Genomic DNA, 144,179 nt, shown 5'->3' on the forward strand with positions numbered 1-144,179 from the left:
AAACTAGATAAGATGGATGAAGCGAAGAAGTGCAGCCTGATAGGAACTGGATGTAGATCTCTCCTGAGAGACAGCCTGAATACAGCAAATACATAGGCGAATACCAGTAGCAAACCACTGAAATGTGAATGGGACCCCCGTGTAATAAATCAGAGAAAGAACTAAAAGAGCTGAAGGGGCTTGAGACACCATGTGAACAACAAGGCCAACCAACCAGAGCTTCCAGGGACTAAGCCACTACCCAAAGACTATACATGAACTGACCCTGGACTCCAACCTCATAGGTAGCAATAATAGCCTAGTAATGGCACAGGTGGTATGGGAAGCCCTTGGTCCTGCCAAGGCTGGAACCCCAGTGAACAGGATTCTTGGGGGGAGGGCAGAAATGGGGGAAGGATTAGGATTGGAATAGCCATGTAGAAGAGGAGGGAGAGGGGTTAGAGGGATGTTGGCCTGGAAACAGGGAAAGGGAATAACATTTTAAATATAAATAAGAAATACCAAATTTAATAAAGATCGGGAAAAAAGTTAAAAATCACAACTAAGTTATTAGTGAGGTTTTCTATAGACAATCTCAGTCAATATTTATCTTCTAGCACCTGTATTATACCATTAGTTCCCTTTTCATGACCTTTGTTTAACAGTTTTACAACATCTTTGAATGTACTCTGAGCAGTAGACAGTCTGGTTATTATCTAGAAGCAATTAATTGTTGACACATGGGGAGAGTGTCAGATTTCTCAATGCAGTTCTGACTATCAGAAAAGAACTTAATAGCAGTCCCACTATAAAGGAACTTAATAAATACTCATATAATTTTAGAAATTCTTATAGGATCATCTTTTTAGACTGGACTGAACTCAAAAAACAACTCAGAAAAATAAAACAGCATTGGGTGAAAAGGCATCGAGGCTAAGAACATTATTGAGACATCAGATCGGGAGGAGAGAGGAAGAATTGAGAAGTCATCTATTCTTCTCTCTATATAGCTTTACTACAAGACAGTACATCCTAGTAGATCCATAGAGACCTGCTCAAAATGGTGGGGTAATGCCTAGTGATTATTATATATGTTTAATAATAACAGGAAAATGTATTAATAATAGGAATCTTTCCTAAAATGATATTCTCTTAGGCCTTTCCTACCAGACTTCTGTCTTAGATTTTAGTCTAAAGATATCATCTCAAGAAGATCACCTACAAGGTATCAGCTTGTACTAAGACGGCTCCTGATAAAATATGTATGCTAATATAGACAAGGTAGGTATTAGGAAGCCTTTAAAAACAACACAGAAAACAACAGGTAACTAAGGAATGCTGAAAATAGAAGAAAAAAATCTTCCATGGAAAGAAGATACCAATTGGTTACCAATTGGTTATTCAACACCAACTGGTCAGGTCAGCAATAAAAGCATACATACATGTAGTAGTGTACAAACTGAAAATATAGTTATATTTACATATATATATATATATATATATATTTCAAATGTTGCTTTCCCCCAAGCTCTGCCCCATACTGAAGAATGCTGATCCCAAAAGATGCAGGGTTTAGATTATCAGCAATGAGCAGAGATGTGATGAAAGCCTGTTTCCTACTGATGGGACACTGTGTGACAGGTCTCACGTGGGAGGGTTTTTGTTAAAGAGAAAGGGGGCACAAAATGCGTTCTGGAAGAAAGAAGAAGAGAGTGGGGGAAGGGAGAATGTGGGTTTTACTGGGGCTGTGGTGCATGTGCAAGGGGCCCTGCAACGACGGGCGAAAGATAGTGATGACGTCTTGTCGTGAGGTCCCTCACTTGTCGTGAGTGTGTGTGTATGTGTATATGTGTATGTGTATATGTGTATGTGTGTGTATGTGTGTATATGTGTATGTGTGTGTGTGTATGTGTATGTGTGTATGTGTGTGTGTGTGTGTGTATGTGTGTGTATGTGTGTGTGTGTGTGTGTGTGTATGTGTGTGTGTGTGTGTATGTGTGTATGTGTGTATGTGTGTATGTGTGTATGTGTGTGTGTGTGTGTGTGTGTGTGTGTGTGTGTTGCTAAAGAGGATGACCTTGAACTCCTAGGATGATAGTTATACCCCACTACTCCTGCTTGGATAACTTCTGACAGTTTATAAAGAAAGCACTGGTTCGGAAGCCAAGATACCCTGCCTGAAGGAAAAGGTGACCCCATGTCCAGCATGTGGGGTGTCCCCAGTTGACAAATTACCCAAGATAGGAGCTAGGCAGGTAATGTTGAGGTACAGGGATCTGTTTCGTGCAACTGGGGAAAAATAAAACGATTCTTTTTTCTTTTAGTAGGAAGGAGTCCCACTATGTTAGCTCATGCTAGCCCAGAACTCTGTATGTAGTCCAGGCTTGCCTGAAACTTCACCACAGGACTCAGGCTGCCCTTGAACTTGCTCCACAGTCCAGGCAGATGTTGGACTTCAACGCCCTGCCTCAGTTTGCTGGGTGCCAGGAATTAAAAAGCATGCTCTCCACATCTAACGGAACCAACCATTTTTGTGGTATTTTAGATTAGAACCAGTATTAAATATAAATGATTTATGTTAACATGACGGTATGCTTCTGCGAGCATAGGATCCTAAGAGAAGGTTTAGTTAGTACACCTGGTACACATGACCCCCTTCCTCCAAACCTACTGTGGCAAGGTCACATAGTTGAGAACAGTCCCCTGAGTGAGTTAGTCCAAGTGCTGATGGCATGAAGTTAAGCAAATGTGACATTTACATGATCATGGGGGATGGGGACAAGACGAGGTGGCCTAACTTCTCATTCTATTCATGTCTATTCTGACTATAAATAATTCAAATTAAAAATTTTAATGGCTGCATAGCTCTTCTATTCCAGAAATGGGATTTTTTTTTCTTCTTGTGGAGGAGGGGAGTCAAGGAGTCAGTGTGGAGGGAGGGGAAGTGGCTGTGAGTTCTGGACTCTCAGCCATGCAGGATGGATGCTTCCCAGGAGCGGGTTCTGTGGACCTCCGGGTCATAGAAACAGTATGTGCCAAAGTCTAGAAGATTCATCGGAGCTCACCTGCATCCTCTTCATAGCATTATATAAAAATAAGGACCCTTTTCACAACAAGGTTCCAGACTCTCTGTGGATCTTAGGTAATAGGGTAGATTAGGGTAGCTGTGGACCTTTAGGAATATAGTATAGAGACATGACCTAGTATGCTTTGAGGTACAAAACCTAGCACATCCTACAAAGAGAGAAATCGGGGGAATGCGAGGAAACAGTTCCACATACAACATGCAGCCAGGCATAGCCAAGTCAATCCCCATCCAGAAAGCATCCCCAACAGTCACCTTGTTCATCTTCTGATGATGCCTCATAGGATCCCAGGTGCACTACTAGTCTCAGATTAAAGAAGCAATGTACACAATGTTCTTTGATTTATGACCCGAGTCTGGACTTGAGCCCATAGGAGGAGTTTGCAATAAAAGCCAGCTGTCTCTCTCCCTGCTCTTAGATTCTCCAATTACATTGAGAGTCAGTGACTGCAGGCTAGGAGAGAGGCTCTCAACACAGGCACCCTTTTCCCCATTTTCTTTCTTTCGTTTTCTTTTTCTATCCCATTCTTTCAGATACTAGACCACTTTTCATATAAACTTTGAGATAGGAGCAGGCATGGAAGACGCCTAGGGAGAGGCTCCAGTCTCTGCATATTCACCACCTAGAACTTCCCACAATCACTGAGGTTGCCCAAGAATTCAATGAGAATCCTAGCTCACCTCCGTTCATATTTTTGGCTTTCTGGATGGAGGAGCTCGGCAAGGAAGCAAATACTTTTAAAGACAGCAGGCTTTCTTTTTGTGGTTTTTGCCTGCCAGGTGATTTGGGGTGGTTTTATTGCCCCTGATATGTAGAGAGTCTTGTTCTGGGAGGTGAGATAAGAGTAGAGCTGAGGAGGCTGACTCGTATTCTCCTGAGTTGTGGGAAGGGGACAGACACATTCAAATAAAATAGGAAAAAGGCAGGGAAGCCATACAATTATTGGAGGTTAATTTCCCATCTCAGCAGGAGATGGAGTCTGGGAGTAGTGCAGGCAGGTAGGGCCTAGGTTCTTTATGTGTTCCCTCTGTACCTTGCCAAACTCAGGGTAGATGCAATGGTTGCTACGGCAATCTCTTATAGCTCTCACATGGAACTTGCACACATTCTGGGAGCCTCCGTTAACAGTTCCAGTCGACATCCGAGACAGCGTGGGGAACGGTTTGTTTGGAAGCAAAGGGGTTCAGAATCAGCTTGTCTTTCTGTCCCAGGTAAATTGCTGTCCTGGTGTCTGTCACTCACGAAGGTCTGGGGATGTGGACCTGAGCTGGCAGCAAGAATGAGCCAGTTACTGAGTCATCTCATGGCTGGCCAGCCTCTGTCACCATTTCCTAAGTCCAGTCACAGGCAAGGCAGAAAAGGCCTCCTGCCTCTCCTTCAGAGGGTGTCTCAGCTGCTCGTGTATGGCTTTACTTGAACATGAGGAAGCAGAACTTTCTGGAACCATCAGCCAACCAACTCCTCCCCAATTACTGTCAAGAGGATGTTGGTGACAGGGAACCTCGGGGTAGCACTTATGTGAACAGGCCTGACAATAGGGCTGCCTGAAAAAGAAGCCCAATACCATAAATATATCAAAGACTTAACACAAGCAAAGCAGCCAGAGGGTAGGCCACCTTAGCAGACTTTTAGCCCTCCAAGTCTAAAGGTAACCACTAGCCCAGACTTCCTGCACTGATGCATTCAGTTCCTGTGTGCCTCAGACGAGGAGTGTGATGGGAGATTAATTTATGGGCTGTCAGAGGGAATCTGATGGCTTCTTTCCTGTCTTTCCTTCCATAATATTGGGAGAAGGTGCTCACGCCCTTGTAGATATCAGCAATCAGGCACATCCACGACAGCCAAAAGTGACTCTGCGACCATAGGCATCTTTACAGCCAACTTTTGAGGGACCCTACCTAGGGTATTCTTGTTCCCCTTTTATAGAGGAGTGAAACATCTACATTTTGGTCATCCTTCTTGAGTTTCATGTTTTCTGTACATTTAAGGTAATTCGATCATTTGGGCTAATATTCCCATATCAATGATTGCATACCATGTGTGTGTATATGTGTGTGTGTGTTTTTTGTGTGTGTGTGTGTTTGGGTTACTGCACTCAAGATGATATTCCCCAGTTCCATCCATTTTCCTATGAATTTCATAAATTCATTGTTTTTGATAGCTGAGTAGTATTCCATTCTGTAGATGTACCATACTTTCTGTATCCATTCCTCTGTTGAAGGGCATCTGGGTTCTTTCCACTTTTTGGCTATTATAAATAAGGCTGCTATGAACATAGTGGAGCATGTGTCTTTGTTTTATGTTGGGGCAGCTTTAAGGTATGTGCCCAAGAGAGGTACATCTGGGTCCTCAGGTAGTTCAATGTCCAATTTTCTGAGGAACCTCCAGACTGATTTCTAGAACGGTTGTACCAGTCTGCAATCCCAGTAACAATGGAGGAGTGTTTCTCTTTCTTCACATCCTGGCCAGCATCTGTTGTTGCTGGAATTTTGATCTTAGCCATTCTAACTGGTGTGAGGTGGAATCTCAGGGTTGTTTTGATTTGCATTTCACTTATAACTATAGATGTTGAACATTTCTTTAGGTGCTTCTCAGTCGTGTGACATTCCTCAGCTGTGAATTCTTTTTTAAATCTGAACACCATTTTTAGTAGAGTTATTCATCTCCCTGTAGTCTAACTTCTTGAGCTCTTTGTATATTTTGGATATGAGCCCTCTATCAGTTGTAGAATTGGTAAAGATCCTTTCCCAATTTGTTGGGTGACATTTTTTCCTAAAAAAGATGTCCTTTGCCTTACAGAAACTTTGTAATTTTATGAGATCCCATTTGTGAACTCTTGATCTTAGAGCATAAGCCATTGGTGTTTTGTTCAGGAAGTTTTCTCCAGTGCCCATGTGTTCGAGATGCTTCCCCACTTTTTCTTCTATTAGTTTGAGTATATCTGGTTTGATGTGTAGGTCCTTGATCCACTTGGACTTAAACTTTTTACAGGGTGATAAGAATGGATATATCTGCATTCTTCTACATGTTGACCTCCAGTTGAACCAGCACCATTTGCTGAAAATGCTATCTTTTTCCATTGGACAGTTTTGGCTCATTTGTCATATATCAAGTGACCATAGGTTTGTGGGTTCATTTCTGGGTCTTCATTTCTTTTCTACTGAGCTATCTGCTTGTCTCTGTACCAATACCATACAGTTTTTATCACTATTGATCTGTAATACTGCTTGAGTTCAAGGATAGTCATTCCCCTGGAAGTCCATTTATTGTTGAGGATAGTTATCGATATCTTGTGTTTTTTGTTATTCCAGATGAATTTAAAAATTGTTCTGTCTAACACTCTGTATAATTTGAATGGAATTTTGATGGGGATTGCACTGAATGTGTAAATCATTTTTATTAAAATGGCCATTTTTTTCTATATTATTCCTGCCAATTCATGAGCATGTGAGATCTTTCCACCTTCTGAGATCTTCGATTTGTTTCTTCAGAGACTTGAAGTTCTTCACTTTCATGGTTAAAGTCACACCAAGGTATTTTATATTCTTTGGGACTCTTATGAATGGTGTCGTTTCCGTAATTTCTTTCTCAGATTGTTTATTTTTGTGTAGAGTAATGCTATTGATTTATTTCACTTAATTTTATACCCAAGCCACATTGCTGAAGGTGTTTATTAGGTTTAGTAGTTCTCAGGTTGAACTCTATGGATCAATTAAATATACTATCATATCATCTGTAAATTGTGATATTTTGATTTCTTCCTTTCCAAACTGTATCCCTTTGATCTCCTTTTGTTGTCGGATTGCTCTTGCTAGGCTTCGAGAACTATATTGAATAAGTAGGTAGAGAGTGGGCAGGCTTGTCTAGTCCCTGATTTTAGTGGGATTGCTTCAAGTTTCTCTCCATTTAGTTTAATGTTAGCTACTGTTTAGCTGTATATGGTTTTACTATGTTTAGGTATGGGTCTTAAATTCCTGTTTATTCCAGGATTTTTATCAAGACAGGGTGTTGAATTCTGTCAAATGCTTTCTCAGCATCTAATGAAATGATCATGTGGTTTTGTTCTTTCAGTTTGTTTATATAATGGATCACGTTGATGGTTTTCTGTATATTAAACCATCCCTGCATGCCTGAGATGAAGCCTACTTGATCATGGTGGATGATTGTTTTGATGTGCTCTTGGATTCTGTTTGCCAGAATTTTATTGAGTATTTTTGCATCGATATTCATAAGGGAAATTGGTCTGAAGTTCTCTTTCTTTGTTGGGTCTTTGTGTGGCTTAGGTATAAGAGTAATTGTGGCTTCATAGAAAGAATTCGGTATCGCTCCATCTGTTTCAGTTTTGTGGAATAGTTTGGATAGCATTGGTATGAGGTCTTCTATGAAGTCTGACAGAATTCTGAACTGATCCCATCTGAACCTGGGCTCTTTTTGATTGAGAGACTTCTAATGACTGTTTCTATTTCATTAGGAGTTATGGGGATGTTTAAATGGTTTATCTGGTACTGAATTAACTTTGGTACCTGGTGTATGTCTAGGAAATTGTCCATTTGCTCGGGATTTTCAATTTTTATTGAATATAGACTTTTGTAGAAGGATATGATGATTTTTTGCATTTCCTCTGATTCTGTTCTTATGTCTCCCTTTTCATTCTCATTTGGTTATTTGGACACAATCTCTGTGTGCATTGTATAGACTGGCTAAGGGTTTCTCTATCTTGCTGATTTTCTCATTAAACCAGCTTTTGGTTTTGTTGATTCTTTGTATAGTCCATTTTGTTTCTATTTGTTTGATTTCAGCTATGAGTTTAATTATTTCCTGCATTCTACTCCTCCTGGGTGTATTTGCTTCTTTTTGTTCTAGAGCTTCTAGGTGTGCTGTCAAGCTGCTGAATATGCTCTCTCCTGTTTCTTTCTGCAGGCACTCAGAGCTATGAGTTTTCCTCTTAGCACAGCTTTCATTGTGTCCCATAAGTTTGGGTAAGTTGTACCTTCATTTTCATTAAATCTAAGAAGTCTTTAATTTCTTTCTTTATTTCTTCTTTGACCAGGTTATCCTTGAGTCAAGAATTGTTCAACTGCCATGTATATGTGGGCATTCTTTCCTCATTGTTATTGAACACCAGCTTTAGCCTGTGGTGGTATGATAGGACACATCAGATTATTTCTCTCTTTGTATCTGTTGAGGCCTGTTTTATGACCAATTATATGGTCAATTTTGGAGAAAATACCATGAGAAGGTCAGAAGAAGGTATATCTTTCTGTTTTAGGATAGAATGTTCTATAAATATCTGTTAAGTCCATTTGGTTCATGATTTCTCTTAATCTGTCTGTGTCTCTGTTTAATTTCTATTTCCATGTTCTGTCCATTGATGAGAGTGGGGTGTTGAAATCTCCTACTATTATTGTGTGAGGTGCAATGTGTGCTTTGACCTTTCTTTTATGGATGTAGGTGCCCTCATATTTGGAGCATAGATATTTAGGTTTGAGAGTTCATCTTGGTGGAATTTTCCTTGGATGAATATGAAGTGTCCTTCCTTAACTTTTTTGAAGACTTTTGGTTGAAAATTGATTTTATTCTATATTAGAATGGCTCTTCCATCATGCTTCTGCAGACCATTTGCTTGGAAAATTATTTTCCAGCCCTTACTCTCAGGTAGTGTCTGTCTTTGTCTCTGAGGTGTGTTTCCTGTAGGCAGCAGATGTTGTGTTCTCAATGCATATCCAATTTGTTAATCTGTGTCTTTTTATTGGGATATTGAATCCATTGATGTTGGGAGATATTAAGGAATAGTGATTGCTGCTTCCTGTTAAATTTGTATTTGGAGGTGAGTTTATGATTGTGTGCTTGGCTTTGTTTTGTTGCAAAATGCTTAGTTTCTTGCTTTTTCTAGGGTGCAGCTTGCCTCTTTTTTTATTAATTTTTTTATTAACTTAAGTATTTCTTATTTACATTTCGAGTGTTATTCCCTTTCCCGGTTTCCAGGCCAACATCCACCAAACCCTCTCCTTCCCCTTCTTTATGGGTGTTCCCCTCCCCATCCTCCCCCCATTGCCACCCTCCCCACCAAGAATCACGTTCACTGGGGGTTCAGTCTTGGCAGGACCAAGGGCTTCTCCTTCCACTGGTGCTCTTACTAGGATATTCATTGCTACCTATGAGATCAGAGTCCAGGGTCAGTCCATGTATAGTCGTTAGGTAGTGGCTTAGTCCCTGGAAGCTCTGGTTGCTTGACATTGTTGTTCATAAGGGGTCTCGAGTCCCTTTGAGCTCTTCCAGTTCTTTCTCTGATTCCTTCCTACTCTCAGTTCAGTGGTTTGCTGCTGGTATTCACCTCTGTATTTGCTGTATTCTGGCTGTGTCTCTCAGGAGAGATCTACATCCGGCACCTGTCGGTCTGCACTTCTTTGCTTCATCCATCTTGTCTAATTGGGTGGCTGTATATGTATGGGCCACATGTGGGGCTGGCTCTGAATGGGTGTTGATATTAGAATGGCTACTCCAGCTTGCTTCTTCAGACCATTTGCTTGGACAGTTGTTTTCCTGCCTTTCACTCTGAGGTGGTGTCTGTCTTTGTCTCTGAGGTGTGTTTCCTGTAGTCGGCAGAATGCAGGGTCCTCATTACGTATCCAGTTTGTTAATCTATGTCTTTTTATTGGGGAGTTGAGGCCATTGATGTTGAGAGATATTAAGGAATAGTGATTATTGCTTCCTGTTATATTCATATTTGGATGTGAGGTTATGTTTGTGTGCTTTTCTTCTCTTTGTTTTGTTGCCAAGATGATTAGTGTCTTGCTTTTTCTAGGATGTAGCTTGCCTCCTTATTTTGGGCTTTACCATTTATTATCCTTTGTAGCTCTGGATTTGTAGAAAGATATTGTGTAAATTTGGTTTTCTTATGGAATATCTTGGTTTCTCCATCTATGTTAATTGAGAGTTTTGCAGGATACAGTAACGTGGGCTGGAATATGTGTTCTCTTAGGGTCTGTATGACATCTGTCCAGGATCTTTTGCATTTCATAGTCTCTGGCAAAGAGTCTGGTGTGATTCTGATAGGTCTGCATTTATATGTTACTTGGCCTTTTTCCCTTACTGCTTTTATTATTCTTTCTTTATTTTTGTGCATTTGGTGTTTTGACAATTATGTGACGGGGGGTGTTTCATTTCTGGTCCAATCTATTTGGAGTTCTGTAGGCTTCTTGGATGCTTATGGGTATCTCTTTCTTTAGGTTAGGGAAGTTATCTTCTATGATTTTGTTGAAGATATTTACTGGTCCTTTGAGCTGGGAGTCTTCACTCTCTTCTATACCTATTATCCTTAGTTTTGATCTTCTCATTGAGTCCTGGATTTCCTGTATGTTTTGGACCAGTAGCTTTTTCTGTTTTACATTATCTTTGACAGTTGTGTCGATGATTTCTATGGAATCTTCCGCTCCTGAGATTCTCTCTTCTTTCTCTTGTATTCTGTTGGTGATGCTTGTATCTACGGCTCCTTGTCTCTTCCTTTGGTTTTCTATATCCAGGATTGTTTCCATGTGTTCTTTCTTGATTGCTTCTATTTCCATTTTTAATTCCTTCAACTGTTTGATTGTGTTTTCCTGGAATTCTTTCAGGGATTTTTGTGATTCTTCTCTCTAGGCTTCTACTTATTTATTTATGTTTTCCTGCATTTCTCTAAGGGAGTTCTTCATGTCTTTCTTGAAGTCCTCCAGCATCATGATCAAATATGATTTTGAAACTTGATCTTGCTTTTCTGGTGTGTTTGGATATTCTGTGTTTGCTTTGTTGGGAGAATTGGGCTCCGATGATGTCATGTAGTCTTGGTTTCTGTTGCTTGGGTTCCTGCGCTTGCCTCTTGCCATCAGATTATCTCTAGTGTTACTTTGTTCTGCTATTTCTGACAGTGGCTAGACTATCCTATAAGCCTGTGTGTCAGGAGTACTGTAGACCTGTTTTCCTGTTTTCTTTCAGCCAGTTATGGGAACAGATTGTTGTGCTTTCGGGCGTGTAGTTTTTCCTATCTACAGGTCTTCAGCTGTTCCTTTGGGCCTGTGCCCTGAGTTCACCAGGCAGGTCTCTTGGAGCAGAAAATTTGGACCTGCGGTCCCGAGGCTCAAGTTTGCTTGTGGGGTGTTGCTTATGAGCTCTCTGTGGGAGCAGAAACCAGGAAGAGCTGCGCCGCCCTTTCCGGGAGCCCCCGTGCACCAGAGTCCCAGATGGCGTTTGGCGTTTTCCTCTGGGGTCAGAGATGTGGGTAAAGTGTAGTCTCTTCTGGTTTCCCAGGCATGTCTGCCTTTCTGAAGGTTTAGCTCTCCCTCCCATGGGATTTGGGTGCAGAGAACTGTTTATCTGGTCGGTCCCTTCAGGTTCTGGTGGTGTCTCAGATGCAGCGGACCTGCTGCTCCTGTGCCCTTATCTACAGGAACCCAGAGGCCGTATACAGTTTCCTCTTGGGCCAGGGGTGTGGGCAGGGGTGGGCAGTGTTGGTGGTCTCTTCTGCTCTGCAGTCTCAGGAGTGCCCACCTGTCCGGGCGGTGAGCTCTCTCTCCCACAGGGTTTGGGAGCAGTGAGCTAGCTTGCCCCTTTTTGTTGGGCTTAACATTTATTATCCTTTGTAGGGCTGAATTTGTAGAAAAATATTGTGTAAATTTGGTTTTGTCATGGAATGTATTGGTTTCTCCCTCTATGTTAATTGAGAGTTTTGCTGGATACAGTAACCTGGGCAGGCATTTGTGTTCTGTTAGGGTCTGTATGACATCTGTTCAGGATCTTCTGGTTTTCATATTCTCTGATGAGAAGTCTAGAGTAATTGTGATACATCTGCCTTTTTTATGTTACTTGACCCTTTTCCCTTACTGCTTTTAAATTTCTTTCTATGTTTTGTGCATTTGGTGTTTTGACTATTATGTGACGGGAGGTGTTTCTTTTCTGGTCCAATCTATTTCGAGGTCTGTAGGCTTCCTGTATGTTTATGGACATCTCTTTCTTTAGGTTAGGGAAGTTTTCTTCTATGATTTTGTTTTACTGGTCCTTTGAGCTGGGAGTCTTCACTTTCTTCTATACCTATTATCCTTCGTTTTGATCTTCTCATTGTGTCCTGGATTTCCTGTACGTTTTGGGCCAGTAGGTTTTTACGTTTTACATTATCTTTGACAGTTGTGTTGATGATTTCTATTGAATCTTCTGCTCCCGAGATTCTTTTTTCTATCTCTTGTATTCTGTTGGTGATGCTTGTATCTACAGCTCCTTGTGTCTTCTTTTGGTTTTCTATATCTTGGGTTGTCTCCCTCTGTGCTTTCTTTATTGCTTCTAATTCTTGTTTTAATTCCTTAACCTGTTTGTGTTTTCCTGTAATTCTTTCAGCCATCAAGAATTTTGGTGTTTCCTCTCTATAGTTCTCTCTCTCTCTCTCTCTCTCTCTCTCTCTCTCTCTCTCTCTCTCTCTCTCTCTCAGGTGTGTGTGTGTGTGTGTGTGTGTGTGTGTGTGTGTGTGTGTGTGTGTTTGTGTTTTCCTGCATTTCTCTAAGGGAGTTCTTTATGTTTTCTTGAAGTCCTCCGTCATCATGATCAATTGTGGTTTAAAATCTAGATCTTGCTTTTCTGGTTTGTTTGGATATTCAGTGTTTGCTTTGGTGGGAGAATTGGGCTCTGGTGATGCCAGGCAGTCTTGTTTTCCGTTGCTTGGGTTCCTGCGGTTGCCTCTTGCCGTCAGGTTGTCTATGGTATTACCTTGTTCTGCTATTTCTGACAGTGGCTAGACCGCCCAATAGGCCTGTGTCAGGAGTGCTGTAGACCTGTTTTCCTTTTTTCTTTCAGCCAGCTATAGGGACAGAGTGTTCTGCTTTCAGTCGTGTAGTTGTTCCTGTCTACTCTTCTTCAGCTGTTCCTGTGGGTGTGTGTCCAGAATCTACCAGGCAGGTCACTTGCAACAGAAAAGTTGGTCTTACCTCTGGTCTCAGGCCTGAAGTCACTACTTGGGGGCTGCATTTCAGCTCTCCTTATGGGCAACAATCAGGAGGGCCTGTGACTCCTTCTCTGGGGTCCCTGTGCACAGGGGTCCCAGATGGTGCTAGGTGTTTTCCTCTAGAGTCAGAAATGTTGGCCGAGAGTAGTCTCCTCTGGTTTCCCAGGCATGTCTGCCCCTTTGAAGGTCTAGCTCTCCCTCCCATGGGATTTGAGTTCAGGGAGCTGTTTGACCGGGTCCCTTCAGATCCGGGCGAGGTCTGGACTGCAGCGGTCCTGCACCTTGAGTGCCCCTATCTTCCTTTACCCAGAGGCCCTATACAGTTTCTTTTTGGGTCAGGGATGTTGGCAAGAGTGGGCAGTATTGGCAGTCTCTGCTGCACTGCATTCTCAAGAGTGTCCACCTGTCTGGGCAATGAATTCTCTCTCACATGGAGTTTGGGAGCAGGGTGCTATGGTCCTGGATCAGCAAGGTTCGGGCTCCAGGTAGAAACCTGAAGTGAACGGTCTGAGAGGAATTTTGCCTTTGTGTGTCCTGAGTCCACCTGGTAGGTCACTTGGACTAGAAATGTTGGCCTTTCCTCTGATCTCGGGCCTGAAGTTGCTCCTTGGGGGCTCCATTTCAGCTCACCATGAGGGCAGCAACCAAGAGCAATATTCCATATTCTAATCACAAAAGTTATATTTAACTTTATGCTTCATTGTTTATCATTGGAAAAAGAATCAAGTGCTTGATTTTTGATTAAATGTAATTGAACGCCCTGAAACCTTTGTGGCCATTTTAAATTTTATCAGTAAGCTTTCAATGCTTTAGTTGACAAAGTAAAATAAATTCCTCTGGATTAGTCTCCCTTTGAAAAGAATAGGCATTGTTCATTTCTATATTGCATATTCACTACTCTGTATATGAATTTCTGCTAATTTATTATGATGTTTTTGGCCTTATAAAAATCTCTAAATAGCATAACCTGTTAATACATGGCTCAACCATATAATACAGTTCACCTAAGGGAAAGTATATGGGCAATTTACACTCTTTACAACTTGAGCTCTCTACCTTACATCTGGGTAAAATTTCATTCTTCAACATGTAAGAAAGATTACTGATTCAATTGCTGTCATTCGAAAATACAGAAGAAAGCCTTTCAAAATAACACATCTAACCTAAAAAAAAAAAAAAAAAAAAAAAAAAAAAAAAAAGACGGTCCCTACTTTTTGTCAATAAAAGTAATCTTTCTAAATTGTAATAGATAGGTCACTAGAATGGGATTTGATAGGCAATTCTATCTGAAAGTCCAGCTGTCTTTACATGTAGTACCTGTTGTAAGTGGCCCATGTTGCCAGTCATAAAAGCAAAAAGCTGGAATTTAGTGTGTTAACTGGTCTACTCATATAGCCAGCAACCCGAGGAGATGGTGGTTTACCATATTATCTCCCTTCCATCTCATATTTAGCCAGAAGGGTATACACAAAGAGAAAATAAAGGCAGTACATATTTCAAGTTTAATCTAGCCCTTCTTGCTCTGATATTTATAGAGCTTTTGTAGTACTTTTGTAGTATTTCCATATTTTATTACATATAATACATAGTTACATATAATATTATATTTCTAGTATTTTATACTATTTCTAGTATTTTAATAATATTTTTGTACTTATGTGCTTTTTGTCTACAGCAGACAGAAAACCCACAAACACAAATATTTGATTCTTCCTGATTTAGTTGTTTGTGACATCTATATTGAAGATTAACTCAAAGTAAAACAAACCTTTAACAATGGGTGACTATGGTGTCTTTAAGCCCTCCAGCTTCTACAATTTTAACCTACACTCTTCCACAAGATTATTAGAACTCTGTCAGATATTTGGCTGTGGGTTTCTTCATCTTCTTCCATCAGCTGATGGATGAAGATTCTCAGGACAGTTATGGTAGTTTCCTGTCTGCAAGCATAGCAGAGTATAATTAATAATGTCTGGGCTTGGTTCTCTTACATGGGATGAATCTGAAGTTATGGCAGTCATTGTTTGGCTGTTCTTCTGCCTCTGTGCCACCTTTATTCCTATATATCTTGTGAATATATAGGCTAATTTGGGGTTAGTGGTTTTCTGGGTAGATTGATATCCCCCTACCTCCTCTGGAAGTCCTGACTAAATAGTAAGTGGCCACTTCAATCTCTATATCCCTTTGTGGTAGGAATTTCAGCTAGGATCACCCCAATAGACTCCCTGTATCCTCCCCTATCTGCTTCTAGCTAGTCCCAGAGATGCCCCTCAAGGACTTCCATTCTCACTACAGTCCTCTCCTGTTTTCCCTCCCACAATCTTGTTTGCAATTCCCCTACCCTTCCTCACTCCCTCTCCAACCCAGTTCCCTCTCTTCATCTACCTCCAATGACTATTTAGTTTTCCCTTCTGAGTGAGATTCACACATCCTCCCTTAGCACTTCCTTATTATCAAGTTTCTTTGGGTCTGTGGATTGTAACATGATTATCCTGTACTTTATGGTTAATATCTACTTATAAGTTCAAATGACCAGGGAGTATGCAGGGGCTTGACATACACTACCTACATATTTTTAGCAAATGTGCAGCTTGATCTTCATGTGGGAACCCTAAAAATGAAGTGGGTGTTGTCTAGGTCTATGATCTCTGCAATTGTATCCCCTTCCACATACATGGACTGCTTGGTTCTGCCTCAGTGGAAGAGGATATACCCAGTCCTGATGAACTAGAAGTCCCAGGATGAGGTGCTATCCAAGAGTGCGCTCCCCATTATCTGAGGAGAAGGGGAGGGTACAAGGTGCAGAGTGCTTTGTAAGGGTTGAATTGTGAGGAGAGAAAGGAGTGGGTCTGTGATCGAGAAGTCAAGTGAATAAAAAATAAATGACAGGAGAAAAACAAAGTGGGTGCTTGTAGATTCCTTCCTACAAAGGGAAGTAAAAATGTGTCTTTATAATACAGACTAAGAGGTGCCTCTATCACTGTGTACACATCTTGAATGAATAGATAAAATGGCCCAAATTCTCTAGGAAATATTTAAACTGAATTGAACTACAGGAGAAATTTTTTAAATGTCTAACTTTATACCCAATTAGAAAAACTGATGTTTTAGAATGAGACAAAGTGACATGTTTTCAATGTTTTGTACAAGCTTATAGATGTAGGTCTGAAAAGATTACCTTCTTTAAAACAATAAATCAAAAGGGAAGACAATATTCCTGAACTGAAATCATGTCAAACTCTGTCTTCAATCATTACCTTCAAGCTACTGCAGTTCTCTGGTTGTAATATTGCTAGAATTCATCACTCAAATGCCTGAATATGGCCTGGATCTAATTTCTTGTGATATATCCAGTACTGGTGTCTCAACTATTTCTTAGTGCCACAACCGAACAATTTTGGCATTGTGGGGCTTATAAATTGTAGGATTTTCTTCAGAAATACTTATTCAACAGCAGCTGAGAATTTTATTTAAACATCAAGGAGAATCTTTTAAGAATAAGTCAGACCTCACTGATTCTGGCCCACAGCTCACTGCTCCCAAACCCGTTGGGAGAGAGAGAGTTCACCGCCCAGAGAGGTGGGCACTCCTGAGACTGCAGAGCAGGAGAGACCACCAATACTGCCCACCCCTGCCACATCCCTGGCCCAAGAGGAAACTGTATAGGGTCTCTGAGAACGAGAAGATAGGGGCACTGGAGCAGCAGGTCCCCTGCAATCCAGACACCACCTGGACCTGAAGGGACCTGGTCAACTGTTCTCTGCACCCAAATCCCTTGGGAGGGAGAGCTAATCCTTCAGAGGGGAGACATGCCTGGGAAGCCAGAAGAGACTACACTCTACCCACATTTCTGACTCCAGAGGAATACACCTAAAGCCATCTGGGACCCCAGTGCACGGGGGCACAGGAAAAAGGCAGCACAGGCCCTCCTGGTTGGCGCCTTCACAGAGAGCAAAAAAGCAGCCCCCCACGAGCAACTTGAGACACTGGACCACAGGTAAGACCAAATTTTCTGCTCCAAGCGACCTACCTGGTGGGCTCAGGACACAGGCCCACAGGAACAGCTGAAGACGAGTAGACAGGAAAGACTACAGGCCCGAAAGCAGAACACTCTGTTCCCATACTTGGCTGAAAGAAAACAGGAAAACAGATCTACAGGACTCCTGACACACAGGCCTATAGGAAAGTGTAGCCAGTGTCAGAAATAGCAGAACAAGGTAACTTCAGAGAAAACCTGATGGCGAGAGGCAAGCACAGGAACCATGCAACAGAAACCAAGACTACATGGCATCATCGGAGGCCAATTCTCCCACCAAAGCAAACACTGAATATCCAAACACACCAGAAAAGCAAGATCTAGATTTAAAATCACATTTGATCATGATGCTGGAGGACTTCAAGAAAGACATGAAGAACTCCCTTAGAGAAACGCAGGAAAACATAAACAAGTAGAAGCCTAGAGAGAAGAATCACAAAAATCCCTGAAAGAATTCTAGGAAAACACAATCAAATAGTTGAAGGAATTTAAAATGGAAATAGAAGCCAAAAAGAAAGCACAAAGGGAAACAACCCTGGATATAGAAAACCAAAAGAAGAGACAAGGAGCCACAGATATAAGCATCGCCAACAGAATACAAGAGATAGAAGAGAGAATCTCTGGAGCAGAGGACTCCATAGAAATCATTGACACAACTGTCAAAGATAATGTAAAACACAAAAAGCTAATGGTACAAAACATACAGGAAACCCAGGACTCGATGAGAAGATCAAACCTAAGGATAATAGGTATAGAAGAGAGTGAAGACTCCCAGCTCAAAGGACCAGTAAATATCTTCAACAAAATCATAGAAGATAACTTCCCTAACCTAAAGAAAGAGATGCCCATAAACATACAAGAAGTCTACAGAACTCTAAATAGATTGGACCAGAAAAGAAACTCCTACTGTCACATAATTGTCAAAACACCAAGTGCACAAAACAAAGAAAGAATATTAAAAGCAGTAAGGGAAAAAGGTCAAGTAACATATAAAGACAGACCTATCAGAATCACACCAGGCTTCTCACCAGAGACGATGAAAGTCAGAAGATCCTGGACAGATGTCATACAGATCCTAAGAGAAGACAAATGCCAGCCCACGTTACTGTATCTGGCAAAACTCTCAACATAGATGGAGAAACAAAGATAATCCATGACAAAACCAAATTTACAGAATATCTTTCTACAAATCCAGCACTGCAAAGGATAATAAATGGTAAAGCCCTACATAAGGAGGCAAGCTACACCCTAGAAGAAGCAAGAAACTAATCATCTTGGCAACAAAACAAAGAGAAGAAAAGCACACAAACATAACCTCACATCCAAATATGAATATAATAGGAAGCAATAATCACTATTCCTTAATATCTCTCAACATCAATGGTCTCAACTCCCCAATAAAAAGACATAGATTAACAAACTGGATACACAATGAGGACCCTGCATTCTGCTGCTTACAGGAAACACACCTCAGAGACAAAGACAAATACTACCTCAGAGTGAAAGGCTGGAAAACAACTTTCCAAGAAAATGTTCTGTAGAAACAAGCTGGAGTACCCATTCTAATATCTAATAAAATCAATTTTCAACTAAATGTCATCAAAAAAGAAAAGGAAGGACACTTCATATTCATGAATAAAAAATCCACCAAGATGAACTCTCAATCCTACATATCTATGCTCCAAATACAAGGGCACCTACATACATAAAAGAAACCTTACTAAAGATCAAAGAACATATTGCACCTAACACAATAATAGTAGGAGATTTCAGCACTCCACTCTCATTAATGGACAGATCATGGAAACAGAAATTAAACACAGACCTAGACAGACTAAGAGAAATCATGAACCAAATGGACTTAACGGATATTTATAGAACATTCTATCCTAAAGCAAAAGGATATACCTTCTTCTCAGCACCTCATGGTACTTTCTCCAAAATTGACCATATAATTGGTCAAAAAACGGGCCTCAACAGGTACAGAAAGATAGAAATAATCACATGCATGCTATCAGACCACCACAGCTAAAGCTGGTCTTCAATAACAATTAGGAAAGAATGCCCACATATACATGGAAGTTTAACAATGCTCTACTCAGTGAAACCTGGTCAACAAGAAATAAAGAAAGAAATTAAAGACTTCTCAGAATTTAATGAAAATGAAAGTACAACATAGCCCAACTTATGGGACACAATGAAAGCTGTGCTAAGAGGAAAACTCATAGCGCTGAGTGCCTGCAGAAAGAAACAGGAGAGAGCATATATCAGCAGCCTGACAGCATACCTAAAAGCTCTAGAACAAAAAGAAGCAAATATACCCAGGAGGAGTAGAAGACAGGAAATAATCAAACTCAGAGGTGAAATCAACCAAGTAGAAACAAAAAGGACCATAGAAAGAATCAACAGAACCAAAAGTTGGATCTTCGAGAAAGTCAACAAGATAGATAAACCCTTAGCCAGACGAATGTGAGGACACAGAGAGCATTTCCAAAATAACAAAATCAGAAATCAAAAGGGAGACATAACTACAGAATCAGAGGAAATTCAAAAAATCATCAGATCCTACTACAAAGGCCTATATTCAACAAAACTTGAAAATCTGCAGGAAATGGACAATTTCCTAGACAGATACCAGGTACTGAAGTTAAATCAGGAACAGATAAACCATATAAACAACCCCATAACTCCTAAGGAAATAGAAGCAGTCATTAAAGGTCTCCCAACTAAAAAGAGCCCAGGTCCAGATGGGTTCAGTGTAGAATTCTGTCAGACCTTCATAGAAGACCTCATACCAATACTATCCAAACTATTCCACAACATTGAAACAGATGGAGCACTACCGAATTCCTTCTATGAAGCCACAATTACTCTTATACCTAAACCACACAAAGACCCAACAAAGAAAGAGAACTTCAGACCAATTTCCCTTATGAATATTGACGCAAAAAATATTCAATAAATTCTGGCAAACCGAATCCAAGAACACATCAAAACAATCATCCACCATGATCAAGTAGGCTTCATCCCAGGCATGCAGGGATGGTTTAATATAGGGAAAACCATCAATGTAATCCATTGTATAAACAAACGGAAGAACAAAACCACATGATCATTTCATTAGATGCTGAGAAAGCATTTGACAACATTCAACACGCCTTACTGATAAAAGTCCTTGAAAGAATAGGAAGGGGAAACCTATATCGAAAGTAGAGGTTGAGTGTTTAGGGGGATGTTGTCCTGGAAAACGGGAAGGGGAATAACAATTGAAATATCAATAAGAAACACTCAAGTTAATAAAAATGGGAAAAAAGAATAAGTGAGTATGAAGCAAACTTTGCATTTATTAAAAAAAGGCAGTATGTTTTCAGATGGCCACAATCTAGTGTATCCACTAAGAGATGAAAAACAAATTTTCTATGCAGTAGCTATTTATATGTGACTTGGTGGCTTTTGAAGCTACAAAGTTGAAAAGATATAATCAACATATAAGTTTAAACATTAAAATTTTTAAGTATATAAATCTAAAGATATTTTCCTGTGTATGTGAGACACAATATTATGCCCTTGCATGAAATAAGAAGTTTGCTTAAGAGGCATACAACACAAGCTTTCAAATGTGGCCAGAACAATGAAAATTAGGTTACTTACTGAAAAAACAATGTTTGTAGGTTTGATATAACTCTGTCTCAGCTCACACCTTTAATACCTTTGGCTGGGATACAGGAATACCCTTAGTACACACCTTCAATCCCAAGTAATGTAGGCAAAGTGGTTTTGTAAAATTAAGCACCTATATTTGAAAGTAATATATAATTGCTGGGATACAGGAATACCCTTAGTACACACCTTCAATCCCAAGTAATGTAGGCAATGTTTAGTTTGTAAAATTAAGCACCTATATTTGAAAGTAATATATAATTGAATGGACGACAAAGTGACAAATCAGAGAATGATTTGATAGACTAGCATGTGGGAAATTCTCACTAGAAGAGAGAGCGAAGGGAAGGGAAGGAAGGGAAGGGAAGGGAAGGAAGCGAAGGGAAGGGAAGGGAAGGGGAAGGGAAGGAAGGGAAGGAAGGGAAGGGAAGGGAAGGAAGGGAAGGGAAGGAAGGAAGGGAAGGGAAGGAAGGGAGCACAGAGAGTAAAACCATGAAGGAGTCAGTTTTACTGGAAGAGTTGTACAGAAAAATCGAAAGAGAGAGAGAGAGAGAGAGAGAGAGAGAGAGAGAGAGAGAGAGAGAGAGAGAGAGAGAGAGAGAGAATAAATAAAAATTAGACACAAATGAAAACAGAACAAGCCAGAGGATGAGAAGGAATCAGAACAGAAGATTAGGACATATTCCCATATTTCTAAAGTTAGTGCCTTATTAAGGATTTTATTGCTGTGAATAATACCATGACCAAGGCAACTCTTATAAGGACAACATTGGAATCTGACTTTCAAGTTCAGAGAGTTCAGTCCATAATAAAGCAGAACATGGGAACCTGCAGGCAGGTATGGTGCAGGAGGAGGTGAGGGTTCTACATCTTTAACTGAAGGCTACTAAAAAGAATACTGGCTCTCTCAGTCAGCTAGGACCAAGGTATTAAAGCCCACACCAACATGGTCACACCTCCCAATAGTGCCAAGCATAAACAAACCATCACATTATACTCCCTGGTCTCCATTGGCTTGTTCAAACATATGAGATTATGGGGGCCATACGTAACAAAGCAAAATGCAAAAATGCATTTAGTCCAACTGCCAAAGTCCCCAAACTCTATAGCTGTATCAATGATAAATTTCAAGGTCTCTTCTGATATTCATCTAATCATCACAGCTATAATCCCCAAAGCAAGACAGGAAACCAGCTGGGCAAATTCCAAACTCTGCATCTTCATGTCTGATGTCAAAACAGTCTTCAGATCTCCACTCCTCTTTCATCTCTATTGACTATAACATTCTTCTGAGCTGTTTCTACTCACAGTTAACATCTTTCCTCAGCTGGATTCTGGAGCTCTGACATCTTTAACACGTTTGGATCTTCAAGGTATCTTCAATTTCACAGCATCTTGCTCCAGTGTCTGGGATGTACACATGATCTTCTGGGCTCCTCCAAACAGCTGGCATCACTTCTCTTGCTCTGCACTTTGTAGCACTCTATGCTCAGTTTCATCAACTGCTGCTGCTGTTCTTCGTGATCATCTCCATAGTACAGCCATATACAATACACTGGAGTCTGCTGCTTCAACTATGGTCCTATCAATAGCTTCTCATAGTCTCTCTTTATGGTGCCAAGACTCAACTCTTTACATGACCCCTTCAGTCCTAGGCCATCAACTGCAATTGAGGCTACATTGACACCAATGGCTTCATAACAACTACCACTCGGCTAACTTCCACATTACCAAGGAAAGCTGCAGCATGAGATACAACCTTAGCTAACTGTGGAACATGTCTCCTTTGTGCTCTCAGAAAACACTTCCTGGAAGATTTCACCTCAGTGATGCTGGTATCATTTTAATCACTGCTAATTTCTTAGCTCTAGGTAACCAGCATCTATTGTTCCAGTAGTAGTCCTTCTATTTTTCACTCTAAAGCCAGAGCCACATGGCCAAAGCTACCATTTTCTACTGCTTGCTGATGCTAGAAAATAGTCCCTGTTGTTTTCTTACCAGCTTTCTCTTTTCCAACTCACTTACTACCTAAAGTTGGCTCTCCTATAAGTTGCTCTGCAGACTGACTTTGAACTCGGAGATTCCTTAATTCTGTTTTGTGGGATTAACGCTGTGTCCTGCCATACCTAGATCTAAATTTAGCTAGGTAGAATCTTGCCTCAAAGTCTCACTCCATTAATATGCTATCTCCTAGAACACAGGATTGGGCTCCATTTCACTTCCTGGTGCCCCTCTAATACTCAAACCATATTTTTTTTATATTTTTCCTTTCTCAGGTTGCCAAGCTTCTTCAAATGCTCTTCATGAGACTTAACCAGAGAACAAAGTCTATGTTGGGTGTTTCTGAGACTTGTTTTCTCAACATAATTAATCTGAGTCTCTCCATCTTAGCATTAGGCAGACTCTTCAGACAAGGGCAAAAATTAGTGGCATTCTTCAATACAATACCACAAAACGGTCTGTAGGCCATATATTGAAATTCTCCACTGCATCCTCTTGGGCCAGGTCTGCACAATTCAAATCCCTCTCAGTAACAAAGTCTTCCATATTGCTACTAGGATTTAAAGCATTCACAACACTTCTCAAATTTAAAGTCCCCATATCCACATTCTTCTGAACAAAAGCATCGTCAGGCCTATCACAGCAATACCTGAGACCCTAGTACCAACTTCCATCTTAGTTAAGGTTTAACTGATGAGAACAGACTCCATGAACAAGGCAACTATTATAAAAACAACACTTAACTGGAGCTGAGGCTTACAGGTTCAGAGGTTCAGTCCATAATCATCAAAGCTGGAACATGGCAGCATCCAGGAAGGTATGGTCCAGGAGGAACTGAGAGTTCTAAATCTTAATCTGAAGGCTGCTAACAGAATACTGGCTTTCAGGCAGCTAGGATAAGGATTTTAAAGCCCACTGCTACAGTGACAAAGCTACAATGCCACAACTAAAATAGTGCCACTGCCAGAGTCAAGCATATACAAACCATTAGAATCAATATGAGCAATTCTGCAGAAGCTAAGGAAAGCTAGTTTGAGTAGGTCAGCTTGGAGAGGAATTTGAGTCAGAACAGCTGAGCTGAATCAGGAAGGGGTGAGCTTATTCAGCAGTCTTAGAGGCTGAAAACCTTCTAGCCCAAACCCTCTAAGGAAGTGATTTGAACTTATTTGAAACTCAGCTATTTGTTTAAAGAGGGTTTCAGTTAGATTTTCTGCAACATAAGCTCTGTGGCTGCTGGAGAGAAGATTATCTTCTAGGACACACTTAAAAACCAACAGACACTCTAGGAAAATCTGAAAACAGTCAGCTTTATTAGTGAACTTATTGTCCTTCACTGTATTCAGAGATTTTAGATGTTTGTTACTATTATAAGATAGCTAATTCTTTCCTTTGCCAGTTTATCCAGAAGTACTAGGGACAACCAAACAGGATCATCATGTTTCTTATTTATTCACAAATTGTCAACAGATTTATATACGATCACCATTTGTCACCTCTCATTATTTGTTAATGAGGAAAGTCAAATGCTTTTGTCTCCTTAAGTTTGTAAAATAGTTTACACCATGAGTTTTCAGTACTCTCTTAACTTCTAGGAGAGTTGTTCATAATTGCCAAGGGTTCAGTAACTGTAGATCTTGACAAACTGCAAAGTCTATTCCAGATAACATGGCTGTCTACCAATGGATAGTCAAAGAATGTTGTGTTATAATAAAAAAAAAAGGTTTCTTTTATCCTGTACTAGTGTTGGCACCGTAGGACCACCTGACATCTGTGGGATATTTTCACCTCAGGCAATAAAGAGTTTCACCCACTAAGCTCCATCCCATATCACACTGCCAATGGCTACTCTCTGAGACCAGCAGCAATCTCTCTACCCATCTAGTTCCCAAGGCAAGTTGCCACCATGCCAGGCATACACATCCCAATTCCATGGTGAGCCCAGTGTGTTCTGCCACCATACTCTCTTGAAGTTAGTTAAATCGCCACATGAAAAAGCACACCACACAATAACTGCTGGTCGAATTGATAAGATATAATTGCCCACCTAAAAAGTACAAAATTCTGTACACATCCATCCTTTACGAATAGTGATAGCAACCTGTAAATGTGTAGAGAAAAATCTTAACATCCGCTGACATATTCTCTCAGATGCTCCCCCTCCTGCTCCAGTCTCCTCCTTCTCTAACTTTTCTCCCACCCATCCTTCCTTCTTGTCTAATAACAGGCCTCATTCTATCCTATACTTGCCTTCACCTGCATAATGACATCGACCTACATTTCACCCTTTCTAGTTTAAAAAAAAAAAAAACTTTTCTCTCAAATATAAGCTGAGCACAACTATTATCATTTTGTAAATTAAAAGTGTAAAAAAACCTAACATGTAATCCAACATTTTATCAGTTAAACAGAATATTTAGTTATCCATTCCAGCTTAAGAAAGGCTTAAAGACTATGTTATATCCTTGCTAGCTCTTATACTATCTGATAACTATCTAATTAAATATGTACTTTCAAAGTTAAACAGCCTAAGTATGTTATGAGATTATAATCAGTCTTCAACACCGTCAAAAATCTGAGAATGACAAAAATATCTATAAACATAGGAAGCCTAACATGGCTTCCAGAACTGAAGGTTGTAGAGACAAATCTTTATTTCTTCTCATCCAGTAACAGGCCTCATTCTATCTGTACCTGCCTTCACCTGCATAATGACATCAACCTACACAAGAACTCAGTAGTTCTTCAATCCATAATGCTTGATGTCTGAGCCGGTCTTTAGTATATACAGTATAAACCCAATGAACCTGTGGCCCAGAAAAATGGATTTTCCCTCTTTTAAATATTTGGATTAAAAATGTATCTCTTTGTCTCAAAAGATCTGGATTAGAAATAGAGTGTTCCACTTCAAATAATTTAATTAAAAGAATTCTTAGAATTGTACCAATCCACTTGGATTTTGGATAATTCCATGTATAGTCAAGTTGACAGTCAAAATTATCCATCACCACACAAAAAGAGGCTTGAGAATATTTTATTATAGTTTTAGAGAAAATTGACAGGGTAAACAGCTATCAGATAAATAGAGACAGATAAGGGAAAAGATAGAAGCGTACCTTTTAAACAATTATCCAGGAATTCAGGTTCAGTAATCAAAATCACCAAAACACTTCATGATGGGAACAGAATAAGTGTGATTGTCTAGAAAGTGAAGACAATATTTCTTAGAAAGCTAATAATTTTAACATAGAACTCAGAAAATTAATGGTTTTTGGCCACAAATATCTGGAGATATGGCTCAGTGGTTAACAGCACTGACTGATCTTCCAGGGTACCTGAGTATGAATCCTAGCAACCACATGGTGGCTCACAACAATCTATAAATGAGGTAAGAAACCCTCTTCTTGTGTGTCTGAAGACAGCTACAACATACTTATACATAATAAATAGATAAATCTTTTTTAAAAAGGAGCTCATGAGTGGTACACATAATTACCTCTATTGGGTTCTGGCATTTATCATACACTGACCACCCAGACATTAATCTAAAATAGGATGAAATTTTTTTAAATGCTTGATTCAGGCTTATCAATTAGGACCACAGAAAGAACTCAGGAGCCAAACTGTGATACCATCTGTACTTAAAGGAGACTTTTTTTTAATAGGGAAAACCAAGTTCAGAAGTGCAAAAAGGCAAGGAAGAGAGCATTACAATATTTTTGCATCAGCAATAGTGTCTGGGTTTTATATGGGATGGATCCCCGAGGGGGGATCAATCAGTCTCTGGATGACTTTTCTTTCAGTCTCATCTCTATTCTTTGTCCCTGTATTTCCTTTAGAAAGGAGCAATTCTGGATTAACACTTTGGAGATGGGTGGGTGGCTGCACGTCTCAATCAGGAGCCATGCCTAACCTCTGGATATGGTCTCTACAGGTTCTCTCCCCTTTTTTGGCTATTTCAGCTAATGTCATCCCCGTTGGATTGGGTCCTGGGAACCTCTTGCTTTCCTGGCTTCTAAGACCTGATGGCTACCCCTAGTTCGCCATCCCCTATTGCTATTCACCTCTATTCAATTTCCTAACTTTCTGTACTTCTCCCCCCATCTCCGCCCATACCTAATCCTGCCCCCTTTTTCCCTCCCCCTCTTCTTTTCCTCCCAAGTCCCTCTCACCATTTACCTCCTGTGATTATTTTGTTCCCCCTTCTAAGTAAGACTGAAGCATCCACACTTTGGTCTTCCTTCTTTTTGAGCTTTTTATGGTCTGTAAATTGAATTGTGGATATTCCGTATTTTTGCCTAATATCCACTTATCATTGAGTACATACCACCAAACCCAGACACACTTGCTGACAGGAACCCGATATAGTAATCTCCAGAAAGGCTCATTGACAGCCTGACCAATACAGATGTAATGTTTAAACCAACCACCCGACTGAGCAAGGGACCCCAGTGGAAGTGTAAAGGGAAGAAATGTGGGAGCTGAAGGGGTTTGCATCTCCGTAGTAAGAACGACAGTATCAACCAACCAGACATCCCAGAGTTCCCAGGTTCACCACTAACCAAAGGATACACATGGATGGACCCATGGTTCCATCTGCACATGTAGCAGAGGATGGCAGGGGAGACCCTTAGTTCTATGTAGGCTTGATGCCACACTGTTAGGGAATGCTATAGCAGTGAGTTGGAGTGTGAGGTTGGGTGCGGGAGCACCCTTATAGAAGCACAGGGAGTGGAATGAGATAGGAGGCTTTTAGTGGTGAAACTGGAAAGGGGGAATAACATTTGAAATGTAAATAAGTAAAATTACCAATAAAAATAAAACAATTAAATAAAAGTATAATATTTTGGCTTACTATACAAGAGCATTATAAGCTGATTTTAAAGCTGATTGGTCTTAACTTAGAAAAGAGAGATTATATATAGTTCATTTTCAGAGAATTGAAATAACAGAGCATAAGTAATACAACAGCTCTTTTTTTTTAACCTATGAGTAACATTCTTTGGTGTCAGTTTGATAACACCTAAAAAGTAGATGAACTTAGTTTCAACTTATGAGCAACATGAAAGATGAATGTGCTTGCCATGGGAAGTAGCACTATTAGTTGTGGCTTTATCAGAGGTATAGTCTTGCTAAAGAAAGATGTCATCATGGACTTTTTACTTGAAAGTCTCATATATATGCTTAAGTCCTGCTAGTGTGATACATAATCTTCTGGCTGGATTTGAATGAAGATTTAGAATTCTCTGCTCCTGCTGCAGGAGCCATGTCTGCCCGGAGCCATGTCTGCCTGGTGCCATACTTCTCACCTTGATGATAATGGGTTGAATCTCTGAAATTGTGAGTTAGCCACAATTAAATATGCTTCAAAAGAGTTGCCTTGGTCATGGTGTCTCTTCTTAGTAGAAATGAAAAGCAAACTAAGACAGAAGTTGGTACTAGGGATTGGGGTATTGCTGTGACAGGCCTGACCATGATTTTGTTTGGAGGAACGTGGATTTTGGGATTTAGGATTTGGAAAGTGATGGGATGTTTTAAGTCAGGCATAATGACCCATCCTAGTAGGAATAAGGGAGACAGTATTGCTGAGGATGATTTGTACAATGTGGGTCTGATGAAAGAGTTTTCAGAGAATAATTGTAATATGTAGCCTAGAGACTGTTTTTGTTATACTTTGGTAAAGAATGTGGCTGCTTTTTGCCCTTGTCTGAAGAATCTGCCTGAGGCTAAGGCTAGAGCGTAGAGGATTAGATTAATTGAATTGAAAAGGAAAGTCTCAGAAAAGCCTAGAACAGTCTTTACCCTCTTGATTACTCTCATGAAGAACATTTTCATCAAGCATAGCAACCATAGAGAGGAAAAATATAAAAGGGGCATCAGGAAGTGAAATGAAGCTGAATCCTATGTTCAAGAAGATAAACCTATTAAGGGAATGATGGTCTCAGAGCAATATCTCACAAAACTAAGTTTATTGTTTGTGTTTGAAGTTAAACAAGGAATAGTTATGTTAGGTATTATGACCTGGTTAATGTTTTCATTTGGATGTTCAATCTGGAATGAGATACAATGCAGGAATGGAGAGCACACTTGTGAAAAAGATCTTGAGGGTGAAAGACACATGCTTTTAATCCAGATCTTGAGGGATAATGGCCATGAAAATCTTAGGACCAGAAAGGGTGGTATACACTTTAAATTCCAAGAGAAGTGAATAAGGCAAGCAAATCTCTGAGTTTAAGGGAAGCTTTGGACACAGCAAGTTCTAGGTCAAGAAAAGGTTTAGTCCAGGCATGGTGGGACATACCATTAATTTCAGCATTCAGTAGACTGAACCACGCCGATCTTGATTTCAAGGTCAATCTAAAAGCAAGTTTCAGAAGAAGTTGGAAAACATGATAATGTGATAGAAGGAAAGGGAGCCGTATATACCATTTCAAGCAAGCAACAGAACTCAGTATTTTGGCCATATGGCTTTGCCTTTAGAATCAAAAATAGATGAGACTACTGGGACAAGTGATGGAAGTTAGCCAGAGTTAAGACATTTGTGATGTTTAAGAAGACACCAGCACCATTGAGGTAAAATCTCCTGGGAAGTGTTTTGTGAGAGCACAAAGAATCTGTGTTGGAAAGATAGCCAAGGTTGCACCTAGATGGTACTTGTTTTGATGACATGAAGGGGTCATGGAGTGTTAGGGATTTGATTTGTGCTTATATGGGCATTTGCACATATACTGTATGTCAAGTCTACAGTTGGTTTTAACTGTCCATTAAAGAGCTAATGGACAATGGCTAGAAAGAGGGATAAAGATGGAACTTGGATAACAGAGATGAAATATAGATTTAGCAAGTACTAATTCACGAATATCAGAGTGTAATGCCAGGGAAATGATAGTAATTCCAAAAAAAGTAGATAGGAGTGGATCCAGGGCAATCACAGTGGGACCATTTTATTTGGATTATCTCAGGCCCCTCTAAAGGTGCACCATCATCATGGAGGATAGCTTTGGTGGTGAGGAGTTCCATATAACTAATGGTGCAAGGCTTTATAGAAAGTTACTAGCAAAGGTTGGGGAGGAGTATGTTTAAGTATCTGATTCTTAAGAGTTACCATGGCTATAATATAATTGGTTGGTGCTGGGAGTCATATAAACTTAATTTCTTCTTCCATCAGCATTGGTGGTTGTTAGGCAGGGGTGGGACTGGGCTTGTAACTTGGGGCTGCAGACCTGTTGGGGTAAGAACCTGGAGACATTGTTCATATTGGGATTGTAACCTGGAGATGCAGGTCTTGTTGGAGGTGAACCTAGAGACTGAAATTAGGTTTTGGTTTTGTTGAGGGGTAACTTGGAAACTAATGATGTATATCAATCGGCTTGTTAGTTTACCTGAGTTCAAACTTAGATCAGGTTCTCTAAAATAGAGTCTTAATTTAAAAGATTGTGCTAACACATTCCCTGGCTAAAAAGCCATATCAGCATCATATTGTTATTTTTTAGGTATCTTGCCTTGTGGAATAAACATTTGCCTCTACAGTTCCATTCTAGAAAACATACATGTATACTTATAAAAATACATACATATATATCTTACTAATATCTTACTAATATCATATATGCATATCTTACTAATACAGAGGATGACACCAGAAGAGTTGAGTTGTTCCTTTGTAAACAGATCATGCTGCTTTTGAAAGGATTGTGGAAGACTCTAAATTTAGTACTAGCAAAGCAGTTGAATGTTTTGAGAACAATTAATGGGCCATTATAGTATGGGCATGAAAGATTTGAATGCTGAGATTAAAGTAGACAATAATGGAATGCCTCATGAACTTTCAACATGGAGTAAGAACCCTAATAGAAACTTGACTAGAGGTCATTTTTGTGGTATGATGGTTAGGAATCTAGCTGTATTCTGTTCAGATCTTGAGAAACTACCTGAGGTCAAATTTTAAATGTCCTACACTACTTTCTTGGGTAGAAGAAATTTCAAAATGGCATAATATTAAATAAAAGGGAAGATTATTCCTGATTATTTTTAAGCATGTCTACAATGAAAATAATCAACAACCAAGGCAAAAATATGCATTATTGTGTAATTTTCTACTGCTGTAACAAAATACCATGCATGACTAAGGCAACTTACAGAAGAACACATTCAATTGGCCTTATGGTTTCAGAAGTTAAAAATCCACAGTAGTGAAACAAAGGCATGGCAGCAGCTACAGCTGAGAGCTTATATCTTAACAAAAGAAGCACAGAGATGGCACTAGGAATGCCATGAATATTTTGGAGTCTCCAGAGCCCTAGTGACACACCCCCTTCAACAAGGCCAATTCTTCTAATACTTCCCAAAGAAACCTACTAAATAGAGACCAAATATCGAAATATATGAGCCTCTGAGTTCATTCCTCTTCAAATGTCCACACTAAATCCCCTTGCCCCCACAGTTTTGTGGGCACATCATTCTGAATAATACATTCTGTCTAATTTTAAAAGATTCATAATATTTCAGTGTGAACCATACTTAAAAGTCTAACACTTAAAAATATCTTCTGAGAATAAAGGCAATGTCTTAATATAACCCCTTTTGAATAATATGACAAATTAATACTTTCAGCCTAAAATGATACAAAATACAAATTACAATTGCAGAAGGGAGAAATTGAGGCATAGTGAGGAAATACTAGAACAAAGAGAGGTAGAAATCTACCAGGATAATTTAAAATCCTATAATTCTATGTCTTAGGTTCAAGGGCTTAGATATCTCCATCCTTCCATTATAGCTGTCTGCGTGATACATCCCTCTCTTGGGATGGTTCTATGGAATGTATGCAACTTTTTTTTGATACCTATCTCACAGATCTGCTGGCTGTATAAGATCTTGGTATCTCCAATGTGATCCAAACTTCACTTTCACAGTTTTATACAACTTCCCTTCAGAGTCAATGCCCTCCCACAAACCTAGGTTCAGCAGCTATTCTTAACCACAGAGGGATATTCTATAAATCATTTACTCATACATACACCAAGGCCTTAAAAAACAAAACACATGGATAGCACTGTTAAGTCCACTTGGGATAAAGTTTCATTTGACATATATTTTCAGAAGTGCTTTTTTTTTTGTTTGTTTGGTTTTTTTTGTTTGTTCGTTTGGATAAAAACATTCCTTAAGCCTTTCAGACCTTGCAAGATTAAACCATTTCCTTTCACACATTGGAGTATCACCCTTGGCGGCACCCCTCCCTTTATCACAGTTTAGATCTTGCTACTCTTTTTATCACTCTGTCTCTATCAACACAATCCTTGGCACTGACATATTTTTTTAGATACTGAAACTATAGACATTCTATTTAGTTATCCATACTTGCCGCTCCCCGACTCTAGACCTACATAACAGTGATTTTTAATAACCACTCCATTGAGTCAATACTAGATGGTTTGTAAAACTCCTCTGCCAAAGAAATTAGTCTATTAATTTTCAGTTTAGCCTCAGGCAAAGTTTTCTTTTCCTCTTTTTTATTGGATATTTTAGTTACATTTCAAATGTTATCTCCTTTTACCCATCCAACAACACACCGTACCCATTCCTGCTGCCTCCCTGCCCTGACATTCCACTACACTAGGGGGTCCAGCCTTGAAAGGACCAAGGGCTTCTCCTCCCATTGGTGCCAAACAAGGCTATCTTCTGCTACATTTGGAGCTGTAGCCATGGGTCGGTTTCATGTGTACTGTTTGGATGGTGGCTTCGTCCCTGGGAGCTCTGGGTAGTAGGTATTGGGGTTTCAAACCCCTTCAGCTCCTTCAATCCTTTCTCTAACACCTCCAATGAGGACCCAGTTCTCAGTTCAATGGTTGACTGTGAACATTCACCTCTGTATTAGTCATATTCTGGCAGAGCCTCTCAGGAGACAGCTATATCAAACTCCTGTCAGTATGCATTTCTGGCTTCATCAATATTGTCTAGTTTTGGTGGCTGTATGTATAGAATCTGGCTTCCTAGGTAGGGCAGGCTCTGACTGGCCGTTCCTTCAGGCTCTGCTCCAAAATTTGTCTCCATACCCCCTCCTTTGAATATCTTTGTTCCACCTTTTAAGAATAACTGAAAAATCTGCACTTTGGTTGTCCTTCCTCTTGAGCTTCATGTGGTCTATGGATTTTATCTTGGGTAAATCTAGCTTTAGAGCTAATATCCACTTATCAATTAATGCATACCATGTGTGTGTTTTTGTGATTGGGTTACCTCACTTAGGATAATATTTACTACTACCATCCATTTGCCTATGAATTTCATGAAGTCATTGTTTTTGATAGCTGAGTATTACTCCATTATGTAGATGTACCATATTTTCTGTACTCGTTCCTCTTTTGAGTGACATATGGGTTCTTTCCCGCTTCCAGCTATTTTAAATAAGGCTGTTAGGGACATAGTGGAGCATGTGTTCTTGTTATATGTTGGAACATCTTTTGAGTATATGTCCAGTAGTGGTATAGTTGGGTCCACAGGTAGTACTAGGTCCAATTTTCTGAGGAACATTCAAACTGATTTCCAAAGTGATAATACCAGCTTCCAATCCTACAAACTCAATAGGGAGTGGGAAGGATCATCTCAGTATTATTATCTTTGAGTTTGTTTGTATAGTGGGTTACACTGATGGATTTCTATATATTGAATCATCCCTGCAAACCTGGGATGAAGGCTACTTTATCATGATGGATGATTATTTTGATGTGTTTTTGGATTCAGTTTGCAAGAATTTTATTGAGTATTTTTGAGTCAATATTCATAAGGGAAATTGGCTTGAAGTACTCATTCTTTGTTCGGTCTTCATGTGGTTTAGGTATAAGAGTAATTGTGGCTTCACAGAAGGAATTTGGTAGTGCTCTGCCAATTACAATTTTGTGGAATAGTTTGGACAGTATTGATATGAGGTCTACTATGAAACTCTGAGAGAATTCTGCACTAAACCCATCTGGTCCTTGGTTCATTTTGGTCGAGAGACTTTTAATGACAGCTTCTATTACTTTATGAGTAATGGGGTTGTTTGGATGGTTTATCTGTTTCTGATTTAACTTTGGTTCCTGGTATTTGTCTAGAAAATTGTCCATTTTCCCCAGATTACCAAGTTTTGTTGAACATAGGCTTTTGTAGAAGGACCAGAAGATTTTTTGAATTTCCTCTGAATCTGTAGTTATGTTCCCCTCTTTTCATTTCTTGATTTGTTAATTTGGACACACTCTCTGTGTCCTTCCTGTTAGTCTGGCTAGGGTTTTATCTATCTTGTTGATTTTCTCAAAGAAAACTGGTTTTGGTTCTGTTGGATTTTTGTGGAAGTCCTTTTTGTTTCACTTGGTTGATTTGAGCTCTGAGTTTGATAATTTCCCTGCCTTCTACTTTCTTTTGTCTATTAGCCTTTGTTCTGGTAGGAGCTTTTTAGGGTGTGCTGTCTAGCTGCTGATGGTGCCTTTCCTATTTCTTCCTTTCAGAAAATCAGAGCTATGGAGTTTTCCCCTTTAGTAGCTTTCATTGTGTCCCATAAGTTTGGGTACATTCCCCAAGAAATCTTCAATTCTTTATTTCTTTCCTTGACTATGTTCTCTTTGAACAGAGAGGTGTTCATCTTCCATGAATATGTGGGGTTTCTGTGGTTTCTATTGTTTTTGAAGACAAACATTTGTCTGTGGTAATCTGATAGGATGAAAGGGATTATTTCATTCTTCTTGTACTTGTTGAGGCATGTATTTTGAAGGATTATGTGGTCAATTTTGGAGAAATTACCATGAGGTGCAGAAAAGAAGGTATATTTTTGTTGTGGTGGTTTTAGGATGAAATGTTCTATAGAAATCTGTTAAATCCATTTGGTTCATAACTTCTATTAGTTTCTCTGTGTCTCTGTTTACTTTCTGTTTCCATGATCTGTCTATTGCTGAGAGCAGGGTATTGATATCTCCCGTTATTATTGTGTGAGGTGCAATATGTTCTTTGAGCTTTTGTAAAGTTTCTTTTATTTTTCTATTTATGAAAATGTAGTGGCCCTTGCGTTTGGAGAATAGATATTCAGGATTGAGAGTTCATCTTGGTGTACTTTTCCTTTGATGAATATTAAGAGTCCTTCCTTATATTTTTTGATAACTTTTGGTTGAAAATCAATTTTATTCCATATTAGAATGGCTACTCCAGCTTATTTCTTGGGACCATTTTCTTGGAAAACTGTTTTCCAGGCTTTTACTCTAGGGTAGTTCCTGTCTTTGTCATTGAGGTGTGTTTCCTGTATGCAGCAAAATGCTGTCTCCTTTTTACCTACCCAGTCTGTTAGTCTTTATCAGTTCTTTTTAGTCCATTAATGTTCAGAGGTATTAAGGAATAGTGACTTTTGTTTTCTGCTTTTTGTTGTTGTTGTTGTTGTTGTTGATTGTTGAGGTGGAATTATGTTTGTGTGGCTCTTCTTTTGGGTTCATTGCAATGAGATTACTTTCTTGCTATTTCTAGGGTATAGTTTCCCACCTTCTGTTGTAGTTTTCCATGTATTATCCTTTGCAGGTCTGGATTAGTTGAAAGATATTATGTCAGTTTTGTTTTGACATGAAATATTATCTTGGTTTCTCCATCTATGTTAATTGAGGGTTTTCCTGGATATAGTAGCTTGGCCTGGCATGCCTCACCCAACCTCGATGACACGATGCAACGCCTTGCCTTGACAGCAAGGAAGACACAAACCTGAGGAGATCTTCTTCAAGCAGTTTTGCTCACTGGAACTGATACAATCTTTCTGACCACCGGGAGCCCTGCATCATTAATTTAAATATTAGCGCTTGGCCAATCCTAGCAAGCCACGCCGCGGGTCATGCAGATGGGCTGTCACTAAGGATTAAGGTAGCAGGCCAGGCAGGCATAGCCAACAAGGACTTGTTTACTACAAGGAGCGCCACCGTAGGGGGGTGGAAGGCGGAAACCAGCACCATCTTTGAGGCACAGCACGTTGCAGCTCCCCACAGTTCCCCCTTTTTGTTTAATTAATCAAGTTAAGGGTAAAGGCACCACTGAGCATGGCGAAATTTCCCTGTTCTAGGATCATCCTTCATTAAATCCCCATCTCAGGACACCTCGTCATTCACAAGGTTCCATGCCTTAGGTAGAAGGGAAGTTGCCCAACATTGGGCAGGATCACATATACCAGGGTGAGGTAACCAGGTCTTCAATGACCACAAAGCCAATGAGGGGACTGTCCTGCTTCAATGGCTGCAAATGCCTGTACCACTCTGACTGGAAAAACCTCATTCTACATGAGACACCACAGGCTCACCATAGGAGACCAGCAGCAAGAGTCCAGCCAGGGCTCCCATACCCGCCCACTCCCTCAGATGATTCATTGCAGCAGCAATCCAAGATGACAATCCCATAGCCAGTCCAGCATCCGCATGTGTGGAGTTTACGGTCACGATAGCTACACGTAGCTGATCCATTAAGAAATTGAATTCTCCAGTCCAATTACCCAGAAGATAACTTGACAACTGTTTAGACAGATTAGAGGAGTGGGCTTAAAGGTCATGGCGTATCGGCATGGGTCCACCAGGGCTCCGTTTTGACCAGCACTTGGGTCACACTGAGAAGTGTCAGCAAGCAGGATCTTCATTCTTGTTGCACCTCCTGGTCAATCTTTCAGGGACCCACAACGGATCTTGCTGGTCCTGAGGGAAACACACAAACAGACCTCCCGCCGCACGCCTAACACGGGATCTGGCCCATGCCATAAGCCAGTGATCACATCTTTCCATTTCACATAACCTTCAACAGTGTCCCACCGACATTGATGTCGGCCATGCAGAAAGGCCATCATCATCCCAAATTAAAAAATTAAGAGTAAAAAAGGGCTAAGGATATCTGTTCCTTTAGGGAGTTCAACCATGGCTTATCCACCCCCTTTTTGTTTAATTAGGCATTCTTTAATGTATGATGAGCTCGCCAACAATACCTTGTCCTTGGGGATTATAAGGCAGGCATGGCTCAACTGCACATCCATCTGTTTACAAAAGGATTGAAAGATTAAGCAGTGTATGCACGTTAACTGTTTTAAGTGTTGAGGCTTTCCCAAGCAGCCCAGGCTTCTAGGCAGTGTCTAATAACATCGTGTGCCTTTTCCCCACTCATAGGGATAGCATGAATGACACCTGAACAAGTATCCAGAAACTTGAATGTATTTTAGAGTCCCAATCCATATGTGAGTTAATTATCTGCCAAATCTTTAAAGGCAGTAAGCCCCTTGGGATTAACCCTACACTAGGGATGATAGAAAGTCACACTGTTGACATCCTAAAACTATTCGTCGAGCATCTGCTCGAGATAGATGAACTTCTGCTGTAAGGTTTTGAGTAGCACATGAAATTGTTGATGAAACTGTCAGGCTTGATCTAACGATGAGCTTAAGAAGATAAACTCCATGTGAGTACAACTATCCACAAGATCATTTCCCTCACTTAGAGGACCAGACAAACCCGTATGAGCTCTAATATGTTGGACAAAAAACTTGTGACCTCTTTTCCAGATCAATTCCTGAAGTTCCCTCAGCAGCTGTCATACTGTACTGCTAATTTTAATAGGGTCAGCCACTACTAATATCTTAACTGCATTAACAACATAAGGACAAATCAGAGAGCAAATTAAAGGCAAAGAACAATTTAAACACTTCCAGCACAATTTAGTTCAATCACTTGTGGAGAGTTGGGTTATTATTGACACAAAATTAGCTCTGATGGTCAAACTATAGAAATTCCACAGCCATATTTGGATCCATCTGTAAAAATACTGGTGCCCTCAGTAATGACTGAAACCTATAGGAAAGAATACGGATGTCTTTAAAGAAGGATAGGTGATGTTTTAAGGTAAGATTATTCATTCTGTGGAATCCACAGCGTAATATAGCCCAATCATCCACAGTGCCACCCAAGATCTTCATCTGCTGACCTGTATAGGGCACTATGATTGAGGTTGGGGAAACACCAAAAAAATTTTATGCACTGTTGGATCCGATTCAGGGCTAATCGTGCAACTGCTGTAGGATAATACTCTACTGATCTAGCTGGAGAAGCTCTCTGTGTCCTCTGTATAGTTTGGTTAAGGGTTTATCTATCTTGTTGATTTTCTCAAGGAACCATCTTTTAGTTCCGTTGATTCTTTGTATGATCCTTTTGTTTCTGCTTGTTTGATTTCAGCTCTGAGTTTGATTATTTCCTGCCTTCTACTCCTCCTGGGTATATTTGCTTCTTTTTGTTCTAGAGCTTTTAGGTGTGCTGTCAAGCTGCTGACATATGCTCTTTCCTGTTTCTTTCTGCAGGTACTCAGAGCTATGAGTTTTCCTCTTAGCACAGCTTTCATTGTGTTCCATAAGTTTGGGTATGTTGTACCTTCATTTTCATTAAATTCTAAAAAGTTTTTAATTTCTTTCTTTGTTTCTTCATTGAGCAGATTATCATTGAGTAGAGCATTATTTAGCTTCCATTTATATGTGGGCTTTCTTTCCTTATTGATATTGAAAACCAGATTTAGCCCGTGGTGGTCTGAGAGAACACATGGGATTATTTCTATCTTTCTGTATCTGTTGTTGCCTGTTTTGTGCCCGATGCTATGATCAATTTAGAGAAAGTACCATGAGGTGGTGAAAAGAAGGTATATCGTTCTGTTTTAGGATAGAACGTTCTATAAATATCTGTTAAATCCATTTGGTTCATGACTTCTCATAGTTTGTCTTTGTCTCTGTTTAAATTCTGTTTTCATCTTCTGTCCATTGATAAGAGTAGGGTATTGAAATCTCCTATTATTGTTTAAGGTGCAATGTGTGCTTTGATTTTAGTAAGATTTCTTTTATGTATGTAAGTGGCCTTGTATTTGGAGCATAGATATTTAGGATTGAATGCTCATCTTGGTGGATTTTTCCTTGGATGAATACGAAGTGTCCGTCCTTTTCTTTTTTGAAGAATTTTGTTGGAAAATTGATTTTATTCGATATTAGAATGGCTACTCCAGCTTGCTTCTTCAGACCATTTGCTTGGAAATTTGTTTTCCAGCCTTTCACTCTGAGGTAGTGTTTGTCTTTGTCTCTGAGCTGTGTTTCCTGTAGGCAGCAAAATTTTGGATCCTCATTTTGTATCCAGTTTGTTAATCTGTGTCTTTTTATTGGGGAATTGAGTCCATTGATGTTGAGAGATATTAAGGAATGGTGATTGTTGCTTCCTGTTATATTCGTGTTTGGATGCGATATTATGTTTGTGCTTGTCTTCTCCTTGTTTTGTTGCAAACCAATTAGTTTCTTGCTTTCTCTAGGATGCAGCTTGTCTCCTTGTGTTGGGCTTTACCATTTATTATACATTGTAAGACATGATTTGAAGAAAGATATTGTGTACATTTGGTTTTGTCATGGAATATCCTGGTTTCTCTATCTACACTAAATGAGAGTTTTGCTGGATACAGTAACCTGGCCTGGCATCTGTATTCTCTTAGGGTCTGTATGACATCTGGCCAGGATGGCTTATAGCCTCTGGGGTGAGAAATTGATGTAATTCTGATAGGTCACTTATATGTTATTGACCTTTCCCTTACTGCTTTTTAATATTCTTCTTTGATTGAAAGGCGCTGGTGTTTTGATTATTATGATAAGAGGAGTTTCTTCTTTTGTCTGTTCTATTTGGAGTTCTGTAGGCTGGCTTATATGTTTCTTGGGCATTCTATCTTTAGGGATAGGGAAGTTTTTTCTTCTAATGATTTTGTTGAAGATATTTACTGGTCCTTTGAGCTGGGAGTCTTCACTCTCTTCTATACCTATTATCCTTAGGTTTGATCTTCTCATTGAGTCCTGGATTTCCTGTTTGTTTTGGGCCAGTACCTTTTTCTGTTTTACAATATCTTTGGCCATTGTGTCATTGATTTCTATGGAATCTTCTGCTCCTGAGATTCTGTGTTCTATCTCTTGTAGGCGTTTTCCATTTTCCTCGCCGGACCACAGGTAAGACCAAATTTTCTGCTCCAAGCGACCTGCTTGGTGGGCTAAGGACACAGGTCCACAGGAATAGCTGAAGACCAATAGACAGGAAAGACTACACGCCCGAAAGCAAAACACTCTGTTCCTATAACTGGCTGAAAGAAAACAGGAAAACAGGTCTATAGCACTCCTGACACACAGGACTATAGGACAGTCTAGCCACTTTCAGAGATAGCAGAACAAGGTAACACCAGAGACAACCTGATGGTGACAGGCAAGCACAGGAACCCAAGCTACAGAAACCAAGACTACATGTCTTCATCATAGCCCAATTCTCCCACCAAAGCAAACATTGAATATCCAAACGCACCAGAAAACTAAGATCTAGAATTACAACCACATTTGATCATCATGCTGGAGGACTTCAAGAAAGACATGAAGAACCCCTTAGAGAAATGCAGGAAAACATAAAACAAGTAGAAGTCTATAAAAGGAATCAAAAAATCCCTGAAAGAATTCCAGGAAAACAAAATCAAACACGTGAAGGAATTAAAAGTGGAAATAGAAGGAATAAAGAAAGCACAAGGTGAAACAACCCTGGATATAGAAAACCAAGGGAAGAGAGGAGGAGTTGCAGATGCAAGCATCACCAACAGAATACAAAAGACAGAAGAGAGACTCTCAGGAGCAGAAGATTCAATAGAAATCATCGACACAACTGTCAAAGATAATGTAAAACGGAAAAAGCTACTGGTCCAAAACATACACGAAATCCAGGACTCAATGAAAAGATGAAACCTAATGATAATAGGTATAGAAGAGAGGGAAGACTCCCAGCTCAAAGACCCAGTAAATGTCTTCAACAAAATCATAGAAGAAAACTGCCCTAAACTAAAGAAAGTGATGCCCATAAACATACAAGAAGCCTACAGAACTCCAAATAGATTGGACCAGAAAAGAAACTCCTCCTGTCACATAATAGTCAAAATACCAAGTGCACAAAACAAAGAAAGAATATTAAAAGTAGTAAGGGAAAAAGGTCAAGTAACATATAAAGGCAGACCTATCAGAATCACATCAGACTTTCTCACCAGAGACTATGAAAGCTAGAAGATCCTGGCCAGATGTCATACAGACCCTAAGAGAACACAAATGCCAGCCCAGGTTACAGTATCCTGCAAAACTCTCAATAACATAGATGGAGAAACCAAGATATTCCATGACAAAACCAAATATACACAATATCTTTCTACAAATCCAGCACTACAAAGGATAATAAATGGTAAAGCCCAACATAAGGAGGCAAGCTATACCCTAGAAGAAGCAAGAAACTAATCGTATTGGCAAGAAAACAAAGAGAATGAAAGCACACAAACATAATCTCACATCCAAATATGAATATAACAAGAAGCAATAATCAATACTACTGAATATCTAACAAAAATCAATGGTCTCTACTACTCTAATAAAAAAGACATAGATTAACAAACTGGATACATAATGAGGACCCTGCATTCTGCTGCCTACAGGAAACACACCTCAGAGACAAAGACAGACACTACCTCAGAGTGAAAGGCTGGAAAACAACTTTCCAAGCAAATGGTCTGACGAAGCAAGCTGGAGTAGCCATTCTAATATCAAATAAAATCAATTTTCAACTAAAAGTCATCAAAAAAGATAAGGAAGGACACTGTACTCTGTACATTCATCCAAGGAAAAATCCACCAAGATGAGCACTCAATCCTAAATATCTATGCTCCAAATACAAGGGCATCTACGTACATAAGAAAAACCTTACTAAAACTCAAAGCACACATTGCAATTCACACAATAATAGTAGAGGATTTCAACAACACACTCCCATCAATAGACAGAACATGGAAACAGAAATTAAACAGAGACATAGACAGACTAAGAGAAATCATGAACCAAATGGACTTAACGGATATTTATAGAACATTCTTTCCTAAAATAAAAGGATATACCTTCTTCTCACCACCTCATGGTATTTTTTCCAAAATTGACCATAAAATTGGTCCTAAAACATGCCTCAACAGATACAGAAAGATAGAAATAATCACATGTGTCCTAACAGACCACCACGGGCTAAAGCTGATCTTCAATAACAATAAGGGAAGAACGCCCACATATACATGGAAGTTTAACAATGCTCTACTCAGTGATAACCTGGTCAACAAGAAATAAAGAAAGAAATTAAAGACATCTTAGAATTTAATGAAAATGAAGGTACAACATACTCAAACTTATGGGACACAATAAAAGCTGTGCTAAGAGGAAAACTCATAACCCTGAGTGCCTGCAGAAAGAAACAGGAGAGAGCATATATCAGCAGCTTGACAACACACCTAAAAGCTCTAGGACAAAAAGAAGCAAATATACCCAGGAGGAGTAGAAGGCAGGAAATAATCAAACTCAGAGCTGAAATCAACCAAGTAGAAACAAAAAGGACCATAGAAAGAATCAACAGAACCAAAAGTTGGTTCTTTGAGAAAGTCAACAAGATAGATAAACCCTTAGCCAGACTAATGAGAAGACACAGAGAGTGTGTCCAAATTAAGAACATGGTAAATGAAAAGGGAGACATAACTACAGAATCAGAGGAAATTCAAAAAAATCATCAGATCCTACTACAAAAGCCTATATTCAACAAAACTTGAAAATCTGGAGGTAATGGACAATTTCCTAGACAGATACCAGGTACTGAAGTTAAATCAGGAACAGATAAACCATCTAAATAGCCCCATAACTCCTAAAGAAATAGAAGCAGTCATTAAAGGTCTCCAAACCAAAAAGAGAACAGGTCTAGAGAGTGCAGGTATCAGACCTTCATAGAAGACCTCATACCAATACTATCCAAACTATTCCAAAAAATTGAAACAGATGGAGAGCTACTGAATTCCTTCTATGAAGCCACAATTACTCTTATACCTAAACCACACAAAGACTCAAAAAATAAAGAGAACTTCACACTAATTTCCCTTAAGAATATCGACGCAAAAATACTCAACAAAATTCTGGCAAACCGAATCCAAGAGCACATCAAAACAATCATCCACCATGATCAAGTAGGCTTCATCCCAGGCATTCAGGGATGGTTTAATATACGGAAAACCATCAACGTGATCCAGTATATAAACAAACTGAAAGAACAAAACCACATGATCAATTCATTAGATGCTGAGAAAGCATTTGACAAAATTCAACACCCTTCATAAAAGTCCTAGAAAGAATAGGAATTCAAGGCCCATAACTAAACATAGTAAAGTCATATACAGCAAACAAGTAGCTAACATTAAACTAAATGGAGAGAAGCTTGAATCAATCCAACTAAAATCAGGGACTAGACAAGGCTGCCCACTCTCTCCCTACTTATTCAATATAGTTCTTGAAGTTCTAGCCAGAGCAATGAGACAACAAATGGAGATCAAGGGGATACAGATTGGAAAAGAAGAAGTCAAAATGTCACTGTTTGCAGATGATATGATAGTATATTTAAGCGATCCCAAAAGTTCCACTAGAGAACTATGAAACCTCATAGACATCTTCAGTAAAGTGGCTGGGTATAAAATTAACTCAAATAAATCATTTGCCTTCCTCTACACAAAAGGAAAACAAGCAGAGAAAGAAATTAGGGAAACGACACTCTTCATAATGAAAAGTTCTCAGGGAGAACTTCCCCTCGGGATGGAGGTCCTCCAACTCAATGACCAGACGAGACCACAGATGCAATCAGTGAGGATTTGGTTTATTGTCGATTACACAGGCACAGGCACCTAGTGGTCGCTTTAGTCACTGGGACGGCACGCCCCACGGAACCAAGGATGGGCTTTTTATAGGATTCTGGGGAGCAGAAGCAAGCATATAGAAGCAGATGCATGGTTACAGGGATATAATTGGTGGATTCTAATGTGGCAAGGGTTCAGCCCGGGGGCAAGTTCCCTAGCTACCTTCCTGGAACATAACGACTGACTTGGCCCCCCAAGGGTTTAGCCCGGGGGTAAGTTCCCTAGCTACCTTTCTGGAACATAACGGCTGACTCGGCCCCCCACAAGGGTGTGGGACCTCTCCCGGGGCTTTTCTCATTGTCAGGCGCTCAACCGCAGTCGTCCTGTTGTCATGCCTTCAACCATACACATCCTGCTTGGCAGCCGCTGTGTACTCAGTGTTCTAACCTTTCCCTGAACCAGTCATCTTAAGTACAGCCTTGCAAAATGGCGTTACTGCTGCTAAGCTGGGGTCTTTCAATAATAGTCCCAAATAATATAAAATACCTCGTTATGGTTTTAAACAAGCAAGCAAAAGATCTGTATGATAAGAACTTCAAGCCACTGAAGAAATTGAAGAAGAGTTCAGAAGGTGGAAAGATCTCCCATGCTCATAGATCGGCAGGATTAACATAGTAAAAATGGCCATTTTACCAAAAGCAATCTACAGATTCAATGCAATCCCCATCAAATACCAGTCCAATTCTTCAGAGAGTTAGACAGAACAATTTGCAAATTCATCTGGAATAACAAAAATCCCAGGATAACTAAAACTATCGTCAACAATAAAAGGACTTCTGGGGAAATCACTATCCCTGAACTCAAGCAGTATTACAGAGCAGTAGTGATAAAACCTGAATGGTGTTGGTACAGAGACAGACAGATAGACCAGTGGAATAGAATTGAAGACACAGAAATGAACCCACACACCTATGGTCAGTTGATTTTTGACAAAGGAGCCAAAACCATCCAATGGAAAAAAAAGATAGGATTTTCAGGAAATGGTGCTAGTTCAACTGGAGGACACCATGTAAAATAATGCAGATTGATCTATGCTTATCACCCTATACTTCTTAAGTCCAAGTGGATCAAGGAACTCCACATCAAACCTGATACATTCAAACTAGTAGAAGAAAATGTGGGGAAGCATCTTGAACACATGGGCACTGGAGAAAATTTCCTGAACAAAACACCAATGGCTTATGCTCTAAGATTAAGAATCGACAAATGCAATCTCATAAAACTGCAAAGCTTCTGTAAGGCAAAGGACACTGTTGTTTGGACAAACTGGCAACCAACAGAATGGGAAAAGACTGTTACCAGTCGTACAACAGATAGAGGGCTTATATCCAAAACATACAAAGAACTAAAAAGTTAGACTGCAGGGAGACAAATAACCCAATTAAAAAATGGGGTTCAGAGCTAAACAAAGAATTCACAGCTGAGGAATGCTGAATGGCTGAGAAACACCTAAAGAAATGTTCAATATTTTTAGTCATAAGGGAAATGCAAAGCAAAGCAACCCTAAGATTTCACCTCATACCAATCAGAATGGCTAAAATGAAAAACTCAGGTGATAGCAGATTCTGGTGAGGATGTGGAGAAAGAGGAACACTCCTCCATTGTTGGTGGGATTGCAGACTGGTACAACCATTCTGGAAATCAGTCTGGAGGTTCCTCAGAAAATTGGACATTGAACTACCTGAGGAGCCAACTATACCTCTCTTGGGCATATACCCAAAAGATGCCCCAATGTATGACAAAGACATGTGCTGCATTGTGTTCACAGCAGCCTTATTTATAATATGCAGAAGCTGGAAAGAACCCAGAGGCCCTTCAACAGAGGAATGGATACAGAAAATGTGGTACATCTACACAATGGAATATTACTCAGCTATCAGGAACAATGACTTTATGAAATTCATAGGCAAATGGATGGAACTGGAAAATATCAGCCTGAGTGAGGAAACCCAATCACAGAAAAACACACATGGTTTGCACTCATTGATAAGTGCCTATTAGCCCAAATGTTTGTATTACTCTAGATGCACAAAACATATGAAACTCAGGAAGGATGACCAAAATGTGAATGCTTCACTCCTTCTTTACAAGGGGAACAAGAATACCCTTGGCAGGGAATAGGGAGGCAAAGTTTAGAACAGAGGCAGAAGGACCACCCATTCTGAGCCTGCCCCACATTGGCCCATACATATACAGCCACCACACTAGATAAGATGGATGAAGCAAAGAAGTGTAGGCCGACAGGAACCGGATGTAGATCTCTCCTGAGATACACACCCAGAATATAGCAAATACATAGGCGAATGCCAGCAGCAATCCACTGAACTGAGAACGGGACTCCCGTTGAAGGAATCAGAGAAAGGACTGAAAGAGCTTGAAGGGGCTCGTGACCCCATATGAACATCAATGCCAACCAGCCAGAGCTTCCAGGACTAAGCCACTACCCAAAGACTATACATGGACTGACCCTTGGCTCCAACCTCATAGGTAGCAATGAATAGCCTAGTAAGAGCACCAGAAAGGGGGAAGCCCTTGGTCCTGCCAAGAGGAACCCCAGTGAAAGTGATTGTTGGTGGGAGGGTGGTAATGGGGGGAGGATGGCAGGGTAGCCCATGTGGAAAGGGAAGCAGAGCGGTTAGGGGGATGTTTGCTCGGAAACCAGGAAGGGGAATAACAACCTAAATGTAAATAAGAAATACTCAAGTTAATAAAGATAAAAAATAAGTAAAATTAAAACTAATTGCATTTCTCTCTCTTGGTTGTTTCCACTCACTGTTAGAAGCTCTCCTTTGCAAACATTTTGTTCCTCTGGAATCTCCACATCTTGTGTACTCCAAGGCAATCCTGGAATCACCTTCATATTTTCATGCAATAGCCTCTCTAGACCTCCATGCAGCGAAATACCAGACACATGCTTGTCCTTAGCAGCTTACCTTAGTCAGAAGGAGAGATTCCATAAACCCTTTATTTTATCCTTGACTCTAACACTGGAATCATTTAGCCAAAGCAGCCAAGTTCTGCTACGTTGTGGGGCTAGAAGGTAGCCTCCTTATATCATCATTAGCTTTCTGTTTTCTGTCATTCCCTTCACTACTTTGGCTGTCCTGAACCTTGATCTGTAGACCAGCCTGTTCTGAATTCGGAGATCCACCTAATTCTGCCTCCAGAGTGCTGTGATTAAAACTTATTACCTGCTCTAAGCTTTTTTTTTTTTAATTCATTTTTCCCCTTCAGTTTTTTAATTTCATTTATTTTTATTCCAAATGTTATACCCTTTCCAATTTACCCTCCAGAAACACCTTATTCCATCCCCCTCCGTGTGCTTCTAAGAGATTGCTCACCCACCCAGCCACCCACCCAGCGCTCCTGCCACCCACCCAGCCACTCCCCCCACCTCCCAGCTCTGGGCATTCCCCTACACTAGGGCACGAGCATTCACAGGGCTAAGGCCTCCTCCCCCATTGATGCCTGACAAGACTATCCTTTGCTACATGGGCAGCTGGAGCCATAGGTTGTTTCTTATGCATTCTTTGGGTGGTAGTTTAGTCTCTGGGACCTCTGGGGAGTCTGATTGGTTGGTATTATTGTTCTTATGGGGTTGCAAACCCCTTCAGTTCATTCAGTCCTTTCTCTAACTTCTCCATTGGGGTCTCCATGTTCAGTCCAATGGTTGGCTGCAAGCATCCACCTCTGTTTTTGACAGGTTCTGGCAGAGCCTCTCAGGAGACAGCCATATCAGGATCCTATCAGCAAGCATTTCTTGGCATCCACAATAGTGTCTGTGTTTGGCTGGATGGGATTTGGCTTTGAGGTTACCATTGCTTTTATTCCATTTAAAATCAGCTTGTCTTTGATCTGTTTATCTACTTGAATACAGACCTTAACTCCATTCCACTTCCTGGTTCCCATTTTCTCCACAAATTGTACATTTGAATTTTTTCCTATTCAGCTTGCTTCTTTTCATTATAGATTTACATGAGTAAGTACTAATAACTACATAATAGAGTTTATTCTAGGCTATTTTGGGAATCCTGCCAACCCAATTCAAAACTGTTTAATTTAGACCCTGGCAGACTGTTTTGTACATGGGCTAAAAGCAGCCACATTTTCCAGTGAAATATCACAACAATGATCCCAAGGCCCCCTCTGAAACATCCTTAGCTTGGTCTGCACATTTCAAATTACCCTTTGCACTCTTCTTCCAGGTTCCTACAAAGGGAGCCTATTAAGCCCCAGTTAAAATGTTCAACTGCTTTTCTAGTCCAAAGTCTTGTAGTCCACATTCCTCCAAAAACTTTATGGTCCAGCCTATCACAGCAATACTCATATGCCTGGTGCAAACATGACCAAGGCAACTGTTATAAGAGAAAACATTTAATTGGGGATGGCTTAGAGTTTGGATGTTTAGTCCATTTTCATCATAGTAAGAAGCATGGGAGCTTGCAAGCAGACAGACTGCTGAAAAATGAGTTGAGAGTTCTATATCTGACTTGACAGTCAGCAGGCTGAGAATCAGATTGAACTTCTGAGATATCATAGCCTAACTTTTAGTGACATACTTCCTGCAACAAAGCCACACCACCTAAAAATGTCATTCTGGATGGATCAAACATTCAAAGTCATGAATCTATGGGTGTTATTCCTATTCAAACCACCACAAGAAACTTTAACATATTGATAAGCACTATTTTGAAGTTTTAGTCTTGTGCATCAGCTATATTGCAATTCTCCTGTCTTACTGTATTACAGTTGCTGGTCTTTAGTGGTGACATATTGTCTTGGCTATTATTGTTTTTATAGTTTTTGTTCTTAAAACGTCTGGGTTTAGGATTGTTGTATTTGTAGAGCTCTTGTTCCTGCTGAGTGGGGGTTGTGTTTCTTGGTTTCTGTTGACCTCTCTGCTTCTCTTTAGAGTATGGTAGCTGTTTATCCTCTGTGATCCTGCCAGATTTGGTCACTTCTCCGCTGGCCTATCTGTTTGCTTGTTTAGCTTAATGTGTTATCTGGGAATATCTAAGTAGGTTTGCTTCATCCTGACCTGGCAGGTAAGCTTGCTAATGATTGCCTACCCATCTAAAATTAGTTCTAAGAGTTTTCTAATAGCATTTTAGGGACATTTGTGTATAAAATAATGTTATCTGAAAGTAGTAAAATTTTGAGTTTTCCTATTTGTATGCCTCTATTCTTTCTCTTCCATTACTACCCTAGCTAAGTATGACTACAATACTGAATTCAAGCAATGAAAGTGGTCACCCCTTCCATATTCTTACTGAAAAGGAAATACTTTGTTTTATCTCATACTACAAACCCAAATAAATAAATCATAAAATTCATGTGTAATACCAAAATATCCTAAGTAGTCCAATAAATCAAAGTAAAAAGAATGTAAGAGCAAGTAAATGGAATGCTATGAAATATGCTCTTTTGAATGCCACATGTTCTTTATTTATTGTGAACATACATAAGCTATGGATAATTGCATAAATCCTGCACACAATTAGAACCTCAAAAATTCCATCATGAATGGAATTAGTGTTCATGAGACCTTTTTCATTCTCAGGTACTATAGGTAATTAATAGTTTCCAGTATAGGGGATTATCAATTTCTTCAGTGGTGTGTTAACTGTTAAGTATATATGCTTCTGTAAATAACCCTCACTGAGCCATATTCATATAAATGATCATAATTAATCTAAATGTATAAAAATAAAAATAAATATTGAAGGCTGAGTTAAGTAGAATGAGATCAACAAAAGTGAGAAAGGTGTAGGTATAAAGAGGGTAATGGCAGTGAATGTAATCACAACTAAACACACACACACAATTAAATGTTGTTACAGGATATTGAACATTTCTGTAAGTTATATATTACTGTTTATTTTCCCAAAATGCCAGGCCATTAACTATTTGGAGTTAACAAGAAAACAAAAGTAAAGGAGAAAAATTGTTCAAAATATGAGAAAATGACAAATGTTTTAAAGTAAATGATATAGAAGATAAAACTATGTTTTTATAACAGACATATATAACTGCTTTCCCTGAAAAACATTTATTTCTCAACTGAGTATATAAGATAGCTAAAGGCATGATCAAACCTGACATGGCTGCTTTCATCTTATAATAGTTTTCCTTAGTTGTTCAGTGTCCTACCTAATTCTAGGCTTAAACGTGTTATGCCCTAGGGAGTACCTGTCTACTTATCATATGTCATCTTCATTTATGGATGATGGCACAAAGATAGTGTTCTAAAAATACAGCCAAATAATATTCCAGGAATGAATCAAAACAAAACAGAAAACCACCACCTCTTCGATCAAAATTAATGATACTGTGATGTCAGCAGTGCACCTAGAAGAATCTATAGTCATATTATGAAACCAGAGTTCTCATCTCAAGTCCTAAGAGCTATAATAAATTTTGATGCAAGGAGTATCAAATTTCTCAATCTTCTGTACAGAACTAGAAGAGAAACAATGATCTATTAGACAACTATTTGTACATGATTGCTTAATTATTTATTTCTCTTGCCTTTTTCCCCAATTCTTTCTATAGTTAACCTAAACCTCGTATCAGTGTCTAGAGTATGGAATTTGATCACTGAATCCCTTTTTGTGTTCATCTTTCCAAAAGGACACATTAACTAAATCTCCTTTCTCTGATCTTTATTATTAATATTGGTCTCTAAAATTGCATCTAGTCTAGAGATGTTTGAGTCAGGTTTGTTTGGATTCCTAAGCTAAGTATTTGGTCCTAAAACTCTCCTTTTAACCATTATGTCTTTAATTATTTTGTTCAAATCTTTTTCCCAGCATGTATGTTACAGTGCAGTTATGTGCAATGCCTGTGGAAATGAAGAGGGCACCAGATGACTTAGGAACTGGATGACAGATAGTTGCAGGCTACAAAGAACTTGTTGAATTGAACCAGGTTCTGCAAAAGAGCTTCAAGTGTTTTGATCACTGAGACATCTTTCAAGCCCTACAGCATTAATCAAACAACAGATAAAGATTTAAACATGTATTCATTTTCCTACATCCCGTGTAGAGGATACAGCTGGTATGACACACCTTTAATTTCTCTGCCTGGAATGCAGACAAGTCCTTAGCACACACCTTTAATCCTAAACAATGAAGGTAAAGTTAGTTTTTAGAAGTTAATAGCCATGTTTGAAAGCAACTTCTAATTGAGAGACACACCAAGTGATGAATCAGAGAATGATTTGGCAGAATGTGTCAGAGATAGGATACACCCAGCACTCACAAGAAAACTAAAGATGAATAAACTGCACAAAATATAGCTGAGCAAGTGTCCATGTAGATGGATCACATGTACTTTCATTATATACCCATGAATGGAATAATACTCCCATATTTTTGTATTGAAATATTGTTCAATAGTCTTTAACTTTGAAGTTCTATGATTATAATAGAAAAAGAGTACAAGGCATAAAATATTTGAATAATTTATTTAAGTATTAAATACTTTTGTACATTGAGTTAGGTATTTCTATTATTGAAATAATGATTTAGTGGTATATTTTAAATGTCCATTGCCTATATAATTTTCTACATATGCTAATGTTTTGGTCTTTGTTTTCATTAACAGTTGTCTTCAGTAAAAACTGACTCTCATTCAAATGGCTGAAAAACACTTAAGATAATGCACACTAAGATAATGTCAACATTCTTAGCCCTATGGGAACTGTAAATCAAAAGTACTTTGAGATTTCATCTTAACACTTGTTAGAAAAGCCTAAGATCAATAAATACAAGTGACAGCACATGATAAGGAAGATGTGGAACAAGACGAATATCCTCCATTGCTAATTAGGGTGTGCAAACTTATGTGACCACTTTAGAAATTTGTCTGGGGGTTCTTCAGAAAATTGGGAATTCATTTACTTCAAGATCCAGCTATACCATTCCTGGCCACACATCCAAAGTACACTCAATCCTACTACAAGAACACTTCTTAAACCATGATCATTGTTGGTTTACTCATAATAGACAGAAATTGAAAACAACCTACATATATATCAAAAGAAAAATAGTAGATTTATTTTTAATGACATTAAAAATTGCAGGTATTTGGATGGAACCAGAAAAAAATCATCCTCTGCAAGGAATTCCAGAACCAGAAAGACAAACATGGTATGTACTCATAAGCAGATATCTGCAGTTAAGGAAGGCCACACTACAGTCCACAGACTCAAAGAGGCTAAATTACAAGGAGGAATCCAAGGGGTTTGGAGGATGCAACAATCTCCCAGGGAAGGAGAAATATATTTTGTGAGTAGACTGAGAAGAGTCAGGGATGGGAACAAGAGTGATCAAGTGGGAGATTGAGGAATGGAGGTAGAGATGACATTGATAGATGGACATTTAGGGGTAATGTGAAAAACTTACTGCAGAGGAAACTTCTTTGAACCTATAAGAGTGACCCTAGAGAAGATTCCTATTAATGAAAGACGCAGAGCCTGAAATGGTCATTTTCTTTAACCAGGAAGGCTTCATATGGTGGGACTGAAACACTAACAAAGCCACAAAATATTTTACCCACAATCTGTGCTGGCTAAAAGATTTGCAGGGGAAATTGTGGCTCTGGATTTGTGTGACCAACCAATGACTGTTATACCTTGAAGCATAAGCCACAAGAGGAACCCTATGCATGACACTATCTGGACAGCCAGGAATAGGAAGTTGGAAGGTAGATGACCTGGAGACATAGAGTAGAACCAAACATAACTGGCAAAATAAATCAATATGATTATTCCTAATGATATTCTGCTATGCTCTTAGATGGGTAACCTAGCTCAATGGTCATCAAAATTGGAGCTTATGGGAGAAGATGCTAAGTCCTACAGCAAAACTTTGGGTTGAACTTGTAGAATGCTGTGGGCTAGGGGAGGGAGGATTGTGAGAGGAGGAAGGATTTTAGGTACAAGAGAGGTCCAGGACAGAAGAAGAACAAGGACCACAGAATCAAATAAGCAGGCTTCATAGGGGCTCACAGATACTATATCAACAATCATGATGCTTTTGTGGGACTGTACTGAATCCTTTACAAATATGTTTTGGTTGTTTAGCTTGATGTTTTTGTGGAATTCCTAACAGTTATAGTAATGGTATCTCTATTTTGTTTGTTTTTGGGCCCTTTTTCCTTTTAAGGGGAAAGATGCATTCAGTGTGTGCCTAGTATTATTTCATCTTGTTCTGCTGTGTTTGCTTGATCCTTGGGAGAACTGTTCTTTTCTGAAGGGAAAAGAAGGACGTATAAATCTCAGGGAGAGGGGAGGTTGAGCTGAACTAGAGAGGCTGTCATCAGGCTGTAATGTATAGCAGAAGAATAAATATTAATTAAAGTGAAAAATAAATGAATGTTCAGAAAGTGCCCCCACCCTTTAAGTTTGTCTAAAAAGTTGTATCCGATCTCCAACAAAATAGAAACATCAAAAATAAATCTTGGGCTATTACAGAATTTATTGTCATTGCTTTTGTAACTATGTACATGTTTTTTGAAAATACATCAAAAATTAATTTATGTTATTTCCTTATATGAAAGGGTAAAAGAAAATATTTGCTGCCCTCATTAATATGGACAGATTTCGGCAAAATAGTCATGTTATCTTGTATTTAGACATCTTGGAATTCTTAAGTGCTTCTACATTGATTTTTTTGAATACCAATTAGTCCCATATTTCAGTGTGAAAGATGATCAGAAATCTAAGATGAGAAATAACTTAGGCCACCTTTCTAATAAAACACTTTTTTTGTTTTTCTCTTGAAATCCAAGTAGTCCTCTTGTAATTACTATTACATTAAATCAAAAATTTCAATATAAGAAAATACCTGTTTACTTTTAGAATGTATAACTTTATTTACTTCCATACTATAGTGCTATAGTTCTATATTAGTGGATGGATTAGATTTAGATTCACTTTTGTCTTCTTATTGATATATTGCAAAGTAGCTTTTCACAATGATCATCATTTTGTTGAAGACCCACTAATTCCCATTTATGTAATTGTAACAGGTTAGAAATTTTGAAAGGCTAACTGTCCCTCTAGTCCTGCTGTTTGCCTTAGAGAATGAATTAGCAGAGTAGAAATAAAGGGGTAATAAGGGGAAATACCAAATTTTAGACTTTATAAATCCTGGAATACAGCAACAGTCAAGTAACAAAATGCATATGGGAATTATAGGGCAACAAAAGAAAAGAGATAAGAAACACATGTGTGATAGTACTACTGTCATAAAGTAGAGGATCCACTGAAATAGCAAGAACTTAATTTGATTTAGTTAGGAGGTAATGTGAAGCAAAACTAGAAAACTCAATGTTATCTGTTATTGAAATTTCATTGATACAGAAATGTGTTTCCTTAAAGAGTAGCAGAAGCTAGAAGCTCAGTACCAGAACAAGGAGTCGTTGCGATGAACATGTGCAAGAAAAGAAGTGTGGACAAATGGATATAATGTGGGATACACTGTGACACACTACAGCTCTCACAAGAACTTTTACTCTGCTGGAGGGGAGGTTACAAGAACAGACGGCCGGTAAGAGGTGAGGGGGGATGAAAGGGATTCAAGAACATGATGTGAAATTCATGAAGAACTAATAAACAAACAAACTAGTTTGAAACAGCATATATGGAAAATAAGTTGGTTTGGGGATTAGACATGACTCATTTGCTGTCACTAAATATACTTTTCAAGGAGACTTGTCTAACACAATTTTGTTCCAGAATTATTATAACAACATTCAATAGCATTATTGTGATGAGGAGCTGTAGAGACTACACCTCTGACCTAAATACTCAAATAGTGTTGCTACAGGTATAAATCAATGCCACCATGAATTAATGATAGCCATAGTCTTTGTCTTATAGACTGTAGCAACCCATCCTCCCCCCAATAAAAACACAAATACCAAAAACCAAAAACACAAAAAGCAAACAAAAAAAATACAAGTGGATCCTGTATGAAACTAATAAAAAGAACTTTTTTTTTCAGAAAAATGACAAATTTCATTGCAATTATTTTAGAACTAGATTATATAATTATCTTCTCCTTTGAGATAATATTTAAGAATCCATCCATTGGAGTTTTCAGCAGTTCAGGATTAGTGTCTAGAAAAAAAGAAACATGGTGATATACATTGGAACTTCTGAAGTTCAACTCTCAAAGCATAAATGGAACAAAAAAGGTGCATGTACACACTTGTTAAACAGTGATGTCCCCATCTTATCAAGCAAGTGGAAGAGGAAGAGAGTCAAAGTGAATAAAAGTGTTCAAAAGCAGTGAACAGTGTAGAGGCTTCTAATTTCAAGATTATGGGATGGACCATGCAAAACTCTCTTCTCTATCGCTTAGTCTTATAAAGAGTACTCAGATAGTATTAAAAATAAATTAAATGGCACTGTGAGAAAAGTAAAATAGCAGTAGTATAGAAAGTACAAGCCATCACTAAGAAAAAGAAGCCCCTAAGGTACCACAAAAATAAAAACTTCGTATCAGGAGCATGAGTAGATGATGTAAATGGTGAAGAACACATTTTTGAAAGCAATAAGTAAAATCAGAGAAAAAGTAATTCTGATAAATTCGCTTGCAATATGACAAAAGTAAAATGACTGGATATTTGTAATATAAGTGAGGGAACATGAAGTTCAACTTCAGAAGATCTAATGTTTATATAAATGATGGCCCAGTAGGGAACAATAACAATGTAAATGATGATGTTCCTTTAAAAGTTAATGGGCAATTCCTTTTTATTTGTGAAATAAAGTAAAAACTGAGTAAAGATTATAATATTTCACAGATAAAATGCAATATCAAGTGACTGAAAATAATTGAAGAAGCTATATCTATACTGAAGGGCCCCTGCACACTATTTGTTTGGTTGCCTAGAAAATTTTGATTGTGCAAAGACTGAATGTTATTTCAGAGTACAACCTTCCAGTGGAGTCCAGATTTTATTCTCCCACGTTTTAGCTCAGTACATAAATTTATATCGATTATTTCATATTACTTCAATATATTTAAACTATTATGTAATATAAATTCTGTTTGATTATGAATAATAATTATTATTTTATATAATTATATCTAATGTTACATCTCAGCAATTTCGAGTCTGGCAAAATCACAGCATGCAATGTCACCACTACCTAAGAAGCTATTGGAATTTAGTTCCTGGTTTTCTCTCTTTTATTGGCATTTTTTTAGTAGTCTAATACCCGGTACATTGACTGTACTCCTGGGCAGGAGTCACACCAAGGAGTAGTCAGGCAACTAACATAAAAACACATTCAGTATGTTTAGGGCAAAATTGTAGAAAACTCTAAATTATGCGAGTAAAAACAAGAACATGGTCATACTACATTGTTTGAAATGTTGAAACAATTAATAGCAATACTATTAAAACCTATTTACATGAAGGATAGTAAGTATGTCAAGTATATACTCTATCCATATTGAAACTGACTGAATTTATTGTTTCTATTGTAGGATTAAAACATTGGTTGATTTAGCCTCTGCTGTGATACTTGGTCTTGATTTCTACTAAGTCAATTTTCATGGATCAATATTTAAGATTAATTGTAAGTTTATCAATAACTTTCTATTATAAAAATAGCTCAATTCTTGCAATTACATTTAATGTTTAATAAAACCTCAAGCATTTATGCCATTTATCTCTGCAAGGATTATTAACATGACAACACAACACATGAACCTTCTACACAAATTTCCATGGAACTAAATGGCAGGGTAACACTTTCTAAATAAACGCTTCTAAATTAAGATAAAAAGATGAATAAAAGCTTACCAAATAGAGAAAATAGGAATGAGGCACTGTAGGGAGAATGGCAGGCCTCACTGACAAAATGATGGTCACCTCCACATAAATGTCTGTGCTGAAGATGGAAAGAACCCAGATGTCCTTCAACAGACGAATGGACACAGAGAATGTGGTACATTTACACAATGGAATACTACTCAGCTATTAAAAACAACGACTACATGAAATTCTTAGGCAAATGTTTGGAACTAGAATATATCATGCTGAGTGAGGCAACCCGGTAACAAAAGAACACAAATGGTATGCACTCACTGATAAGTGGATACTTTCAGAAAAGTTTGTAATACCTAAGAAAAATTCACAGGTCATATGAATCTCAAAAGGAAGACCAAAATGTGAATGCTGCATTGCTTCTTAGAAGGAAGAACAAAATATTCCCAGGAGAAAATACAGGGACAAAGAGTGTAGCAGAGACTGAAGAATAGGTCACCCAGAGACTGCCCCACCCGGGGAACCATTTCATATGTTGGCACCAAACCCAGCCACTATTGCTGATGTCAAGAACTGCTTACTGACAGGAGCCAAATAAGGGTGTCTCCTGAGAGGCTCTGTCAGAGCCATACTGATACAGATGAGAATGGTTGCAGCTAACCATTGGACTGAACAAGGGGACCACAATGGAGAAGTTACAGAAAAGACTGAAGGAGCTGAAGGAGTTTGCAACACCATAGGAAATACAAAAATATCAATCAACCAAACCCCACCATAGCTCCCAGGGGCTAAACCACCAAACAATGAGAACATATGGAGGGACCCATGACTCTAGCCACATAGGTGGCAGAGGATAGCATTGTCAAGCATCAATGGGAGGAAAAGCCCTTAGTCCAGTGAAGGCTTGTTTTCCCAGTGTAGGATACTACCAGGGCATTGAGATTGGAGTGGGTGGGTGGGAATAGGAGCATTCTCATAGAAGTTGTGGGAGGGGGAGGGGATAACATTTGAAATGTAAATACATAAAATATCCAAGTAAAATAAAATTATTTTTTTTTTAAAAATGTCTGTGGAGGCCCCCTGGAGAAAGTTCTTGCGCCTGGTGGGGTGGCACTCCTAAAGGCAGAGCGGAGGAGACCACCAACGCTGCCCACCCCTGCCCACATCCCTGGCCCAGGAGGAAACTGTATCGGCCTCTGGGTACCCGTAGAGGAGGGCCCAGGGCAACAGTGTCCCTCGTCTGAGACACGCACCTGAAGGACCGACCGGATAAACAGTTCTCTGCACCCAAATCCCATGGGAGGAGAGCTAAACCTTCAGAGAGAGGCGGACATGCCTGAAACCAGAAGAGACTGCACGCTGCACACAGTACTGATCCAGAGGGAAAACACCAAAGCTATCTGGAACCCTGGTGCGGAACCTCCCAGGAAAGGTGCGCTCAGATCTTCCTGGTTGCTGAGGCCATTGGAGAGCTCATAGGCAACACCCGGAGCAAACTTGAGCCTGGGACCACAGGTAAGACCAACTTTTCTGCTACAAACTACCTGCCTGGTGAACACTAGACACAGGCCCACAAGAACAGCTGAAGACCTGTAGAGAGGAAAAACTACACGCCCGAAAGCAGAACACTCTGTCCCCATAACTGGCTGAAAGAAAACAGGAAAACAGGTCTACAGCACTCCTGAAACACAGGCTTATAAGACAGTCTAGCCACTGTCAGAAATAGCAGAACAAAGTAACACTAGAGATAATCTGATGGCGAGAGGCAAGCGCAGGAACCCAAGCAACAGAAACCAAGACTACATGGCATCATCGGAGCCCAATTCTCCCACCAAAGCAAACACGGAATATCCAAACACACCAGAAAAGCAAGATCTAGTTTCAAAATCATATTTGATCATGATGTTGGAGGACTTCAAGAAAGACATGAAGAACTCCCTTAGAGAAACACAGGAAAACATAAATAAACAAGGGAAGCCTACAGAGAGGAAAAAAAAAATTCTAAAAGAATTCAGGAAAATATAAATAAACAAGTAGAAGCCCATAGAGAGAGTCACAAAAATCCTAAAAAGAATTCCAGGAAAACATAAATAAACAAGTAGAAGCCCATAGAGAGGTCACAAAAAATCCCTGAAAGAATTCAGGAAAACACAATCAAACAGTTGAAGGAATTAAAATGGAAATAGAAGCAATCAAGAAAGAACACATGGAAACAACCCTGGATATAGAAAACCAAAAAAGAAGAGACAAGGGCTGTAGATACAAGCATCACCAACAGAATACAAGAGATGGAAGAGAATCTCAGGGCAGAAGATTCCATAGAAATCATTGACTCAACTGTCAAAAGATAATGTAAAGCGGAAAAAGCTACTGGTCCAAAACATACAGGAAATCCAGGACTCAATGAGAAGATCAAACCTAAGGATAATAGGTATAGAAGAGAGTGAAGACTCCCAGCTCAAAGGACCAGTAAATATCTTCAACAAAATCATAGAAGAAAACTTCCCTAACCTAAAAAAAGAGATACCCATAGGCATACAAGAAGCCTACAGAACTCCAAATAGATTGGACCAGAAAAGAAACACCTCCCGTCACATAATAGTCAAAACACCAAACGCACAAAATAAAGAAAGAATATTAAAAGCAGTAAGGAAAAAAGGTCAAGGAACATATAAAGGCAGACCTATCAGAATCACACCAGACTTTTCGCCAGAAACTATGAAGGCCAGAAGATCCTGGACTGATGTCATATAGACCCTAAGAGAACACAAATGCCAGCCCAGGTTACTGTATCCTGCAAAACTCTCAATCAACATAGATGGAGAAACCAAGATATTCCATGACAAAACCAAATTCACACAATATCTTTCTACAAATCCAGCACTATAAAGGATAACAAATGGTAAAGCCCAACATAAGGAGGCAAGCTATACCCTAGAAGAAGCAAGAAACTAATCGTCTTGGCAACAAAACAAAGAAGAAAAGCACAAAACATAACCTCACATCAAATATGAATACAACAGAAGCAATAATCACTATTCATATATCTCTCAACATCAATGGCCTCAACTCCCCAATAAAAAAGACATAGATTAACAAACTGGATACATAGCGAGGACCCCATTCTCTGCCTACAGGAAACACACCTCAGAGACAAGACAGACACTACCTCAGAGTGAAAGGCTGGAAAACAACTTTCAAGCAAATGGTCAGAAGAAGCAAGCTGGAGTAGCCATTCTAATATCAAGATAAAATCAATTTTCAACTAAAAGTCATCAAAAAAGATAAGGAAGGACACTTCATATTCATCAAAGGAAAAAATCCACCAAGATGAACTCTCAATCCTAAATATCTAGGCCCCCAAATACAAGGGCACCTACATACGTAAAAAGAAACCTTACTAAAGCTCAAAAAACACATTGCACCTCACACAATAATAGTAGGAGATTTCAACACCCACTCTCATCAATGGACAGATCATGGAAACAGAAATTAAACAGAGGCGTAGACAGACTAGAGAAGTCATGAGCCAAATGGACTTAACAGATATTTATAGAACATTCTATCCTAAAGCAAAGGATATACCTTCTTCTCAGCTCCTCATGGTACTTTCTCCAAAATTGACCATATAATTGGTCAAAAACAGGCCCCTCAACATTTACAGAAAGATATAGAAATAATCCATGCGATTGCTATCAGACCACCATGACCTAAAACTGGTCTTCAATAAAAATAAGGAAGAATGCCCCACATATACGTGGAAATTGAACAATGCTCTACTCAATGATAACCTGGTCAAGAAAGAAATAAAGAAATTAAAAACTTTTTAGAATTTAATGAAAATGAAGGTACAACATACCCAAACTTATGGGACACAATGAAAGCTGTGCTAAGAGGAAAACTCATAGCGCTGAGTGCCTGCAGAAAGAAACAGGAAAAGAGCATATGTCAGCAGCTTGACAGCACACCTAAAAGCTCTCTAGACAAAAAAAAGCAAATACACCCAGGAGGAGTAGAAGGCAGGAAATAATCAAACTCAGAGCTGAAATCAACCAAGTAGAAAAAAAGAACCATAGAAAGAATCAACAGAACCAAAAGTTGGTTCTTTGAGAAAATCAACAAGATAGATAAACCCTTAGCCAGACTAATGAGAGGACACAGAGAGTGTGTCCAAATTAACAAAATCAGAAATGAAAAGGAGACATAACTACAGATTCAGAGGAAATTCAAAAAATCATCAGATCTTACTATAAAAGCCTATATTCAACAAAACTTGAAAATCTACAGGAAATGGACAATTTTCTAGACAGATACCAGGTACTGAAGTTAAATCAGGAACAGATAAACCAGTTAAACAACCCCATAACTCCTAAGGAAATAGAAGCAGTCATTAAAGGTCTCCCAACCAAAAAGAGCCCAGGTCCAGACGGGTTTAGTGCAGAATTCTATCAGACCTTCATAGAAGACCTCGTACCAATATTATCAAACTATTCACAAAATTGAAACAGATGGAGCACTACGAATTCCTTCTATGAAGCCACAATTACTCTTATACCTAAACCACACAAAGACCCAACAAAGAAAGAGAAGCAGACCAATTTCCCTTATGAATATCGATAAAAAATACTCAATAAAATTCTGGCAAACTGAATCCAAGAGCACATCAAACAATCATTCACCATGATCAAGTAGGCTTCATCCCAGGCATGCAGGGATGGTTTAATATCTGGAAAACCATCAACGTGATCCATTATATAAACAAACTGAAAGAACAAAAACCACATGATCATTTCATTAGATGCTGAAAGCATTGACAAAATTCAACACCCCTTCATGATAAAAGTCCTGGAAAGAATAGAATTCAAGGCCCATACCTAAAAAACATAGTAAAAAGCCATATACAGCAAACAGTGGCTAACATTAAACTAAATGGAGAGAAACTTGAAGCAATCCCACTAAAATCAGGGACTAGACAAGGCTGCCCACTCTCTCCCTACTTATTCAATATAGTTCTTGAAGTTCTAGCCAGAGCAATCAGACAACAAAAGGAGGTCAAGGGGATACAGATCGGAAAAGAAGAAGTCAAAAATATCACTATTTGCAGATGATATGATAGTATATTTAAGTGATCCCAAAAGTTCCACCAGAGAACTACTAAAGCTGATAAACAACTTCAGAAAGTGGCTGGGAACAAAATTAACTCAAATAAATCAGTAGCCTTCCTCTACACAAAAGAGAAACAAGCCGAGAAAGAAATTAGGAAATGACACCCCTTTATAATAGAGCCAAATAATATAAAGTACCTCTTTGTGACTTTAACCAAGCAAAGGAAAGATCTGTACAATAAGAACTTCAAGACTCTGAAGAAAGAAATTGAAGAAGATCTCAGAAGATGGAAAGATCTCCCATGCTCATGGATTGGCAGGATTAATATAGTAAAAATGGCCATTCTACCAAAAGCGATCTACAGATTCAATGCAATCCCCATCAAAATACCAATCCAATTCTTCAAAGAGTTAGACAGAACAATTTGCAAATTCATCTGGAATAACAAAAAACCCAGGATAGCTAAAACTATCCTCAACAATAAAAGGACTTCAGGGAGAATCACTATCCCTGAACTCAAGCAGTATTACAGAGCAATAGCTATAAAAACTGCATGGTATTGGTACAGAGACAGACAGATAGACCAATGGAACAGAATTGAAGACCCAGAAATGAACCCACACACCTATGGGCACTTGATTTTTGACAAAGGAGACAAATCCATCCAATGGAAAAAAGATAGCATTTTCAGCAAATGGTGCTGGTTCAACTGGAGGTCAACATGTAGAAGAATGCAGATCGATCCATGCTTATCACCCTGTACAAAGCTTAAGTCCAAGTGGATAAAGGACCTCCACATCAAACCAGATACACTCAAACTAATAGAAGAAAAACTAGGGAAGCATCTGGAACACATGGGCACTGGAAAAAATTTCCTGTACAAAACACCAATGGCTTATGCTCTAAGATCAAGAATCGACAAATGGGATCTCATAAAACTGCAAAGCTTCTGTAAGGCAAAGGACACTGTGGTTAGGACAAAACGGCAACCAACAGATTGGGAAAAGATCTTTACCAATCCTACAACAGATAGAGGGCTTATATCCAAAATATACGAAGAACTCAAGAAGTTAGACCGCAGGGAGACAAATAACCCTATTAAAAAATGGGGTTCAGAGCTAAACAAAGAATTCACAGCTGAGGAATGCCAAATGGCCGAGAAACACCTAAAGAAATGTTCAACATCGTTAGTCATAAAAATGCAAATCAAAACAACCCTGAGATTTCACCTCACACCAGTGAGAATGGCTAAGATCAAAACTCAGGTGACAGCAAATGCTGGCGAGGATGTGGAGAAAGGGGAACACTCCTCCATTGTTGGTGGGATTGCAGACTGGTACAACCATTCTGGAAATCAGTCTGGAGGTTCCTCAGAAAATTGGACATTGAACTGCCTGAGGATCCAGCTATACCTCTCTGGGCATATACCCAAAAAGATGCCCCAACATATAAAAAAAAAGACACGTGCTCCACTATGTTCATAAAGCCTTATTTATAATAGCCAGAAGCTGGAAAGAACCCAGATGCCCTTCAACAGAGGAATGGATACAGAAAATGTGGTACATCTACACAATGGAATATTACTCAGCTATCAAAAACAATGACTTTATGAAATTAAATAGGCAAATGGTTGGAACTGGAAAATATCATCTGGTGAGCTAACCCAATCACAGAAAAGACATACATGGTATGTACTCATTGATAAGTGGCTATTAACCCAAATGCTTGAATTACCCTAGATGCCTAGAACAAATGAAACTCAAGACGGATGATCAAAATGTGAATGCAGATCGCTCCTGAGAGACACAGCCAGAATACAGCAAATACAGAGGCGTATGCCAGCAGGAAACCACTGAACGGAGAACGGGACCGCCGTTGAAGGAATCAGAGAAAGAACTGGAAGAGCTTGATGGGCTCGAGACCCCATATGTACAACAATGCCAAGCAACCAGAGCTTCCAGGGACTAAGCCACTACCTAAAGACTATACATGGACTGACCCTGGACTCTGACCTCATAGGTAACAATGAATATCCTAGTAAGAGCACCAGTGGAAGGGGAAGCCCTGGGTCCTGCTAAGACTGAACCCCCAGTGAACTAGACTGTTGGGGGGAGGGCGGCAAAGGGTGGAGGGTGGGGAGGAGAACATCCATAAGAAAGGGGAGGGGGGAGGGGGATGTTTGCCCGGAAACCGGCAAAGGGAATAACACTCGAAATGTATATAAGAAATACTCAAGTTAATAATAATAATAAAAAAAAATGTCTGTGGCCACCTAGGTATGGAGGCAAATTCCACATGAGGATCCAATTGAAGATGGCCTGAAAGCCTAAAGATTAGTCACACAGACAATGTCAACCAATTGGGAACTGCACTTGGAAGAAATGCTTATTTGGGACCATTAGGACATGCATGGAAGATATAAAGGGCTCTACACCAAGGATTAATCAGTGAGCTTGCAGCAATGTTCTCATAAGCAATGCTGCAGCTCACCTGCTCCCCCAGTCTGAGCCATTGATTCTCTACCACCTCATTCCCAACCACCATGGGCAAGTATGGTTAGAAATTGGGCAGGCCAGGGCACAAGCATTTTAAATACTCAGGAATAATTGATTAGGATGTGTCATAAAATTTTATGTTTCATTGTTGCTTATAATTTACTTTTAGAATGCATTCTTGGTTCTCCATTTGTTGAGTCCCTATAAAATGCTGATTATTTCTAGAGGCATACACATATTTTTAATGATTGTTTTTATTTATTTAATGCATTTATTGTAGTAGAAATTCATGGTAAACCTATAAAGTTAATTAGAAATAAGGTAAAGAGGAACAAGAGGAATGTAACAAAACATGTTGCTATCATCTGACAGTCTTGAGGTCAGATAACCAGCAGATGAAGAAAAAGCATGCACAACTAGTTTGTCTCCTGTTCTAGAAGAGTACATTTAGGTCTTTACTTATTTATGCAAATCATTTTGAGCTAAATCAGCCACTGTGGTCCTGTTTTATTTATATAAAAATGAAGTTGAGAAGTTTTTTTTTTGCCTATTCTTATGTTCTCTTACTTATTAATTTAACTACCTCAACTGGTGTTAAGATAGAACTTAGCACTTTTAAGTCCCTTTGAGATATTCATATATTTTACTTAATTGAGCAAGGCTAATATATTTTAGTATAGATAAATTCTCATCAAATGTTAAGATTCATTGTTTGTTCAAACATATAGTGGACAGTGAGATGACTAAGTGAGTGAAGTCTTTGCTCCACAAGCATGAAGATCTAAATTCAGATCCTACTACTCACATAATAAGTGGACATGTAAATGAACATCAGTAATCCCAGGGCTGGAAAGAGGGATTTGAGACACATTCCTGGTATTCCAAAATTCCAGGTTCACCAAGAAAACCTTGATCCAAAAATAAGTTCAATGGCAACAGAAAATATACCTAAGCCATGTCTGGATTCCACATATTCAGGTTACCTACAGTTTCGCCAGCCAAATAAAGCTACATTTACACTTACACGTGCAAGGAAACACATTTAACTAAGAATAAAATATGGATATTTATATGCATTATTCTTTTTGTCTTCCTATCCTGTATATTTACTTTGATATCCTCTAAATTTGATGGCCATTTATGAGGTCTAAAGCCACTGTAGAAAATATTCCTTGCTGTAAATAACATGCAAATCTTTAGTGCTGCTTGCTGTTTCCTAAATTGTAACTTTAATAAATGACTCCATAGCTGGCTTTGCTATATTATACATGACTTCTCTGCACCTCCAGAGGATATTGCTTACTCTGCAACACTTCTGTGAGCATTACAGTATAAGACTCTGTGATGTTCACTGAGTCTTAAAATGGTATTCTTTTCAGCTTATATCACAAGTCCCAGATGGCTTGACTTAATTCAATTTCACAGCTACCTTTTTTAAGAGAGTATATTAAAGCCAAAGAATCCTTCAATAGAATCAGTGAGCAATGAAGTTCACAAATAGAACCACACCACTTTAGTTGCCAATTATATTTCCTCATGAATGAGTTTTTTCAGTTACAGCCGAATTTAAAATTAAAAAGATCTTGGCCCACATGACCTTCATGAGAAACCTAAGAGTTTCTCATTTTATTAAGAGGAGATAACAACTATCTATGCACACATGTATTACATAATGTTCTAATAATGACATTAGTTAATATAAAATCTGAAGCCTTTTTTTTACAGATTTTATCAGCTTTTATTTATTTCTGAAAATTCATTGCATTTTTCTTTTTAATATACTCTTTGAAAGTTGGAGCTGAACATTTATGCAGAATTGCTGTAGTATCATTTTTACAGGGTTGCTGGTATTTCTGCTTCTGATTAAAATTCATGCTTTCCTTAAATAGCATGAAATATACTTCTCTGGACCTCTTTGGCCTTGGTCAGGAATGTGTAACTACTAAGCATTTTTCAGACAGGATATCAGTAATTAGGCACAGCTTGAAAAGCCAATCAAACTCAGTGCACTATTGCTCCTGGGCAGAGCCTGGCGATTGCCATTGCAGTGAAGTAATGGCACATGTGGTTCTGTGGAGCTTACACAGGTCTCATTATAATCAAACAGAAAAAAAATAATTAGTATGTAGAGCTTATGGATTTAATTTGCAAATATTTTGAGCAGGAAACATTTTCTCCACTAAATGTTGAGGGTAGTAGCCTGGGTGCTAAAAACATAACAACCTGGAATTCTAACACAATCAATATAAGACGTCCAATCTCTGGAGTTTACCCTACTACTAATTAGTAGGTGTATTTTCTTTTTATATCTTCTTTACTTTCTTTCAAAATACTTTTATCCTTCAGAGTATCCACTTAAATTTATTACATGCATTTTAACTATAATCTTTTCAAATTTCCTCAAATTCACTATTTTTTAAATTAAAAGAAATTCCACATTGAATTGTACTATAGTCAAATTTTCATATATATACATATATATATATATATATATATATATACTTATACCACTATTAATGATTTCATCACTGTAGACCATAAACTTTATAAATAGCTTAAGTTTTATGATAATATCCATGTTGGTAGAAGCAGTTAAAAATAAAATTAAATATTACAGTATTACTAAATTGAATAATTTCTAAAAATTGTAATTCATAATTTATCTAGTCATCTTTACCTACTGATTGACACCACCTTGATTTCCTATGTATTGCTTGAATATATTGTTAGTGAAATACGATGGTAAAATATGAATAATTGTTGTATAAACCATAATGAATGGCAAATTGTATGTAAAATATGTGCTAATAATCTTAATCAGAGGATAATATTGTTAGGCTAATAAGAAAAATTCAAATTTTGTTAATGTGCTTAAAAATAATTTTAAAGGATAAAATGTCAATTGACATGTAAAATTTGAAAGTAGCATTTAATATCAAGAAAAAGTCTTGAAGTAAAGCAGAATGAATAATTAGTAATATCATTTAACATGTTTGGTAAGAAATGCATTGTTAAAAGTACATTAGACAATATTTTGTGATATTATTAGAAAAAGAAGTATATAAATATCAAGAGAGATATAGCAAATATTATTTAGTTATGAAGCACAAATATTTCAAAGCGCATTTTCTTCAGGTAGAACTATTTTCAATTTTCAATGGAAGCACCAGATTCTCAAACTGGTTTTATCAGATTTCAGTCCCACGAGCAATGGTCATCTGTGTTTTTGACCTTGGCCATTCTGATAGGCGTGAGGTGGAATTTCTGCATCATTTTCATTTGCATTTCCCTGAACACTGAGGATATTTAACATTTCTTTAAGTGCTTCTCAGTCATTTGAGATTCCTTATTTGATAATTCTTTGTTTAGCTCTGTACCCCTTATTTACTTATTTATTTATTTCTATGATCCAGATTTTATTCCCCTTCCAGTCTACCCTACAACTGTTCCACATCCCATACCTCCTCCCCATCCCCATCCCTACCTTGTCTCCACAAGGATTTCCCCACCCAATCCACCCCACCAGACCTGGGGCCTCCAGTCTCTTGAGTTTTAGGTGCATCTTCTTTGACTGAACACAGACATGGGAGTCCACTGCTGTATATGTGTTTGGGGCCTCATCTCAGATGGTCTCTGCTGCCTGGTGGGTGATCCAGTGTCTGAGAGATCTCATGGATCCTAGTTAATTGAGACTGCTGGTTCTCCTACAGGGTTGCCTTCCTCCTCAGCTTCTTCCAGCTTTTCTCTAATTCAACCACAGGGGTCAGCAGCTTCTGTTTATTGGTTGGGTGCAGATATCTGAATCTGGCTCTTTCAGCTGTTTGCTGGGTCTTTTGGAGGCTAGTCATGATAGGTTCCTTTTTGTGAGCTCCCCATAGCTTCAGTAATGGTGTCAGATCTTGAGCCTCCCCTTGAACTGAATCCCACTTTGGGCATGTCACTGGACTTTCTTTTCCTCAGGATCTCCATTTCTATCCCTGCATTTATTTCAGATAGGAAGAGTTATAGGTCACAATATCGACTGTGGGATAGCAACCCCATCCCTCATTTAATGTCCTGTCTTCCTGCTGGAGGTGGGTTGAACAACTTCCCTCTTCCCACTGTAGGGCATTCCATCTAGGGTCTCACCCACCCACCATGAGTCATGAGAGTCTCACTTCCCAGGTCCCTGGTACATTCTGGAGCGACCTACCAATCTTGTTTTTCCCAAGGTCGCTTGCTTTCATTCTTTCTGTTGGCCCACAGGGCTTCACTCCTTTCCCCCGACCCAATACCACATCAAGTTCTCCTCTCCCTCTACCCTTTTCCTTCCCCTGCCCCCCACTTGTAGTTGTTTTCTTCTCCCTCCCAAGTGGGACTGAGGTGTTCACACATGGGCCCTTCAGCTTGTGAATCTTTTTGAGTTCTATGGACTGTATCTTGGATAGTCTGTACTTTTTTTCATTTTTTTGGTTAATATCCATTTATAGGGTTATTTGGTTCTCTGGAGTCTAACTTCTTGAGTTCTTTGTATATTTTGGACATTAGCCCTCTATCCAATGTAGGGTTGGTAAAGATCTTTACCGGATCTGTGGGTTACCTTTTTGTCCTATGGACAGTGTCCTTTGCTTAACAGAAACTTTGCAATTTTATGAGGTCCCATTTGTTGACTGCTGATTTTAAAGCATGAACCATTGGTATTCTGTTCAGGAAGTTTTCTCCTGTGCCTATGTGTTTGAGGCTCTTCCCCAATTTCTCTTCAAATAGATTCAGTGTATCTGGCTTTATATGGAGGATCCAACTATACCACTACTGGGTATATACCCAAAAGATGTTCCAACTTATAACAAGGATACACTCCCCACTATGTTTATAGTGGGTTTATTTTTAATAGCCAGAATCTACAAACAACCCAGAGGTACCTCACCAGAAGTATGGACACAGAAAATGTGTTGCATTTATACAATGGAGTACTATTCACCTATTAAAAACAATGACTTCATGAAATTCACAGGCAAATGGATGGAACTAAAACGTATCATCCTGAATGAGGTAAGCCAGTCACAAAATAACACACATGGTATGTACTCACTGATAAGTGAATATTAGCCCAAAAGTTCAGAATACCCACTGATAAAACCCACAAACCATATGGAGCTTAAGAAAAAGGGAGAATAAAATGTGAATGCTTCAATCCTACATAGAAGGGTAAACAAAATAATCACAGGTGGTAGAGGACCCTGTCATGGAGAGAGAAGGGGGGGCAGGAATGGGGGCAGGATCAGGTACTGGATGGGACAGGGGAGAAGTACACAGGGTCATGAATTTGAACAGAAATATGTCGCAGTGGGGAATGGATAACTGGGGGTAACCACTAGAAAGTCCCAGATTGCAGGGAAGGAAGATGCTTCCAGAACCCAGCAGGGATGACTTTACCTACAGTACATGAAACAGGGGAGATAGAACCTATGCAGAACACCTCCAGTTGGCAAGCATGACCCCAGGTGAGGGATAGTGTCACCCTTCCATCTCAGAAATTTTAACCCAGTAATTTTTCTTGTACAAAAGAAAAACAGGAACAAGAAATAGAATGGAGACTGAAGAAAAGGCCATCTAGAGACTGCCCTGCCTAGGGATCCATGCAATCAGCGGATACCAAATCTGGGACACTATTACTGATGCCAAGAAGCACTTGCTGACAGAAGCCTGGTATGGCTGTTCCCTGAGATGTTCTACCAGCACTGACCAATACAGATTCAGATAATCACAACCAACCATCAGACTGAGCTTGGGAATCCCAATGGAAGAGCTAAAGGAAATATTGAAGGATATGAAGGGTTTTATAACCCCAAAGTAAGAACCATATCAACTAACGGGACTACCTAGAGCTCCCAGGGATTAAAACCACCAACCAAAGAGTACACGTAGAGGGACCCATGGTTTGGTGACCCAGAGTAAGGGGATGCTAGAGTGGTGAGGCAGGGGTGGATGAGTGGATGGAGGATCACCATTTTTGTCAACTATGTAAGTGGTAGTAGGTGAATTGGAGTGAATTCATCTTTAAATGTAGTTTCTGAAGAAAAAGTAAAAAACATTTTCAGTAAGCCAGAAGATGATGATGACATGGGAAAAGTGATTATAATGGAACTCGGAGGAGGAGCCTAGGCTTGAAAAAAAAATGTTATGATAGAAAGTATAGATCTTACAAATACCTATAGAAAATGGAAAAGAATGATTTTGAGGTTTTAGGTTGGAATCAATAGGAAAACCGTGGCACTGAAATATTTGTTATAGGATACTCTTTGGGGGATATTTTAAGGGAGTAAATGAGTAATTTCTGGTTTCTACGAGTATTATACTTACATACATTTTATTTGTGCTATTAAAATGAAAGTTGATTAACAAGTAACCACATAAAGAAGGATATATTTATCCAGGCCTGGTGACAGAGGAACATTTAAAGTTTAATACCTCATTATGTACAAAAGGAGTTTAAGAGCACCCTGAGAAAATTACCAAGGTAATTTTGCTGTCAATAAATAAATAAATAATAAATAGATAAATGAATAAATAAATAAATAAATAAATAAAACCAAACAAACAAAACAAAACTAGACAAACAGGGAATGTACCCGAGTGATGATTTTCTTGTTTCACATGTGTGTCAGCCTGGGTTTAAACCACTGATCAGAAAATAAGAATTAACACACTAACAGATGAGAACAATGTCCTGTTCATGATAGAATAGGTTACTCAAAATATGATAAATTGTAGCCTTGGTTTTGCCGAGAATGTGAATTGAATTATGGATAAAGTTCTCTACTAAAATTGAATGCTGAATTCCAGTAAAAACACTCTTTTTTGACAGAACTGATTTTAATGGCATGCCTAGCTAGATTTATATTTAACTGTATGTAATGAAATTTCTTAAGGCTTCATTATCTGAAAGAATGATGATTCATATTAGGGAGTCACACACAGTTAGAAGACAGAGAAAATGAAATCAGGACAATGCATTTAAAGGAGCAGCATGTACTCTCTACTCTTAGCTTTAACTTCTAGCTTCCACTTAATGATATGTAATGTTTTAAAAGTTTTTAGTCAACCTTCTGTATCTCAGCTTATTCATCTGTACAATGAAAATAACATTTGATAGTTACTTCATGTGGTATTTTGTAACAATTATATCCAATCAGAAAAACATGTATAAAAATATCAGGAATATGCATACAAATACCATGCATAACCAATTCTCTACAGATCTTAAGTTCTGACAATAAATCAAGTAGATGGATCAGTTTTACACAGTTAAGCAATATGCAGAAAATCTTAGTCAACACAATCTTTACTGAAACTTCATGTAACCATGAATGCTCCAACGTGGGATAAAATTGTCCATGACTCTATGTAAATGAACAGCAGTATTATTTACTGAACATTGAATACGTGCCAAAAACTGTTTTAATAAATCTGTGATTTAAGTCAATGTCATAGCAACCTTGCCAGTTAAAGTTGATATATCAAATGAGTAAGCTGAAACATGAAGTGATTAATATGTTGTATTAAAATGTAAACTTGAATTTTAACCCAATCACTGTGACTCCAGAGCAAATACTTTTAATTACCATGCTCAACAAGCATCTTCAGAAAGGATATGCAAAACCTATTCAGAAAATAAAATAGGATATGTCTAACAATTTGAAAAGAGCAATTGATTTAAGATATTCAGCAAAATCATAGCTTGAAGCCAGATGGTTTTATTACATATGCCTTATCTATTCATCACACCAAGGTCTTTATAAATACTAACTTAAATCATACTAACTTGAAAGCACAGTGAAAATTCATGCATAAAATGACTGTTTATCTGAAACTCCAGTTTACTAAACTGCTTTCCTTTGCAAGTCTAATAATTCAAAACTTCTTGGAATTCTAATTTAAATGCAAGAACTATTTACCTTGAAGAAGCTCTAAGAAGATCTTATTAAATCCCCCTGCACAAAGGCTCATTCTTTAGATAACTTGAAGGAATGAAGTTTTTTCAATGTTATACATGTTTTTGCAATAGCTTAGATTCAGTCTCAAGCAATTTCAGTTTCTAAGGGTGCACTGTAATAACCAGATGTCTTAAAAAACCCAAAGTGGTCTAACCTAGAAATTACTCAAAGTTAGGGTTTTATTGAAATGTGAAATCTTTGAATCTGCATCAAAAGTACCTGAAAATACAATGAAGAAAGTGAAAAAAGTGCAAACTCAACTTGCTTATTATCAAAGGAAATTTGTCTTGGCTTGTGTTGTCCATCTTATAAGATTATGAAGTTCATTTAGAATTGGAGATCCTTATCAAATTTCTTCTTTATTTTAAATGTTCTCAAGGCTTAAAAAACTAAAAATCTAAGCTGCATACATAATAATGACTTCCTTTATGTTTGCTTTCAGCCTGATTTGGATTGCAACTTCAAAACACAATATTAAAGGCACTACAAGATAGCATTGTGACTTTTAATATTGATAATTCATTATCATTTGTGTAGGATGTCAATAATATAGCAAATTAAGTATACTGCATCGCTAAACTATGTTTTAGAAATAGTGATATTTAGATGTGTAAATTGAGAAGAGTTAGGTGTTACTATTAAAACTGAACACTGGATGGCAGTCCTCTCTAATAATAAAAAATAAAAAAGTGAAAGCTATTGATAATATAAAAAGGAATGGCTCCAAATAATACCCTAAGCAGCCTAAGTATCTTGCCAAGTTTAACAGCTAAAAAGTCAGCAAAGAACTATGAACAAAGCTAGTGAGAGAATTAGAATGTTAAAAATAGTGAGCTTGCCTGGTATTACCACGAATACGTGAAATTTGCTTTTCAGTTGACTTGACAATGTTGTACACTAGAATCAGCTTCACAAACTGTATTTCTAAATGTTCAGTTTTAAAGCCAAATTAGATGTGCCTTATTTACTAACATGTGAACTTCAGTCTTCACTGAAGATTCATCTAGTGTCATTATATACTAGTGGTTTTCAACCTTCCTAATGATAATACCTTTTAATGCAATTCCTCATGTTGTGGTATCCCCCCAACTATAAAGTTATTTTATGATGTTCCTCCATAACTGTGATTTTGCCAGTGTCATGAATTGTAATGTAAATATCTCTGTTTTCTGTTTGTCTTAGAATACCTATGTGAAAGCATCATTCAACCCTGAAAAGGCATTGCAATCCTTAGATTATAGATGAAGTCACATTTTCCTCAAGGATAAAACTATAATTTATGATATATAGGATTTTACATAAAACTTGCATATTTTATTTTATATCGGTTGTAAGACAATATCTTATTAAGAAATCCAAGCTATGTACCAGAGAACCTCCTCCTTCTCGAAAGTAGTGAAATTGCAAATATGATAAACACACCTTGCCTTGTATAAATTTTATGTGTAAAAATCAAATACCTTTGCTGTAATTCATGTGATATTTTGATGTATACAAGTATATTTTCTGTAGTATATATCAGCTTTAATATATCTATTCTATCACATATAAAAAGTATTCAAGAACCTTCTAGATTTTTGCTGTGAACAGTATAGACTTTTTATTTATACTCACTTTCTTTTCTAAAAATCAAACGAGAGTTTCTTATGACCATTTAATTGACACTTCACTATGAACTGCTAAACTTTCCTTTTTTCCCTAATCTATCCATGATGGTAATTATTATTCTACTCAAAATTTCTAAAAGATGAATTTCCTTTGATTTCACAAGTTAATGAGAATAGAGACTATTTGTTTTACATGTCTAGTATAGTGTTCTCACTCCAATGTGCTTTATGTTTATTCCTATTAGCACAGTTGACACAATTCTGTTGCCTGCAAGACTGAGTATTGTTTTGTTAATTAAACATTTACACTAAAATGCAGGGTTTGCCTATTTTTCCAGCACATATGGGATTTACATATTAAGTTTAGATTTATCATGGAGAACCATTTGTGACTAATATCCTTCAGTATTTCACATCTTAACATTTCTTTTTAATTCAACATGTTTTATGTAAACTAAGATGCTTAATAGGAGTAACCGGACTGACAATTAGGACATATTGCCAAGACAATGAATATCTAGAAAGTAACCCATTTCTGAACATTATTAACCATTAATACCTATGGCCATGTATCATTGTTCACTACATATACTATATATTAATTAATTGCTTCAGAGTAACTCACAAATTCAGTTTAACTCTACCTGATGGGTACACATATATGAGAGATGCTGGGTTTGATAACACATTGCAAATAAACACAAAACATGCAGATATTCTCATCTGACATCCTCAGTTGGGAGAGTGTTTGGCAGCTTACTCTGATTGTTGGAAAACTGTTTTTTTCTTGCATTTTATGAGTGTTCTGTCTTTTCCTTGATGTCAGTGGGAGGAAATGATGATTCTAAAATTAATTTTACTTAAGTCCTCTAAAGTGGTGATTTCTTCAAAACTAGCAAAAGAGGAAAATTATGTGTGCTGGAAAATGGATCGGTATCTCATCAGTAGCATCGCCACACCAAATTTGCTATGTTTTCTAGAAGTAAAATAAGTCCCAGGTCTTGCCCTATCTTACTCCACTTTGTGTTACCCGAGAATAACACTCATAAAACACATTTTACTGTTTGGGAGGCTGGATACCCTATGGTTCAAGGGATCACATTTGGTGATAAACTTGTTACTGTGCCAGAAAATACCAAAAAAGAAGAGCAAGAATATTAAAGAGAATACCAAATGGCTAAGGTTGAACTTATTTATTTGTTTGTTTATTTATTTTTTTTATTTATGGATTGCTGTTTATATACAGGTGAGTACAAGATAATGTGAGAGCCTGAGACTGGGCAGTGGAAAAGGAAGGTGGACTGAGAATTTTACAGATGAGTACGGAGACAGAGGAAGGAAGGAAAATGGAGGAAGAGAAAGATGATCCAGATTCCACGTAGCTTTAAGTAGCCACAGGTAGCTATTAATAACTTATAAGGGATGGATAATTACAAGACAATTTGTCTTATCTAGGTGGGCAGTTTATATCAATATCAATTGGCTCTGAGTTAATTGTATGGACATGTTATGGGGTAAAAATTTACTGATATAAATATGAGATTATAAAGTATAAGCCTCTAGAGTTTTTTTTTTTTTTGAAGCATTATTTTTCGATCTTTATTAAATTGGGTATATCTTATTTTTTTTTTTTTCCCCCATCTTTATTAACTTGAGTATTTCTTATTCACATTTCTATTGTTATTCCCCTTCTCTATGGATGTTCTCCTCCCCATCCTCCCCCCATTACTGCCCTCCCCCCAACAATCATGTTCACTGGGGGGGTTCAGTCTTGTGCAGGACCAAGGGCTTCCCCTTCCACTGGTGCTCTTACTAGGCTATTCATTGCAACCTATGCAGTTGGAGCCCAGGGTCAGTCCATGTATAGTCTTTGGGTAGTGGCTTATTCCCTGGAAGCTCTGGTTGCTTGGCATTGTTGTTCATATGGAGTCTCGAGCCCCTTCAAGCTCTTCCAGTCCTTTTTCTGATTACTTCAACGGGGGTCCTGTTCTCAGTTCAGTGGTTTGCTGCTGGCATTCACCTATGTATTTGCTGTATTCTGGCTGTGTCTCTCAGGAGAGATCTTCATCCGGTTCTTGTCAGCCTGCACTTCTTTGCTTCATCCATCTTATCTAATTCGGTGGCTGTATATGTATGGGCTACACGTGGGGCAGGCTCTGAATGGGTGTTCCTTCTGCCTCTGTTCTAAATATTGCCTCGCTATTCCCTACCAAGGGTATTCTTGTTCCCCTTTTAAAGAAGGAGTGAAGCATTCACATTTTGGTCATCATTCTTGAGTTTCATGTGTTCTGTGCATCTAGGGTAATACAAGCATTTGGGCTAATATCCACTTCTCAATGAATGTATACCATGTATGATTTTCGGGTTTTGATTTTACTGGGTTAAGGGGATTTGTGACAACTAACCACAGGGTGCAGATATCCTCAGGGAATGTGAGTAGAATCCACAGCAAGAGAATTGCGAAATTGGAGGTCACTGCATGAGACTAGCCCTGGAACTGGCCTGATCACCTGGGCCAGACAGTAGCTGGCAATAGGATTGGTTGGTGCATCTTTTTGTTTGTTTGTTTGTTTTAAATAGTTTATGCAACATGCATTTATTTATTGTGTGTATTTATTTATATGTACACATTCATTATGAATGTACACTTCTGCACATGGGGAAGCCAGAGGACAAAACTAAATTATCCTCCTCTATCCTTTCCCATTATGTCTATCTACCTTTTTGTCAGTATAACCTTTTCTTTTCCTTTCCTTTCTTTTCCTTTTCTTTTTCTTTTCCTAGAGATAAGGCCTTTAACTCTACTCAGAGGTCACTGACCAGATAAACTACCTTAACAGGGGATTTGGAGGATTCTCTGGTCTCCTTCCACCTAAGTATCAGGGCTATGTACCACTAAGATTGGTTTATTAATGTGTAGGCTGGGGATCTATACATAAATCTTCAGGTCTCTGCAACAAGCATTTTGTTGGCTGAGCCATTTCCTTTACTAATGAGAGTGCTTTTAAAAGCAATCCACTTGAGATAATGAGCCAGTTTCTGTGAGAGCAAACCATAGATGAGTACAGGGACAACTCATGACTATGTCACTTGAAAAAGCATTACTTATCACTATTGTTTCATTGATAATCGAATTTTATTATGAGCTCTTTAGGGGGTCCAATTAAAAGAACTATATTACTCCAGCACTCAAAGGGTATTATTAACACAATAAAGTGTGAATATGGACAAACAGGGATCCTGGAGTCTGAATCTGCTTGTCTAAATCTGGCGATTGTTTTTCATGAAGTGTTAACGATTACTTTGGCAAACGTTTGCTGAATTATTATAAAGCTTTGTATTTTTGATAATGAGTAAACATTTTTATGAGTCAAAATTTGACTTCTTCACTAAGGCAAAATAATCCATGAGAATGTTTGTAATTCTGGCCATAGGTCCATCCTCAGTGAGATAGATATGAAGTGCATAATCTGTGAGCGACTTGAGGCCCCATGGAGTGGGGAGGCTTGGCAGGGGGCCAGCACAATGTGAGGAGAGACATCCTATTGGAGACAGGAGGAAGAATCAGATGAGGAACTGAGGAAGAGCATGCCAGAAGGAATGCAATGACTATACTGAAAAAAAAAGTAATAAAAAATAAAATAAAATAAAGAATCACAAGTTAATCTTGGTTCTATCTTCTGCTTTGTCCAGACCTTTATTGGAATGTGGAGTCTATTTTGAGGATGTGCAATTTAGGCAAGATGTAAGAAGATGCCCAGAAGAATACAACAAAAATAATTAAAATGACAGAAAATATAAATTGTGGAAGAAAAAGTAGGAAGATTACAGCTACTTATGCCAACAGAGAAGATGTTAACAAAATGGCGAGATTGTTAATAATATTCCCATATTAGCTGAGTTACAACATTTTTATCCCTGATGGGAAAGTTATTAGATCCAAAGTATTGTATTTACATTCTATAAGTGCAGTGTGTTTGGTTCTTTATGTCAGGAGAAAGGACAATTGTTTTGAAGGTACTACATTTATATCAATGACTCTTTGGGTTGTTTTTAGGTATAATTCTTGTGATAAGCAGAAAAAAGGGCAGAAGACTATAACTTTTTAAAATTAGGTTTTGATTTATGTACACTCATTGTACTATACAACAAATGCAAATTTGGAATTCTCTCTATTACATTCATTTTAAGTAAACATAAAATCATGTAACTTGTACATAGTTGTGAAGTATCAAGTGATATTCAAATATAAATTTGAAATTAATAATATTAATGTATTTTCTCAACAGTTTGTTGTTCATACTGAAGACTTTCATAAGTATTCAACATATTTTGACTAAATAGCACATTATTTTTATCTGTACTCATCATATTGTGTGAGTACACATCACAATTTTTCTATGCAACTACAATTTTGTCTCCAATGACTAATCTTTCCTATCCTCCTTTTCTTGATGTTTGAATATTTCTTTCTCATTGTTCTACTGCCAAATATGATATCCACATTTTTTTCTAGCTTCCTCTTGATATTAAATGTTACACATTACATTGTTTTTCTGTGACTTACTAACATCATTTATTATCTCTATTTCTGTCCATGCTGTCACAAATGGCTGAGGTAGTAATCTATTGTGTGATGATTATATAAAGACCATGCATAGAAATTTGACTAAAAATAAAATTCAGGTCTTCTTAACATTCCAAAAGAAAGTATAGCTTTATTAAAGTTGTTTACTGGTTGAGAATTTTACTTATTGGAGTATATATCTCTTAGCTTCACTATATTGTATTCTAGAAAAAGATTTACATGTATAAGTAGAATTACCATGAAAATTATTATCCAAAATGAAATATTTTGAATGGGAACAAAATTAAATTATCATAAGTATGGGGTAACAGTACAGAAGTTGATTTTCACAGACAATCTGAAACACATGTTAATTAAATCTAAAAGTAGTAGGCAACAATAATTAAAAAATGGATGGAGAGAGCTGTTTATTATTTTTCTGATCCTAGCATGCTATAGTATGTGGAGATTGTATAGCCATAACGTATAAATTAATATAACTGAGTAATGGTGAAAATGTGAAAATGTAATGGGATACAGCATTTTTCTAGGTAGTTTCTGATGATTGAGGTACCTACACATGCATGGATGGTGATGCAAGTCTATAATGGAAGCTACTTAATAGACTAGAGCAGGAGGCAATTTAAATTCAAGTTTCCTGGGTAAATGAGTGAAATTTTCATTCTAAAACATTTTTTTAAATTATAATTCTAATACCATAATTCTCTCTTCCCTTTCCTCCATATAAACCCTCTCACATACCTCTCCCTGCTGTCCTTCAAATTATAGACTCTTTTTCGCTAGTAATTGTTGTTGTAAAAATATAATAATAAAAAGGATAAAGTTGTCTTTTACTCTGCTAGGTCCAGCACCTCAGTGCCCCAAGATATCTGCTAGATATCTTGGCAGAATTGCATCTAATTCCTTCTAGAAAGCCACAATTACACATATACTTAAACCATACAACACAGAAAGAGAGCTTCAGACCAATTTCCCATATGAATATTGATGCAAAAATATTCAATAAAATTCTCACAAACTGAATCCAAGAACACATCAAAGCCATCATCCACTATAATCAAGTAGGCTTCATCCCAGGGATGCAGGGTCAGTTTAATATAAGGAAATCCATCAATGTAATCCACTAGATAAACAAACTCAAACTCAAAACAAAACAAAACAAAAAACAAACAAACAAACAACACATGATCAAAGAAAGAAAAAAACACGGTCATCTCATCAGATGCTGAGAACACATTTCACAAAATTCAACATCCTTTCATATTAAAAAACATGGAAAGATCTGGAAATAAAGGGCCATATCTAAACATAGTAAAAAAAGCAATATACAACAAACCAGTATACAGTGTCAAACTACATGGAGAGAAACTTGAAGCAATCCCACTAAAATCAGGGACTAGACAAGGCAGCCCACTCTCTCCCTACTTATTCAATATAGTTCTTGAAGTTCTAGCCAGAGCAATCAGACAACAAAAGGAGATCAAGGGGATACAGATTGGAAAGAAAGAAGTCAAAATATCACTATTTGCAGATGATATGATAGTATACTTAAGTGACCACAAAAGTTCAAAGGACAACTCCTAAACCAGATAAACAACTTCAGCAAAATGGCTGTGTATAAAATTAAATCAGTAGACTGCAACTACTCAATGGATAAACAGGGTGAGAAAGAAATGAGGAAATGACACCCTTCACAATAGTCACAAATAATTTAAAATATCTTGGTGTGATTCTAATCAAATCTAATCTAATCTAAGTGAAAGAACTGTATGAGAAGAACTTAAAGTCTGTGAAGAAAGAAATTGAAAATCTTAGAAGATGGAAAGATCCCCCATGCTCATGGATTGTCAGGATTAATATAGTAAAAATGGCCATTTTGCCAAAAGCAATCTATGCACTCAATGCAATCCCCATCAAAATTCCAACTCAATTATTCATAGAGTTAGAAAGAGCAATTTGCAAATTCATTTGGAATAACAAAAGCTCAGGATAGCAAAAACTATCCTCAACAGTAAAAGAACTTCTGGGGGAATCAACAAATCTGACCTCTAGCTGTCTTACAGAACAATATCAATAAAACAATATGCTATTTGTACAGAGACAGATGTATGATACATCTGTATGTACAGATAGATGAAGGGAATGGAATTGAAGACCCAGAAATGAAGCCACACCCCTATGCTCACTTGATCTTTGACAAAGGAGCTAAAACCATCCAGTGGAAAAAAGACAGCATTTTCAACAAATGCTACTGGTTCAACTGGAAGTCCACATGTAGCAGAACACAAATTGATCTATTCTTATAACCCTGAAAAAACTCAAGTCCAAATGGATCAAGGACCTCAACACTAAACCAGGTACACTCAAACTAATAGAGGGGAAGAGCCTCAGACACATGGGCACTTGGGGAAATTACCTGAACAGAACATAAATTGTTTTTGACTTATGCTCCAAAATCAAGAATGGACAAATGGGACTTCATAAAATTGCAAAGCTCCTGTAAGGCAAAGGAAACTGTCTTTAGGACAAAAGGGAAACGAAGAGATTGGCAAAAGATCTTTAGCAATTCTATATCAGATAGAGGGTTAATATCCAATATATACAAGGAACTCAAAAGTGAGACTCCACAGAAGAAAATAGCCCTATTAAAATATGGGGGACAGAGTTAAACAAAGAATTTTCAACTGAGCTGTATCAAATGACTGAGAAGCACCTAAAGAAATGTTCAACATCTTAGTCATCAGGGAAATGCAAATAAAAATAAATCTGAAATTTTACCTCACACCAGTCAGAATGGCTAAGAAAAAAATTCAGGTGACAACAGATGCTGGGAAAGATGTGGAGAAAGAGGAACACTCCTCCATTGCTGGTGGGATTGCAAGCTGATACAACTACTCTGGAAATCAGCCTGGCGTTTTGTCAGAAAATTGGACATAGAACTACCTGAGGAGCCAGCTACACTCCTCTGGGCATATACCCAAAAATGCTACAACATATAGCAAGGACACACCTTCCACTATGTTCACAGCAGCCTTCTTTATAATGGCCAGATACTAGAAAGAACCCAGATGTCACTCAAAAGAGGAATGGATATGGAAAATGTGGTACATTTACACAGTAGAGTATTATTCAGCTATTAAAAACAATGACTTCATAAAATTCTCAGGCATATAGATTGAACATGAAAATATCATCCTGATTTGCAACCCAATCACAAAAAAAAAAACAAAAAAAACAACAACCAAAAAAAACAAAAACAAAAAAACAAAAAAAAAAACCACGAGCTTTGTATTACCCAAGATACAATCCACAGATCACATGTAGCTCAAGAAAGAGGAAAACTAAACTGTGGATTCTTCAGTCCTTCTTAGAAGGAGGGAACTTAAATATTAATAAGAGGAAATACAGAGTCAAAGTTTGGAACAGAGATTGAAGGAAAGGCCATTCAGAGACTGCCCCACCTTGGGGTTCAGCCCATGCACATACACCCACCAAACCCACACAATATTGTTGATGCCATGAAGTGCATGCTGACAGGAGCCTGTTGTAGCTGTCTCCTGAGAGGCTCTGTCAGACCATGACAAATACAGAGGTGAATGCTTGCAGCTAATCTTTGAACTGAGAACACGGTCCCCATTGGAGGAGTTAGAGAAAGTATTGAAAGAGCTGAAGGGGTTTGCAACCCCATAAGAACAACAATACCAAACAACCAGAGGTCATAGGGACTAAATCACCATCCAAAGAGTACACATGGACAGACCCCTGGCTCGAGGTACATATGTAGCAGATGAGGGCCTTGTTGGGCAGTTAAGGGAGGAGAAGCCCTTGGTCCTGCCAAGGCTGAAGCCGCCAGTATAAGGGAATGTCAGGGCATGGAGGCAGGTAGGAGTGGGTATATGGTTGGGGAAACACCCTCATAGAAGAAAGGGAAGGGAGAATGGGATAGGGGGTTTATGGGTAGGAAACCAAGAAAGGAGATTGCATTTGAAATGTAAATAAAAATAATCTAATAAAAAGAAACTTATATAATTAGCTTTTGTAGTCCTCAGGCCCTCTTTGAGCCCTCTCTATCCTTTCTGAACATAACATTTCATGATTATTTTGAAATGTCACATAATGCATATCCATCCCATGATAACACTCAGTTCATAGCTCTCCATGATTCTCATCCACCCTTTGGCCTCTCTCAAGACAAAATAAAACAAAACAAAAAGAAAAATGAACAAATGGAGTGGGGGATACGATGACCAGTTAGTGTTGCCCATGTACTCACTGATTTATAATCAATGCTTCCAGTAGCATCTCCATAAAGAAAACTGTATCCTTCCCTATTTACACCCTTGCCAGAAGATATCCAGTGTAGAGAGTTACACTTCACTATTTTATAATTTTTAAGGGTTTTCTTTAATGGCTTCATGCCTATACTTTTTCTTTCTTTTTTTCCATGTGGGCTAGGAAAAAAGAAGTTTAATCAAAGTCCTCTGTGCCTTTCATTCTCAACTATGAGTCTGCAGTCATAAACACCACTGAAGAAGAACCTTCCTTGATTAAAATCAGTGGCAGTCCATAGCGTATGTTACCACCATAGTCCTTGTGTGTGTTCCTGTTCTGTACAGCTTCCTGAGGCCAGGATGATACACTTTGGTTTGTGCTCCTCCTAGGGATCATGATTATCTTCATGGACCTACTGTGGCCAGGGACTTTATTGATGTTTGTGGCTCATGTTACCATCAGAGACCATGGAAATATCTGTGGTCTATGCTGCCACCTCATGTCCTGTTGATGTTTATGGCCCATGAAGTAGCCAGAAACCATGTGGCAATTAATTTATTTTATTTTTCTTTTCTACACACTTGTCCGTTTTCTCCCTTGCTGTCTTCCAACTCTCCTTCTTTTCTTCTGTATTCCTTCTTTTACTTTGTTGTTTAGGTTTTTCTTATATAATAACTTGTATTTTTCTTCCACTATATATCTGGAAATATTCTACTACTTAAAAAATATCTGTGACCTCTTTGATTTAATATTTCCTAAGATTTTTTTATAGTCTTCAAATATTTCAACAGGTTTGCTCTATTTCAGAAAAGGTTCTTTGACTAAGGCATTACCATAATATAAAACAAAAATATTAATGTGTGAGAAATTACTCATAAATATAAAAAAATCACAACTTAATGTCATCTATATGACAAGAAATTATGATATATAATGATGTCACAGGAAAAATGTCTTTAGATTAGTGTCTATTAGAGAAATAAACTAATGGGTGCTCCCTTAGGTTTAAGATTGTACTCCCTTTTCTTTTCCTCATCTCATACTTTAGAAAGTATAATTGATATCCCCATTAAGTATTTACTTCTCTATTTAGACACAGGGTTAAAATTTGTAATGCTTTCCTACCTCTTTGACATTGTATGTTCAAGTCTTTTTTTCCTCTCACCAAACTGCTGTTTACTTAGGCATGTGTGGATACATGAGTATATGATTAAGCTTCACAGAAGTTTAAGCAACATTTTATGTATTTGAACATATCTTCCTTTTGCAGAAAGAGATTAAATAGTCTTCACTAGAGTTTTATAACTGGTAATATTCACTTTTTGAACAGCTAACTGAAAAATCTTAAAAAGTCTTAGATTTAGCAATTCTACTTTTAAAAGCTATGTTAGAATATATGTGTTGACTTCTCTAATACAATAAATGTTTACCTAAGTATTTTTAAGAGATATAGAACTTTAAGCAGAAGGAAGAGGATATTATTATTATATAATAATTATGGTTATTGCTTGTATAGCAGCTTTAATTACATTAATAGCTAGCACCACTGCTTCTGCAATTGCTTTGACTCAAGAAGCTAAGACAACTACTTTTGGTAATCATTTAGCAAAAAATTTTACTAATGTTCTGAGTATTCAAAAGGGTTTATCTATGCATTTGGAATAATGGATTGATGTTCTTTATGTTCCTATTCAAATTATTGGAGGGGAGGTTCAGAGTCTAAGAGTAAGAAGCCATCTTGAGTGTCATGCTAAATATGAAAGGATTTGTGTTACTTCTAAACTTTACAATGATAGTAGTCACCATAATTGGGAAAAGGTTCAAAGACACTTGCAGGGTATTGGTATAATTCTAACACCTTGATGGATTTTCAAACTTTGCATATCAAGATTATAAATGTAAAGAATGATTATCTGCTGAGCTTTGATGTTACAGATATTGTTGATAAAATATTCATTGCCTACTCAGTATTTACATCTTGGTCAAACTTTAAGAATGGCATATATAGCTTGATCATGTTATTTACTCCCTTCTTGCACTGGGAATACTTTTATTCCTGCCCATTGTGATAAAACCTGCCTTTAACAACAACAATATTCTGTTGGCCAAAATACATGGCTTGAAACTAAAAGTGGATCCCCATGGAGAATTACTAATTTAACAGGCTGGCAAACCAAGGAAGTCGAGGACAAGTAAGATTCTGCATAGAGCCTTACCAACCTAAGACAGAACAGCACTGCTTTTGATAATGCATATTCCGCAATGGGTAAGGAAGGCATTCTTGTCTCAATGACCTAAAACAGGCTCAGTCTTGTTTTTGAAATAAATAAGAGGGAGATGTAGAGAGCCTTTTGGGGCTTCTTTCTCCTAGACACTTGGCAGTGGGAATTTGACAGGACAGAACAAAGAATTAAGCTCAAGTCAGGAATCTGACTTTTGGACAGGATTCTGGAAGTAGTCTCAGATTAAGAACATTTAAATTTGAGTTAATGCAAAGCTCAGGGTAGGCTCAGGTGAGGCATGTCTGAGAGTCCTTTTGTCTTGATCATCCTGATTAGCCCCTAGAAAGTTGTTTACTAGATTTTGTTTATTGCCTTGCTTGTTCCTTGACCCATAACTCATCTTATCATTTTGCACATACTTAAATTGGTATAGCAGCAGACTGGAAAATAATAGATCAGTTTCAGCCTCAGAATTGGCAAGGGTCAGGAAAAAGAAAAAAAAAAAAAAGAACTGCTACAGATCTGAAAAAGTCTGAATCATTGAAAAAATCCTAGAATTTTTTTAGCCCTAAAACCCCTATTTCTTTCTTTAAGTTAAAGAATATATATCCATATGTTCATGAATATGGACATAAATCAAATTATAGTCCTGTGACCTGTAGGATGTTATAAACCAAAGCCAGCATTTCAGGCTATACTTAGAAAATGTCTCTTTTAGAATACTATGGATGAAAATAGTTCACTTTGATTCTGCAAAAAATGGCAACTGCTCATATTTAATAGCATAGAGACTTCTTGGATGTATCAACTTAGGGTTTTGCAAACAATTTTAAATAGAGAACTAACATGCTTTATGCAATATCTTTTTGTTCTCCTCTCTTATTCATAATATTTTACATTCAGCATGCAATTAGTCCTAAACTCCCTTGAAATAAAGTCAAATATAACCCATACTAACAATGTAGAAGAAAACCTGTATAAGCCAATACAGAACTCATTTTCTATGTATAAATGCATATTTTTTATGGATATAATCAGACAAAAAAAGAATGACAGATCTGAAAATATATGTAAAGTGGATTAATGCTAAAATGTCAGAATTTTTCTGAAACAACAGACTAAAGAAAAGAATTTAACAATATTAAAATTGATGGTATATAGTAATTTTAAACCTGATATTTTACCAAGAACCCACAAAAATTTACAATCGGAGGAAAAAATGAAGATATCAAAATTATTATTGTATTAGTGAACTTTAAATATTATCAAATAATGTTATGGAAAGCATACAAGAGGAAATGTTTGCTATGAGATTTTCACTATGCTTGATGACTAGGATGATATATTCACTCTGATTTTCTTCTTGACTTAGGAATAGGTAAGAAATTAGAAGAAAGTTAATTTGTGGCTGGACAGACATATAGAGATCTATCTTAGCATAAGTGGAGAACTGGGCTCAATAACACATACCTCAAAAAAGGAAAGAAGGAAGGCAATAAGAAAATAATATTAAATGTCCTGACAAAAGATATAGTAAAAGAGATGATAAATATAACAAAATCAATATATTACAGAAAATAAGGATTGGAGTCATCAGACCAAATCAACAGAATAATGTTATCTAATTTAAATGGAGTTTTTGAGTCATTGGGTAACTAATGTAGTGTCCATATAAGTAAGCAATAATCTTTCATAGCTTCATATGTATCTTGGATTAGAAGGTAGAGTTGTTATATGAATTGGTATTCATCAAAAGGCAAACCACTAGACTATACATATATGTTTAGCTAATGTATTAAGGCAGGCTGATAAATCCTTAACTCCTCCAAGATACTTCTCAGCTCCTCACCCACTCAACTTCACATGGCTTCTCTCTTAAGGAAACATCCAAAAAAAAGCAGAATAACAAATAAAAAGAATTATTTTTTAATATTGCCTGTCATACATCCATAAAGGGGTTATTGTACATACAGAAGTTTGAGTCCAGAGTTCACTCTACTTTAAAATTTCTTATACCGGGAGAACAGATTCTTTACTTATACTTAGACATTCATCTGACAGAATATGACTCCTGGTTATGTAGGGCAATCAAATTCACTTATGTAAATGATAAATTCATCATAATATTTTCATAAACCATCTATAATAACAAGTTGTACAACCCAAGACCAAAAACATTGATCATCACTATAGGGAAAATGAAGACAGGACTATTTTTAAAAAATGCCTTCCTATTTCTTCTGATTGCATTTAACTTAAACTTTATTTATTCTACTTTAACCTGAGAAATATACTAGACATCCTCTTATAGATCATATGATCAATGCTTAAGCCCTTAAGGGTCAAAATGTACTTTAAACTTAAAAAGTGGTAATAAATCTTATTTATGGAAATTAAGAATTGGAATAAGCCTGATGAGGCACAAAGTTTTAATGTAATATGGAAATCCACAATTTGCTTCTTTAGCAGCTTTCTAAAGTCTTATTGTTGTTAATGAAATTTTACTACTATCACTATAGCATGTTGGAGATGCTTGATTTAACTATGAACTGTTTTACTAGTTCCTTGCTCTACTTCCGTTTTGCATATATGTGAGGTTTTGCTTAACTGTAGGATTATGATACTTCAGCTTGACTTACACTGAATATCACACATTAATAAAATTCTTTTATTGCTTTGTTCATTAGTTCATTTTTGAAACTGTAGAAATTTGTATATCTTTATAGGAATGATAAAGAATTGTTGTATTAGAAATACTTTTCCACATAGTATAGAGTCAAAATATTGTAAGAATATTCAATTTTATTGGTATAAATGCAATTTTAATAATTTGAAACATAGTGGTCTACATACTGCTATTTGACCACAGATACTATGTGACCAAGTAGCATCCAGTTCTTGACACCATGCCTTTTCCTGCATGATGGAATGTATCCTGTCTACCTTTAAGGCAGAAAGAAACCCTTACTTCCTTAAACTCTTATCAAAATGTTCACATTGCAACAAAGAAATTACCTAATTTAAAAAATTCGTACTGGCAAGTAGACATGCATAACCATGGCTTATTTGTTTGTTAGTGATTTGTGGGATTTTTCACAAGAGAGATATGGTAGAGGTTGGAATTTGTGGCTAGAAAACCAAATGAATGATTTGCATTGATCTGGTGGTAGACTGGAAGACTATGAGATTCAAAGACAGGGGAGGGGAGAGAGGAAGGGCAGAGGGAGGAGAGGGAGAGGGGAGAGGGGAGGGAGGGGAGAGGGAGAGGGAGGGAGAGGGAGAGGAGAGGGGAGAGGGAGAGGGAGAGGGAGGGAGAGGGAGAAGGTAAAGAGGCCTAGCCCAGAAGATTTCAGATATCAACAAAGAATCTGTGAGGAACTTGGATAAAGGACATTTAAGATGTATTTTGACAATGAATTTAATTTGCCTACATTATGCATGTATCTCAAAAAATTAATTGAGGCTGAATTTAAAAGTAAAAGAGTAATGTATTTGACAGAGAAAATTTCAAGTCAAGTGGCATTCATTCCAGGACATGATTATTACCCAGCACTCTGAACAAAATCTACAGCAAACATCAAAACAAAAAATGGTACAGAAAATATGTAAAAAGAATGAAGCTTATCAATGAAAACACATTAAATGACAAATTGAAAATTACATAACTTCAATGCATGTTCTTGGGAGAAAGAGGTTGTATTTAGGTTGTCATCATTTTAACAATTGCTTAGCACTAGTACATAACTAACACCCTTAGAGCAAGACCCTAATGCATCAAAGGCTCTGGCATGAAAATACAACCAAATACTAAAAAGAAGGGATCATCTGGCTTCTGGAAACAAAATCCTAAGAAATATTTCAAGCCTGTAGGACTGGGGACCCATAAGGCAGTGCTACAGCCAGTTTCAAGGAAGTCAGGATCTATTATAAGCAAACAAGAGAATTTAGCAGTATCATGCATATAACATTCTTTTCATAAGTATAGAAGATGAAACATCGAGGGTATCATGAAAACTTGTCTCCAGTTTGTGGAGAGCCACTAAGTCTAATAAAATATGTTTCAAATGGTCAGAATGTCACTATGGACTTTAGAGGCCAAGGCATGAAGTTGGGTAAAATGTGGGATGGCAAGGTTAGTGACGAGAAGAAAGTGGACATGCTAGAATTGCAAGCAAATTTGTATGCCTGAAGGTGAAAGATGACAGGGGCCAGCCCCAGGAGGGATCTTCTTTCTTGCCAGTTTTTCGTGAGGCATTGGAGCATAAGAACACCAGGGGAGGATGCAACTTGGTCTTAAGTGATACTGAGGTAAGACTTTGTCTTATGTGATATTTAGGGTTGCTGTATAATAATAAAAGGTTTACTTACTTATGTCTAAGTTACCTTGCTACTATAGCAGACATTCACTGTGTGATTCCCTTTCACTCTGTGATCCCTTGAAGTCAGAAACCATACTTAGCACCTCTTCCTCAAACATGAAATGATTAAATAAAGGGTGATTGTACTATTTCATCAGTAACTGTGCTGCCTTAACTTTCAGCCTGCTAGTCAGAAGTCATAGGATAGAAAAGGGACACTTTGAAAACTGATTATATTTCTGCCTGTGCCCAGAGCTGAAAGCCAGTCACCAGGAACCCAAACACACCTGAGAGCAGAGGTAAAACCAACCTTTCTGCTCCAAGTGACCAGCCTGGAGGCCTCAGGAAACACAAACCCATGAGCAGTATGGGACAGGAACTTTTGGGTTTCTGCCTGTGCCAGTGAAATAAGAAAAAAAGGTCAAGTAACATATAAAAGGCAGACCCAAACAATTATACCAGACTTCAGTCAGGACTATAAGAGTCAGAAGATCCTGACACCATACAAAACCTAAGAAAACACAAATGCTAGCCCAAGCTACTAATATCCATCAAAACTCATTACCATAGATGGAGAAAATGCAAAGTTATTCATCACAAACCAAATTCTACAATATTTTCCATAACCCAGTCCTAAAAAGGTTAATAGATGGAAAATTCAACACAAGGTGGGAAACTACATTAATTAGAAAGAAAGTAATCTCCTTGCAAGAAACTCAAAACAAGAGAGCCAGACAAACATAATTCCCACCTCTAACAAAAAAAAAAAAAACGGGAAACAAAAATCACTATTCCTTAATATCTCTTAACATCAATGGAATCAATTCCCCAATAAAGCAACATAGACTAACAGACTAGATACATAAAGAGGAGCCACTGTTTTACTGCATACAGGAAACATACCTCAGTGACAAAGACAGCACTGTTTTAGAGTTAAAGGCTGAAAAACAAATTTCCAAGAAATGATCCCAAGAAACAATCTGGAATAGCTATTCTAATATTGAATGAAATCTACTTCCAACCAAAATTTATCAAAAAAGTTAAAAAAGAACCCTTCATATACCTCAAAGGAAAAACCAACCAAGATGAGCATTTAAGGTAACCCATATTCATAAAAGAAAACTTAGGAAAGTTCAAGGCACACATTGTACCTCACACAATAATAGTGGGAGATTTCAAAACCCCACTTTCATCCATGAACATATCATGGACACAGAAATGAAACGGAGACATGGAGAAACTAACAGAACTTATGAATCAAATGGATTTATTAGATATTTAAAGAACTTTTCATGCTAAAACAAGAGAGACCTTCTCCAAAACTGACCATATAATTGGTCACAAAACATGCCTCAACAGATACAAGAAGAAGGAAATAATCCCATGCATCTTAACAGATCACTACGGACTAAGGTTGTTCTTCAATAACAACAAAAAGAACAAAAAGCCCACAAAGACATGAAAGCTAAACAATGCTCTACTCAATGATACCTTTGTCAAGGAAGAAATAAAAAAAAGAAATTAAAGACTTTTTAGAATGTAATGCAAATGAAGGCACAACATACCCAAACTTATGGGACACAATGAAAGCAGTGCTAAGCGGAAAGCTCATAGCTCTGAGTGACTCCAAAAAGAAACTAGAGAGAGCATATATTAGAAGCTTGACAGCACACTTAAAAGCGCTAGAACAAAAAAGAAGTAAATATACCCGAGAGGAGTAGACAGCAGGAAATAATCAAAATCAGGGCTGAAACCAACAAAGGAGAAACAAAACGAACTATATAAAGAATCAAAACCAAAAACAAAACCAACCAAAACAAAAACAAAACAGAAACTGGTTCTTTGAGAAAATCAACACAGAGATAAACCCTAGGCCAGACTAACCAGAAGGCACAGAGACAATATCCAAATTAAGAAAATCAGAAATAAAAAGAGGCATAACAGCAGAACCTGAGGAAATTAAAAAAAAAATTATCAGATCCTACTACAAAAACCTATACTCAATAAAAGTAGAAAATACTGGTGGAATGGACATTTTTCAAAACAGATACAAGGTACCAAATTCAAATCAGGATAAAATAAATCATCTAAACAGTCCCATAACTCCTAAAGAAATAGAAGAATTTATTAAAAGTCTCCCAACTAAAAATTCCCAGGACCAGATGGGTTTAGTAAAGAATTCTATCAGATCTTCCTAGAAGACTTAATACCAAGACTGTCCAAATTATTCCACAAAATGGAAACAGAAGGATCACTATCCAATTTCTTCTATGAAGCCACAATTACACTTAAAACTAAACCACACAAAGACCCAACAAAGAAAGAGAACTTCAGACCAATTATTCTTATGAATATCAAAGCAAAAATACTCAATAAAAATCTTACAAAATGAATCCAAGAATACATTAAATGATCATCCATCATGGTCAAGTAGGCGTCATCACAGGGATGCAGGTATAACCATATAATATAAGGAAGTCCATCGACGTACTCCACTAGATCAATAAACTCAAAGAAATAAACCACATAATTATCTCATTAGAGCTGAGAAAGCATTTGACACAATTCAACACCCATTCATGTTAAAAGTCTTGGAAAGATAAGGAATTCAAGGCCCATACCTAAACATCCTGAAAGCCATATATAGCAAACCAGTAGCCAATATCGAACTAAATGAAAGAGAAATTTTAAGAAGTCCCACTAGGGAGGAGGGACAAGGCTGCCCTCTCTTACACTTATTCAGGATAGTACCTGAAGTCCTTGACAGAACAATCAGACAAAATGAGGTCAAAGGTATACAAATTGGAAAGGAAGAAGTCAAAATATCACTATTTGCAGATGATATGATAGTATATTTAAATGACCCCAAAAATTCGACCAGAGAATTCCGAAACCAGATAAACAATTTCAGCATAGTGGCTGGATAAGAAATTAACTCAAAGAAATCAAGAGCTCTCACCTACTCAAAGTATAAACTGAATGAGAAAGAAATGAGGGAAATAACACACTTTACAATAGCCAAAAATAATATAAAATGCCTTGGTATGATTCAAATAAAGCAACTGAAAGACCTTAATGATAAGAACTTCAAGTTTCTGAAAAAAGAAAGTGAAGAGGATCTCAGAAGACGGAAAGGACTTCCATGCTCATGGATTGGCGGGATTAATATAATAAAAATGGCCATTTTACCAAAAGCAATCTACAGATTCAATGCAATCCTCACCAAAATTCCAACCCAATTCTTCATAGAGTTAGACAGAACAATTTGTAAATTCATCTGGAATAACAAAAAACACAGGATAGCTAAAACTATCCTCAACAATAAAAGGACTTCTGGGGGAATCACTATCCCTGAACTCAAACAGTATTATTGAGAAACAGTTATAAAAAATGTATGATATTGTTACTGCCAGATGGACCACTGGAATTGAAGACCCAGAAATGAACCCACAAACTTATGGTGACTTGATTTTTGACAAAGGAGCCAAAACCATCCAATGGAAAAAAGATAACATTTTCAGCAAATGATGCTGGTTCAACTGGAGGTCAGCATGTAGAAGAATGCAGAATGATCCATTCGTATCACCATGTACAAAGCTTAAGTCCAAGTGGATCAAGGACCGCCATATCAAACCAGATACACTGAAACTAATAGAAGAAAAAGTAGGGAAGCATCTCGAACACATGGGCACTGGAGAGAATTTCCTGAACAAAACACCAATGACTTATGCTCTAAGATCAAGAATAGACAAATGGGATCTCATAAAACCGCAAAGCTTCTGTAAGGCAAAGGACACTGTTGTTAGGACAAAACAGCAACCATCAGATTGGGAAAAGATCTTTACCAATCGTACAACTGATAGAGGGCCTATATCCAAAATATACAAAGAACTCAGGAAGTTAGACCGCAGGGTGACAAATAACCCTATTAAAATGGGGTACAGAGCTAAACAAAGAATTCACAGCTGAGGAATGTGTAATGGCTGAGAAGCACTTAAAGAAATGTTCAACATCTTTAATCATAAGGGAAATGCCAATCAAAACAACCCTGAGATTTCACCTCACACCAGTGAGAAGGCTAAGATCAAAAACTCGTGACAGCAAATGCTGGCGAGGATGTGGAGAAAGAGGAACACTCCTCCATTGTTGGTGGGATTGCAGACCGGTACAACCATTCTGGAAATCAGTCTGGAGGTTCCTCAGAAAATTGGACATTGAACTACCTGAGGACCCATCTATACCTCTCTTGGGCATATACCCAAAAGATGTCTCAACATATAACAAAGACACTTGCTCCACCATGTTGATAACAGACTTATTTACAATAGCCAGAAGCTGGAAATAACACAGATGCCCTTCAACAGAGGAATGGATACACAAAATGTGGTACATCTACACAATGGAATATTACTCAGCTATCAAAAACAATGACTTTATGAAATTCATAGGAAAATGGATGGAACTGGGAAATATCATCCTGAGTGCAGTAACCCAAACACAAAAAAACACACATGGTATGCAATCATTGATATGGGAATATTTGCCCAAATGCTCAGATTACACAAGATGCACAGAACACATGAAACTCAAGAAGGATGACCAAAATGTGAATGCTTCACTCTATAAAAGGGGAGCAAGAATAACCTTGGGAGGAAATAGGGAGTCAAAATTTATAACAGAGCCTGAAGGAACACCCATTCAGTGCCTGCCCCACATGTGGTCCATACATATACAGCCACCAAACTTGATAAGATGAATGAAGCAAAAGAAGTACAGGCTGACAGGAACTGGATGTAGATCTCTCCTGAGAGACACAGCCAGAATACAGCAAATACATAGGCGAATGCCAGCAGCAAACCTCTGAACTGAGAATGGGACCCCTCCTGAAGGAATCAGAGAAAGGACTGAAAGAGCTTGAAGGGGCTTGTGACCCCATATGAACAACAATGCCAACCAACCAGAGCTTCCAGGGACTAAGCCACTACGCAAAGTCTATACATGGACTGACCATGGGCTCTAACGTCATATGTAGCAATGAATAGCCTGGTAAGGGTACCAGTGGAAGGGGAAGCCCTTCCTCCTGCCAAGAATGAAACCCAATAAATGTGATTGTTGGGGGAAGGTCGGTAATGCTTGGGAAGATGGGGAGGGGGACACCCATATAGAAGAGGAGACCGAGGGGTTAGGGGATGTTGGCTGGGAAACGGGGAAAGGGAATAACAATTGAAACGTAAATAAGATCGAACTGGAAAATATCATCCTGAGGAGGTAACCCAATCACAGAAAACACACATGGTATGCACTCATTGATAGTGGCTATTAGCCCAAATGCCTGAATTACCCTAGATGCCTAGAACAAATGAAACTCAAGACGGATGATCAAAATGTGAATGCTTCGCTCCCTCTTTAAAAGGGTAACAAGAATACCCTTGGCAGGGAAGAGAGAGGAAAAGATTAAAACAGAGACTGAAGGGACACCCATTCAGAGCCTTCCCCACATGTGGCCCATACATATACAGCCACCCAATTAGACAAGATGGATGAAGCAAAGAAGTGCAGACCGACAGGAGCCGGATGTAGATCTCTCCTGAGAGACACAGCCAGAATACAGCAAATACAGAGGCGAATGCCAGCAGCAAACCACTGAACTGAGAATAGGACCCCCGTTGAAGGAATCAGAGAAAGAACTGAAGAGCTTGAAGGGCTGAGACCCCATATGTACAACAATGCCAAGCAACCAGAGCTTCCAGGGACTAAGCCACTACCTAAAGACTATACATGGACTGACCCTGGACTCTGACCTCATAGGTGGCAATGAATATCCTAGTAAGAGCACCAGTGGAAGGGGAAGCCCTGGGTCCTGCTAAGACTGAACCCCCAGTGAACTAGATTGTTGGGGGGAGGGCGGCAATGGGGGGAGGATGGGGAGGGGAACACCCATAAAGAAGGGGAGGGGGGAGGGGATGTTTGCCCGGAAACCGGGAAAGGGACTAACACTCGAAATGTATATAAGAAATACTCAAGTTAATAAAAAAAAAGAAATGTAAATAAGAAATACCCAAGTTAAATAAAGATGGAGGAAAAAAATAAATTTTGAGAGCTTGATCAGACAATAGTCTTACTCTCCTTCTTTGTGCCTCCTCACCCCCATTTTTACCCCCTCCCAGGACTCTGCTGAAACCCTGTAGGCTGATGCATATAGAAACTGGACAGGACCCAGATATTCTTCAATATCTTTAAGAATAGATACAGAAAAGGTGGTACATCTACATAATTGTATACTATTCAGGTATTATAAACAAGAACATCATGAATTTTGCAGTCATATGAATGTAATTAAAATATATCATCCTCAGTAAGGTAACATAGACCTAAAGGACATGCATGATATGTACTCGCTGATAATTTGATATTAGGACGGCCATGTTTTAATCCACTGACACAAAGAAGGCTGAACTAGGGGAGGAATCTTGAATCTCACTGAGAAGGAGAAATAGTCATCTGGGACAGATGGAGGGAGTGAATAAAAAGGTAGAGGATGTAGGCAGGGGATCATAGAGGATCAAGAGATTTTCTTGTGTGGAAGACATAGGGAAAAAGCACTGGGAGAGAGAACTGATAATGGTAGTAGGGGCATCTCCTAAAGAACTGGAAACCAAGGACAAGTGAAACTCCCAAGAACCTATGAGGATAATCCTATTTAAGACTCCTAGCTATAGACAATAATTAAACTGAAATTGTTACCTCTTTTTATCAGGCAAGATTCTCAGTGATGTTAGTGCAAACCAAACAATCTACAAAACATTGAACCCACACTTTGTCCTGCCTAGGTGTGCAGGGATAAAAATAAAACAGAAATTGAGGAAATGGCCAAACAATGGCTGACCCAATTTGAGATCCATGCCATGAGAGAAAACCTACCCCTGACACTACTAATGATTTTCTCCTGAACTTGAAGATGGGAACCTGGCATAACTGTCTTGTGAGAGACCTCTCCCATGAGCTGATGGAAATACATGCAGAGACCCAGTAAAAAACATTACATGGAGCTCAGGATTCATGTGGAAAACGGGAGAAAGGGTTCAAGGAGCTAGAGAGGTCAAGGACGACACAAATAAACCTACAGAATCAAGTAAATTGGGCTTATAAGGGGCTCACAAAAATCTGAATCATCAACAAAAGAACATGAATAGAACTGATCTTGGGCCTGGCCTTGGGCTTGTGAACATATGTAACACATGTGCACCTTGGTCACCATGTCAGACCCCTAACAACTGGAGCAGGGGGTGTCTCTCATTCTCTTGTCTGCTTTTGGACCCCATTTTCCCTAGGCTCATCAGGACTATATGTACCTAGTCCTACTACAACATTATATATCAAGATCGGTTTTATCTATGGCAGGCTTCCAAATTCTCTGATGGGAAAGAAAAAGAGGCATGATAGGGGAAGTGAGTGGTAGGGAGTGGGGAAAAGGAAGGAGGGAAAGCTGTGATGGGGAAGTAAAATAAATAAAGTTAACACAGAGACAAAACTGGACAACATGCATATGGTGAGACTTTGGTACACTTGCCCATAAATGGAATGTTTTCATCAACTTGTCTTTTGTAGATCTATGAGAAACAGAATCCCGAATTATTCTGAGAGACTGAGGTGGTAGATAGCTCCAAAGAAGCATGTTTTCCAGACACAGCACAGTACACAAATGAACCAAAAGATACTGTTATAGGGCACACAAAACCTTCATTCTTTCAAGCATCATGGGGTTATAGCAATGACAGGGGAGGTGGTCACACAGATATCTGCAAATGATACTGACCAGTGCTGAATAAATCATTTTTTTCTCCAATTGAATCTCACTGGGTATATTAACCACATTTCATGACAGATTTCATGGCCAGGAATAGTTGGTTGACATAAAACAAATTCAATGACTTTTTCTGATTCTTTTGAGCATTCTTGGTATATTTGTCTTTTGCTTGTTTTGAATTTTATTTTTGTCTTTTTTGTATTTCTTGTTTTTCCTGAGATTCAATAATTTATTTTCAGCATAAAAATAGTTACCCTGGAAACAAATTATTTTCGCTAGACACAGTAACTTAGAGGTAGTGGAGATCCAGTTTATGTTTAAGCTGTGCACATTGCCATATTTTGATGTAACATATTAAGACAAAATTACATAATTCCTTTGTGATCTATAGGATTACAAAATATAATAATAAAATGATGCTATATGTATAATTCTGATTATTAAAGTCAGAACATAGCTATCAAGAACATGTGAAGAGAAAACTTTTTATATTATTGATATTTTACTTGTTACACCCAATGTTTATTTTATGAGCCAAGCTGTTTGAAGAAAGTGATTTAATATTCTGAATTCTATTTGGAAATAAAGGTAATATAAGTGATTTGTATTTGAAATATGCATTTAAACTGAAAACAACATAGAAAGGATACCGCTTATATTGTCAGACATCATAACACACGTCTGAATAAAGAAACACAGATACACACAAACAAATTCAAACATTGATGCTAAGATTTAGCCTTCTGAAATCATTTAACATGTTCATTATAGCTTTTTGTGAATAATTCTGGGGACATTTTATTCCCGATGCTTTAGAGATGGTTATAACAAAAATGCTGAGAGACAGGATTCAGTTCTTCTCCTGTTCCAAATATTGCCTACTGTGTAAGGATGAACCACTATGCCACTTGGTTCTCTTATATGATGAACACAAGATTAATACACCTGTGGGATATTTCTGAACGATATTCTCATGGATCAAATATCCCAAACTCCATCCACATGCTGTAAACTGTATGGCTATTCATCTAATTAATGATATAATGCTTGAGTTTCATTTTTTTCTCCAAACTTTCATCTTCTTAAAACCCTGATAACTTAGTAAAGGAACTACTTTAAAGACATCTACACATGAAAGTCCAAGAGAAACTTAAGAGATGTATGTATAAAGTTAGTTCCCTCCCAAAGGAAATCCCTGGCTTACAGATACAGTTAGGGTTAATTTTTAAGTCTCTCAATACATTGTGCATCTTCTTACCTGTTTGGTTTCATTATCCCACTCACAACATTATGCTATAAATGTGTGTGTGTGTGTGTGTGTGTGTGTGTGTGTGTGTGTGTGTGTATGTGTGTGTGTGTCTGTGTGTGTGTGTCTGTGTGTGTATGAGACATTAGAAGTAAGAAGAGTACAACAATGTCCATATCTATTGGCTAAATATTGCTTAAAATTTGTTCTTCAATGACACTTTACATACAGACTTTCACCTTAAACTTAATGCACTTCATTTTAACCATTTAAAATGGAAATAAAATTAGTACATAACCTGTTAAATGGAAAATCATTAGAGTTAGATTTCTCAGAGCAGGAAAAATAATGATCTTTCACCACTTGAGCAGACAAATAGATGTGAATATAATTAGAATGATTGAGAAGTTTACAGTGAGCAAACTTAACTGCAAATTAGAAGACTCGTCTATCCACAGTGTTGCTATAAATATGTGTGTGGTACTAAACCACGAAAAGTGAGTAGAACTAGAGCCATAACTACGTTTGGATCTGTAAACATTGGTGGAGAGGAAGAATTCTTTCACCTTGTTTACTTTGAAAAGAAATGTTTTTCACTCTAGAACAGTTTAAAGGGGAAAGGACATTTGGAGGAAGGGCTGTAAAACATCTGAAGTTCAAAGCTGAAGAAATGGCTCAATGTAGAAAATCCTTTCCAAAAAAATCACTGGAACCTGTGTTTAGATTCTTAACATCCATGTAAAAGCTAAGCCTGATGGTACAACTGCCACCTTAGTACTGAGATGTCTGGATTGACAAACTCTCATAGACATTGACTGAACAACCAGTCAAATTTTGATTGATTAAGTCTGTTGATTAAGAAACTCTATCTCCCCCAAACAAGAGGAAGAGTGGTAGGGATGCAATTAACAATGACTCTTAATTCCACTTGCCTAAGCACTTATGTAAGTACACACACACACACACACACACACACACACACACACACACACACACCCCACTACCTCACCACCACCACCACCACCATCGCAACCAGCAACCTCAGTCTCACCCTTTTGTGCACTACCATCTACTGTGGTGCCCATGTCAACTTCTAATTGACAAAGTGAAAGAAAAGATATAAAAATATGAACCAATAAAAGAAAGTGCATGCAAGGATTCTAATGAAGTTTATCTATGGAAATTTAGTCAGTTGGAGATGTCAAGTGATTTACTATTAAGTCAATCAATCCTGTTATTCAGTATTTTTGTGTCAAAGTTTCAGTCTTAAACTCTTGAAACAGGAGAGAATTTACAAGTAGGTCACTAGTATATTTTTTTTATTTCCTTTTAAATAATCTTAGGTTTGCTTTATTGAGTTCATATCTAAACCTATACATTCTTGACATCATCAGCATCTTTAAAAATCTGCTATTTAAATGTTATCTTGTAAAACATCAAAAACTTGCCAATTGAAAACAAATTCTGGAACGATTATTTCATAGACCCTTAAGGAGTTCCTACCACTGCCACTTTTTAAACCCTACAATGTATAACTTTATTATAAGTACGTGTAATCACAGAAAAATGTAGACCTTAGTTTCCAATAAAGAAGTTATTCTTTGCTGCAAATTGAGAGTTTTACAGAAATACACACTGGTAAAAATGTAAACAACAAATGATAGGTTATCCAACACCCATTGATACATCTAAAATCAACAACTACACATCACAGAAAAATTACAATATCTATAGATTTACTGGCTATTATCGTTGGTCAAGTTGAAAACATCTGGAATGAAATACAATCCAGAAATAGGTAACACACCTGTAAGTGATTTTTTTGCTTGGTTTGAAGTGTGTGAATCCACTTTATTTTTTTTTGATTTTTTATTAGATATATTTCTTTATTTTACATTTCAACGTTATTTCCCTTCCTGTTTTCCTGTCCAAGTGCCCATTCCTCCTCCTCTCACCCATATGGGCATTCCCTATACATCCCCTTATTGCCCCCATATTCTTCTGTAGCTCTGGGTTCAACTCAAGCAGGGACCAAGGGCTTCCCCCTTCCCCTGTGTCCCAACAAGGCTATTCTCTGCTACCTGCAGTTGGAGCCCCTGTCAGTCCATGTACAGTCTTTCTGTAGTGGTTTAGTCCCTGGAAGCTCTGGTTGGTTGGCATTGTTGTTTTTATGGGGTTGCAAGCTCCTTCAATTCTTTCAGTACTTCCTTTAATTCCCCACAAGAGGATACTTTGTCAGTTCGGTGGTTTACTGCTAGCATTGACCTCTGGGTTGGACATGCTCTGGATGTGTCTCTTAGGAGAGATCTATATCCGGTCCCATTCAGCATGCATTTTCAAGCTTCATCAAACTTATCTAGTTTTGGTGGATATATATGTATGGTCCACATGTGGGTCAGGCTCTGAATGGCCATTCCTTGAGTCGCTGCTCTAAACTTTGGTTCCATATCCCCTCCTATGGATATTTTTTCTCCTTTTAACAAGGAGTAGAAATGTCCGCATTTTGGACATCCTTCTTCTTGAGCTTCCTGTGGTCTGTGGATTGCATTTGGGTAATTCAAGCTTTTTGGCTAATATCCACTTATCAATGAGTGCATACCAAGTGTGTTTTTCTGTGACTGAGTAACCTCATTCAGGATGATATTTTCTAGTTCATTCCATTTGCCTATGAATTCCGGAAGTGAATCATTTTTTGATAGCCAGAGTAGTACCTACATTTAAATACCATATGTTTTTAATCCATTCCTCTCTCAAGGGCATCTGGTTTTCCAGCTTATAGCTAATTATGGGCAAGGCTGCTAGGAACATAATGGACATATGTCTTTGTTGTATGTTGAAACATCTTTTGGATAAATGCCCAGAGTATAGTTGGTCCTCAGGTAGTGGGAATCCAGTTTTCTGGGACTTCCAGAGTGGTTGTACCAGTTTGCAATCCCACCCAACAATGGAGGAGTGTTCTCCTTTCTCCACATCCTCGCCAGCATCTGCTGTCACCTGAATTTTTGATCTTACCTATTCTGACTGGCGTGAGGTGGAATCTCAGTGTTGTTTTGATTTGCATTTCTCTGATGACTAAGGATGTTGAACATTTCTTTAGGTGCCTTTTGGCCAGTAGATAATCCTCAGCTGAGAATGTTTTGTTTAGCTCTGTACCCCATTTTAATAGGGTTATTTGGCTCTCTGGAGTCTAACTTCTTGAGTTCTTCGTATATTTTTGATATTAGCCCTCTACCAGATGTAGGATTGCTAAAGATCTTTTCCCAAACTATTCTTTGCTGTTTTGTCCTAATGACAGTGTCTTTTGCTTTACCAAAGCTTTACAGTTTTATGAGGTCCCATTTGACCATTCTTGATCTTAGAGCATGAGCCATTGGTGTTTTGTTCAGGAAAATTTCTACAGGGCCCATGTGTTGAAGACTCTTCCCCATTTTTCTTCTATTAGTTTGAGTGTATTTGGTTTGATGTGGAGGTCCTTGATGCACTTGAACTTGAACTTTGTACATCGTGATAAGAATGGTTTGATTTGCATCCTTCTACATGCCGACCTCCAGTTAAACTAGCCCAATTTGTTGAAAAGTCTATCTTTTTTCCATTGGATGGTTTTCGCTCTTTTGTCAAAGATCTAGGGATTATAGGTGTGGGAGTTCATTTCTGGGTCTTCAATTCTATTCCAGTGGTCTTTCTGCCTGTTTGGGTACCAATACCATACAGTTTTTGGACTATTGCTCTGTAATATTGCTTGAAGTCAGGGATGGTGATTGCCCCAGAAGTTCTTTTATTGTTAAGTATAGTTCTGGTTATCCTGGGTTTTTTTCTATTCCAAATGAATTTGCAAATTGTTCTTTCTATCTCTATAAAGAATTGAATAGGAATTTTTTATGGGGATTACATTGAATCTGTAGATTGCTTTTGGCAAAATGGCCAACTTTATTATATTAATCCTGCCAATCCATGAGCATGGAAGACTTTTCCATTTTCTGAGATCTTCCTCAATTTCTTTCTTCAGAGACTTGAAATACTTCTCATACAGATCTTTCACTTGCTTGGTTAAAGTCAAACCAAGATATTATATTATTTTGGACTATTGTGAAGGGTGTCATTTCCTTAATTTCTTTCTCAGTCTGTTTATCCTTTGAGTAGAGGAAGGCTACTGATTTGTTTGAGTTAATTTTATACCCTGACACTTTGCTGAAGTTGATAATCAGGTTAAGTAGTTCTCTGGTTGAACTTTTGAGGTCACTTAAATACACTATCATATCATCTGCAAATATTTGATATTTTTATTTCTTCCCTTCCAATTTGTATCCCTTTGACCTCCTTTCACTGTCTGATTGCTCTGTGTAGGACTTTGAGTGCTATATTGTATAAGTATGGAGAGAGTGGGCAGCCTTGTCTAGTCCCTGATTTTAGTGGGATTGCTTCAAGTTTCTCTCCATTTAGTTTGATGTTACTATTGGTTTGCTGTATATTGCTTTCAGTATGTTTAGGTATGGGCCTTGAATTCCTGATCTTTCCAGGACTTTTATGATGAAGGGGTGTTGAATATTGTCAAATGCTTTCTCAGCATCTAATGAAATGACCATGTGGTTCTTACCTTTGAGTTTGTTCATACAGTGGATTATATTGATGGATTTTCATATATTAAACCATCCCTGCATCCCTAGAATGAAGCCTACTTGATCATGATGGGTGATTGTTTTGATGTGTTCTTGGACTTGGTTTGCAAGAATTTTATTGATATTTTTGTATTTCTTGTATTACTTTGTTTTATAATTTTGTTTCTTGTTTTAATATATATCTCAGTCTTGCTGTCTCTCTGTCTCTGTCTCTGTCTGTCTCTGTCTCTGTCTCTGTCTCTGTCTGTTTCTGTCTGTCTGTCTTTGTCTCTCTCTCTGTCTCTCTCTGTCTCTCTCTCTCTGTCTCTCTCTCTCTCTCTGTGTTTGTGTGTGTGTGTGTGTGTGTGTGCACATTGGATTTCATTAGAATGCAAAAGAGAAAAATAAGATGTTAGTAGGAGGTGGGGGGAATTATAAGGTACTGGGATGGGGAAATACATGCTTAAAATATAGTAAATAGAAAGCTTTTTCAATAAATAAAGCAATAGGATAAAAAGGACACTGTTGAAAGTGTAGGAAAGAGGGTAGATGTGGGAAGAGATGGGGAGGTATGGAGAATATGTTTAAAACACATTTGCATGAAACTCTCAAAGAACTAATAAAAAGGAGATAAATGTAAAAACAAACAAAACAATACAACAACAGCAAAAATATAGGCTAGATATTTTTTTCACTTGGCCAGGAAATAGTGCCTGTGAGATTTAGTTTGTTCTCCTGTATGTAAATTGATTTAAAGTAACTGAGCTTTATTCTATTACTCTCTGGCATGTATTTACTTGTCTTTCTCTATTGTACACTATCTTATAGTATAAAATCAAAAGAGGTAAACAGATTGAACCACTACACTTAGTCTTTCCACTGTCCAGAACTATGGCAAAAAAATTAATCTCTATTCATTATAAATGATATAGTTTCAGATATTCTGCTAAAACAGCAGAAGAGACACTAAAATAATCCTACGTTTTCTTTTGTCTCAAAGTGAAAAGTAAGCAAAAATTAAACTATATGAAAGTTATCAGGCAATAAACTGAAAAAAAGTGTACCAAGAGTGAACAGAATTGTCTAAATTTTATCATGGTAAAATTAGGTTGCTTAATGCTTATCACCTTGTACAAAGCTTAAGTCCAAGTGGATAAAGGACCTCCACATCAAACCAGACACACTCAAACTAATAGAAGAAAATTAGGAAGCATTTGAATGCATGGGCACTGGAAAAATTTCCGAACAAAAAACCAATGGCTTATGCTCTAAGACAAGAACCTGTGGATTCATAAAACTGCAAACTTCTGTAAGGCAAAAGACACTGTGGTTAGGACAAACGGGTAACCAACAGATTGGGAAAAGATCTTTTTACCAATCCTACAACAGATAGAGAACATATCAAAATATACAAAGAACTCAAGAAGTTAGACCAAGGGAGACAAATAACCTATTAAAAATGGGGTTCAGAGCTAAACAAAGAATTCACAGCTGTGAATGCCAAATGGCTGAGACACCTAAAAAATGTTCAACATCGTTAGTCATAAGGGAAATGCAAATCAAAACAACCCTGAGATTTCACCTCACACCAGTGAGAATGGCTAAGATCAAAAACTCAGGTGACAGCAAATGCTGGCGAGGATGTGGAGAAAGGGGAACACTCCTCCATTGTTGGTGGGGTTGCAGACTGCTACAACCATTCTGGAAATCAGTCTGGAGGTTCCTCAGAAAATTGGACGTTGAACTGCCTGAGGATCCAGCTATACCTCTCCTGGGCATATACCCAAAAGATGCCCCAACATATAAAAAAGACACGTGCTCCACTATGTTCATCGCAGCCTTATTTATAATAGCCAGAAGCTGGAAAGAACCCAGATGCCCTTCAACAGAGGAATGGATACAGAAAATGTGGTACATCTACACAATGGAATATTACTCAGCTATCAAAAACAATGACTTTGTGAAATTCGTAGGCAAATGGTTGGAACTGGAAACTATCATCCTGAGTGAGCTAACCCAATCACAGAAAGACATACATGGTATGTACTCATTGATAAAGTGGCTATTAGCCCAAATGCTTGAAGCCCCCTAGATGCCTAGAACAAATGAAACTCAAGGCGGATGATCAAAATGCTGAATGCAGATCGCTCTGAGAAGACACCAGAATACAGCAAATACAGAGAGCGTGCCAGCAGGAAACCCTTTGAACTGAGAACAGGACCCTGTTGAAGAATCAGAAAAGAACTGGAAGAGCTTGAAGGAGCTCGAGACCCCATATGTACAGCAATGCCAACCAACCAAGGCTTCCAGGGACTAAGCCACTAAAAGACATACATGGACTGACCTGGACTCTGACCTCATAGGAAATTTGCAATGAATATCCTAGTAAGAGCACCAGTGGAAGGAAGCCCTGGGTCACTAGACTGAACCCCTAGTGAACTAGACTGTTGGGGAGAGGGCAGCAATGGGGGGGGTTGGGAGGAACACCCATAAGGAAGGAGGGAGGGGGATGTTTGCCGGAAACCAGGAAGAATAACTTTTAAAATGTATATAAAAATACTCAGAGTTAATAATAATAAATAAATAAATAAATAAAAAATAAATAAATAAATAAATAAAAATAAATAAATAAATAAAAATTAGGTTGCTTAACTTATTTTCACAAATTTGGGATATTCATCTTTCTTATTATCATGGGATTTGTTTTGTTATTTTATTTATTTATATTCCAAATGCAGTCCCCCTTCCCAGTTTCTTCTCCACAACCCCTATCCCATCCATCCTCCTCCTGCCTATATGAGGGTGCTTACCTACTCATCCACCAAGTCTTGTCTCACCTCCTAGCATACCCTTAGGCAGGGGCATCAAGGCTGCACAGGACCAAGAGCCTCTCCTCCTACTGGTGCCAAATAAGCCAATGCTCTGATAAATATACAGCTGGAACCATGCATCCTTCAGTCCTTCTCCCATCTGTTTCTTTGGAGTCCCTGTGCTCAGCCTGAAGTTTGGTTGTGAACATCCACATAATTATTTGTCAGGCTTTGGCAAAGCCTCTTAGGGAACAGCCATACCAGGCTCCTGTCAGCAAGTGCTTCTTGGCATCAGCAATAGTGTCTCAATTTGGTATCTGTAGATGGTAATGATTCCTAGGATGGGCAGTGTCTGGAATGTCTTTCCTTCAGACTCTGCTCCACTCTTTGTACCAGTATTTACATTAGATATGAACCATTCTGGATTAAAAATTTTGAGATGGGTGTGTGACCCCATCCCTCAACTGGAGGCTCTGACTATCCACTGGATATGGTCTCTGCAGGTTCTATCTCCATTTTGTTGGGTATTTTAGCTAATGTCATCCCCATTGTATACTGGGAACCTCTTGCTTCCCTGCCATCTGGAACATTCTAGTGGTTATTCCCAGTTCCCCATTCCACACTTCTACAAATTTCTATTTTAATTCCTGACCCTCTGTACTTCTCACCTGCCCCTTCCAATACCTGACCTTGCCCCCTTTATTTCCTCCCCTCCTCTCTCCCTCTCTCTATCTCCTGTAATTATTTTGTTCCCCTATCTAATTCAGACTAAAGCATTCATGCTTTGGTCTTCCTTTTCCTTGAGCTTCATTTGCTGTGTGAGTTGTATAGTGAGCATTCTGAGCATTTGAGCTAATATCCACTTATCAATGAGTACATACCATGTGTTTACTTTTGTGACTGGGTTACCTTACTCAGGGTGATAATTTTTTAGTTCCATCAATTTACCTGTGAATTTTATGAGGTTATTACTTTTAATAGCTGAGTAGTACTAGTAGTACTCCATTGTGTAAATGTCCCACATTTTCTGTATCCATTCCTCTGTTAAGGGACACCTGGGTTGCTTCCAGCTTCTGACTATTATAAAGAAAGTTCCTACGAACATAGTGGAGTATATGTCCTAGTTTTATGTTGAAGCATCTTTTAGATATATATTCAGGAATGGTATGGCTGGGTCCTCAGGTAGAACTATTTATGATTTTCTGAGGAACTGCCAGACTGTTTTCCAGAGTGGTTGTACCAGCTTGTAATCCCACCAGCAATGGAGCAGGGTTCCTCTTTCTGCACATCCTCACCAGCATCTTTTACAACCTGAGTTTTTAATCTTAGCCATTCTGACTAGTGTGAGATAGAATCTCAGGGTTGTGATTTGTATTCCTTTCATGTGTAAGGATGTTAAACATTTCATTAAGTGATTCTCAGAAATTTGGAATTCCTCAGTTGAGAATTGTTTGTGTAGCTTTATACCCCATTTTGATTCTCTGGAGTCTAACTTCTTGAGTTCCTTGTACATATTGAATATTAGCCCTCACTTGGATGTGGGGTTGGTAAAGACAACTGAAAAATATTCTTCATATCCTCATATAGTTAAATTTTCGGACTTCATTTTGAAAATATATAACATTTTGGAGGTGGAGGCTTTTTGGAATAAGTATGTCACCTGTGTTAAGATTGGAGAGTTTATAAATGCATCTTCTTTTCAGTCTAGTTTCTCTCATATTTCTGTGAAGCTGGAAATATGATCTCTCAGCTTTGTTCTCAGGCAGCCTGCTGCAATGATTTCTTTCTTATGGGCTTTGCCTCTGATACCATAAGTCATAAAATTTCCTTTTATAATTTGACTTGATAATTGTGTTTTGATATAGAAACTAAAACATCAAATACATACATAATTTAGAAATGTTCAACATGTAGAAAGGCTTGAAATTGTACTAGAACATTATCTGTAGGGACATTACCACTTGATATTTATTTATTTATGTATTTATTTATTTATTTATTTATTTATTTATTTTATCTTAAGTGGTTAATCACACAGAATTTTTCACAGAGTGCTCTCATAAATGACAAAGATGGAGAGGCTATTAAACTTGATTTCGTTACTCACAACACACTGGATTTTAGATATACTCATATCCTTTACCTTTTAGAATCAGATTTTTAATAGTTATTCAAATTTCCCCTTGTATCATTATTTTATATCTCTCTAAAAGTGCTTGCTATCCAATTTTCAATGATCGGAATTTACATAAAAATATAAATTTTATTTTAATTTTTAAATAAATGTATATAATAACCTCAATTTTCTGTCTCTCAATGAACTGTGGAAATATAGAAATAAAATGTAAAACTGATAGAATCTAGTAATAAAACCTTAGCATAAAATAATAAAACAGGAAGGAACATACAAATTGTCAACATAATAGGTTTGTTTTTTCAAGAACGGATTGACAAAATTAATAAACCCTTAATTAGACTAAGAAAAGACTCATGTAAAGTCAGAGGTGAATGAATAAATTTATATCAAACACTTTAGATAAGCTAAAAATAACTTAGAAATTGGCAGATATTCACCTTACAAAATCATTTCTAAAGGGTTAAAATCCTGGAGTCTATGAAATGGCTCAGAAGATGAGGACATGAGATTACTTGCCTTTGATCCCTGGGACTCCTACACTAGAAAGAGAAGATCAATTACTTCAAGCTGTCTTCTGCCCTCCATTTCCGCAGTATGGCAGCATGAACAGCACATGTGCTCATGTACATACACATAGAAACACAAAAAGAGAGAAAATTACTACATAAAATGTTCAAAATTATAAACTTGAAAAGTCAATAATAAATCATTGTATTCAAACAATAGTAAATGAAAAACCTAGAACTGATTGATAAAATAAAAGCATGCTAAACTTTGCATGATCACTTTGTGAAAAGAATAGTCTTAATTAAATACAATTGCACAGTATATGGGAAAAGCTTAATTTTATTAATAATAATATTATGTAATGGACTTCTTGTACTTTTTATTTGGCATGCTCTTAAGAATTTTGCTCTGTATTGCACTGTAGTTAAATTTAGCTCCTGAAGTGTAATTTGATTTTATATATATATATATACATATATATATATATATATATATATATATATATTCATTTGTGATTTCCCCAGGTAACTCTATAATTAGTAGGCAAGTAACGTCAGCTGTGAACATTGCTGAGTACTGAGAAACCATTTATGATTGTTTATTCATAGCTACTTGGGTTTCCATTAAACTCTAAATGAAAACAAGTGTTTTGATTGAATGGAAGAGGAATAAAATTTCAATTTGCTATTTTAAGAAAATTCAATGATCTAATCTCTCTTACATATTTCATATTTATAATTTATATATGTATATATAAATATATGGTACATATATTTTTATGTGAAGGTTTTATGAAATAATTATAATAAAGAATGTACATGCATTACTTCTGCCTTAATTTTGTAGTAATAATATTTTAATTTTATACATTTTATCCACAAAAGGCATTTTACCATTCAATAGATGTCAAAATTTACTTCCATCTTAGTGAAATTCATTTTTTGACAAAGCCTCTTCTACTCCCCACTTGTCTTTGCTACCAACCCAACATTTAATACTGATTCTATGAGATTAAATTTAAAGGCATTTATAATTATCAGATATTTGCTATGTGTATTTACAGTTCAATGCACATTTTTGTGATTTTTAAAAAATCTTCTCTCATGTTAACATTTCTTGGGGAACACAAATTTGGTTCAGTGAACGTCGACACTTGTTGGCATTCCTGGTGACAGATAACTGGAATCTGCATGACTGAGAAAAAGAGCTGAGATGTATGTTTGTGTGTGTGTATGTGTGTGTGTGTGTGTGTGTGTGTGTGTGTGTGTTTTGTTTTGATGTCATGTAACAAACACTGCTCACACACAATCCTATATAATAAATAAATAAATAAATAAATAAATTCATCTATTAAATTTTTTATTTCCGGATTGGGGTTTTTCAGCCCCATCTCCCCCTCCCCAAGCACGGGATCTTCTGCCCCTCCTATCCCCCGGACACAAGGTTTCAATCTTATGGGATCAAGGCTTCTCCCCTGGTGCTAACAAGGCTATTCTGTGCTACATATGCAGTTGGAGCCCTGGGTCAGTCTTTCCATAGTGGTTTAGTCCCTGGAAGCTCTGGTTGGTTGGCACTGTTGTTTTCATGGGGTTGCAAGCTCCTTTGACTCCTTCAGTACTTCCTCTAATTTCTGCCAAGGGGACCCTTTCTCAGTTCAGTGGTTTGCTGCTAGCATTGACCTCTGTGATAGATATTCTCTGGATATGTCTCTCAGGAGAGATCTATATCCAATCTCTTTCAGCATGCAATTTTTAACTTCATGAATCTTATTTAATTTTAGTGGCTGTGTATATACGGTCACAGGTGGGGCAGGCTCTGAATGGCTGTCCCTTCAGTCGCTCCTCTAAACTTTGCTTCCATATCCTCTCCTATGGATATTTTTTTTCACATTTTAAGAAGGAGTGGGAGCATCCACATTTTGGTCATCCTTCTTCTTGAGCTTCTGGTGCTCTGTGCATTGTATCTTGGGTAATTCGACCTTTTGGCTAATATCTACTTATCAATGAGTGCTTACCAAGTGTGTTTTCTTGAGATTGAATTACCTCACTCAGGATATTTTCTAGTTCATTCCATTTGCCCTACAATTTCAAAGAAGTCATTGTTTTGATAGCTGAGGTAGTACTTCATTTTTGTAAGATTTACCACATTTTTAATCCATTTCCTCTGTTGAAGGGCATCTGGGTTATTTCCAACTTCTGACTAATATAAATAAGGCTGCTATGAACATAGTGGAGCATGTGTCTTTGTTATGCGTTGGAGCATCTTTTGGGTATATGCCCAGAAGTGGTATAGCTAGATCCTAGGGTAATGGAATGTCCAATTTTCTGAGGAACCTCCAGACTGATTTCAATGGTTGAAGTTTACAATCCATAGTACTCAAGTCTAGCCCGAGCAATCAGACAATGAAAGGAATTCAAAGGGATATATATTGAAATAAAAATATCACTATTTGCAGATGATATGATAGTGTACTTAAAGTGACCCCAAAAGTTCTACAGAGAACTCTAACCTGATAAAAAAAAAAAAAAAAAAAACTTCACCCAAAGTGTCCGGGGTAAAAATTCAAACAAACCAGTAGCCTTCCTCTACTCAAAGGATAAACAGGCTGAGAAAGAAATTAGGGAAATATTACCCTTCACAATAGTCCCAAATAATATAAAATATCTTGGTGTGACTTTACCCAAGCAAATTGAAAGATCTGTATGACAAGAACTTGAAGTCTCTGAAGAAAAAATTGAGAAAAGATCTCAGATGGAACCATCATGCTCATGGATTGGCAGGATAATATACTAAGATCGCTTTTGCCCAAAGCAATCTACAGATTCAAACAAAATCAAAAATTCTCTCAGTTCTTTATAGAGATGAAAAACAGTTTGAAAATTCATTTGGAATAACAAAAAACCCAGGATAGCGAAAACTATACTCAGCAATAAAAGAAATTCTAGAGGAATCACCGTCCCTGACTTCAATCAGTATTACAGAGCAATAGTCAAAAAACTGTATGGTATTGGTACAGAGACAGGAAGACAGATCAGTGGAACAGAACTGAAGACCCAGAAATGAACCCACACTCCTACAGTCACTTGATCTTTGACAAAGGAGCTAAAACCATCCAATGGAAGAAAGATAGCAATTTCAACAAACCTTGCTGGTTCAACTGGAGGTCAGCATATAGAAGAATGCAAACCAATCCGTTCTTATCATTCTGTACAAAGCTTAAGTCCAAGTTGATCAAGGGCCTCCACATCAAACCAGATGCACTCAAACTAATAGAAGAAAAAGTGGAGAAAGGTCTTGAACACATGGGCACTGGGAAAAATTCCTGAACAAAACACTAATAAGCTTATACTATAAGATCAAGAAAACACAAATGGGACCTTATAAAACTGCAAAAAGGTTCTGTAAGGCAAAGGACATATTCTTAGAACAAACTGGCAACCAGAGACTGGGAAAGATCTTTTACCAGTCTACATCTGATAGAGGGCTAATATCCAAAATAAACAAGACACATGAAGTTAGTCTCCAGAGAGCCAAAAAAACCCTATTAAAAAATTGGGTACAGAGCTAAACAAAACATGCTCAGCTGAGGATTATCACATGGACAAAGAGCACCTAAAGAAATGTTCAACATCCTCAGTCATCAGGGAAGTGCAAATCAAAACAACCCTGATTCCACCTCACACTAGTTAGAATGGCTAAGATAAAAAATTCAGGTGACAGCAGATGCTGGTGACGATGTAAAAACATCTTCTTTAAATGTAAGAACTGCTAGAGATTATGGTAGATACAAGTAAATCAAAAGCTATTTGAAGTTAAATGGTTGAGGAGCACCTAAGTATAGGGGAAGTAGTGAATGACACAGAAAACATGACATGATGCTGCCAAATAGGAAAACATATTAGTGGAAGATCTTGGGCACTGGTTCCTCACCCGTTCCCACAACACACAGAACAATCCCCACTTCCAGGTGTTCTAACATGATCAGGATCAGAGGTGAGGAGGAACAACAATTTCCAAAACACCAGGAGTAACTGGGAACCCTGGGATCCAGGGACACGGGGATACCCTCCCAGCCAATGTCACAGGTTCCTTCCAGTTTGAACCTGCACTCAGATCAGACATAGTTCTGCATCCACTTATAACAGAGAGGGAGCCCAATGGCCAGGTTCTCTGAAACTCCTAGGATCACTGGATCACAGGATCACAAGATCTCAGAGGAAGTTTGACTCCAAGGAGATCAGACACAACCTGGAGCACTCGAGCTCTGGCACACTCAAGATCACAGTTGAGGCCATGACATCTTTCCCAAGGCCTAGCATAACTAGGAGGCCAACTGAAAGAAGGGAAACCCAAACCCTCCCAGCCAGAGACCTGTGTTCCTTCCAGCTTACACTGTAGCCAGAAGCAAACCCAGGCCTCTGGCTCCCCACCAACTCCTGCAAAACCCTGAGAAAGCTTGGCTCCCAGGAGTTCTGACACAACAGGAGTGTAGCATCTTAGTCAAAACAGGATTTTAGGATCCAGGTGCAGCTTGTCTCCCAGGAGTTCTGACATAACTAGAACCACAGGAAGGAGAGGATCCAGTCAGAGACAGAAAGGGTAGGTAGCACTAGATATAACCAGATGGTGAGTGGCAAGCACAAGGTCATAAGGAACAGAAATCGAGGCTACTTGGCACCATCAGAACCCAGTTCTCCCACTACAGCATCCACTTATAACACAAAGATGGATAACTCATCACAACAGAAAAGCAAGTTTCAGACTAAAATCACATCTCATGATGATGATAGAGGACTTTAAGAAAGACATACATAACTCCCTTAAAGAAATACAGGACAACAGAAACCAGAAGAAGCCCTTAAAGAGAAAACCTAAAAACCCCTTAAAGAATTAGAGAAAACACAATCAAACAGGTGAAGGAATTGAATAAAACCATCCAGGATTTAAAAATTGAAATAAAAGCAATAAATAAATGACAAAGGGTGATATTGTGGGAGATAGAAAACCTAGAAAAGTTATCAGGAGTCATAGACGCAAACATCACCAACAGAATACAAAAGATAGAAGAGAAACTCTCAGGGGCAGAAGATACCATAGTAAACATCAACACAACCATCAAAGATAATGTAAAACACAAAAAGTTTTTAACTCAAAACATCCAGGAAATCCAGGACACAATAAGAAGATCAAACCTAAGGATAATAGGTATAGAAGAGCAAAGACTCCCAATCTAAAAGGTCCAGTAAATATCTTCAACAAAATTATAGAAGAAAACTTCCCTAACCTAAAGAAAGAGATGTCCATAAACATACAAGAAGTCTACAGAACTCCAAATAGATTGGACAACAAAAGAAACTCCTCCCATCATATTATAGTCAAAACACCAAGTGCACAAAACAAAGAAAGAATATTAAAAGCAGTAAGGAAAAAAGTCAAGTAATAAATAAAGGCAGACCTATCAGAATTACACCAGACTTCTCACCAGAGACTATGGAAGCCAGAAGATCCTGGGAAGATGTCATGCAGATCCTAAGAGAAGACAAATGCCAGCCTAGGCTATCCCAAATTTCTAAGACTTTGTTGAATTACAGTGGGAGTCATTACCAAGTAGGTGGTCACTGTTCTTTTGGAACATGGACATCACAGGAAATTTCAATATGCCAGAGGGAACAAGGCCTATGTGTCTGTTAGGCTGTTATTCATAACTTCTTAGTGATGCATATGTATACTAAAAGTTATAACTGACCCTTCTAAAAGAAATGAAGAATTTCTGTTTGGTGACCCAGACATGTATGTCTCAGGACTTGTTTTGTACTTATGGCAGAAAATCTCTGAGACTACATTTGACCCCATGTTCTTTACTTCCTAATAAGGAAGCAATTTCCACCTTTAAAATAATTTGGGGCACATTATTTTTATTACTTATTTTATTTATTTATTTTATTTTACGCATATGACATTTTGTCTGTGTGTATGCCTGTGAGTCATATATATGCCTGGTACTTGTAAAGATAGAAGAGGATGTTGTGTCACTTGATAATGGAGTTTCAGGTGACTATTACCTAACATGTGGGCACTGTGTATCAAATTTAATCCCCTGGAAGAGCAGTCAGTGGTCTTAAATGTTGGCTTATCTCTCTAGCCCTGACATTTATTGATAATAATAAAAATGATGATGACGACGATGACAATGATGATGATGAATGACAGAAATGGATAACTGAGTTAGGCTTTGTGGCCATGGCACATACTTGTTATACCAGCACATAGGAGGTGGAAGCAGGACTTCCAGGTACATAGTGCCCTCATGGCCAGCCTCTGCATAATGACAGCATGAGACATGGAGAGGTAAAATATGAGGAAGACATAAAGAAAGAATGGAAGGGAAAGGTCAATAGAATAGCACTGTGGAAAAAAAGTTTAAAGAATTCAAATCTAAGTCTCTCAAAATTTGAGACTGGATGAAATTGAAGACTATTCATGTCTGCTATTTTAGAATAAAATCTTCTTTGTGAGAAAGTTTGTAAGAATAAAAATAAAGTTGACAAATACATGTTTTTCCAATTCCTCTGGTCAGTTTAGTGAACCACGAGAAAATTTTATTATGAGTTTTTTATTTTTTTTCTTTTGAGACCATAATATAATTATATAATTTTCCTTTCCATTTTCAAATTCATGGCTTCTTTTTCCACCAACTGTTATTTTAGACATGTATGTGCATGTATATGTACATATACAAACATACATACATGAAGTGTGCATATATGTATGTGTATGTATATATGTGTATATACATATATATACATATATCTTGATTAGTCTGTATAATGGTACTTGTATTGACATCAGGGATAACCTTTGATATTTTATAACCATTTGATACAGCCTTCCCTTGGTAAGACACTTTCTCTTGTTCTCAGCTTTCCATATTTGCCTGTAGTTCTTTGTGTAGGGTTAAAGCTCCTGGAATTCTCTGATCCACTATAGCATGTCTATTACTGCTGCCCTTGTTCAGATCTTATTTAGGGAGCTGTGTAGTTGAGACTTCATGGATATAGCTTCCCTGTAGTTTCAAGTGAGCACTATTTCACAGCAGGCATTCTATCTTCTTACAATCTGATTCTTGCAGATTTTCTCTCCTCTTTTTCAATGGTTCATAAGCATTTGTTACGGAAATTTTATTGTAGGTGTATTTGTTGGGACTGGGCTCCTAAGTTTTAAAAGCTTATAAATTATGTATAATACAATTTATTAAATGAATAATAAAATGATGAAAACTATGATGAACTTTAGTATTTGCCCTGAGTGAGAAATGAACAGGTTCCTCCAAGGAAAATGAATTTTGTATATTGCACACAAATTTGATGGGCATGAACTGGTTTAGAGTGCAAAGATAAGGAAAGAATGCAGTAGAACAAACACAGATGTGAATATTTTCACAGAATATCTGTATAAGTGCCAAAAATTAATGTCTAGATAGGAGACAACATTGCTATGGCAATCTCTTTAAAGACAGGGAGGCAGATGTGATATGATCAGAAGACTTTAGGAGTTAAGTTACAATATTTCTTCTGGATATTATTTGGCAAGTTCTTAAATCAGGATGAGGGGATGGAGCCATACTTTCTGAGGAACACAGAATTTTGAATTAATCCAGTGGGGGAATGAGTGGTTTACTATGACAAATCAGGTTATGTAGGGATTTTCTGAGACTGCATAAACAATAGGCATTCATGTTGAAAAAAAGTGACTTCTCTTAGTTTAGAAGGAAGAGATATAATTTATATAAATTATACTTGACTATGAATTTGAGGAGGAAAAGAATCAGAGAAAAAATGTAATCCCAGTAAATCCAATGAAGAAATTATGTGAAATTCTCTCCTATTGTGGGCTACAGAAGCATTGTTCTATTTCCAAAGACAACAAAAGCAATGAAATTATTTTATCCACAGGACACGAAGGAACTAAGTGAGTAGAAAATTAGAAATGGAAATGACGATTTGAGGAATTTACTGAGGAGAGGGCTACTGATAAAATAGACTCAATTATGTTCTCCAGCTTTGCTAATTTACATTTTGTTAACATAAGTTCAAAGTGGTTTCCTTTTTATTTTATTGATATATTATAATATTTGGTACACTTTTGTTATGTTTGTTGCCAAAGAGAATAGTAACTTTGTAAAACATAGGGGACAGAATATTTTGATGTTTATGATGATACCGTAGGTATTTTATATAAACTTCTCAGTCCATGGATCTGCCTATTTAGGTGCTAATTTTCAGCTTTGATTAAAAATTTCTTTTTGCATACTTAATATTAGAATGACATCAATATAAAGATTGACTGCTCTTTTCACAGTTACTCTTAATGTTGTAAATAACTTTGAATATTGGTATTTTATCATGCACTTAACAGTGCAGAAATTGGTAAAGTTTAAAGTTACTTAAACCATCACAGAATAAAGTGATGCCTTGACCTGTAGAATTGACTCTTCTGTTTCTTGTCTGGATACCCATATTGTTGGCATGTGGACCTTTTAATCACCATCTCCACCATGTGGGAATGTAACTTGTGTACAAGATGTTGCTTTCCTCCAGTAATGGATGGTGAAACAGTCACAGTGGGAGTTTTGTTTTGCTTAGTATTTTGTTCACAGCACTGGTCTTATTCTCTTTATTAATTAGCAACATTTAACATTCTACAAACATCTGTGGCTTTATTAACCATTCTTGAAATCACTCTATTTAGAACATAGGAAAGCATTTGTAGTTTGAAGTGAGTCATACTAGCTCTTTCACATACCAGAGAGTAATGAAAAATGTGAGTCATTCGTATAAATAACTAATGAACAAAGCATTTAGAAGTTTGAAATATTTAATAGTAGTATTCATTATTAGTAGTAGCATTCACTATTCTTTCAATAACTCAGCATCTTTAAAGTTAATTTCTTAATTTTGATTTGGAAACATGATAATGTTTGACATGTCTCAGGCAACTTGGAATTTCTGTGCTATCATTTTCATAGTTAATTGAGAATTTCAATTCTTCCTTATCCATTTGTATAATCATAACTTGAAATGAAAAGTAGAGTCATAGTGTCACCTCCTCCATTCCACAAAATCATGATGTCATTTCCTTTCTCAAAGCATGGAAAAGAAAGTTCACCTGTATTTTAATTAACAATTTGGCTTTGTACTACAATTGTAAGAAACAAATCGTTGCTGGATATGTGTACAAAATGAAGGGAATGATACAGTAACTAGAATGGTTTTTGAAAGACCTTCAGGAGTTGATTGTTTGGTTGCCAAAAGCAGACCAACTACATGGTAAAAATGATGGTGCATACAGATTTTCTATATATCGGGAATTCAATTTGCAATAAAAATAAATTTATTACTGCATTTTACTTTTTGTATTTTGTTTATTTTTCATTTTAAGTATATTACATTATAGCTGTCTTCAGACATTCCAGAAGAGGACATTAGATTGCATAACAGACGGTTGTGAGCTACCATGTAGTTGCTGGGAATTAAACTCAGGACCTCTGGAAGAGTAGTCAATGCTCTTAGCCACTGAGTCCTCTCTCTGTCCCCTAGTTAGCTTTTTCTTACACATTAACAATTAGTGACAATTATAAAGATCAGAAACGTCACATAGCAACTTGAAATCAACAACTTGAAAAACCTATTTGGGCACATAATTACTTTGATGTGGGTTTATTTATACAAGTTCCATTGATTTTGGAAATGGTTTAAAAGGAATATCAGGATGAAATGGTATGAGGAGAAATACTGCTCATTTTGCAGTGACCAGGAGGTAAGATAACTTTTAATTTCCACACCATGCCTCAGTGTCCCACTAGTCCACATCGCTCAGTAATGGCATTATACTATGAATTATGGCAGGAATAATCAAGTGAATATGTCAGAACCATTTTGATACTATTACTTCTCCAAGCCTAGCAAACTAACTCCTAACAAGTAAGGTGTCTAAAAAATACTATATTTATTCCTTAGTCCATATTGCCACCACAGAATTAAATGTAAATAAAATATTTTCTTTTTAGTTGCATTTTTCCTTAGCATTACAGTTTCGTTTGTTTACTTTTATTTCTTTATTGTAGATAAATATAAAACAGTGCTCATATGTTGTCATTAATTTTCATGTAAGAATATAAGTAAATAAGATAAAATGGTAACACATGTTTTATAAGCATTGGACTTTATCTAATTCTTTTTGCAATATGATGGACTTACTTTGTCACTGAGAATGAAACAAATGTGTTGCTACAATGTAATCATTTTCTATTTTGTAAAAAGTGCTTGGCATTGAGGGATACAAATACATGTTTTTGCATTTCTTGTTTTTGAATATTATGGAACAAACAATAAAATCCCTGGATTGAGTTAGTAGTTGACATGTATTGCTTCCTCACATAAATTCATTTCCATAAGTAATATTATGTATACCATATTGATATTTCAAATTAATTTTCATTGTATGAAATGATTCATTGCCCAACTCACTGCATAAATTAAACATTGTTATTCCATTTAATAATATTTTCCAGGCACTAATAGAAAAAATGCTAAAGGCAAATAGTACTCAATCAAAAGTAAAGAATGAAGAAGAATGTTATAAGAAAAAATCTACTTAAAAAATCAGTTCTTGAAATTCTGCCATTTATTAGTTTCATGGAAATGAAAACTTGAAGCCATATTTCTTTATTTGAAATGATAGCTAAGGATTAAGTATAAGTTTAACTTAATTCATCAAAGGTAATACATTTTTGCAGGAGAAATAGTTTTTCAGAATATTACATATTTTTTGCTGTATAGTATAACTCCTTATAAAGTAAAGTTTTGGAGGTACACAATGGTAAGCAACTTGCTCACGATTTTTACTATTACATAGTAGATATAGTTTCAGAATAATATTTCATGTTATGAAAGTTAAATTTCTCTAGTATAAAGATACCATCATAGTCTCCTTTCAGTTGTAGAGATAATGTTGTGTTTGTGGGAAGGGTAATGCAGCCTACCACATCACTTGTTTCTGAGCTTCTGTTCTGAGTAATAATTGCATAGTATCATATCAAAAATATGTATATTGATATAGAATATGTATGTGTTAACAGATAATGAAATATTTTATTATGACTGTGATTATTGTATACGTTTAGCCCAGGAAGTTGCACTATTAGAAGGTGTGAACATATTTGAGTAGGTATGTCATTGTGGTGGTGGGCTTTTAAAATCCTCATTCTAGCTGCCTGGAAGTCAGGATTCTGCTAGTAGTCTTGAAATGAAGATGTAGAACTCTCAGCTCCTCCTGCACCGTGCCTACCTGGATGCTGCCATGCTCCTGCCTTTATGATATTGGACTGAACCTCTTGATCTGTAAGCCACCCCAAATATATGTTGTCCTTTATATGTCTTGTCTTGATTATTGTCTGTGTTCACAGTAGGAAAATGTTAAGACAATGACTTTAATTAGAAATGTAAATAATGTCAATCTTGGTAAAAAAAAAAGAAGTATATTGGCCATGAAAATAAACTGCAGCTGACAGAAAATAGAAGCTCTGTGGTAGAAATATGTAATAAAAGACAAATTTGAATTCTAATACTCTTTTTTTTAGATAGAGGGGAGTTAAGAAAACTCTGAAAAATCTAAAAAAAAACAAGAAATAAATGTTTATTATGAATTGATATTTCACTATTAGAAGAAACTAAAATAATAATATAACTATTTTCAATAGAAAGGGACATGCTAAATAAATGGGATTAGTGATATTGATATAAGTACCTTGTTTTATAGTAAACAGTCAACAGATTGCATCAAGGAGTAATAAGATATTTAAACTTATACCACAGGTATAAAAATCATAAATATTAAAGCTATAATAGATGAAAAATGGCTTCATTTGTGCATTAACAGAGAAGTGCATTTGTTTTCTACTACAACCCCATCAGTGTTATGTCATTTGAGTCAAATATTTAGTACATTAAGAAAAATAAAAATTAAATGAATGTAGGAATAATGATAACCTTAAAAAACTATACTGTGGTCTATAACGTAGCTCAATTACCTAGCACACATGACCCCCTATGTACAATCTATATCACCAGTACTATATATACCTTGCTGCTGTGGTGCACAACTATAATGTCAGAATTCAAAAATTTAGGGCCAGGATTATTAGAAATTCAGGGCAACCCTCATCTACATAACAATATTGATAACAGCATTGGTTACATTAAATCATGTTTTGAAAAAAAATAAAACCATAGCTATGGCTCGATCTCTAAGATTGAGGATGGCATCTCTTATATTATATTCTCTACATTTAAGTACCATCATCGGCTACTAGATATAGCAACTATGTACATACAATCAGTGTTGCAATAAGACAATAAATCAGTATTTCGTTTCCTAATGGTGCTGATAGAACAATTTTACTATAATTCAGTTATTATAAATTATTTATACTTAAATTTATTTTAGTCTTTCAATTATCAGTTATTCGTTTTTATGCTACTGATTTTAAATCAGCAGGCCAACATTTAAAAAATTTTATCTTGTGTCTTTGTTGGGTATGTATCTTGAGTGAATTGTCTGTAGCCAGAATAAGGACATCAGATCCCTTGGAACTCATGTTACATGTATTTGGGAGACATTGGACATGGGTTCTGGGAACCAAACTCCAGTGCTGTGAAAGAGCATTAAGCATTCTTAATCACTGAGCCATAAAATGGTAAATTTTAATAAGACCAATATTATTGTTAAGGTGCAATATTATATAAAGCAATGTAAATATGTCTATTGAACCAGTTGTCAATTATGAATACCATTAAGTGTTCTATAAGATAATATTATCTCAAAAATTCAGCATTTATTTCATGCTTAATATCTTAGTAGACATAATGGGATGAGAATTGTGGATCCAGCAAATCCAGCAAATGTAATTGTTGTGATATTTACTCTATACAGCATAGAATAACTGTACTATTTATTAGAGGTAATTACGTATAATGAAAAATTATTTTTCTTCTTTTGGAAGTCACTTTCTATAGATAGAAATATGTTCATAAACAAAGTATTCAGAAAGTAAAGAAAATTATTTGAATTGACAACACACCAGAATTTGAAGGCCTCCTATACTTGTGCATAAATATTTTGTAAATATTTTTATCATCAAAATTGACTTACAGATATAATGTATTTACCATCAAAATTCAAAAATATTTATTGTATAACTTAAAATTTTTCTGTCTTAACAATTTAAAAGGCTTAAAATAGCCATAGCACTATAATTATACAGAGCGGTGCTGAAAGTAACAAAAATCTCTGATCTCAAATTATAATAGGGCTATGCTGATAAAAACAGTTATTGGCAGAAACCAGACATCTAGAACAATTGACTAAATAAGAATGAATAGAAGTAATGTCACACGGTTACAAGCACCTAAGATTTTCATGATAATCTATTAAGTACATGTGACCAGAAAGCATAGCCTCTTTAGCAAATGTTTCTAGGAAAACTGGATTTTTACATCAAAAATGAAGGTATAAAGTTAGGCCTGTATCTATTATCCAACACAAAAATTAGTTTAAAATGGACCAAGTATATTAATGCAAGTTCTGAAACTCTGAGACAGAGAAAAACATAGGGAAAGATTTTAAGATATAAACATAGATTAGGACTTTCTGTAAAAGAGTACAATAGCTCCAGACATAATATAAGAATTAAAACATGGGATTACATCAAATTAAATACGTTCTCCAGAGAATAAGAAACTATCAGTTGAGGGACCGTTCTAAAAATGGGAAAAAAATCTTTGATAACGATATAACCAGATGGTGTAATATCTAGAAAAAAAATCCAATTTTAAAATAAAAAAAACAAGATGTAATCTTGATCAGTAACTGGGTAAATGCACACAGTTCTTTTTTTTTTTTACGATTTTTTTTTTTTTTTTTTTATTATTAACTTGAGTATTTCTTATTTACATTTGAGTGTTATTCCCTTTTCTCTGTTTCGGCAAACATCCCCTAATCCCTCCCACTCCCCTTCTTTTGGGTGTTTCCCTCCCTATCCTCCCCCATTGCCGCCCTCCCCCAACAATCTAGTTCACTGGGGTTCAGTCTTAGCAGGACCTAGGGCTTCCCCTTCCACTGGTGCTCTTACTAGGATATTCATTGCTACCTATGAGGTCAGAGTCCAGGGTCAGTCCATGTATAGTCTTTAGGTAGTGGCTTAGTCCCTGGAAGCTCTGGTTGCTTGGCATTGTTGTACATATGGGGTCTCGAGCCCCTTCAAGCTCTTCCAGTTCTTTCTCTGATTCCCTCAACGGGGGTCCTATTCTCAGTTCAGTGGTTTGCTGCTGGCATTCGCCTATGTATTTGTTGTATTCTGGCTGTGTCTCTCAGGAGAGATCTACATCCAGCTCCTGTCAGCTTGCACTTCTTTGCTTCATCCATCTTGTCTAATTGGATGGCTGTATATGTATGGGCCACATGTGGGGCAGGCTCTGGAATGGTGTTCCTTCTGTCCCTGTTTTAATCTTTGCCTCTCTATTCCCTGCCAAGGGTATTCTTGTTCCCCTTTTAAAGAAGGAGTGAAGCATTCACATTTTGATCATCCGTCTTGAGTTTCATGTGTTCTATGCATCTAGGGTAATCCAACCATTTGGGCTAATAGCCACTTATCAATGAGTGCATACCATGACACACAGTTCTTAAAAGAAGAAAACCAAATGACCAATAAACATTTGAAAAGCATCCTACATCCTTAGCGATCAGGAAAGTGCAAGGGAAAAACTGTACTGTTTTACGCTTTTTTGAATAATATCATAAAGAAAATAAATGATGAGTGTTGTCTAGGATATGTGTCAAGAGTACCCTTTAACATCATTGATACTTACAAAATGATTATGGAAATCAGTATAGAATTTTGTCAAAAAATAAAAATAGAACCACTCTACATGGAAGCTTCCAGGTATATAAAAAAGGAACTTTTCATCCATGTTTATTGCTTTATTATTTATAATGGCTAATATTTTATACATGCCAATATGTTCGTTAAAAAATGAAAAGATATATAGAACATCTGATATACATGTACAATGCAATTTTAGCAGGCCATAAAGTAAAACATAATAGTTGCATTTCTGGAAGACATACTTAGATATCATCATATTAAGTTAAATGTGACAAACTCTGAAGATTCATATACATGACAAGCAGAACACTTTTGGAGGAGGAAGAGGACCAGAAAAAGGGGAAAAAAAGGGCAGTTAGAAGGGATTGAATATGAAAATTGATAAACTCATTAATATGTATGCACATTTAAAGATAAGTATAATCTTGTTCCCTTAACAAGGAGAATTCTTTTCACAGTAGCTCTAGACTGTTAAAGAAAACTACAACCAATCAAGCTGCAGTTGTGACACCCAGTCTGAAATGATACATGTACAACATAACTCCTACACATAAGGCTCAAGGATCATTGTAGAAGTAGGGGTGGAAAGGTTACAAGATTGAAAAATCGTAGAGACTGTGACTAGTAAGAATATCAGAAACTGCACCGATAAAATCTCAACAGTATGCGTGCATAAAAATGAGATCTACAAAGACAACTCCAGTATGCATGTTAATGTGATGGAGAAAAAATTTAGTATATACATTCCAGCTCAGAAAACTGGATACAACTAAAGAATGCTAAGAACAAAACAAAGAATCATACCCAGGGAAGAGCATCCCAACTGGTTAAGCAATAACAAATGTTCAGGCCTCAAAATACACATAAAAATAACATATTAACAATAACACTGCATTTATGTACTTAGAAGTATATATATATAAATAATATATTATGCATAACAAAAATGAAAACAAGAAGGTCATGATTGTGAAAAAGAAGGAGGTAAAATAAGGGAGACTTTAAAGGGAGGTTTAGGGGTTGGGGATTTAGCTCAGCGGTAGAGCGCTTGCCTAGCGAGCGCAAGGCCCTGGGTTCGGTCCCCAGCTCCGAAAAAAAAAATAAATAAATAAAGGGAGGTTTAGGAAGGGTAAAATAATGTAATTGTACTATTATCTGAAAAAAACATTAAAAGAATTGAAAAGCCTCCCAGAAAGAAATATTTTATTTTAGTAGCCCCAATATAGTAAAATAGGTATTCTGCAAGTATTCCAAAGTTTTTCTTATTTTGATGCTACACATTCTATTACTATTTTATGCCATTACATTTTTGAATAATGAAAGAAGTTCTCTTGTTAGAGCCAAAGGAAAAAAAATCTAACTACCTGGATGCCCTGCTTATAAAAAACAAACAAACAAACAAAAAAGTAAACAAAAAAATCCTTTTTGTAGCACATGGGTATCACCAACATGTTTAATTCCTGCCTAAATTATTCAACATCCTCACTTCCTTTTTTAATCCTGTACTTAACATATAAGACAAAATCACCCATTTTAATTGGATGATTTGAAAACAATTGAAATGCTTGACAGTAACCGCGGGTCAAGATTAATTCATATAACAATACATTATAATTAATCACATCATAATTCCATTTCAAGATCTTTTTGCCCACCTTAATTTTCTATAAAATGGTCATGTGAAACAAATTCTGAGAATCCATTCTCTAATTTACACATTGGTAAATAAAGGTCTCCTGAAAATTCACCTCCTGTATTTTGCTTTTTAAAAAATTTACGATACCTTCTTGCTGCTCTATTGACAACTTTAAATAGTAAACTTTACAGTTGTAATGTGTAAACTCAAGACACAAGTATTAATTAGACCAATTTGGATCTCTCCTGTGGTTAATTTCCTCTTTACCATATTGCCCTGTGATAATGTCCAGTAATTGTGAAATTAAAATTTTAGAAAGTATTGTGTATCCTTCTTTACATTGTAAGATGATTACAAGCAAATAGCTTTAAAACAACTCGTAATAATTTACTGTGTTAGACTTAGTCTGAGAATCTCACAGTATTCATCAGAGAAGGTTATCTTTGTAGTAATGCCAATTAACAAAGACACCCTCAAACTGTCACCCTGCAGCAAAAAATAAACTATATGTAAAGCTTTCAATGTGACATACTCTTGCTTCAATGTACAGGGATTTCTGTGGAAGAGAGAAAGGAAAGACTTAACAGCAGAGTTGGTATATAACAGGAAAAAAAGGGTGTTTTTCAGGCACAGCAGGAAAGATGCACATATGATCTCAAGCAATTGTGACAGTATGCATAGTAGCAGAGAGGGGAGACAAGGAGCATGAAATCCCATAAATTACTGAGGAATTATTAGCATTTGAAAGCTAAGTGAAGAAGAAGAATCAGTTTTCTTTAGTGATGTGTTCCCTGATATATTGACAAAACACCAGGGTAGACCCAACTTTCTTTCAAGTGTAATTCACAACACATATAGGACTAAATGTGCTTTAACATAAAAACAAACTTGAGGTTGATTGGAAAGGAAGGAAAAGATAGAGAAATTGGATGTAGCATGAGCTGACTTTGGGATATCTTCAAAGATTATTGTATAACATTCTCAAAGAATTAATAAAAGTGCCATATTAAAATCATTATAAGGAAGAAAGTATATATCTATCTATATCTATATCTATATCTATATCTATATCTATATCTATATCTATATCTATATCTATATCTATATCTATATCTATCTATCTATCTATATATATATATATATATTTTTTTTTAGTTGCTGACCTAGGGAAAGAATCTGTATGTGTTTTCCCAAACTGAATTTATACCCTTTCTCATATGAAAGAGCCTGGTTTTTGGATCTGAGTTTTTCATGGTATGATAAACATATGGGTTTGTAATTACAGACATATTTAAGACTTGTCATCTGGTCATATGGTGGCCTCAAATATTTCCTTAACACCAACATAATGAATCCTTTATATAATAAATTTTTGCCAACCTTTGCATTTATGTTAGTAAATCACTAGCAAAATAACATTTTTCATTAATAGACACATTCTGTTTTATAAACAAACATGGAAAAAGAATACTTAAATCTTTAGAAGGAGAATAGTATGAACAGTTGGAGTATATTTCTTTGTGGATATGCTTATATACTTTTTTCTTGATACTCTCTATTACAAATTGAAATATTACTTTTGATCCAATTGTTTGATTATTTATTCATTCACTCTTTACTATTTTTAAATGTTTGTGGGGGAGATGAGGTAGCTCACTACTTAAAATCAATTGCTACTCTTTCAGACTACGTGGGTTCTACTCCCATACACATAACAGCTTACAACCATCTGTACTTCTAGTTCCAGGGAGTCCAATGAAAACTCTGGTCTCCAGGGGAGCAAGGCATGCATGTGGCACACAGATATGCATGCAGGCAAAACACTCATGAACATAAAAGTTTTAAAAATTCTTTTTCAGAATTTTGACTTCTTTTGGTCTTGTTTTTGGCTTTAGTAAAAGTGTGTCATGATTATGAAGATAAAACTTGATACTTAAATTGATATAATTCATTTGTTTTCATAGAAAACACATTTTTTCCTTAATCTTGACTCACTATGTTCAAAATGAAGGACAAAAATTATAATCATATAACTGCAAAGGAAATTCATCACCATTTTAAAAAACCTTGAACTTTATATATTTGACCATTTTGACATACCATATAGTATATTTAGTATTTCATAAGTATACTATCTTAATGAGTTAGTGAAAAATTAGCATTTTCCTTACTAAGTAATATCTTTCTCTTTTAAACATAATTTGTAACAATGCAAAATTATCTTAAATAATTTTTCTCCTGAAACTACTAACATATTATTTTGCTTAAATGGCTCAGGTATTAGGGGACTCAACTGCTAAGAAATTACAATTACAAATATAATTTTTTTGGTCATGAAATGACTTATACTAAGAAATATGCTGGTTTAAAATTATTTTATCTGTATGCATTCATATGGCAATCAATAATTAATTGGTACTTCCAGGTTCACCTAAGTGCCTTAGCATAGTGCTACCATGACAATTAAAATATAGCATTTAAGACTGTAAATCAGGGTGGGGCAGGCCCTTCTGGTTGCTGGCCTCACATGGAGCAGAAACTGAGCCCTGAGTAGTGACTTCAGGCCGGAGACAAGAGGTAAAAGTAAATTTTCTGCTCCAAGTGACCTGCCTGGTGGACTCAGGACACATAAAGGCAAAATTCCTCTGGGACCAGACACTTCTGGTTTCTCCCTGGCACCTGAACCTCAAGGATCCTGGCCCAATATACCTTGGGAGAGAGAGCTGATCATCCAGATGGGTGGGCACTCCTGAGACTGCAGGGCAAGAGAGACCGCCGGTACTGCCCACCTTTGCCCATATCCCTGGGCCAAGAGGAAACTGTATAGGCCCTCTACCTGGAACAGGGAAGATAGGCACTCAAGACTAGGAACCCTGAGTTCTCAGAATCCATTTGGATCTGAAGGGAGCCTGGTCAAACAGCTCCTGCACCCAAATCCCATGGAGGGAGACCTAGCTTTCAGAGGGGCAACAGGCCTGGGAAACCAGAGGAGACTACTCTCTGTCCACATTTCAGACTCTAGAGGAGAACACCTAGCACCACCTGGGCCCCCTGTGCATAGGGACCCCGGAGAAGAAGACTCAGAACATTCTGGTTACTACCCTAATGGAGCGCTGGACCACAGCCACGAGCAGCGACTTCAGACCCAAAACCAAAGGTAAGACCAAATTTTCTCCTTCAAGTGACCTGCCTGGTGGACTCTGGACACAGGTCCACAGGAACAGCTGAAAGCCAGTACACAGGAAAGATTACATACCTGAAAGCAGAACACTCTGTTCCCATAACTGGCTGAAAGAATACAGGAAATCATGTCTACAGCACTCCTGACACACAGGCCTATAGGACGGTCTAGTCACTGGCAGAAATAACAGAACAAGGTAACACCAGAGACAAGCTGATGACTAGAGGCAAGCACAGGAACCAAAAGTGAGAAACCAGACTAGATGTCATTGTCAGAGCCCTAATTCTGCAAACAAAGCAAAAACAATGTATATTCAAAAAAACACCGAAAAGCAAGATCTAGATTTAAACATTTTGATCATGATGAGGAGGACGACAAAGAAGACATAAAAGAACTCCCCTTAGAGAAATGCAGGAAAAGCACAAATAAACAAAGTGGAAGCCCTTAGAGAGGAAACACAAAAATCCCTGAAAGAATTATAAGAAAACACAATCAACAATGAGAAGGAATTAAGAATGGAAAGAGAAGAAATAAATAAAGCACAAAGGGAGACAATCCTGGATATAGAAAACCAAAGGAAGACACAAGGAGCCGTACATACAAGCATCACCAACAGAATACAAGGGATAGAAGAGAGAAAATCAGGATCAGAAGATTTCACAGAAATCATCAACACAACTGTCAAAGATGAAATAAAATGAAAAAAGCTACTGGCCCAAAACATACAGGAAATACAAGACACAATGAGAAGATCAAAACTAAGGATAATAGGTATAGAAGAGAGTGAAGACTCCCAGCTCAAAGGACCAGTAAATATCTTCAACAAAATCATAGAAGAAAACTTCCCTAACCTAAAGAAAGAGATGCCCATAAACATATAAGAAGCCTACAGAACTCCAAATAGATTGGACCAGAAAAGAAACACCTCCCGTCACATAATAGTCAAAACACTAAATGCTCAAAATAAAGAAAGAATATTAAAAGCAGTAAGGGAAAAAGGTCAAGTAACATATAAAGGCAGAACTATCAGAATCACACCAGACTTTTCGCCAGAAACTATGAAGGCCAGAAGATCCTGGACAGATGTCATACAGACATGCCAGAGAACACAAATGCCAGCCCAGGTTACTGTATCCTGCAAAACTCTCAATTAACATAGATGGAGAAACCAAGATATTCCATGACAAAACCAAATTTACACAACATCTTTCTACAAATCCAGCACTACAAAGGATAATAAATGGTAAAGCACAATATAAGGAGGCAAGCTACACCCTAGAAAAAGCAAGAAACTAATCGTCTTGGCAACAAAACAAAGAGAAGAAAAGCAAAAAAACATAATCTCACATCCAAATACAAATATAACAGGAAGCAACAATTACTTTTCCATAATATCTGTCAATATCAATGGACTCAAATCCCCAATAAAAAGACAGTTTAACAAACTGGATACACAATGAGGACCCAACATTTTGCAGCCTACAAGAAACACACCTCGGATACAAAGACGTAAACTATCTCAGAGTAAAAGGCTAGAAAACAAAGTTCCAAGCAAATGGTCTGAGGAAGCAAGCTGGAGAAGCCATTCTAATATCTAATAACATCGATTTTCAACCAAAAGTCATCAAAAAAGATAAGGAAGCACACTACATATTCATCAAAGGAAAAACCCACAAAGATGAACTCTCAATACTAAATATCTATGCCCCAAATACAAGGGCACCTACATACGTAAAAGAAACCTTACTAAAGCTCAAAACACACATTGCACCTCACACGATAATAGTAGGAGATTTCAACACCCCACTCTCATCAATGGACAGATCATGGAAACAGAAATTAAACAGAGACGTAGACAGACTAACAGAAGTCATGAAACAAATGGACTTTACAGATATTTATAGAACATTGTATCCTAAAAGAAAAAAAAAAAGATATAGCTTTTTCTCACCACTTCATGGTACTTTCTCCAAAATTGATCATATAATCGGTCATAACACAGTACTCAATGGATAAAGAAAGATAGAAATAATCCGATGCATACTATCAGACTAACACAGGCTATAGCTGGACTTCAATAACAGTAAAGAAAGGACGCCCACATATACATGGAAGTTGAACAATGCTCTACTCAATGATAACCTGGTAAAGGAAGAGATAAAGAAAGAAATTAAAGACTTCTTAGAATTTAATGAAATTGAGGATACAACATACCCAAACTTATGGGACACAATGAAAGCTATGCTAAGAGGAAAACTTATAGCTCTGAGTGCCTACAGAAAGAAACAGGAGAGAGCATGTATCAACAGCCTGACAGCAAAAGTAAAAGCTCTAGAAAAAAAAGAAGCAAATACACCCAGGAAGAGTAGAAGGCAGGACATAATCAAACTCAGAAATGAAATCAAACAAGTAAAAACAAAAAGGACCATACAAAGAATCAACAGAACCAAATCTGGTTCTTTTAGAAAATCAACAAGATAGATAAACCCTTAGCAAGACTAACCAGAGGACACAGAGACTGTGTCCAAATTAACAAAATCAGAAATGAAAAGGTAGACATAACAAAATAATCAAAAGAAATTCAAAAAATCATCAGATCCTACTACAAAAGCCTATATTCAACAAAATTGAAAATCTGGAGGAAATGGACAATTAAGACAGATAACAGGGACCAAAGTTAAATCGGGAACAAATAAACCATTTAGACTACCCCATAACTCCAAAGGGATAGAAGCAGTCATTAAAAGTCTTCCAATAAAAAGAGCCCAGGTCCAGATGGGTTCAGTGCAGAATTCTATAAGAACTTTATAGAAGAACTTATACCAATACTATCCAAACTATTCCACAAAATTAAACAGATGGAGCATTACTGAATTCCTTCTAGCAAGCCACAATTACTCTTTTACCTAAACACACAAAGACCCAAAAAGAAAGAGAACTTCAGACAATTTTTTATGAATATCGATACATAAATACTCAATAGAATTCTTGCAAACTGAATCCAAGAGCACACCAAAACGATTATCCATCATGATCAAGTAGGCTTCATTGCAGGGATGCCAGGATGGTTTAATATATGGAAAACCATCAATGTAATCAACTATACAAAAAAAAAACTGAAAGATAAAAAGCACTTGATCCTTTCATTAGCTGCTGAGAAAGCATTTGACAAAATTCCATATCCCTTCATGATAAAAGTCATGGAAAGAACACAAATTGAAGGCCCATACCTAAACATAATAAAAGCCTTATACAGCAAACCAGTAGCTAACAATAAAGTAAATGGAGAGAAATTTGGAGCAATCCCACTAAAATCAGGGACTAGAAAAGGCTGCCCACTCTCTACCTACTTATTCAATATAGTTCTTGAAGTTCTAGCCAGAGCAATCAGACAACAAAAGGAGGTCAAGGGGATACAGATCGGAAAAGAAGAAGTCAAAATATCACTATTTGCAGATGATATGATAGTATATTTAACTGATCCCAAAAGTTCCACCAGAGAACTACTAAAGCTGATAAACACCTTCAGCAAAGTGGCTGGGTATAAAATTAACTCAAATAAATCAGTTGCCTTCCTTTACACAAAAGAGAAACAAACTGAGAAAGAAATTAGGGAAATGACACCCTTCATAATAGTCCCAAATAATATAAAATACCTCGATGTGGTTTTAAACAAGCAAGTGAAAAATCTATATGATAAGAACTTCAAGCCTCTGAAGAAAGAAATTGAAGAAGATCTCAGAATATGGAAAGATCTCCCATGCTCATGGATGGGCAGGATTAATATAGTAAAAATGGCCATTTTACCAAAAGCAATCTACAGATTCAATGCAATCCCCATCAAAATACCAATCCAATTCTTCAAAGAGTTAGACAGAACAATTTGCAAATTCATCTAGAATAACAAAAAAAACCCAGCATAGCTAAAACTATCCTCAACAATAAATGGACTTCTGGGGGAATGACTATCCCTGACCTCAAGCAGTATTACAGAGCAATAGTGATAAAAACTGCATGGTATTGGTACAGAGACAGACAGATAGACCAGTAGAATAGAATTGAAGACCCAGAAATGAACCCACACACCGATGGTCACTTGATTTTTGACAAAGGAGCCAAAACCATCCAATGGAATAATGACAGCATTTTCAGCAAATGTTACTGGTTCAACTGGATGTCAGCATGTAGAAGGATGCAGATCGATCCATTCTTATCACACTGTACAAAGCTTAAGTCTAAGTGGATCAAAGACCTCCACATCAAACCAGATACACTCAAAACGATAGAAAAAAGAGTGGGGAAGAAGCTTGAACACATGGGCACTGGCGAAAATTTCCTGAGCAAAACACCAATGACTTATGCTCTAAGATCAAGAATCGGCAAATGGGATCTCATAAAACTGCAAAACTTCTGTAAGGCAAAGGACACTGTTGTTAGGACAAAACGGCAACCAACAGATTGGGAAAAGATCTTTACCAATCCTACAACAAATAGAGGCCTTATATTAAAAATATACAAAGAACTCAAGAAGTTAGACTGCAGGAGACATAACCCTATTAAAAAATGGGGTTCAGAGCTAAACAAAGAATTACAGCTGAGGAATGCCCGAATGGCTGAGAAACACCCAAAGAAATGTTCAACATCTTTTAATTATAAGGGAAATGCAAATCAAAACAACCCTGAGATTTCACCTCACACCAGTGAGAATGGCTAAGATCAAAAACTCAGGTGACAGCAAATGCTGGCGAGGATGTGGAGAAAGAGGAACACTCCTCCATTGCTGGTTGGATTGCAGACTGGTACAACCATTCTGGAAATCAGTCTGGAGGTTCCTCAGAAAATTGGACATTGAACTACCTGAGGATCCAGCTATACCTCTCTTGGGCATATACTCAAAAGATGCCCCATCATATAAAAAAGACACATGCTCCACTATGTTCATAGCAGCCTTATTTATAATAGCGAGAAGCTGGAAAGAACCCAGATGCCCTTCAACAGAGGAATGGATACAGAAAATGTGGTACATCTACACAATGGAATATTACTCAGCTATCAAAAAACAATGCCTTCATGAAATTCATAGGCAAATGGTTGGAACTGGAAAATATCATCCTGAGTGAGGTAACCCAATCACAGAAAAACACACATGGTATGCACTCATTGATAAGTGGCTATTAGACCAAATGCTTGAATTACCCTAGATGCATAGAACACATGAAACTAAAGAAGGATGACCAAAATGCAAATGCTTCACTCCTTCTTTAAAAGGGGAACAAGAATACCCTTGGCAGGGAATAGGGAGGCAACACCCATTCAGAGCCTGCCCCACATGTGGCCCATACATATAAGCCACCCAATTAGACAAGATGAATGAAGCAAAGAAGTGCAGACCAACAGGAACCGGATATAGATCTCTCCTGAGAGACACAGCCAGAATACAGCAAATACAGAGGCGAATGCCAGCAGCAAACCACTGAACTGAGAACGGGACCCCCGTTAAAGGAATCAGAAAAAGGGCTGATAGAGCTTGAAGGGGCTTGAGACCCCATATGAACAATAATGCCAAGCAACCGGAGTTTCCAGGGACTAAGCCACTACCCAAAGATTATACATGGACTGACCCTGAGCTCCACCTGCATAGGTAGCAATGAATAGCCTAGTAAGAGCACCAGTGGAAGGGGAAGCCCTTGGTCCTGCCAAGAGTGAACCCCCAGTGAATGTGATTGTTGTGGGAAGGGTGCTAATGGGGGGAGTTTTGGGAGGTTAACATCATATATAAGGGGAGGGGCAGGGGTTAGGGGGATGTTGGCCTGGAAACCAGGAAAGGGAATAACATTTGAAATGTAAATAAATCCAATTTAGTAAAGATGGAAAAAAAATCTGTAAATCAATTTTAGTCCAAGAAATATAGAAAACAGAAAATATTTAACCTGACCTTTCATAGTTAGCAAATAATTTTCTTTTTAAAAATATTATGCTTTAAACATAGAAATATATATTTAACGGAAGAAATCAGTTAAAGTATTAAAATAGCTAAAAATAAACCAGAAGAAATTTTCAATAGCAAAATCCTATATTATCTTGCTAGTAGATGGTAATGTAAAAATGGCTCATGGAGTGAAAAATAACAAAAGTAGTATTTCACATTCAGAATAATAAATTTTATTTTTCATTTTTATATGATGGCAAATAGAGCCTACCCTAAATGTTTTTCTTCTGATTTTAATTGATATTTGTTATAAAAATAGCTACCCTTTCACTTTTCCATTATAATGCCCTTTACCTTTAAAATAAATAAGAGACTCCAGTGCCTATTCAATTAACCACAAAATAGTTTCATAATATAAGTTAGTAATTAGCCTCCTGTTCTTATAGACCTCTACTTACAAGCTTCAGTGATTTCATTTTTTTCTCTTTGAAAGATAAATGGTCAAAACAGTTACTTGCACACAGATAGTACTTGAATCTATGGAAAGTCTTTCCTAACTTTGTTCTGTGGGCTAATCCATGTTTCTTATCATGAGACACTGCATGGCAAGTAAGTAGTTATATCATAATAAGTTAAAGCATTTTTGCTATTACTTTGTATTTTAATAGTGTCAAAACAATGTGTAAATACTTCTCTTTTCCTTAGAATATATGTAAATATTTATTGACACATTAATGTACCAAAGAACAGTCAACTCATTACTAACAAGTCATGGAGAAGGAAAGCATCAATTACTTAGTCACCTAGCAAATGTTTTCTTATATTTTCTTAACGTTTAGTTTTGGTATAAAGTCATGGATGTGTTAAAGTGATTCTGAGAGTACTGCTTCAGTATAATATATGTAACACTGTCACCCAATTCATGCCTCAAAAATTATTGTGTTCAATTTATTTGAAAATGTAATGGAAGAATGAGAGTACACAAAGGAATACTGGAGGGACTGTAGCCAACTCCAGCATGGAAAACATAATTCTGCCTGGTTTTGTCCTTCTTCCCCATTCCATCTGCCCTGCTAACATCCATTAGATTACATCCATAAAGCTAGCTTCCAAGATCTTTTCTCTTATTTGTCTACTTTCTCTTTCTGAGGCTGACTACCAAGGCACAGCTATCGAAACACTGAAATGGAAGGATGAAAAGCCCCCTTTGGCTCACCTAATTAATGAGCGTAGTTAAAATAAAACACCTCATCCTAACATTAGTTTTCCACCACCATTTGCTATGGCATATGCCAGAATAAGTTGTGGATTGATGTTTATATGCAGGTGAGGGCAAAGTCTGTGATTGGGCAGTGAAAAAGAAAGGTGGGGTCAGAGTTTTTAAGAGGTTGGAGAGAGAGGAGAAGAGAAAGAAGAGAAGATGGAGGAGGAGCAGGATGACCCACACCTGTGTGACTCTAACTAGCCACAGGTAGCTATGAAATCTTATAAGGGATGGATTCTTACAGGACAATTTGTCTTATCTAGGCTGGCAGTTTATATCAATGTCAGTTGGCTCTGAGCTTATTGTGTGGATGTTTTGTGGAGTGAGAATTTACTGGTATCAATCTGACTGATAAATTAAAAACCTCTGCAGTTTTGATTTTGCCTGGATACTGAGAATTGTGACTATGGGGCTGGCCTGGAAGCAACCTGCTGAGGGAACTGAGCAAGTCAGGGAGATGGTTTTTAGAGCTCTGGGCCAGAGAGTCTGGCTGGCTGAATGAGACCACTGGTGCCATGTGGTCTGCTGGTGCTGGTGCTAGCATGAGATGGAGTTTTTATTTTTAATATTTACCACTTCAGGAAGTCCTCTGTCTCCCTAAAACAAATGCCCCTTCCTCCTCCACCTTTTCCCCTTCCTTCTGCTTCAATCTCTATCTCCTATCTTTATCTCGTATTCCCCAACCTTTATCCCTCATGGGCAAATAACTCTGCTTAGTGTTGAGAAGATGGTCCTGGGGTTGGGGGAGTTGGGCTAAAGCAATACTAGTCCCTTTCAAAGATACTATGGGCCTGCAAAATAATCATGTCCCATACAGGAACCTTGTTTCCTTAGTTTAACTATCAAAATTGTCCTCTTTGACTGTTTTAATGAAGCTTTGATAATCTTTGTAGCTTCTGCTCTTTACATCTCTATCTGTAGGAGTTCAGTTTGAATAATTGCTGCTTCTGCAAACAATTTCATTTATGTGCTTAAATCTGCTTATTTGAATCTTTGAGCATCTGCGAGAGATCATTTTTGAAATCCTATAATCATTTGGCTTTATTACAACTCTTGAAGTCACCTAGTATCAGCCAAAGTGTAGAGGTCAGAGCTTGAATAAGAGAAAAGTGAAATAGTTTTAGGGCAAATGTCTATATACCTTCATTCTTTGGTAGGTGGGCAACTGTAAATTATTTTCTTTTATGGTATCTTAGTTGATAAAATAAAATACTCTGTTCAGTGTTCTCCATGGTGTGGTCCAAGAAAACTGAAAGGGCATAGCAAAGAATGAAGAACAGACACACAGATAAACACTCAGAAAAATTGAGGTCAGATGTGTTGTGTGAACTCTCATGGAGTCCCACCTACATCACAACAACCTGGAATCTCAGCACTTTTGTAGTTTATAACACAATGAGAGGAGTTAGCTAGTCTTGGTAGGGCTCTCTTGTAAACAATCTCCAGCTGTAAACATACTGGAGGAGGAAGCTGCTGGTGGCTTTTGCAAACACTGGTCATAAACATTCCTATAGTTGTAGACAAGTCATCAATATTTATATGAAGACCAAAGGAAGACTTTTCCTATTCTGCCTATGACCTATATGAGGAAGGCTGTGTCATTCCTGTGGGTCTAAGGCACTGGGTCTTTGTTATGGTTGTGTCCATGTCAACAATACACATTCACTCCGAACTCCATCAACTCTTCACAAATTCACTCAAAGTTTCCTTCACTTCCCCTACACCTTGAGGAAAGCAACTTGAATAATACAATTTATACTGACTCATAATTCAAGTATAGAGACCATTCTAAGAGCAGAAACTTGAGACAACTGATCATATTACTGTCAGAGACTACTTTAGCTTCAAAGATCCCGTCTTGTATACAGTTTTGAACTGGCATGAATGCTAAGAATTAGCTGAATTCCCAGAAGCAACTTCTGGTCCCAGTTGTACCATATGAATTTAAACTACAGTATCTTACTTATGCTTTGTTGGTTAGTACACAGTCAGGACTGAAACCCAGCAGCTGCTAAGGATGCTCTGATTAGCTTGGGTCAATCTAGGGCAAGTTATCAGGAGAGCCATATGAGGTATTTGACAGGTATTAACTCACTTAAGATGACAGGTGTGAAAGAGAAGTCTGACTAAAATTTACTCCATTTTGTAATTAGGCCTAAATTTCAGTTTCCCCAGAACATGTCAAAGTTTCTCAGAAAAAAATCACAGGAAATGGGCCATTAATCAGAATGATCCTAATATCTAGCTGAGAGAGATAGCCAGTCCAAGGACAGGACAATTCCTGGAGATTTTCTAGGCCTGACCAAAAATGGTAAACTTTATCTAGCAACGATTTAGAAATGTACTACTGTAACTACTGCTTACCTAGCTAATCATAGTAGAAATGACCTTGCAAGCCCTAAAATTCCCCTAATTGTGCTTAAAAGGAGCCTGTGAGTTTATTTGTTTGTTGTGATTTTGTATGAATGGCTGTCCCCTCCATGCTGATTTCTGTAGAATAAACATTTTTTTTTTGCTTTTGCATACTATTTGAGTCTGGGGTGTTCCTTCAGAAAAAGATGGTTAGAAATATACCATACATGTACCTGTTGGGTGCCCCTAATTTGGTCCTTGTCCCTCCAAATTTGTGGTTTGTTTGTGAGTTTTTTCATTGTTACTGTAATGTTTTTGCTTTAAAAGGTTGTTCTATTTTTCCCCCTTATTTACATAGTTTGGATCCCACATCTAGCCATCTCCCTGATACATCATCTCTTTGAACAAAGATCTCTGTTTGCTGGAATTTGGTTTTCAATCTAGATTATTCAAAAATCCTTAGACCCTAAGATGGCAACACAGAGATAGGGAATTTTTTTCTGTGTTCCGCCCTAAATGATATGTCTCTATCACACCTTCCCCTCAAAGCTCAGAAATATATGAGGAAGAAGGGCAAGAAAAAGACAGATATGTTGGAACATCATTTCTCAGATACAACAGGATATATATATATATATATATATATATATATATTCACAGATACTGTGACAGCATCTATAAGACACACCCAACTTAAACAAGACAAGCACCTCAGCAAGGAGGAAGTGAAATCCTACCCCACAGCTAGGAAACAATAGACATTTGATTGCTTCTGGTAAGGGAACATCAGACTATGTCATGATTTTTCTGGTACAACTGTATCTTGGCAACTGAAATCAAGAAATATCACAAAGTCTCACAATGCAAAGAACCTTACACAAAAGATTTATTTGGAAAAAGACTCAGAATTATAGCTGCCTCTGTCATGGAATAGAGACAATTGAGGTCTGCATGGATGAGAAGGTTTTTGTAGGTTTCGTTTTGTTTGTTTTCTTTTTTTGAGCATGTATTATGAGCTAGTGGAACATGCCCAGTGAGCTACTAGAAAAGTACAGTGAATCAGATGTGTTATTTGGCCACCGACTTTTAAATATCATTTGGCCTTTAATACTGAGTCAAGGGGTTGAGAATTTCCAAGTCTCTGGTTCAGAGATAGGCCAGGGGTAGGATATTTTTCACCAGAAGGTTATCATACAAACGACACTGTGTATGTTGCTTTTTGTCAATTTGAAACAAACATGGAAAAATCTGCAAGGACAGAATCTTATTAGAGAAAATCCTCTGTGGCACACTTTTGTTTCATAATTGCTTTGATGGAGAGGCAGCACACCAAAGGAGGTGACAGCACTGGGTATTTGGTCTTGTTGTGGACAAGAAAGTATACTGAGCAAACCATTAAAAGGAAGCCAGTAAGTAGTACTCCTCCATTGCCTCTGTTTTATTTCCTGGCTCCAGATTTCTACCTTAAACTCTTGCCCTGATTTCTCTTCATTATTAATGTTGATCAGGATATGTAAGCTTAAATAAACCTCTTTCTCTCCATGTTGCTTTTTGTCTTTTCCTTTATCAAAACAATGAAAATCTGAGACATTTTGCTTGTTTGTTTGTTTGTTTTTGTTTTTCTTCTTGGAAGACTTTAAAAGATTTTGCAACTTTGGGCTGGAAATTTGGTTCAGTTTTTGTAGCAAATTAGAAAATAATGGAAAAAAATCTGTGGAGCTGACACAAGCATGTCCTGTAAAGTTTCAAGCAACAGCTTTTTGAATAGCCTCCTTTCCAGTTTGGGACCCACATCAAAACCAAGCTCTACATCTGCTACATATGTGCAGGGATGCGTAAGTATGGCTCATGTGTGTTCTTTGTTTGGTCGTTCAGACTCTGAGAACCCCAAGGGTCCAGGTTAGTTGACTCAGTTGTTCTTCCTGTGGAGTTTCTATCACCTATGGAGTCTACAGTCCTTCATATTGTTCTATAAGAGTTCCAAGCCCCATCCACTGCTTGGCTGTGGGTGTCTGTATCAGTCTGAGCCAGCTGCTGGGTAGAGCCTTTCAGAGAACAACATGCTTCTGTCTACAAGCATAACAGAGTATTATTAATAGTGTCAGGGACTGATGCTTGCCCATGACATGGGTCTCAAATTGGGTCAGTTATTGGCTGGCCATTCCCTCAATCTCTGCTCCATCCCCTGTACCTGCATTTCTTGTAAACAGAAAACATTTAGGGTTGAAAGTTTTGTGGGTGGGTGTTATTACTCTTGCTCCACTGGGGTGCCGGCCTGGCTATAGGACATAGCCAATTCAGGTTCCATATCCCCAATTTTGTGATTCATAGCTAAGGTCACCTCCATTGATTCTTACGTGCTTCTCTTATGCCAGGTCGCTATAGCAGCTTTCTTCATAACAGACAGAAACTGGAAACAACTTAGATGTTCCTCAACTGAAGAATGGATAAAGAACATAGGAGAGATCTACAGAACTGACTACTAGTAAGCTATTAAAAACAAAAACATCATGATTTTTGCAGGCACACACTCTCTTAAACTTAAATCGCTACTTGAAAGAATACACAACACAATGACCTATCATCCAATTGATAAGATATAATTGCCCCACCTAAACATACAAAGCCCTGTACAATCCATCTCTTAAGAACATTCATAGCAACCTGTGAAGGTACAACATGGAATCTTAATGTCAGCCTCCAGGTTCTCTCCACAGCTACTCTGTAGTCTCCTCCTCATCCCTCAAGCTTTTCTCTCACCCATCCTTTCTTCTCATCCAATGGCAGGCCTCCTTCTATCCTGTACCTGTCCTCACCTGTATGACACCCTACATTTCACCCTTTTTGTCTAATTAAAAATAAATTCTCTTAAATATAAGCTTAGTACAACTATTATCATTTTGTAATTAAAAGCATAAAATATATCTAACACCCACTCCAATACTTTATCAGTTAAACAGACATTTAGCTTTCCATTCCAGCATAAGAAAGGCTTACAATCTATGTTATATCCTGGCTTGCTTGTATACTATCTGAAATCTATCTAATACAATATATAGTTAAACAGCCTGATAGGCTATGAGTCTGCAATCAGCCTTCAACCCCATCAGAAATCTGAAAATGAACACATATCTATACACATAGGAAGCCTAACATGGCTTCCAGAACTGAGAGGTTGTAAAGACAAATCTCCACTAACACAGTCCTCTGTTAGTAACATGTGAGTGCATGTCTTCAGTCTTCTGGCCCCAAATCACCTGACAGACTCTTGAAATGCAGGTTTTTGAAGGGCTGATCACCCTGTCTTTGCAGACCTTATTAGTCAACTATTCTGCATAATTTGTACTTTTCTGGACAGTATTAGTCTGCAGATGAAACAGGCAATTTTGACCAGTGGCTGGCTAGTCACAAAGTATTGCCTTAATTGGAGGTAGAGATGTTCAATTTCTTCCTTAAATTCACCAAAAGGAAAGTGTTAGGAACAGATATGTCTCAACAAAAGATAAATAACTTTAAATCTCATATATTGTGGATTTCTGCACAATTTTGAAAACCATTTATCTATATAGGGTAATCTAGAATGTTGTCTGTTGACTATCTATTATCTTGCAATTATTCTAACAAACTTAGAGCCATGAATTTGCTATTTGGCCCTTAACTCACATGTGTAAACAACTCAGAAGTTTGTAATGGCAACAATAGAAGGACTGGCTCTAAACCTTGTACTTTTAAACTTTTTTTTAACAAATAAATTCTACAACAAAGCAAAGATATAATTTTAGCGTAGTTACCAAATGAGAGTATGACTGTACAACTCAATCTAGCTAATTCCTCCCTGTTAAATTACAACCATTTCTAAATTCACAAAAACAAACTTAGAATAACCACTTTCAGCCCCCCAAAGTCCAGGGAATTGGGGTGATGACTCTTCTGTAACTTCTTCAAGCTGTACATGGGTATTGAGATATCCTTGGGGATAGGAGGTAGGCAGAATGAAGCAAATGCCATAGCTGGATGTGTCCTGACTGGACCCAGCTGAAAGTCCTTGAGACCAGGAATCTAAGTAGGCACACTCAGCAAAACACAACTCTCAAGACAAAGTTTAGAATTGAGATATCGTTTTGTTTGATTTTCCTGAATCTAGTTTTTCAGGCAGTCTCCCTCTCTCAAATCTGATCAGTATGACTCTGTGAGGTTTCCAGAGCCACATCACACTTTTTTAAAAAAAAAAGACAAAATCTTTCTCTCAAAATACTGTGTTCCTAGTCTGTAACCAGAAAAAATTGTAGTTTGCACTCTCTCCCAGAGGAATAACATAACCACAATACTCAAAGTCACATCCATTGTGAAGAATAAACAATTTTTAAAAAGGAAGTAAGCTAAACAATAGTGTTAAACAATGAGCCTGATAGGCTTTTGTACTCTGTCATATCAGAAAATAAATCCAAAATTCCTGTTCAGCCCATGTTTAGAGAATCTGAGTTTCCTGTTGTGGTAAATATCAAAAATAACCACAAACCCCCACTAGCCAGCATCAACAAGCCATATGGCCTTTAGCAGTGTAATTCATAAAACAAACTAAACACCTTCTATCAATTCTAATATCAATAACCAACTTATCACACTAGAACTTTAGTCCAAAATATATCCATCTTATAAGCTCTCTACCCAGAGTCACAGATTTTTATTTAATCTTAATAACTTGTAAATATCACAATACTCTATTTAGAGTCAGTGACTAATTATTCCTTATCTAAGTTCCAAACTGTGGATGAAAATCCCCATGTGAATCGGGTAATCTCTGTACTCTCTTCTTTTCAAAAACAAACTTAATCACCTTCTAGTAATATCTGTCATTAAGAAGTAGCTTGTCTAGGATTTCAACCCCAAATTCCCATGTAGCCCACATTAGAAGAGATATGTATCCTGAAAGACTTTCTAAACAACTTTCTTTAAAAAGCAGCTTTTACTGTCTCTCTGAGCTGCAATTACTTATCACACAGCAGGGGATCTACTAGGCTTTTTCTTTGTTTAAGTTTCCCAGGCTTGGCCCATCATGTGATTCAACATGGCACTGTCCCCCTCTTAGAAAACAAAACTTTCTCTCAACTCTTAGGATTACTACTGGATTTCACCCACCACGCTGGTTTGCCATCTGTTGCTGTAAAATTATAAGAAATAAAATGCTGTCTTTTATCCCCCCCCCCACTAGGTCCAGCACTGCAACACCTCAAGATATCTGATAGATATCTTGCCAGAAGCACACATCCCAATTCCGTGGCAGCCTAGTGTCTCTAGCCGCCATACACTCTCTTAAACTTAAATTGTCTATATTGTTTTAATAATTTCTTCAACTTTACTTACCAACAACTGAAAAGGGAGGTTCTCGTGACTGAAACTTAGATTTTTGTTACATATTCCTCAGCTCCTGGAGGAAAGCATTATCTGTCAACTTCATTTAAATTATAAGGTTATATACATATATACATGTATATACACACAACAAATGTTTTGTATTGTATGTGTATATGTTTGTATACATACATGTATATAATTATGTAATTGTATTGGCTTTTCCCCCTCCTTCATCTTTGTATTGATGTACTTCCTCACTTAAAGATCTCCCCTTTCTTCCATTTTCCCCTTTAAATCACTTGAATCCTGCTCTTCAACTCTAGCATTCCTCCACCTGCCATCATGTGCCCTTTTTATTTTTGTGGTTTTTCCTGTTGCAGCAGTTTACACACTCTCATTTGGAGATTTAGAGTTAGCAGTCACAGAGGAAGGAACTAAAAAAGAAAAGTGAAAATCTCAAAATTCTTTTTTCTCACCCTTCTTTTCCCTGCATGTCTTTTCTATGTCCTGAACATTTTTTGTCTTTCATATTGAGTTTTTCCTCCATTTGTGTGTGTGTGTGTGTGTGTGTGTGTGTATACTTTGTCAATAATTCCTTTATATTTCATATATAAATATATTTCTAAAATCCTGTTTTATTACTAAGTATTTCTCAATCATCTTTAAATTTTCCATCTCTTATTTTATGTCTATGGAGGTTTAATTAGGAGTATATACCATAACTTCATGTATTTGAGTGCTTGCTCTCCATATGGTGGACTTGCTTGGGAAGAATTAGGAGATGTTAACTTGTTGGAGAAACTGTATCACTGGGTTGGACTGAGATTTCAAAAGTCTACATTTCCAGTTAGCCCTGGCTACTTTGTGCTTGTACATCAAGATATAAGGTCTTTCTGGGCATGATGGCAAATACCTGTAGTTCCAGCACTCAGGAGGAAGAAAAAGGTTCATCTCTAAGCTTGTGGCAGCCCGATCTTCACAGCTAGTTCCAAGGCTACTCAGAGAAACAAAATGTAAGTTCTGAGCTATTGCTCTAACATCATGCTTACCTACCTGTTATCATCCTCTTACTATCACAGTACTGGATTCTAACTAACCCCTAGAAACTTTGGTAAGTTGTCTCAGTCATGATGTTTTTTGGTTTTTTTTTTCACAGTAATAAAATTTATCTAATAAAATTAGCTTTACATAATCACAAAATTCCAAATTCATCAACTCAATTACCGTATAATTATTAATAAATAGATAAGAATCCTACACGTCTAATGCAATTTAAACAATCTCATGGAGGATATGAATTTAAATTTATTTATTGTAATATTGTAATACATACATTCTAATGCATACAGTATTCTAATAAATTACAATATTGTTATATATGTGATTATGTCAGACAAAATATGAACTTACATTCAACCAGCCACAAGATTACAATGATTGGATTAGAATTAGTTCCCCAAAATGTAGGAATGGAAAAATCCAATAGATTTTTTTATTTAAAATATTTTACTTTT

Source organism: Rattus rattus, chromosome X (genome assembly GCF_011064425.1).
Source record: "Rattus rattus isolate New Zealand chromosome X, Rrattus_CSIRO_v1, whole genome shotgun sequence".
NCBI lineage: Eukaryota > Metazoa > Chordata > Mammalia > Rodentia > Muridae > Rattus > Rattus rattus.